Here is a 144179-nt window from a genome sequence, read left to right as displayed (position 1 = left end):
AGCCAGAAACATTTACACCATGTATGAGGATAATGCCATTGGTCAAAGCACGGTAATAAAATAATTTTCTCGTTTTAAGGAGAATCGTTTTGACACCAGTTACTCTCCACTTTCAGGAAGACCTTTGGGGTTTAATGAAGATCGTCTAAACACGTTAATCCACAGTGATTCATGTCACTGTACTGCAGAAATGGCAAATGTCATGAACTGCAGTCATTCCAAAATAGTGCAACATTCGCGTGCAACGAGGAAGGCTGAAAAATCAGGTGTATAGTTACTGGATGTTTTAACAAGGAGAGGTCTCCAGTGGTGAGATCGACTATTTGAAACCGTCTATATGGTTATGTAGGTTAAAATCCCAGGTATTACACGTTCACCGTGGTGGGCCTTCATTTGTGAGTAATTGACAAAGAAAATTCGGAATTTTGCGTGACGCTTAATGCAGTTAAAAAAGTTGTATTACATCGACTGGTTGCGTGGGGTAATGGATATAGTGAGGGCTTCACATGTGCGTTCGAATCTGTCACTTGCATTAATTCTTTTTCATTTTTAAATCTTTAACAAACTGACTTTGACCATCCTTTTTATTTAGTTAATTGATTTAAATGTAATTTTGTATTTCTATTCTTTTGCCACATCATTTTAATCATAATATCATTTTTCTTCCTATCATTCTTTTCCCACTTGATTTCTTTGTTCATGTGGTTGTAATTAATTTTATGTATTAATTTCGATATTATTTCTTTTCTTTTTATCACTCTCTTTTTTTTCCCTGGTTATTGCGTTCATTATATCTATTCCTCATTTTGCTTGACTTTCCTTTTACTTACAAACCTTTCTTTCATTTATATCTTCATCTGCGTTATTTTGTCCATAGTGCAACAAGAGTACAGGCTATGTTTGAAACTTTTCTATAGCGATTACCAAGCAAAAAACATTGCACCTATTGTAACGAAAAATAGATTTTTCACGCCATTGCACAGTCGGTATAAATAGCTTATTTCGTCTTTTGTTTTTTAACAGATAGATCAGAACTTTCAAATAATTGAATATTACGATAGTGACAGAAAATGCCATATATGCTTTCACCAGTCAAATTTTGAATGATCTGAATAACCGAACACCACCCATTGGGATTTTTTGTGATCTCTCAATGGCTTTTGATTGTGTAAATCATGAAATTCTGCTAGACAAGCTCAAGTATTGTGGCATGAGTGGGACAGTGCACAAATGGTTTAATTCGTACCTAACTGGAAGAGTGCAGAAAGTTGAAATAAGTAGTTCATGTAACATGCAAAGATCAGCACATTCCTCGAACTGGGGAACTATCAAGAATGGGGTTCCACAAGGGTCAGTCTTCGGTCCTTTGTTGTTCTTATTATATATTAATGACTTGCCATTCAATATTCATGAAGAGGCAAAGTTAGTTCTCTTTGCTGATGATACAAGTATAGTAATCACACCTGACAAACAAGAATTAACTGATGAAATTGTCAATACTGTATTTCGAAAAATTACTGAGTGGTTCCTTGTAAACGGACTCTCACTGAATTTTGATAAGACACAGTACATACAGTTCCGTACAGGGAATGGTATGACACATTTAATAAATATAGACCTTAATCAGAAGCATATAGCTAAGGTAGAATATTCCAAATTTTTAGGTGTGTCCATTGATGAGAGATTAAATTGGAAGAAACACATTGATGATCTGCTGAAACGTTTGAGTTCAGCTACTTATGCAATAAGGGTCATTGCAAATTTTGGTGATAAACATCTTAGTAAATTAGCTTACTACCCCTATTTTCACTCATTGCTCTCATATGGCATCATATTTTGGGGGAATTCATCACTGAGGAATAAAGTATTTATTGCACAAAAGCGTGTAATCAGAATAATAGCTGGAGTCCACCCAAGATAATCCTGCAGACATTTATTTAAGGATCTAGGGATATTCACAGTAGCTTCTCAGTATATATACTCTCTTATGAAATTTGTTATTAACAACCAAACCCAATTCAAAAGTAATAGCAGTGTGCATAACTACAATACTAGGAGAAAGGATGATCTTCACTATTCAAGATTAAATCTAACTTTGGCATAGAAAGGGGTGAATTATACTGGCACTAAAGTCTTTGGTCACTTACCAAATAGTATCAAAAGTCTGACAGATAACCAACAAGTATTTAAGAAGAAATTAAAAGAATTTCTGAATGACAACTCCTTCTTCTCCATAGAGGAATTTTTAGATATAAATTAAGAAAAAAAATATTTAAAAAATAAAAAAATAAAAATAAAAAATTAAGAAAAACAAAAAACACAAAAAATAAAGTTGTTATATTAACTTAAGTATGTTGTTAAATTAACCTAATTATGTCATGTATTAGAAAATTCGACTCGTTCCACATCATTACGAAATATCGTATTCATGATCCATGGAACTAGTATTAATCTAATCTAATCTAATAGATAAATATAATCAGATTCACACTCACAAAAATCCCGAGTAGAAAAGGAATCATATTATCATTAACAGGACTCAACTAAAGAATTATCTCGGAGGCAAGGTACTATATCATTACATTCTTTGGTTTGTTTTATTGGTTTGCGTTCTGCGAGACAAATTAAGTTCAAAATGTACGTTTATGACGAACCACAGAACTCTGTGCACTGGAAGAGATTTAAGTAACTCAAAAACAGTTTAAAATTTATACCTTAGTGCCATATTACGCTAATAAGAGCCTTTTATACGTTTTTGTAGCCACAACAAAATGCTGGCTGCATCTAGCTAGCAAAACTGTAGCGTAATATCACTATTCCACCTAAATATGAGATTGTAAACTCTAAAAATGCGTTGTGGCGTGAAATAATAAGAGTGATGGACACAGAGAATGGTTTGATTGAACTTTTATTGGATATGGCTTACCTAAAGAAACTTGTGGACTCTCTCCATCACCGGATTGAGTCTGTTACTAATGCTAGTGGTGGTGTTAGATAGGAACGGTGGTAACCCATTTTTCGTTTGGTGTCCTCAGGACTTTGCAACATTTCAGATTGTGAGGTTAACTCAGCGTCTTCTTATTAAAGCGAGCAAAAAGAGATTGTGGCAGCAGTTTCTGAAATCTGCCAGTCATACCGCTAAACCAACAAGCAGTTTGGATGCCACGGGGAGAATTTCAGGGAAGGGCAAAAGGTTCTCTGTTAACATATGGCGACGACTGCTGTTATCTAGACCGACAAAAGGCACATTTCACAGACTATGGTGGGGCACTCTACTCCACTCACTGCTGCCATCATACATGAATGAGTCTTCCGCTACTGGTGATTGATAACTACGATGAGCATTTGGGATGTCCAATTCTGCAAATAATGAAGTCTATATCCATAGTTATTCATTGTGGAAACCTTAGTTGCTATTGTATATAGCATGCAACACGTCACCAGCTTAAACAAATTCCACTTCAGCAGGTTATGTCACCTCACTGCAAAATCTAAAGAAATCTTCATGGATCACTCAAACTTCATGTACTCTTAGGAGGCAAGACAAGGTCTCGTCTCATAAAGGAAATCGATTTGTTCCTCCTTATAGTTTGGGAGGACCACATATGTCGACAAGTTATCAAATAGTTGCAGTTCTTACTCGTTTTCCATATAGATTCTCGAACAATCATTTCACTGCTGATAATACTAATCAACATTTTAAAAAATCAGGTACAGAGATAAAACATGAGGGACTAACTAAATTGGACCTGCTGATTCTGAAAATGTACTTAGTTTTTCGCCACCAGCCACCTATTTCTAGTTATGGAGGTTTTCAAATAGCCATGCCTAAAAGGGGACGCTACAGTGATATACAAAATTCTGTACAATTATAACGTACTTACCGTCATAAAACTGTGTTACTGTGTCGATTTTTAACATCAAACAGCAGCATTCATTTGCTGGTTGATGACATTGTAGGTGGATAGTTGAGTCCTGTTGATGACAATTCTCTTCTCCATGGCCTAGATGCTTCACACAGCCGGCCGGCCGGGGTGGCCGAGCGGTTCTAGGCGCTACAGTCTGGAACCGCGCGACCGCTACGGTCGCAGGTTCGAATCCTGCCTCGGGCATGGATGTGTGTAATGTCCTTAGGTTAGTTAGGTTTAAGTAGCTCTAAGTTCTAGGGGACTGATGACCTCAGAAATTAAGTCCCATAGTGCTCGGAGCCATTTGAACCATTTGCTTCACACTTCAAAAGCCAATAGGAGTCGCTTAACACTGGAGGGTTCGACATACCTGTAAAGCAGCTTTCCAACTGCAATATGTCTGTACTCGTCACTAACGGGTCCCTGATTGGCATGGAAGATATCTAAGTAAGAACGAAGAAAGTGCATTTTTAGCGACGTTCTGCAGCTTAAGATTTATAGTTCTCTATAAGCTTTCTCTAGAGTAGTAAAGGAGATATTGCCAGACCATGGTCTCTTTGTTTCCTGCTCTCGTATTCTGTAGCAATCTTTCAACAATCTACTTAAAAGAACACCAGGCTGCAAGCTGACTTAATTTTTCTTCAAAATTGTCATGGCGCGTTAACTTCCTAATCTGTGGTACTATAAAAATAGCGTCTTTAGTTTTGCACCTCTTAATTCAGGTAATACTTGATTTAGATGCATGAAACCGTTACTACTTTAGTCCATCCCCTTTACAATATTCTTGATAAGTCTGGTGGAAGTAAGACATTTTGAGTGTCCAACAAAGCACATATTTCGTATTTTCTTTCCCAGGGCCAATTCTTCTCATGGTGGCCTCTGTTTATTAGTACAATATTTGTCTGATCCACAGTTGTCCCAGAGACAAAGGAAATCCAACAATGCACTCATATTTACATCTACATCTACCTCTTTACTTTGCAGACGACTATGGAAAGGCGAAGGGCACATCTGATAGAACTATTTATTACGCCTTTTTCCTGTCCCATTCACGTATGGTGAATGGGTAGAACTATTGCTTTAACACCTCTGCGCGCACTACAATAAGTCTAATCTTTGAGATCCCTGTGAGCGCGATATACAGGGCGCTGTGGTATATTCCTAGGGTCACCATTTAACGTTTGCTCTAGAAATTTTCTAAGCAGGTTTCCACAGGATAGTTTGCATCTATCTTCAAGTGTCTGCCAGTTGCTGCTCTTCCATGCGTCACACAAACCTGAGGCCATTCGTGTAGCCCTTCTTTGTATCCTTTCAGTATCGCCTATTAGTGCTATCTAGTGTACGTCTCACACATTCGGGCAGTATTCTTGGAAGGGTCGCGAGAGTGTTTTGTATGCAATATCCTTTGTAGACTGATTTCAACTACTTAGTTTGCCACCTGTCTTGTCTATGGCTGAGAGTATGTGATCATTCCATTTAATATCTATATATAATGTATTTGTCTTAGTTGACAGAGTCTGTAGTCGTAGGATGTCATGGTTTTTCGATTTGTGAAGTGCACTGTTTCACACTTCTGAAGCCTTCAAGTGATTTGTAATCACTGCACCAATTTGAAATACAATCAAGATCTGATTGAATATCTGTGCAGCTTTTCTCAGAAAATACTTAACTGTAGATAACTGCATCATCTGCAAAAAGTCAGATATGACTATTAACATAGTGTGTGAGGTCATTCATGCACAACATCAACAACAATAGTCTCAACACACTTCCCTGGAGCACACCTGTGGCCGAGTGGTCAAGTGCACTGAATGACAGTTCGTGAGCAAGGGTTTGATTCCTGCTGCCTTCATCATTTTTTTTTTATTTTGTTTATTCATCACAAAATTTTAAGATATTTCAACAGTTTAATTTACAAATGTAAAATTAATGTATTCAGTTTAGTTATGACTACTATCCTTGTTAAGTCAAAAGGCTATGGATGACCTTAAAAAATATGAGTATATGAGTAAATTTAGTACGAACGTGTTTTCTATGGACAATATGTTAAAGTGACCCTTCTCCAGGAGATCTTTGGACGATAAAGTAAGATTTAAAGATTTAGATGTATCTTCTCCATATGGTAAGAATAAAAGCAGGAGGGTGTGAGCTGAGGCTCATCAAATTCGTGAGCTTCATCCCACACCCTCCTGATGGATCATACTATGTGAGTAGAAGCAGGTAGATGCCCATTTCAAGTTCTGCTCTCTAATGATTTATGCATAGAGTATGAAGAATTTTTATCAGCGTTTCACGTATTCGCTAGTTGTCCACTGATCAAATCCACTGATTGGCAGTTCGTTGGTTCAGGTTCGCTTACTGCTGCTACTATATTTTTTTGCATTTCATTTTATTCTTTGCAGTGTTAACGATAAATTACAAAAAATATATATTTAAACAGTTAATTGATATACCTGACATAATATATTTAATTTAGTTATGATTACTACCCTTGCAAGTCAAAAGGCTATAGACCACCACACTACAGCACACTGGTATAGCTTTGCTCAAGCCGCCACTCTAATAGCACAGACATCAGACTTGTCTTGGAATGTCTGTACACAAATGCCAACCTGTAGCATGATGTGATGTGTATCCATAAAACCATTACAACGCTATGAGCACAAAACTTGCCCACCATATAGAAGTAAAGCACCAGATTCTTGTTACATTGTATGAAGTGAGTAATTTTTAATATGTTCCGCTCCTTAAGATGTGAAGATAAAAAATTTGTGTATACTCCTTGGATAAGTATAAATCATGAACTAAATCATTCACACCTACCTGTGTTATTAAATGTGATCATTTGGAAAGTGTCCACTTAACTGACTGGATTTCCTCTGTGTCTGTTGAATCAGGAACTTCTCCCCATATGGGTGGAGGGGCTGGCACTGGTGGGCCTTCACCATGGATGACAGATCTAATCGCTGAGGATAGGCCAGCGTACTCAGTATTCTTTTTATTCTTTGGTAAAAAGACGTTCGTATTGGTCAAATAGAAGTATCTATCATCAACATGGTTTAGAGGCACTAGAAAGGTCATTGGTATGTCGCATGGCAAGTGCTCCTTACTGCCTCTCAGCAAGTGTATTAGTTTAAACTTAGACCTAGTGCACATTAGGTGAGGTATCCAATCTTTATATCGATCTCGCAGTTGGCGTTTGAAGTATGAAAGTTATGACGACTTGAATAGATTAGAAATTGGATGTCTTTGTTTCCTTCTCGTGAATTCACAGCGTATGTAAGAAAATGTATGTGGATGGTTTTTACCTGCATGTCTTCATTTCTTTGTGGTTTATATTCTATGCACGCAAAACACTGTCAAGCAAATGCAAGTTACCAAATCGATTCCTGAAATATAAAACAAAAGTGCATTTGACCTTACGTAATATGTAAGTATGAAAGGTGTCTGCTTTAATGAGCCATTTACACGTGGATTACTGGCATGCACCTTTGCTTTTGTATCAGTAACTAACTGATCGATTTCCGCACTTTCTCTGCTACATCGATACATTTAGGTATTTGCCTGTGGTCTTTCTAACGAATTTGTCTCAGCCAATGAATAGTGAGGTTGTGGTCACCTGATTTGGGCAGGGTAGTTTTCGAAGCGAGAAAGTGGCAGTTGGAATGTGGCACTCCGTCGGTATGTGTTTGTCGCTGTCGTGGCGAGGAGACAGATAGCACGGACCAGGATATATTCGCTAGAAATTGTATGTGATGGCCAGACAGTTGTCTGATGTTTTCTGCTTTGGTATTGCTGTCGGTAGAGGGAGTGACATTGGTATGAAATGGTAATCAGTATCGCTATAATAAGATGCACCGAAAGGGACAGAGAGAGCTATGCGTGAGTGCAGTAAAGAGTTCTTATTGAGAACGTGAGAACAACAAACATATACTGCCCCTCTCTATTTGTTTTCTAAACAAAATAAGAATATTTATACTTTTTCTTAATGGCTTGGCGTGTCGCATTCGAGCAGCTTGCTTACTTAGTTCTTCACGTTGAATGTGGTAGCAGATTGGTAGCAATGGCTACAATCAGTGTGCGGCAGATGTTGTGTTTCTGAACTGAATGTAACTCTCGATTAGATGTAATAAGTTGGTGCTTCATGCACCAAGTAGATCTTGCACTTTTCATGGTATTTTCAAAGGTGTATTAAGGAACCGATCTTTGTATGACTATGCGGAGCGCAGCTGATGATTGTACCTTAATCAGTTTAATTGTACAACGCTTCTGTAAATTATGAGGTCAATAATAATTAAGTTAGCGCAAATCTCATATCTTTGTTTCGTTTTAGCTCCTTTTGTAAACTTAATCAAGTGGAACAACAGATTTATCAGGGAATATAAGAAAGAAAGCTTTAGGGTTAGCCCGATGCCTACGTGGAAGTACTTAAATACATATTCTCATACCTAATCCAAGTCGTTTTCTTTTAATCAAAACAGCCAGTTCGCTCGTAGTAGTTGCTCACAAAGAACATCTTTTTGGATTAGCAAATTATTTTCAGGTCATATAAAGTAAGTCACTTCGAGAGCTTAGTGACAGCGGCTACTTGACATTTTATTCATTTTTTTGTAATGTTGTGACGTTGTGAGGTGATTTAGATGGAACGTAACAAATTATACATGAAAGCATAAATTTCAATATCTTTCCTGCTAACCTATAATGTACTAAATGAAACAAAACGTTCAATTGCGCTATACAGGTATGAATGTCTGTACAGCTAAGTGTGAGAAAAGTCATATTAATTTCGGCCTTATTGATAGAATAGAAGTCGTATATACAATTTAATAGACGCCCTACAAGAATAGGTTAAGAAAAAGTATGGTGCTAATTGGATGAGGCACATAAATACACAACGTGTGCCATATTTACTTCTTGTTAGTGTGGTCTTCAGTCTAAAGACTGATTTGTTACAGTTCTCCTCGGTACTCTATCCTGTATGAAACTCTTTATCTCTGTATAACTGCTGCAACCTATATACTTCTGTATTTACTTACTGTATTCATCTCTTGGTCTCTGTCTACGAGTTTTATCCCACACGCTGCCCTACACTAAATTTATGAGCCCTTGATGTCGAATGTGCCCTGTCAACCTCTCTCTTCATTTGGTCAAGTAATGCTACAAATTTCTTACCTTCCCAGTTCTATTCAGAACCTTATGCGACGTGTCCATCTAGTCTTCAACATTCTTCTGTAGCATCACATTTCGAAAGCTTCTATTCCCTTTTTGTCTAAACTGCTTGTCGTCCATGTTTCCCTTCTGTACACAGCTACACTCTAGACAAACCTCCTGGAAAGACTTCATAACACTTAAATCTATAAGTACATTCTATGTTAAAAAATTTTTATCCTTCAGAAATGCTTTTCTTGCCATTGCTAATCTACATTGTATATTCTCTCAACTTCAGAGATCATCAGTTACTTTGCCGCCCAAATAGCAAAACTCAGCTATTAAGTATCTCCTATCATAATCTGATTCCCTTAGCATCACCTGATTTAATTCGACGACAATCAATTATCCTTGTCTTGCTTTTGTTGATGTTCATCTTATATCCTTCTTTCATGACACTGTCTATTCCGCCCAATTGCTCTTGAAAGCCCTATGCTGTCTCTTACAGAATTATAATGTCACCGACAAAGCTCAAAGTTTTTCTTTCTTTCCCTGAATTTTAATAACTACTCTGTGTTTTTCTTTGGTTTTCTTTACTGCTCATTCAGCATATGGATTGACTAACGCCGGAGATAAGCTACAACTCCGCTCACTCCCTTCTCAACCACTGCTTCCCTTTCATGTCCCTCAGCTCTTATAACTGCTGTCTGGTTTCTGTACAAGTCGTAAATTGCCTTTCGCTGCCTGTATTTTACACCTGCTGTTTCAGAATTTCAAAGAGAGTATTGCAGTCAAAATTTTCAAAAGGTTGCTCTAAGTCTACAAATGCTATAAACGTAGGTTTGCCTTTCCTTGACCTGTGCTCTAAGGTAAGTCATAAGGTCAGTATTACCTCGCACATTTTCCTATATTTCTCCAGAAGCCAAACTCATGTTCCTTGAGTTCGTCTTCTACCAGGTTTTCCGTTCTTCTGTACAGAATTCGTGTTAGTATTTTGCAGCTATGGCTTATTAAACTGGTACTTCCGTAATTTTCACATATGCCAGCAATTGCTCTCTTTGGAATTGGAATTATTACATTCTTCTTCCAGTCTGAGGGTATTTCGATTGTCTCATACATCTTGCACAATGGATAGAAGAGTTCAGTCATAGCTAGTTCTCCAAAGGCTATTAGTGATTCTGACGAAATATCATCTACTCTCCTGAACAGGAAAGGAAAATAGTGTTGAGCTTCTTGCACATAATATGCTGGAGTCACCATCAAACATAGCAATATCCCTGTGGTAATTGTGTCAGAGAGGCACGTTAGTTAGGCTGGAATCAGGATTCAGGCACCCTCTTTTGAAATAAGAGGAAATAACAGAAGAGCCCTAAAAATGCCTTATAATGCACAGAAAATTAAGGGTAGCTTATTTCATCAAAATATTATTGGATTGAGTAGTAAGTAGAAGAGCTTCTTGTCTGTTTGGAAAATGCTCTGAAAAGACAGACATCCAGTGCCTGTCTGAGTGCCACGTAACTAGAAGGTTAGATAAGTTACATATGAAAGATTACACTACTGCAGCTTACTGATGCAGAACTAACGCAGGTAAAGGAGGAGTTGTTACATACTTTAAGACAGAGCACAAGTTCAAAGACATAGGGTCAAATAGATTTTTTAGTGATCATAGTGATCAACACATAGAAGTGTGTGCTAGCAAATTAATTCTGAAAAATAGTTCACTTTTAATTGTAGCTGTATATGCATCCCCACTGGGATGTGGATTCCTTACACTGCTATGTGTCAGACAGCAGCAAGCAGTCAATAGTCCGTGGTGACTTCAATATAGATTTTCTACAGAATTCCGATGGGAAAAATGATATATAAACCTTCTTTGTGTCCTACAATTTAGTCTCAGTGATGCAACACAGGTGGATAAAGATGGTGTTTTCTTTGATGAAACTCTAAGTAAGAAAATATCTGTTTACCCAGTAACAAATGGTCATGATGCACAGTTAGCACCTTACAGTATGGATACTCCTGACTGGAAATCAGAACAATTAATGACCCTAGGAGAAAGAATAGTTTACAGGAGATGACATGGTATGTATTTTATAATGAACCAAATGCTAACATAAAATTTAATCTGTTCTTCCATGGTAAATTCATATCATTATTCGAAAATAGCTTTCTGCATAAGCTAGTGAGAAAGGACACTTAACAGCCAGTTAAAAAACCATGGGCCTCTAGAGGGATTAAGGCATCTTGTGAAAGGAAAAGAGAAATGTATCTTTTGGCAAGAGTGAGGAGGGATCCTGCAGTAGTTGCACACTACAAAAAATACTCAAAATTACTTAGAAAGGTTATTAAAAATCAAAGAACATGCACATAATGTCAGAAATCAGTACTTCTGTCAAAAGACTTAAGGCAATATGGAATGTAGTGAAGTGAGAGACTGTACAGGCAGCCACAAAACAACACAAAAGCACTACAGAACAGAATGTAAGAGCTATAAATGATGAGTCACAGGTAGCAAATGCATTTAATAATCATTTCTTTAATGTAGCAGAAAGCTTAGGGACAAACAGTTCAAGAACAAAATCATAGAGTATGTTGAAAATTTAACTTTCATTAAGTTCAGTCACATGAATGTATCACCAACTTCTCCTTCTGAAAATGAGGCACTTATACATTCTCTCAAAAATAAAAGCTCATCTGGTTTTGATTGTGTTTCCAATAGAGTACTAAAAATTTGTTTGCATGTAATAAGTCCAGTACTATCTGAAGTATATAATGCATCACTGACTCAAGGCATTTTTCTGGAGAAACTGAAATATGCCGTTATTAAACCCACCTTTAAGAAAGGTGGTAAGAAAAGTTGTCAATAATTATTGACCTGTTTCACTGCTGACATCATTCTCCAAAATTTTTGAGAAGGTGATGTTTTATAGAATAGCATCTCAGCTTAGCAACAATAGTATCCTTAGCACACCACAGTTTAGGTTTCAGAAGGATTGCTCTACTGAGAATGCCATTTACATGTTCACTAACCAGATTTTACAATCATTAAATAATAAAATACCACTAGTTGGTATTTTCTGTTACTTCTCTAAGGTATTTGACTGTGTGAATCACAGTTTCTACTAAATAAATTTACATTTTATGGGATTGATGGTATAGTCAACCAATGGATAATATCTTATTTAACCAAAATAATGCACAAAATTGTACTTGGTAATTCAAGCAATATAGTTCAGAGACATAATTCTGATTGGGGAGAAATCATGTATGGGATTACCCAAAGTTCAACAGGTCTACTGGTGTTCCTCATATATGTAAACGATTTTTCATCTAGTGTACAAAAAGCAGAATTAGTTCTTTTTGCAGATGACATTAGTATTGTAATCAATTCAAGCATACATACAGAAATAGAGGAAATGATAGATAATGTTCTTAAAAGTATCATTGACTGATTTTCTGTGAATGGTCTCAATTTTAAAAAGACACACATCTAGAGGTACTACATCAATGATGAGTGTAACACATGGTGAGGGAATAATAAAGAAGGTGGAAATTTCAAAATTCTTAGGGGTCCATATTGATGAGAATTTAAATTGGAAAAAAATACATTATGGTACTCCTAAAACAACTTATTTCACCCACATTTGCACTTACAAGGAAACCTCCCCAACGCACCCTCCCCAGATTTAGTTATAAGTTGGCACAGTGGATAGGCCTTGAAAAACTGAACACACATCAATCGAGAAAACAGGAAGAAGTTGTGTGGAACTATGAGAAAATGAGCAAAATATATAAACTGAGTAGTCTATGTGCAAGATAGGCAACATTAAGGTTAATACAACCTCTGGAGCGTCGTGGTCCCGTGGTTAGTGTGAACAGCTGTGGAACGAGAGGTCCTTGGTTCAAGTCTTCCCCCCAAAAAAAAATTTAATTTTTTATTTTCAGTTTATGTGACAAACTATTATGTTTTCATCAGTTTTTTGGGAGTGATTATCACATCCACAAGAAAACCTAAATTGGGCAAGGTAGAACAATCTTTTTACCCATTCGCCAAGAGTACAAGTTAGGTGCGTCGACAACAAATTCCTGTCATGTGACGCACATGCCGTCACCAGTGTCGTATAGAATATATCAGACGTGTTTTTCTGAGGAGGAATCGGTTGACCTATGACCTTGCGATCAAATGTTTTCGGTTCCCATTGGAGAGGCACGTGCTTTCGTCTACTAATCGCACGGTTTTGCGGTGCAGTCGTAAAACACAGACACTAAACTTATTACAGTGAACAGTGACGTCAATGAACGAACGGGAAGATCATAACTTCGCGAAAATAAAGAAAGTAAAATTTTCACTCGAGGGAAGACTTGAACCAAGGACCTCTTGCTCCGTAGCTGCTCACGCTAACCACGGGACCACGGCGATAATGCACATATAATGTCCTTGATGTTGCACATCAAGTACTCAGTTTGTATATTTTGCTTATTTTTTCATAGTTCCACATAACTTCTTCCTGTTTTCTCGATTGATCTGTGTTCAGTTTTTCAAGGCCTATCCACTGTGCCAACTTATAACTAAATCTGTGGGGGATGCGATGGGGAGGTTCCCTTGTTAGAATCATTGCAAATCTTAGGAGAGACAAATCAGTAAGTTGAGATATTTTGCATATTTTCATCCAATAATGTGATAGTGAATTATGTTCTGGGATAACTCACCTTCAAGGAAAAAAGTCTTCATTGTGTAACAATGTGCTGTGAGAATAATATGTGGTGCTCACCCACAATCATCTTGTAATCATCTGTTTAAAGAGATGGGCATTTCGAGTTCTGCTTCACAATATATTAATTCCCTCATGGATTTTGTTGTAAATAAAGCACTACAGTTCAAGAGGAGCAATGAGACACATAATTAAAATACCAGAAGGAAAAATGACATTCATTACTACACATTAGGTTCTTCTTTAGCACAAAAACTGGTGCACAATGCTGCAACAAATCTTTTGACCATTTACCCATTGATATAAATTATCTGACAGACAGCAAAGTAAAATTTGACTACAAACTGAGAAAGTTTCTCCTTCATATTCCACAGAAGAATTTTTATTACTGTAATGTTTAAAGAGTGGAGGGTAGGAATTGCTAACTCACTTCTGTATAGCTTTAAGTTTTTGTAAAAGAAATAGAAATGTTCAGAATGTAACCACAAGTACAAATTAATTCGTGATGTGAATGTATTATGGCTCGTTCCACATCATTATGGTCTAGAGTGCAAAATGACCGATGGAACTAACTAGCTAACTGAAAGGTGAAAGGGGTATGTAGGGGGTCTATACAAGGGAGATGAACTTGAAGGCGATACTATACAAAGGGAAGTGGGAGTAGATGAAGATGAGATGGGAGATATGATACTGCGAGAAGAATCTGACAGAGCTTTTAGAGACCTTCCCTTCTTTGCTTAGGACTGATTTTCTATCTGAGCTCTTGATATTCATACAGCTGCTTCTGTTTTCCCCCAAAAGCCTCTTTAAGTTTCCTGAAGGTGGTATCCATCTTTCCACTAGTGAACTATACTTCTAAATCCTTACATTTGTCCTCTAGTCATTCCTGCCGAGCCATTTTGAGCGTCTATGAATGTGATTTTTAGACGTTCATATTCCATTTCACCTGCTTCATTTCCTGCATTTCTATATTTTCCTTTTTCATAAATTAAATTCAGTATCTCTTGTATTATTCACAGATTACTACTAGGTGTTGTCTTTTTACCTATATGATAGTCTGTTGTCTTCACTATTTCATCTCTTAAAGTTACTCATTCATCTTCTACTGTTTTCTTTTTTTCTGCTCTAATCAACTGTTACCTAATGCTCCCTCTGAAACTCTCAGCAGCTTCCGGTTCTCTCAACTTATCCATTTCCCATCTCCTTAATTTCCTTCCTTTTTTCCAATTTCTTCACTTTTAACCTATAGTTTACACCCAATAAATTGTGGTCTGAGTCCACACCCGCCCCTGGAAAATCTTGTAATTTAAAACCTGGTTCCTAAATCGCTATCTAACTATCATATAATTAATCTGAGAGCTCCAGTGTCTTCAGGTGTCTTCAACATACACAACCTTCTTTTATGATTCTTAAACCAAGTGTTAGTGATGATTAAATTATGCTCTGTGGAAAATGTGTCAGGTGGCTTCCTCTTTCATTTCTTTCCCTGAGACCATATTCACCTATTATTTTTCCTTCTCTTCCTTTTCCTATTCTCGAATTCCAGTCCTCCCTCACAAATAAATTTTAGTATCCTTTAACTATCTGAATTATCCTTTTTACCTCATCATACATTTCTTCAATCTCTTCCTCATCTATGAATCTAGTTGGCATATAACTTGTATGCAGTTGTAGCCATGGTTTTGTATCTATCTTGGCTATGTTTTAATGCATTCACTATGCTGTTCACAGTAGCTTACCCCCTCTCCTCTTTTCTTACTCATTTTTGACCCCTCTCCTGCATTATCCCTATATGATTCTATATTTATAATTCTGCATTCATCTAACCAAAAGTCCAGTTCTTCCTGCCATCGAACTTCACCAATTCCCACTATATCTAACTTCAACCTATCCACTATCCTTTTTCAATTTTCTAACCTACCTCCCCAATTGAGGGATCTAACATTTCACAATCTGACCTGTAGAACATCAGTTTTGTTTCTCCTGATGAAGACATCCTCCTGAATAGTCCCCACCTTGAGATCCAAATGAGGGACTACTTTACCTCCAGAATATTGTACCCAAGAGGATGCCATCATTTACTATACAGTAGAGCTGGATGTCCTCGGGAAAAAGCACAGCTGCAGTTTCCTCTTGATTTCAGCCGTCCACAGTACCAGCACAGAAAGCATCTTGTGGTTGATGTTACAAGGACAGATCAGTCAATCGTCCAGACTGTTGCCCCTCCAGTTACTGGAAAGGCTGCTGCCACTCTTCAGGAGCCACCCATTTCTCTGGTCTCTCGATGGATACTCCTCCATTGTGGTTGCATCTACAGTATGTTTATATGTATCACTGAGGCACACAAGCCACTCCAACAATGGCAAGGTCCATGGTTCATCGACGGGCGTGGGGAGGGGTGAGGGCAACACGGTAGCTCTTATTAAAGTATGTTAAGAGCCAAAAGGTCACTTATTTTTTACAGACTGCTTTTGAACGTAAATCACAACTGTACAGTGAATCTCACAACTGTTGCATAACTTGCGTCTCACGACTTTTAAACTTGACTTGATGGGCACACAGATTTTTGCAACCTTCTGCTGCGATGTAGGCGGGAGTCAGACAGACTTATGGCTGAACCCTTGAATGGTGTTAGATTAGATTAGATTAGATTAGATTAATACTAGTTCCGTGGATCATGAATACGATATTTCGTAATGATGTGGAACGAGTCGAATTTTCTGATACATGACATAATTAGGTTAATTTAACAACATACTTAAGTTAATATAACAACTTTATTTTTTTGTGTTTTTTGTTTTTCTTTATTTTTTATTTTAATTTTTTTATTTTTTAAATATTTTTTTCTTTTTTTTCGTAATTTATATCTAAAAATTCCTCTGTGGTGGAGAAGGACTTGTCATTCAGAAATTCTTTTAATTTCTTCTTAAATACTTGTTGGTTATCTGTCAGACTTTTGATACTATTTGGTAAGTGACCAAAGACTTTAGTGCCAGTATAATTCACCCCTTTCTGAGCCAAAGTTAGATTTAATCTTGAATAGTGAAGATCATCCTTTCTCCTAGTATTGTAGTTATGCACACTGCTATTACTTTTGAATTGGGTTTGGTTGTTAATAACAAATTTCATAAGAGAGTATATATACTGAGAAGCTACTGTGAATATCCCTAGATCCTTAAATAAATGTCTGCAGGATTATCTTGGATGGACTCCAGCTATTATTCTGATTACACGCTTTTGTGCAATAAATACTTTATTCCTCAGTGATGAATTCCCCCAAAATATGATGCCATATGAGAGCAATGAGTGAAAATAGGGGTAGTAAGCTAATTTACTAAGATGTTTATCACCAAAATTTGCAATGACCCTTATTGCATAAGTAGCTGAACTCAAACGTTTCAGCAGATCATCAATGTGTTTCTTCCAATTTAATCTCTCATCAATGGACACACCTAAAAATTTGGAATATTCTACCTTAGCTATATGCTTCTGATTAAGGTCTATATTTATTAAATGTGTCATACCATTCCCTGTACGGAACTGTATGTACTGTGTCTTATCAAAATTCAGTGAGAGTCCGTTTACAAGGAACCACTTAGTAATTTTTCGAAATACAGTATTGACAATTTCATCAGTTAATTCTTGTTTGTCAGGTGTGATTACTATACTTGTATCATCAGCAAAGAGAACTAACTTTGCCTCTTCATGAATATTGAATGGCAAGTCATTAATATATAATAAGAACAACAAAGGACCGAAGACTGACCCTTGTGGAACCCCATTCTTGATAGTTCCCCAGTTCGAGGAATGTGCTGATCTTTGCATGTTACATGAACTACTTATTTCAACTTTCTGCACTCTTCCAGTTAGGTACGAATTAAACCATTTGTGCACTGTCCCACTCATGCCACAATACTTGAGCTTGTCTAGCAGAATTTCATGATTTACACAATCAAAAGCCATTGAGAGATCAAATGTTATTACGACATAGAATCTACTTTAATATTTACTTTGTCTGTACCAATACCATTGTAGACTTATGTGCTGTTACTCTGTATAGGCTTAACATCGTAGGAGCTTTCTTGTGATCGGTATGGTTGATGCATGGTGCTCTTTGCGAGGGAGACAGCTGCTGTGCGGTAAACAAGAGGACAAGAAATTGTTACTTTAATTTGTACCTTCTTCCAGAAAGCGAAGAAAGACGTTATATGATTTTAATCATGAACTAGAGAACTGTGATGAATTTCAACGACTTTGTATGAGACTATGGTTTTCCGAACTTTGTTTCTTCAATAAATTTTGTATGCCTGGTCGACAGTTCTAAACGTTATATAATGTAAGAAAACCTTGGCTAAGTGCAGTTATGCACTGTTACGCTTCTATTTAAAAGACAGAAATGGAAAACATATAGACATCTAAGAATTTTATTAAATGATTATCCAGAATGATGTGTTATTACTTTGTGGGGATAAGCATGATATGTAATTGTTAATTGTTGGTTCTAAGTTCATGCAATCATAATATTATATGAACTGAGGTATATTTTACACAACAAAATTTATAGAATATCAATATATATCATATAGGTGTGCATTTACGAGTGTTACTTGAAAATTTCTCTGAATCACCGCCAGGTGTTAGTGTCAATGCAGTTCCTTTGTAATAATAGGTCATCCTTTGTAAGTAAACACGTGACACATCAGTGCTCTGGATAAATCTGTAACACGGAGGTCACTTTGTTGTTGTTCACATGTAAAGATGATGCACCCAGTGGATGTGTCACTACACTAGAAATTATTCCCCAAGTGCATGAAATGATCATAGAGAATCACTGTCTGAAAGTGCATACTGAAGCTGTAGGGATGTCATCTGAAAGAGAATATAATTTTTGTATACTTGGAAGAAGAGACAGCATTGGTCGTATATTTTTGTTTATTATCGCAAAATCAATTTTCGGTCACTTAGTGACCATCTTCAGTGCTGTAATACATAACTTAAATTAGTAAGCACTGGTGTCAATAAGTTTACGGCGATCACATAGACTTTTGATCAGTGGAATTGTGCATGAGACAATTATCTGGTAAATGGGTGCCACAACTCTTAACACAGGATTGGAAACGCATCAGAATGGAAATGTCTGAACAATATTTCACACGTTTTCAAAGCAACCAACAAGATTTGTGACCAGAGATGAAAGTTAGGTCGACTACTATGCACCAGAGACAAAACAACAGATAAGCAGTGGAAACGTGTTGATTCACTACCACGAAAGAAAGCAAAGGCAATACAGTCGGCTGGAAAGGTCATTATGTCAGTTTTCTGGGATGGAAAAGGGATTCTGATGATAAATTATCTTCTCACTGGTCAAGCAATTAAGGTACACCACTACTCTAACCTTCTGGACAAACTACAGCCAAAAAAGGCCAAGTTGAAGGACGAAAGTCACCTTTCATCAAGTCAGTGCTCGCGCACACCGAAGTGTCGTTACCGCAGCAAAAAGACATGAAATAAGAGAGGAATTTTAGTCAGACCCGACTTATTAGCCTGAGTTGACTCCATCAAAGTTCTGTATCTTCTCCAAGTTCAAAATTTTCTCAGTAGACAGAGAGTCTCTTCAAACAAAGCACTGACAGCCAAAGTTGGTGTGTATTTTGCAGGCCTGGAGGAATCCAGCTTCAGAGATGGGATCAAGCCATTAGATTATCGCTGGACCAAGTGGTTGAGAGTATGGGAAGACTACATCAAAACCCAGAAAAAGTTTCACTGGGATAAATCTTTTCTTTATGCCACATTCAAAGAAATTCTCAAACTATCCTCACATTTATAAATACATGGAAGCAGTACAGCATCCCACTTCGTTTACATTTGTGATGTCATGTGAGCAGGTCAGTGCCCTAGCCATGATGTCACAAGCCCATCCACCTTATCAATGAAATTATTACCCTGATCGATAATGTCATCACCTTTATCAATGATATCATCAACATGGGACAAGATATATTCTCCCCCACCGCTCCTCTCTCCATCCAACAACAGCATAATATTTTTTTACAACTGTCAATCACAGCATAGTATTTTTGTGGACATTAAAACGAAACAGCCAGTCACAATGTAGTCCCAGAGAAGTCATCTTAGCTGTGCTCAAAAGTATCCAAACAACCTGAATTTCGTGCATCATATTCGAAAGTATTTATCCAAAAAATTACATAATTGCTGTAATTTGTAGTATTTCCACACCTAAATATGTCAGCAAAACACACACACACACACACACACACAAACACGTATTTTGCACCATGTTCAAAAGTACTCAAACTACTTATATTTTGCGTCATATTAAAGAATGTGCAGTATTCACAGTACAATAGTCCGCTCCACGAACGATTGTTGGCGATTCCAAGCCACAGTTGCGATACGCACATGCGCGTGCTTCCCTCTCGAAGAAAGCATATATTCTGCAAATTATGTGTCTTGATTCCTTATGCAGAATTTATCACTTACCACACAATCAACAATGACAACACACAACAAATAAAATAGAAATTACTAAACAGTCTGCTACGATAGAGTTTAATGCTCGCATTCGCTAGGGTATTCACAGTACAGTGCTCAGAACACTGATGTGTAAAACAAGCCAAAACTCGGCCGCCATCGTTCATGAATACAGCTATAGTGTAGCAGTATTTACAATGCACTAAATATATAGGTGCACACGCACACACGTTTCATGTCTCTCTCTCTCTCTCTGTCTTTCTGTTTTTATATTCCGCCCAAAGAAATTATTTGTGTCAACTAGTGCACTGCCTCGTTAGTAAATTTCTTTTCGTGTCTGTGGCTTTAATTGGAAACCACATGATATTTTCTGACTGTGGGAATGAATATAAAATATACTGACCTTAAATGGTTGAAAACCAAAATTTACTCATCCAGTGTAACTCACAAATCAGAATTATATAGTTGTCAAACATGAATCTTAGTTCAAGTGCAAAACCTTAAACATGAAATAAAATCAACTGCTGCATTATGTTCCTATTGCTTGTCATTTACAAGAGAAAACAGCACTTGTGAACCTACATAGATCAATCTTTCTACCACATTTCTTGAATGACACAATGAACTCTCAATTTGAATGTTTACACACCTAATACGCTTGTTAAGTGTTACAATAGTATCCCCACTTCTAAAATACATAAAGAGTCTTCGAATTTCAATATGAGGCTGTGTTACAGATGGTTCATAGAACAAAGTATCGTCCGGTGATATTTTTACAAGTTTTTCAGTAAGGGGGTTTTGAATACAGAACCATTGTGTACAATGCTGTATAACATGTTTCCCCTTAGCAAGCACGGTTTTAGGATGGAATAAGATAATGCATGATGTTGTACACAGCAAAATATAACTGATGACATTGGTTGGCCATTATTACCTTTTTTTTGCAAACGATGTGGCCTACTCGAGGTTACGTACGAAAACTACTTCTGACAAAGACTGCAATATTTATCAGTCAGAACTATAGTGCCAAAGATCTCTAAACGTTTACAGACTCATTTCCCATTATAAAAAAAACACAATATAGTCAAAAGACAAACAAACTAAGCAAGCACCAGTATGAGATGGGAAAAGATGTTTTGATGAGATTTTTATAGTGATATTTCAATAAACTGCCTTTCTCATGACACACAGGGAGAACTTCATAACATGAAATGTTTACATACTACTCAACATGACCAAAGATAGTGGTGAAACAAGGCAAAGATGAAACAAGGCCAAAGATAATGGTAGAATAACACAGAAAGGTTGATATCTCGAAAATACACTCTTTCCCAAAGAAAAAAAATTACCAAAATAGGTAACGATTCCAATTACACACACACAAACAAATACCAGTCGTTATTGTAACATACAATTATAATCACAGATCTGTGTGAACTTTACACAAAAATAAAATAGTCTTACTTTTCAAAACACTTGTGGTTTTGAGTACAAGACCCATGTTATATCTTAACTGTCTAATAATTTTAAAAATAGATGTGGCTTTCATATTGGCATAACTGATAAAACTTATACAGGGTGACTTCTTCCACTGTGTACAAACTCTGGGGATTAATCAATCAGAGGATATGGAACAAAGAAGATCTAATGAACTTATGTCCGTAAATGCGTGGTTCCTATGCTAGAGACCATTTATTCAGTCATGCATTCTTACAGAGACTGTGGTCTAATACGTGCTGTACCGTGGAACCACAGATACAGTATGTATCGCAAATGCTTTCCATGTGCCTCAACACATCTGTTTATGAGCAGTGGAGTGTTCTGTCTCACACATTCACATCAGCCAGGATGCATCGAATAGCGTCAAAGGCAGCATAGATATACTGCTCCAGTGTCTCCATGTCTGGAATGGGCTCTGCATACACAGTACTTTTGTGATGGCCCCATAACCAGAAATCGCACAGGCTGAGGTCTTGTTAATGAGCAGTCCATGCAATTGGACCCCCTTGTTCAATCTATCAACCAAGGAAGACATGACTGAGATGTGTCTGGACGTTAACGGCAAAGTGGGCTGGAGCACCGGGTGATAGCAGCCACAAAACCCTTCAAATCATCAGTGGCACACCATCCACCAGTGCAGAAAAAGCTATCTGCAGAAAAAGCCAATAGTTCCAGCCTGTTAGGCGATGGGGAAGGAAGTCTGGGCACAAAATGCAGTCGCCAGTTACCCTAGCCCATAAATTCCTGCTGCACCAATGTTGATGATTTGCTGTCATCATACCATATGCATATTATCCCACAGATAACTGTTATGAAATCTGAAGATACCACTTCACACAAAGGTGGCCTCATCTGTTAATAGTGTGGATGACACAAATCCCGGAATCGTGGTTGCCTGATGAAGAAACTAGTGACAAAACTGCTTCCAATGTGTCGCTAGTAAGCCCTGCACACGCTGTAAGTGATAAAGGTAGTAACAATTGTCATGGAGAATGATTCACAAGGTCACCTGGTTTACCCTGTACTGGTGGGCCAACTGCCTGGTACAGTTGCAGCAATCGCCTTCCACAGTATTAACCACATTTTTCTCCAATCTTGGTGTCTGAACATTTTGGGAATGTCCTTCATGATTTCCTGCTTCCTTAACCGCCCCTGTCTCAGACAAACGACGAAAACCTGTTGCAAACAGTGAATGCTGTGGTGGTTGTTGGCAGGCACAGGCCCTGTGATAGAACCTTGCTGCCTACTTCCCATTGACATTTGCCTTTATGTACATAAACACAAAGTTGGCAAGCTCTCGATCTGAATACGGATCCATTGTGTAGAAAGGTGTATCGCATCCACTACAAGATGAGTCAGCAAGAGAGTGAATTGGACACAATATTACCAAATACCACAGCAAGAGAGGGCGCTAGGGTATGGTGTATGAGGATCGGTACCACCCTCTAGTTGGAAACCATGCATATAGTAACTGTCGCTGCATGGTGCATCCTGTATTAGACTGCAGTCTCTGTAACAATGCATGGTTGAATAAATGGTCTCTGGCTTGGAAACCATGCATTTAGGGATAAGTTCATTAGACCTTTCTCATTCCATATCCTCTGATCGATCAATTCCTAGAGTTTGTACACAGTGAAAAAAACCACCCTTTATGTTAAAGCAAACTTTACAGGTACAATGAATCCTCAGCTAAAACATGCTCTAAGTTTAAACTGTCTGTAGTACTTACTAAAATACATGCAGCTTGCTCATTCACACTGGTGAGATAAACTATATGTCAGTCAATGACAATAGTTTGATCTTTGTACCACACATTAAATTCCTCAAAATGCATAGAAATTGTCCTATAGCATTGAATAACACATATGGGCACCGCTTTCGACCTTACTTACAGCTTAAAGAGTGCTTGTCGATGAGTATTACCAAAGTAAACAACTTCATTGACACTGACAACATCTTATGCTTGCAAACAGCAGTGTCAGTTAGTTCACCAGTCATCTGTACATTTTGCTGTGTTTGAGATACATTTAGCACTATAATATGATCCGATTGCCTGCCATCAGCTTAATGAAATGTATTTCGATTTCAATAGGACTATGCCTGAAGCCTTCAAATACTACTGTCACAGAATATTTCCAGTAGATTACTCCCAAAACCTAAACATATTTTGGTCAATGTCAAAGCTGTTAGTGGCACCAAAAAGATACTATCCAGACAATCAAGAACGAGACAGGAACTGCGCAGAACTTCCTCATTCCTTACCTTATCACTCCACCTAATTTTCAACATTCGTCTGTTACACCACATCTCAAATTCTTCGATTATCTTCTGTTCTGGTTTCCCCACAGTCCACGTTTCACTACCATACAGCTCTGTCTCCAAACATACATTCTCAGAAATTTCTTCCTCAAACCAAAAGGCCTATGTTTCATGCTATTGGACTTCTCTAGGCCAGGAATACCCTTTTTGCTAGTGGTAGTCTGCTTTTGTTGTCTTTCTTTATCCATCTGTCATTGGTTATTTTGCTGCCTAGGTAGCAGAATTCCTTATCTTCATCTACTTCATGACCATCAATCCTAATGTTAAGTTTCTTGCTCTTCTCATTCCTGCTACTTCTCATTACTCTCAATGCTCTTCGATTTACTCTTAATCCATATTTTGTACCCATTAGACTGCTCATTCCATTCAGCAGATCATGTAATTTTTCTTCACTTTCACTCAGGATTGCAATGTTATCATAGAATCGTATCCTTTCACCTTGAATTTTAATTCCACTCCTGAATCTTTCTTTTATTTCCATCATTGTTTCTTCGATGTACAGATTGAACAGTAGGGGCGAAAGACTGCAACCTTATGTTACACCCTTTTCAATCCATTCCTTGTCATTGACTCTTATTAATCTCTTTTGGCTTTTGTACATACTATATATTACCCATCTCTCCATATAGCTTACCCCATTTTTCTCAGGAATCCGAACATCTTGCACCATTTTACATTGTTGAACTCTTTTCCCAGGTCGACAAATCCTATCAACGTGTCTTTATTTTTTTTTAGTCTTGTTTCCACAATCAACCGCAATGTCAGAATTGCCTCTCTCGTCCCTTTACGTTTCATAAAGTCAAAATGATCGCCATTTACCACACCCTCAATTTTCTTTTCTGTTCTTCTGTACATTATTTTTGTCAGCAACTTGAATGCATGAGCTTTTAAGCTGATTGAGCGATAATTTTCGCACTTGTCAGCTCTTTCAGTCTTCGGAATTGTGTGGATGATATTTCTTCGAAAGTCAAATGGTATGTCGTCAGACTCACACATTCTACACACAAACATGAATAGTCATTTTGTCGCCACTTCCCCCAATGATATTAGAAAATCTGATGAATTGTTATCCATCCCTTCTGCCTTATTTGATCTTAAGTCCTCCAAAGCTCTCTTAAATTCTGATTCTATTACTGGATCCCCTATCTCTTCTAAATCAACTCCTACATCTTCTTCTATCACATCAGACAAATCATCCTCCTCACAGAGCCCTTCAATACACTCTTTCCACCTATCCGCTCTCTCATCTGCATTTAACAGTGGGATTCCCACTGCACTCTTTATGTTATCATCCGACAATCATTTCTTTTTGGATTTCATCACATTTTTCATACAGCCATTTCGTCTTGGCTTCCCTGCACTTCCTATTTATTTCGTTCCTCAGCGACTTGTATTTCTGTAGTCCTGAATTTCGCTTAACATTTTTGCACTTCCTTCTTTCATCGATCAACTGAAGTATTTCTTGTGTAATCCATGGTTTCTTCGCAGTTACCTTCTTTCTACGTATACTTCTCTTTCGAACTTCTGTGATGGCCCTTTTTAGAGATATCCACTCCTCGTCAATTGTACCCCCTACTGAGCTATTCCTTACTGCTGTATCTATAGCCTTAGAGAATGTATCTCCTCATTCTTTAGTACTTCCGTATCCCACTTCTTTGTGTATTGATTCTTCCTGACTAATCCCCTTAACTTCAGCTCTCTCTTGATCGCTACTTCATTGTGATGTGGGTCTATATCTGCTCCTGGGTACACCTTACAATCCAGTACCCTATTCCGGAATCTCTGCCTCACCATGATATAATCTAACTGAGATCTTCCAATATCATGTAGCCTTTTCGAAGTGTGCCTACTCCTTTTGTGATTCTTGAACAGAGTATTTGCTATTACTAGCTGAAATTTATTACAGAACCTAAACAGTCTTTCTCCTCTCTCATTCCTTGTTCAAAGTCCATATTTTCCTGTAACCTATTCTTTTACTCCTTCCCCTAGAACTGCATTCCAGTCCCCCATGACTATCAGACTTTCATCTCCCTTTATGTACTGTGTTACTCTTTCAATATCCTCATAATCTTTTTCTATATCCTCATGTTCAGCTTGCGACATCAGCACGTATACTTGAACTATCATTGTCGGTGTTTGTTTGCTGTCAATTCTGATAAGAACAACCCTATCACTGAAGTGTTCACAGTAACACTCTCCCTCCTATACCATCCTATCCATAAAAAATTGTACTCCAGTTATAACATTTTCTGCTGCTGTTGATATTACCCTATACTCATCTGACCAGAAATCTTTGTCTTCTTTCTATTTCACTTCACTGACCCCCACTATATCTTGATTGAACCTTTTCATTTCCCTTTTCAGATTTTCTAGCTTCCCTACAATGTTCAAAGTTGTGACATTCCATGCCCCGACGTATAGAACGTTATTCTTTCGTTGGTTATTCAATCTTTTTCTCATGGTCACCTCCCCCTTCCCTGTCCCCTCACACAGATCCGAATGGGGGACTATTCCGGAATCTTTTGCCAATGGAGAGATCATCATGACACTTTTTCGATTGCGGACCAAATGTCCTGTGGATACACGTTATGTGTCTTTAATGCAACAGTTTCCATTGCCTTCTTCATCCTCCTGCTGTCGATCATTGGTGGTTCTTCCACCTTTAGGAGCAGTTTCCCAACCAAAGGACAAAAAAATCTCCTGAACATTTGTATACTCTTCCACCCTGTTTGCCAAGGCCGTTGGCAGAATGAGCGAGACTTCTTATGCCACAAGCCTTCAACTGCCAATGCTGATTTTTATTCAAATTTTAAGCTCTGGTGCAGTTCGAACCCAGTATGTTTTGATTACTAATCAAAGAAGATACCCCTAGACCACAGGCAGGTGATCAAAAGAAATTTGTGACTGGACTAGAATTCATTGGTAGGTAGAACTGAGAATGGTATCTTCAGTGTAGACTCATAGACAGATGTGGAAGAAATGTCAGGTGTGCTGCATGAGAGTATATTAGTCCTCTTGTTGATCATGCTGTGTATTAATGATCTTCCACACAATATGTATACTAGTTTCACATTTTTTGCAAATCATTTGGTTGTCTATAATGAAGTACTGTCTGAAAAAATTGCACAAATTCTCAGACAGATTTTTATAAGACTTCAAAGTCTCACAGAGATATTGATACCTTACTTTAAATGTTCGAAAAATGTACAATTTTGCATTTTACGAAACGAATAGACCTAGTGTCTTACAATGAAAATATCAGTTATTCACAAACCGAGTTGATCAAGTCACACAAATACCTGTGTGTAACAGTAGCGAGTAGTTTGCAATGGAACAATGTCATAAGCTCACTCACATGTAGAGCAGATGGGAGACTTTGATTCATTGACTAAACAGTGGAGAAATGCAGTCTACAAAGGAGACTGACTGAAAAACACTTGTGTGGCCCTTCCCAGAATATTGCTCTATTCTGTAACTCACCTACTGGTTGGACTAACAGATGAAACGTGATTGTATGTAGCCATGTTAATAGACCACCTGGAGTCGCTATGAGGTGAACTGAATTTGCTTGTACAGCTAAACGCTAGCTTGAGGCCATATGGCAGAGGGTGTGATGCAGATAGTCCAGCTAAGCAACCAGTATGGGCCAACCAGGTATGAAGATAAGCAGCATGGCCAGAAATGGGGAAAATCTGAGAAGAGCAGAGCTGGACAGTGGTTGCATGCTTCGCACAATGCAAAATGCATCAGAAATGGCAGACTTTGAGGCACTCTGAATGACGGCTAAGTTGTAATGCTTAGGAAATCTGTAATAATTCTTGGTCAAATATCAGAGTGAATCTGAACACATCTGCGATCTCAGAGAATGTGAGATGCATCCAGTGACACAAAAATATTTTCAATATCTTTAAAAGTATACAAGTAATATTTTCCAGTAACAAAACATTTTTGCAATGAACCTCTGAGTTAGAAAGTTTTAAAGATTTCATCTGATCTCAACAAACAATATCTCAGATAATAGCATTGTACTGTAGCTATCATCTCTGAAAGTTCAGTATCTGTATCTATTCCATTTCCTGATTTGTTACGTTTTTATAGATTTTCATTATGCAAATGTCTGTTTATATTTTAACCAGATATTTCTTAAATCATTGATTAAAATTGCTAATACAAAATCATGGTAATTTAAGAAGTGGTCAGTCGCCAGTGTTAGCTGACACCAGTATCGGAAAGAGTGACAGAAGATGTAAATAATTGTTCAACCAAAATTTAATGGGAATAAGCAATGTGTCGTTTCTGAAGAAGAAAAATTTGTTAACACCGAGTATAGATTTAAATGTCAGGAAGTCGTTTCTGAAAGTATTTGTATGGAGTGTAGCCATGTATGGAAGTGAAACGTGGACAATAAATAGCTTAGACAAGAAGAGAATAGAAGCTTTCGAAATGTGGTGCTACAGAAGAATGATGAAGATTAGGTGGGTTGATCACATAACTAATGAGGAGGTATTGAACAGAATTGGGGAGAAGAGGAGCTTGTGGCACAACTTGACTAGAGGAAGGGATCAGTTGGAAGGACATGTTCTGAGACATCGAGGGATCACCAATTTAGTATTGGAGGGCAGCGTGGAGGGTAAAAATCATAGAGGGAGACCAAGAGATAAATACACTAAGCAGATTCAGAAGGATGTAGGCTGCAGTAGGTACTGGGAGATGAAGAAGCTTGCACAGGATAGAGTAGCATGGAGAGCTGCATCAAACCAGTCTCAGGACTGAAGACCACAACAACAACAACAAGCAATGTGTTGTCATTTAACATGAGCACATTTCTTTAGCTAAATATTGTTGTAATGTGTCAGCTCCGTCTGGGAAGTGGTCAAGTTGAGTCAGATCATTTCTATAGAACTACAGAACAATAGAGATGGCCTTAAGCCAATGAAGAAGCAAAAGGTGGCGGAACGCTGCTGAAGTGAAGTGGAAACAGACACTATTAGAGTTGTGCATTCAAGGGAGCGATCCTAGGCAGATTTTGGTTTGATCTTGAAGAAAACACTCTCATTTTTGTTCTGGAAGGTGGCAGAGCTTCCTGTGATATCGTGCATTATTTGGTCATTTGGGTGATTGATCCTAGATGATGAATGGGCATTGCCATACTCCAAATTTTTCCTGTTGCATTACAGAATTGATTATAGACAGAGTATGAGTTTCTAATCGTTATCTCATATGTTTCAATTTGTAAATCATTGTGTTTAATATTTCATGTCTTATGCACTGGATATAGTTAATTGCAATTATTGCATACACAAAATCTGGTACATAGAGTTCATCAGACCTCATCAAAACTTTAATTGCTTTTAGAGTATATAAAAGAATGCTTGACTGATTTACTTCAAATTTTTACATAATACTTTAATATATGGTCAGATAAATTTAAATTAATGTGGTGGTATATATATATATATAATGTACACTCCTGGAAATGGAAAAAAGAACACATTGACACCGGTGTGTCAGACCCACCATACTTGCTCCGAACACTGCGAGAGGGCTGTACAAGCAATGATCACACGCACGGCACAGCGGACACACCAGGAACCGCGGTGTTGGCCGTCGAATGGCGCTAGCTGCGCAGCATTTGTGCACCGCCGCCGTCAGTGTCAGCCAGTTTGCCGTGGCATACGGAGCTCCATCGCAGTCTTTAACACTGGTAGCATGCCGCGACAGCGTGGACGTGAACCGTATGTGCAGTTGACGGACTTTGAGCGAGGGCTTATAGTGGGCATGCGGGAGGCCGGGTGGACGTACCGCCGAATTGCTCAACCCGTGGGGCGTGAGGTCTCCACAGTACATCGATGTTGTCGCCAGTGGTCGGCGGAAGGTGCACGTGCCCGTCGACCTGGGACAGGACCGCAGCGATGCACGGATGCACGCCAAGACCGTAGGATCCTACGCAGTGCCGTAGGGGACCGCACCGCCACTTCCCAACAAATTAGGGACACTGTTGCTCCTGGGGTATCGGCGAGGACCATTCGCAACCGTCTCCATGGAGCCAGGCTACGGTCCCGCACACCATTAGGCCGTCTTCCGCTCACGCCCCAACATCGTGCAGCCCGCCTCCAGTGGTGTCGCGACAGGCGTGAATGGAGGGACGAATGGAGGCGTGTCGTTTTCAGCGATGAGAGTCGCTTCTGCCTTGGTGCCAATGATGGTCGTATGCGTGTTTGGCGCCGTGCAGGTGAGCGCCACAATCAGGACTGCATTCGACCGAGGCACACAGGGCCAACACCCGGCATCATGGTGTGGGGATCGATCTCCTACACTGGCCGTACACCACAGGTGATCGTCGAGGGGACACTGAATAGTGCACGGTACATCCAAACCGTCATCGAACCCATCGTTCTACCATTCCTAGACCGGCAAGGGAACTTGCTGTTCCAACAGGACAATGCACGTCCGCATGTATCGCGTGCCACCCAACGTGCTCTAGAAGGTGTAAGTCAACTACCCTGGCCAGCAAGATACCCGGATCTGTTCCCCATTGAGCATGTTTGGGACTGGATGAAGCGTCGTCTCACGCGGTCTGCACGTCCAGCACGAACGCTGGTCCAGCTGAGGCGCCAGGTGGAAATGGCATGGCAAGCCGTTCCACAGGACTACATCCAGCATCTCTACGATCGTCTCCATGGGAGAATAGCAGCCTGCATTGCTGCGAAAGGTGGATATACACTGTACTAGTGCCGACATTGTGCATGCTCTGTTGCCTGTGTCTATGTGCCTGTGGTTCTGTCAGTGTGATCATGTGATGTATCTGACCCCAGGAATGTGTCAATAAAGTTTCCCCTTCCTGGGACAATGAATTCACGGTGTTCTTATTTCAATTTCCAGGAGTGTATGAAGGAAAGTTTAGTAGAAGACTTCGAAAGTTCTTAATTCAGATTCTTACATGATACTCTAATAAAAAGGCATGACACAGGATATATACATACATACACACACACACACACACACACACATATATATATATATATATATATATATATATATATATATATATATATATATAGGATAAGGTGGGGTAAGTCTGACCTCATAATTTCTTGTGGCTATAAAACGCTTATCCAAGGTCGGATCTTAACGTCATATACATTAAATTATAGGTATTATACAGGAGTAACTTTTTGCAAAATATTTTTGTTGTACCATCAATAGTTTTTGAGATATCAGTATTTTAAGAAACGTCCATTCTTGCCAATTGCAAAAATGGTGGGGTGAATCTGACCCCCTATTTGTTTGGCTGATTTTGCACAGAAATAGTTCTCAATGAACGGTTTTTTGGGAAATAATTATAAGCAATTATGTTTTTTACATAAATGAACAAAGTTTATTCAAAAATAACAATGTTTAGAGTACTAAAGGTACTGAAAGTTAAATGAATGTAAATTTTAATTGGGAAAAGAAGATTTCATTGAAAGAGAAGAATTAATGAATCCGAATCTGATTGGCTATCGAAACAGCTTATTTGCAAACATTTGGTTCGATTTGAACATCTGGTTGGCTGCGACATTGATGGTTGTTTGTCATTTGTTCAGTTATTGGACTTTTTTTTGGTAACCTTTTTCCCTTCTTGGCTTTATTGTTGGCTTTCTTTGTTTGCTTCGCTAACCGGTTTCGCTCAGCTTCTGCCACTTCAGAAATGGTTTCGTCTAAGGTAAGGATGGTCAGGTTTATGGCCACGTTTTGTTCCTTGGCGAGGCGGCGCGCGCAGGAGCAGACGAATCGATTGCAACGTCTCGTTCAAACTGGATGTCGATGTCGGTGTTGAAGTGGCGAGTGGTGTATTCAATGGAATGTCATCCTCTTATTCATTACCATCGCCATCATCGACATCCATAGCGACTTTTTCCAGCAGCAGATCGGTTGTTTCACTCAGCATAGTATTGATGTGCTGGAAAATTTGTGGGTCGACCGACCAAATGCCACTTGCACGAAATCCAGCTTTAATGTTGGTTTCCGTGGCACCGATTTCCAGCACTCGGTTCACCACTGCGGGTAAATCGAAAATTTGGATCGTCCGCCCGGGATGCATCTGTAGAAAGTTGAGGCACTGCTGGCTCATAGCTGTTTTGAATGGACCAAATACTACAACATCGAGCGGTTGCAATCGATGAGAGCAATGGGCGGAAACGACACCGCATGAATCCCATTTGTTCGGCAGTATTGGAACGCTGCTAATGACTGGTGGCTTTCATGGTTATCCGTGAATAGCAATACCGGCTGGTCTGGCGAGCAACGCGTGAAGGCAAGGCGTGGAAATGCCTTAAAAACTCCAGAAATAGTTTGTTCGTGATCCATCCTGATGGATGTACCCCACCAACGCAACCTGTTGGGCCGCCATTCAAAAACGTGGCTGGAAACGGGCTCGGGGAAACACGAAATACGGTGGCATCCGCATTCCGATGGCTGAGAGAGGCGAAAGTACTGTCACCAGTTTCCGCTTCTCGGCTGAAGTGATTTGTCCAACATGTCGGTTGCCACGACGAGCAATCACTCAAACAAACTGATGCACCGTTGTGACGCCCGTTTCATCGACATTTCGAGTATTGTGTCGACCAAATGAATGTGTGTTCATCACACGTCTATAGTTTTCAATCAATTTGGCCACATTATGTCGGTTGAACGCACTTGCTCTTGCCAAATTGGTTGCTCCTGGCTTTCGCAGCGAAAGTGTCGGATGACATTGCATAAATCCGCGGAACCAATCTTGTCTTGCTTTCGATTCCCTTTTTCATGACTCGCAGACATTGGCTTTTACTTGTGTGGCGAATTCGAATGCTAATTATCTTGACTGGTTGCTCGTCAAACCAAGGAAAACATCAGAAGTATACCTCAAATATTCTTATAAAGCATTTTCTCGTTCTGCGGTGAGCACCTATGAAAAAAGAAGTCGAAAAAGTAAAGAAAAATGCAATAATAATGGTACAAAATTTGCTTCGTATAATAAAACCAATAAGATGAAAGTCAAAAACGTTTGCAATCTTACTGTGCTATGGCCTGCAGAACCAACAACAATATCATTCAAATTGACTTTAGTATGTTACGTATTCACTTCATTAGCATGGCGGTGCAACAGCAATGTCGATCTCTGAATGTTAAAATCACGAACGACAGCTCGTAAAGACATTCCCATTTGCATTGCAGCAATTGCACGGCGAATATCGTTTTGATTGCTTTTGTCGTTTTTCCTTTGTAATTTCGCACCATTTTCCTAAAAATAAACAAAAATTCACTTTGTTTGCATAAATAAATAATTCCATACACATAAACGATGAAAAATATGAGGTCGGATTTACCCCACCATTTAGCAGTCGATTTACCCCACATGCCATTTTTCATTTAACACACATAGAAACAATTTACACGAAATTTCCAACAAAAATGATACATACACTGAATAGGTCACTAAATGCACTGCATAAATCATTTATCGTTCGTTTTGCGATCGTTTTATTTAATAAGGTAAATCTAGTGATGCAATATGCACAGAAATTAAATTGAAACAATTGAAAACACACTTGTTTTTGAGTGTCTAAATGTCAAATGCGGCAAAGCTGTGCTATTTCAAATGCTCTATATCGTAAGACTAATGCGAAATCGCTCCACTATGTCGTTTCTGACAAATAGGGGGCGGCCGGATTTACCCACCTGGTTGGATGAAGACAAATTATACGAGTAGCTTTAAGTTGTCACCAAGTTCTTCGACGATTTATTTCAAATTTTTACATGATACTGTGATAAACTTCTAGACAGCTTTATGTTACATATTTTTAAATATAAATGATATATAAATATATATACAGGGTGTCCCAGCTATCTTGTCCACCCAAAATATCTCTGGAACAATAACAGCTATTGGAAAACGACTGTCACCGGTATCAATGTAGGGCTGGGGCCCATGAATGTACATATTTGGAAACATTCTAAGACGAAAGCATATGTGTTTTTTAACACCCCCCATGAACCATGGACCTTGCCATTGGTGGGGAGGCTTGTGTGCCTCAGCGATACAGATAGCCGTACCGTAGGTGCAACCACAACGGAGGGGTGTCTGTTGAGAGGCCAGACAAATGTGTGGTTCCTGAAGAGGGGCAGCAGCCTTTTCAGTAGTTGCAAGGGCAATAGTCTGGATGATTGACTGATCTGGCCTTGTAACAATAACCAAAACGGCCTTGCTGTGCTGGTACTGCGAACGGCTGAAAGCAAGGGGAAACTACAGCCGTAATTTTTCCCGAGGGCATGCAGCTTTACTGTATGATTAAATGATGATGGCGTCCTCTTGGGTAAAATATTCCGGAGGTAAAATAGTCCCCCATTCGGATCTCCGGGCGGGGACTACTCAAGAGGATGTCGTTATCAGGAGAAAGAAAACTGGCGTTCTACGGATCGGGCAGGTAGGTTAGAAAATTTAAAAAGGGAAATGGATAGGTTGAAGTTAGATATAGTGGGAATTAGTGAAGTTCGGTGGCAGGAGGAACAAGACTTCTGGTCAGGTGACTACAGGGTTATAAACACAAAGTCAAATAGGGGTAATGCAGTAGTAGGTTTAATAATGAATAGGAAAATAGGAATGTGGGTAAGCTACTACAAACAGCATAGTGAACGCATTATTGTGGCCAAGATAGATACGAAGCCCACACCTACTACAGTAGTACAAGTTTATATGCCAACTAGCTCTGCAGATGACGAAGAAATTGAAGAAATGTATGATGAAATAAAAGAAATTATTCAGATTGTGAAGGGAGACGAAAATTTAATAGTCATGGGTGACTGGAATTCGAGTGTAGGAAAAGGGAGGGAAGGAAATATAGTAGGTGAATATGGATTGGGGGACAGAAATGAAAGAGGAAGCCGCCTGGTAGAATTTTGCACAGAGCACAACATAATCATAACTAACACTTGGTTTAAGAATCATGAAAGAAGGTTGTATACATGGAAGAACCCTGGAGATACTAAAAGGTATCAGATAGATTATATAATGGTAAGACAGAGATTTAGGAACCAGGTTTTAAATTGTAAGACATTTCCAGGGCCAGATGTGGACTCTGACCACAATCTATTAGTTATGACCTGTAGATTAAAACTGAAGAAACTGCAAAAAGGTGGGAATTTAAGGAGATGGGACCTGGATAAACTAAAAGAACCAGAGGCTGTACAGAGATTCAGGGAGAGCATAAGGGAGCAATTGACAGCAATGGGAGAAATAAATACAGTAGAAGAAGAATGGGTAGCTTTGAGGGATGAAGTAGTGAAAGCAGCAGAGGATCAAGTAGGTAAAAAGACGAGGGCTAGTAGAAATCCTTGGGTAACAGAAGAAATATTGAATTTAATTGATGAAAGGAGAAAATATAAAAATGCAGTAAGTGAAACAGGCAAAAAGGAATACAAACGTCTCAAAAATGAGATCGACAGGAAGTGCAAAATGGCTAAGCAGGGATGGCTAGAGGCCAAATGTAAGGATGTAGAGGCCTATCTCACTAGGGGTAAGATAGATACCGCCTACAGGAAAATTAAAGAGACGTTTGGAGAGAAGAGAACCACTTGCACGAATATCAAGAGCTCAGATGGAAACCCAGTTCTAAGCAAAGAAGGGAAAGCAGAAAGGTGGAAGGAGTATGTATAGGGTCTATACAAGGGCGATGTACTTGAGGACAATATTATGGAAATGGAAGAGGATGTAGATGAAGATGAAATGGGAGATACGATACTGCGTGAAGAGTTTGACAGAGCACTGAAAGACCTGAGTCGAAACAAGACCCCCGGAGTAGACAATATTCCATTGGAACTACTGACGGCCGTGGGAGAGCCAGTCCTGACAAAACTCTACCATCTGGTGAGCAAGATGTATGAAACAGGCGAAATACCCTCAGCCTTCAAGAAGAATATAATAATTCCAATCCCAAAGAAAGCAGGTGTTGACAGATGTGAAAATTACCGAACTATCAGCTTAATAAGTCACAGCTGCAAAATACTAACACGAATTCTTTACAGACGAATGGAAAAACTAGTAGAAGCCAACCTCGGGGAAGATCAGTTTGGATTCCGTAGAAACACTGGAACACGTGAGGCAATACTGACCTTACGACTTATCTTAGAAGAAAGATTAAGGAAAGGCAAACCTACGTTTCTAGCATTTGTAGACTTAGAGAAAGCTTTTGACAATGTTGACTGGAATACTCTCTTTCAAATTCTAAAGGTGGCAGGGGTAAAATACAGGGAGCGAAAGGCTATTTACAATTTGTACAGAAACCAGATGGCAGTTATAAGAGTCGAGGGACATGAAAGGGAAGCAGTGGTTGGGAAGGGAGTAAGACAGGGTTGTAGCCTCTCCCCGATGTTGTTCAATCTGTATATTGAGCAAGCAGTAAAGGAAACAAAAGAAAAATTCGGAGTAGGTGTTAAAATTCATGGAGAAGAAATAAAAACTTTGAGGTCCGCCGATGACATTATAATTCTGTCAGAGACAGCAAAGGACTTGGAAGAGCAGTTGAATGGAATGGACAGTGTCTTGAAAGGAGGATATAAGATGAACATCAACAAAAGCAAATAAGGATAATGGAATGTAGTCTAATTAAGTCGGGTGATGCTGAGGGAATTAGATTAGGAAATCAGGCACTTAAAGTAGTAAAGGAGTTTTGCTATTTGGGAAGCAAAATAACTGATGATGGTCGAAGTAGAGAGGATATAAAATGTAGGCTGGCAATGGCAAGGAAAGCGTTTCTGAAGAAGAGAAATTTGTTAACATCCAGTATTGATTTAAGTATCAGGAAGTCATTTCTGAAAGTATTCGTATGGAGTGTAGCCATGTATGGAAGTGAAACATGGACGATAAATAGTTTGGACAAGAAGAGGATAGAAGCTTTCGAAATGTGGTGCTACAGAAGAATGCTGAAGATTAGATGGGTAGATCACATAACTAATGAGGAAGTATTGAATAGGATTGGGGAGAAGAGAAGTTTGTGGCACAACTTGACCAGAAGAAGGGATCGGTTGGTAGGACATGTTCTGAGGCATCAAGGGATCACCAATTTAGTATTGGAGGGCAGCGTGGAGGGTAAAAATCGTAGAGGGAGACCAAGAGACGAATACACTAAGCAGATTCAGAAGGATGTAGGTTGCAGTAGGTACTGGGAGATGAAGGTGCTTGCACTGGATAGAGTAGCATGGAGAGCTGCATCAAACCAGTCTCAGGACTGAAGACCACAACAACAACAACCACACAAACTTATGTTTTTTTTAATGGACCTCCGATATTTTTTCTTCAGCAATCCATAGCATGACAAAGCACATACACAATGGCGTTGATTGCATCACAATATTCCCATTACATCCCGAGATATTGAGACGCGAAGTTGACGCTTGAAACACACGACATGCGCTGCTAGCGCACGTCCTGAGGCTCAGGCGTGAACCCCATGCTGCCCGTAATCGCGATGTGATTGACATGCGTAATCACACTTCCATACTTATCAAGAGGTCCGAAACGAATAAATAATACGGTCTGCTGCCATCCTGCATTAACGTCGTACATTCCAGCAGGTATTTATCCCATAGGCTAGGGGTGATGCGGTTCTGTAACATATCTGTGTACCGCAACGTTAGTCACAAAGTTAACTTCGCTTATCGTTAATCCGTTACTAAAAAGGTAAGTCCGTTCAACGTTAAAACTTTACTTTACTGTAGATCTAGCGCAAGTGACAGTTAATCATTCACTCGTAATAGTAAAATTCATGTTGATGGTTTTAGTGAAATGAGCAACTGGACTAAAAGTTTTACCGTTGTTTAGGTAAAAATGTTTTTATTTGGGAAGTTCAGGTAGGACATAGAGGATGAATGTAAACATGTTTAACCAATTAGTTTTATTATCACATAATTATCAATGTTATGTTTATCTCATGCGTTAAATGACAAATTGTTGCAAACAAATATTTCTTAACATCACTGGGTAAAATGGCCCTTTGTAGAAACTTTCACTGTGATACCAGCACTACATACTAAACATAGCGTTCACATCTCATGTTCAAAGTGATGCCCATTGGCTTGCATACATAGGGTCACTCTGCGGATGAAGGATGCCCTACTTCGTGCTACTGTTTCCTCTTTGATGGCTGTACAAGCATCAATAATGCTTTGCTTCATGTCCTCTGGTGTTGTTGGTTCATGTTGGTAAACAGCATCCTTCACTGCTCCCCAAAGAAAATAATCCAGCGGTGGAAGGTCCGGAGATCGGGCAGGCCACCTAACTGGGCCACCTCGTCCAATCCACCTACCAGGGAACTTACGGTTCAGGAGTCGTCGTGCCCGTAAGGCGTTATGTGCAGGGCATTCGTCATGCTGATACCACACGACCATTCTCCGGTTCAGAGGTACGGTGTCCAAGAGAACAGGAAGATTGTGTCGTATAAATCTGGAGTATTGTCTGCCATTTTGGATGCCATTTATAAAGAAAAGTTCGATAATGGTATCTCCAATAATCCCACACCAAACATTAACTTTCCACGGACGTTGGTGCTCTACCTGACGGAGCCATTTTGGATTGTCTGCGGACCAATAATGCATATTCCTCATATTGACAATTCCTTTGTTGGGGAATGATGCCTCGTCGGTAAAGAGAATATCTGCAAAAAAATTTGGATTAGTCGGAGGTTTTTGCTGAGCCCACCGACAAAATGTTACCCTATTGCGGAAGTCATTTCCATGAAGATCCTGGTGTAAATGAACATGGTAAGGATGAAATTTATGACGTGTAAGAATACACTGTGCACTTGATTTCGACACACCAACTTCACGTTCAATTTGACGTGTGCTGATTTGAGGATTCACAGCTATGGTAGCGAGCACAGCAACTTGAGCACGTTCATCTGTGCGTGTTCTAGGACGATGTCGAGGTCTTGGATTTAAGCTTCCCGTTTCACGTAGACGAGATGTGAGGCGACCAAACATCCGGCGCGAAGGCGATGGCTTGTCAGGGAATCGTATTCTGTACAGTCGTTCTGCCTGAACAGCATTTCGTCCACCTACAACAGGGCACAGTACAGGTATGTAGAGTAGGGTAGAAAACAGGCATATTAACTTAATAATCATAATGTTCGCTAACAGTACTATCAACAAACAAGCAATCTCATAACGTATTTCCCGTCAACGTACATTCTCCGTAGATCAGCAGCATTTCTACCATATCTTCATGTGTGTGCATTATACTGTACAGTATAAGCTCCACAACACAACGTTTATTCACAATGTGTACTACCTCCGTGCCGTCACTAGATTACTCTGATGCACCACTATACTGGCAAGCGGTGTACTGCACGCCAAAGCAACGACAAATGGGATGCTCGCAGAGTGGTGGAGTACAGGAGTTTGCATGGGTCGCAAATCATAAACAAAGCGAAGTGGTAACTGTGGCAGTAGTGGGAACTACGTTGGACACTTGACTAGGTAGAGCCAGGCCCTGCGCGACAGGCACAATGGGTCATATAACGCATTAGATAAACCTTATTTTGGGTGTACAGGATAAATAAGACAACCTGACGGGTGTACACCGATCGGTACTGCTTCATATTGTGTACGTAGATACGTAAAACGTGTAAGAGGGAAACCATTATGTGCTTATGAGAGTTGATGGCAGCAGACCGTATTATTCGTTTCGGACCTCTTGATAGGTATGGAAGTGTGATTACGTATGTCAATCACATCGCGATTACGGGCAGCATGGGGTTCACGCCTGAGCCTGAGGACGTGCGCTAGCAGCGCATGTCGGGTGTTTCAAGCGTCAACTTCGCGTCTCAATACCTCGGGATGTAATGGGAATATTGTGATGCAATCAACGCCATTGTGTGTGTGCTTTGTCATGCTATGGATTGCTGAAGAAAAATATAGGAGGACCATTTAAAAACATAAGTTTGTGTTAAAAAATACATATGTTTTCGTTTTAGAATGTTTCAAAATATGTACATTCATGGGCCCCAGCCCTACATTGATACCGGTGAAAGTCGTTTTCCAATAGCTGTTACTGTTCCAGAGATATTTTGGGTGGACAAGATAGCTGGGACACCCTGTATACTGTATAAATGGAGAAGGTTGTCAAAAACATCTCGAAAAATCCTCGAAGAAATTACTGAGTATTTTTACATGATACTCTAATAAACATGCACATGTACATATTAGGTGGCATGAACGTCCATTTACAGAAGGTGTTCGAAGTGATGACCATTGGTGTATCACTGCAGTGCTGCAATTTTCTTATCATGGATTGAGTGGTATTCCTTATCACATCGGCACTTATCGAAGCACATGCTCTGACAATTCTCTCTCACATATCTCCAGGTGTAGTTGGAACGTCTTTATAAACAATGTTTTTTACGAATCCCCACAAGAAAATTTCCAGAGGCATCAAGGCTGGCAAACGAGCCCCGCACGACACATCTCCTCTGCGTCCAATGTAGTTGGAACGTCTTTATAAACAATGACTTTTACAAATATCCAACAAGAAAAAATCCAGAGGCATCAAGTCTGGCGAACGACCCAGCCACAACACATCTCCTCCACGTCCAATCAATCACTTCTAGCCATCAGCGAAAAATGTGCTGGACAACCATCGTGTTGATACCACATTCTGTTCCTTGTCCGTGAAGGAATTTCTTCCAATAACAGACCTAATGTTTCTTGCAGGAATGTGTTGTAGTTTCTACCATTAATATTTCCTTCGATGAAATAGGGGCCTATAATTCTGTCCTCCAGAATCCCACGCCATACATTCACTGACTTCAGTTTTTGGTGCGCAATTTGCCACAGCCAACATGAATTTTCAATCGCCTAATAATGCATGTTATTCAAATTAACATTTCCATGGTTCGTGAATGTAGCCTTGTCAGTAAATAAAATCAAATTAATAAATCTGTCATCCCTCAGAATCTGAAGTTGAGCCCATCGGCAAAATTCAATGTGACGTATACAATATGTACCAGTTAATTCTTGGTGGAGACTGATATGGTAAGGATCATATTTATGGCGATGGAGAACACGAACAACACTACTCTGGCTCATGCCAGATTCCCTTGCGATTTGACATGAACTAACACAAGGATCTCGAACCACAGTGGCAAGAGTAACAATTTCCATTTCCTCGTTAGTAACTTTCCTTTGCCGGATATGTTTCTGATGCGTTAAAGATCCAGTTGTTCTCAGTTTATCATTCTCATATTTAAACGTACGACGTGTAGGGTGAGTACATTGAGGACTAAGTCTCTAGCTCTCACTGTTTTTTTTTCGCATTCTCTGTAAACGAGAAGCATATCGACTTGTTCTTTGCTGGAATACATCATTCACATTCGCTTTATTCAACTAGTCTTACCGTTCCTATTAGTATTGTACTGCGAAGCCATCGAATGGTGTTTACATATCAATGGCACCTTAGATGGATACGCCGTATTCGGCGAATGTTTACTATTTGCACGATATACGAGAGAGAATTGTCAGAGCATGTGCTTCGAAAAGTGCCAAAGTGATAAGGAATACCACTCAATCCATGATAAGAATATTGCAGCACTGCCTTGATACCAATGCTCATCATTTCGAACACCTTCTGTAAATGGACGTTCATGCTACCTTTTTGACCTTTGTGGACCTTCAAAGACCTTACTGTTACACATCATTGGAGTCGTCTCGGTAGCCGCTATCAGAAAATTAGTACCAATCTACAGCATTTCATTTAAGAAAACAAAGTTGCCCTTCATATCTCTGATGCGACCCCATCAAGCAACAAAAAACCAACGTCATATCAGGGTCCTGTTGTCCAATACAACATTTGTCCCACGTATTCTAGGTGACAGATAGATAATGAGAGGGGAAGTGGAGATGGACAGGGAGAGGAAGGAGAAAGAGATCAGGACATATATTGAATTTCCATACATATTAAGCAATGCCAAAGTATAGCCATTAAATATGGTTTTGGGTGGGTTTTGAGTACATTTGCGTAAGTAAATGTCATAATAAGTTTGTGAGAGTAAAATTCTACGGAAAATGTTATCTTAGTGCAAATATGCGTGAACATTTGCTGAATTTATGATCCAGCTATTCACTGGCGTAAAATGAACGTTAATTGAGAGAATTCTGCCCAGAGAAGTTTCAGTTTCCTTTAGAGAATCTGAGTAGTATGGTATCAAAAGAATGATAAAACTTTAGCTGGATTACGGTGTTGAAAGAATCTGCTAGCACAAAAGACATGTTTACTAGTGAGAACATGGACAGAATGTTTGAAGAATCAGCTGAGTGCTATGTATTTTGCCAGTGCTATAAATCACTTTTTTTTTACTTTGCTATCCTGTTTGTGAACATATCAATTACGCTGGGGAGGACGTTCAGTGCCCGATCTGTGGGAATTTGGGAAGTCATGTGATTATTGGTAACTACACCACAGTCGCATTTCGACAGTTACCATTCTCCTACACTGATGGTGGCTGTAGATTGACACATGTTTTGGCGTGATTCATGACCTAGGGAGTCATGGATTTCTGCAGAGGTGACTGGACAGTGAACGATCTAAACTTAAACGATCCTGTGCTATTTTTGTGATAGTGAAGTGCTTTGATGTGGTCAAGGCATGAAGTGCTATTAGAAGAGCGCAACACCGCAAAATTTTTTATAAAAACCGAGTTGACTCTTAAGTTTCTTTAAATTTATATATTTATTTGGACGTTAAATTAATGTGCCATAAATTTTATAATTTGTGTCAGATTAAGAAAATTTATTCTGATAATAGATGTTACGGCACATCCTACAAGGTACATGCTGTTTCATATACAACCAGAAAGATCATTACACTATTGTTCTCAAATGCAAGTAGGGTACTCTTTTTACCACTTGAGTATGTCAGATTTGGTGTGAATTAATGCCCCAAGTTAGTGGGCTAATGTACTCCATTAAGTGGAGCTGTTTGGCCACCTAGAGTTCATAAGAAGTGAGTGAAATTTGCTTGTACAGCTAAGCGCTAGCTGGAGGCCCCAGGGCCGAGTGTGCGCTCTGACTGATCCAGCTAAGCAACTGATATTGGCCAGCCTGGTATGAATATAAGCAGAGTGTCCAAAAACGGGGAAAATCGTGGAAGAGGGGAGCTGGACAGTGGCCACTTGCTTGGCAGAATGTGGGGTGCATCAGCAAAGGCAAACAATGAAACAGTCTGAAAGATCGCTAGGTTACAATCCTTAGAAAATCTGTAATCATTCAGAGTCAAATATTAGAGCAAATCTGAATACATCTACGACCTCAGAAAACTGAGGTGCACCCAATGACACACTATTATTTTCAATATCTTTAAAACTATTTAAGTAATATTTTACAGTGATTAAACAGTTTCAAAATGAACCTCTGAATTAACAATTTTTAATTGCTTCGTGTAATTTCAAGAAACATTATCTCAAATGATAATGTTGCACTACAGCTGTCATTCTTGAAAGCTATACAGGGTGAGTCACCTAACATTACTGCTGGATATATTTCGTAAACCACTTCAAATACTGAGGAATCGATTCCACAGACCGAACGTGAGGAGAGGGGCTAGTGTAATTGGTTAATACAAACCATAAAAAAATGCACGGGAGTATGTTTTTTAACAAAAACCTAGGTTTTTTTAAATGGAACCCCGTTAGTTTTGTTAGCACATCTGAACATATAAACAAATACGTAATCATTGCCGTTTGTTGCATTGTAAAATGTTAGTTACATCCAGAGATATTGTAACCTAAAGTTGACGCTAGAGTACCACTCCTCCGCTGTTCGATGGTGTGTATCGGAGAGCACCGAATTACGTAGGGATCCAAAGGGAACGGTGATGGACCTTAGGTACGGAAGAGACTGTAACAGCACATTACGTCCACATGCTAACACCTTTTTATTGGTCTTTTTCACTGACGCACATGTACATTACCATGAGGGGTGAGGTACACGTACACACGTGGTTTCCGTTTTCAATTACGGAGTGGCATAGAGTGCGTCCCAATATGTCAGGCCAATAGATGTTCAATGTGGTGGCCATCATTTGCTGCACACAATTGCAATCTCTGGCGTAATGAATGTCGTACACGCCGCAGTACATCTGGTGTAATGTCGCCGCAGGCTGCCACAATACGTTGTTTCATATCCTCTGGGGTTGTAGGCACATCACGGTTCACATTCTCCTTTAACGTACCCCACAGAAAGAAGTTAAGAGGTGTAAGATCAGGAGAACGGGCTGGCCAATTTATGCGTCCACCACGTCCTATGAAACGCCCGTGGAACATCCTGTCAAGGGTCAGCCTAGTGTTAATTGCGGAATGTGCAGGTGCACCATCATGCTGATACCACATACGTCGACGCGTTTCCAGTGGGACATTTTCGAGCAACGTTGGCAGATCATTCTGTAGAAACGCGATGTATGTTGCAGCTGTTTGGGCCCCTGCAATGAAGTGAGGACCAATGAGGTGGTCGGCAATGATTCCGCACCATACATTTACAGTCCACGGTCGCTGTCGCTCTACCTGTCTGAGTCAGCGAGGATTGTCCACGGACCAGTAATGCATGTTCCGTAGATTCACTGCCCCATGGTTTGTGAAACCGGTAAACAGGTAGAACTGCAACGCATACTCTGTTAATGTCCATTGACAGAATTGCACTCGATTATTAAAGTCATCACCATGTAATTGCTGATGTAGCGACACATGAAACGGGTGAAAGCGGTGACGATGCGGTATGCGCATGACACTACTTTGACTCAGTCCACCGGCTCTCGCAATGTCCCGTGTACTCATGTGTGGGTTCATGGCAACAGCAGCTAACACACCAACTGCACCCGCTTCTCCTGTGACGGGCCTGTTACGGACCCGTTTGCGTGCTACGACCATACCTGTTGCATACAGTTGGCGGTAGATGTTTTGCAGTGTGCAGCACGTTGGATGCTCTCTGTCCGGGTACCGTTCTCCATGCATCCTGCAGGCTTCAGCTACATTTCGTCGACACTCGCCATAGATGAGTATCATCTCCGCCTTTTCAGAGTTCCAATACACCATGGTCACAGTTCCTACAACACTACACTATCACAGACGTCTGGTAACACGGTGTACTACAGTTGGTCTGCGTGCGGAGACGAATGTAGAATAACAATAGCAGCAAGCGCTACATGCGGACACTGCGACAGCTAGAACAAACCACAACAGTGTACTACAGCCACACTCGTAAACACGGTCGTCATCGTAAACATGTCCCTGCAGATGCTGCTCGCCGACCGTGGCCCGTGTTTGTTACAACACGCAACTGAACGTCGGAGGTTTCAATCGTCAACTTTAGGTTACAATATCTCCGGATGTAATTAACATTTTAATATGCAACAAACGGCACTGATTACGTATTTCTTTATATGTTCTGATGTGCTAACAAAACTAACGTGGTTCCATTTAAAAAAACGTAGGTTTGTGTTAAAAAACATACTTCCGTGCATTTTTGTATGGTTTGTATTAAACAATTACACTAGCCCCTCTCCTCACGTTCGGTCTGTGGAATCGATTCGTCAGTATTTGATGTGGTTTACGAAATATACCCAGCGGTAACGTTAGGTGACTCACCCTGTGTATCTCTGTCTAATTTAATTATTGATTTATTATGTCTTTATAGCTTTTCATTATGCAAATATCTGTCAGAATGTGGAAGTAGGCTGTTTAGGTTTTTATATTGGTAACGCCATGTAGCGCTCTGTATGAAAATCACTGGCTGTGCTGTGTGCAGTCTGTGGCTGGTTGGCATTGTTCTTGGAATATTCGCCATTGTAGTGTTGGGCAGTTGGCTGTTAACAGCGCATAGCGTTGCGCAGTTGGAGGTGAGCCGCCAGCAGTGGTGGATGTGGGAAGAGAAATGGCGGGGTTTTGAGTGCGGATGATCTGGATGTGTGTCCTTCAGAGACAGTAAATTTGTAAGACTGGATGTCATGAACTGCTATATATTATGGCTTTTGAACACTGTTAAGGTAAATACATTGTTTGTTCTCTATCAGTAGTTAGTGCCTTCAGTAGTTTGAATCTTTTATTTTGCTGGCAGTAGTGGCGCTCGCTGTATTGCAGTAGTTCGGGTAACGAAGATTTTTGTGAGGTAAGTGATTTGTGAAAGGTATAGTTTAATGTTAGTCAGGGCCATTCTTTTGTAGGGATTATTGAAAGTCAGATTGTGTTGCGCTAAAAAATATTGTGTGTCAGCTTAAGCACAGTCATTTATAATTTTTCTAAGGGGACGTTTCAAATGTCATACTCTCCACAATTACACAGCAACTGAATGTGGCATGAATACCTCATATATTGTCATACTTGCATGTTTCCTTAAAGAGTATGATACGAATTTAGTCTGATATTTAATTAATGATCCAATAAAATCATGATGATGTGTCAGCTACTGTGAAAGTCAACACCAATGCATCCAAGGAAGGAGGGAAGTTGCATGGTCCAGTGGACGAAATTCAAAATGATCTGTACATGTCACATGCTGATCAATATAACAATTTACTTCTAAAATAAATATAAATATAATTTTACATGGTTCCTATGCTTCCTGTGCCTTCTACATAAAAGTAGTTTTTCTCTATTAATACTGGCAGAATGCAGTCTAAGTATTGTCTTCCTATTACTCAGTCCTGATGCTCTCAAAGTGAGACTGAAGTGGGACCAACCAGCGATGGGTTGGTGGTTAAATCAGCACTAACAGGGGCGCTGAACTCTGTCTTGCTGGAGGTGTGGCGCTGCCCATTCTTTCCATTGATGCAGGGGTCAGCGCCCATTTGATGGCATTTCGCAGCACTGCGCTGGCCGGTGTGCAGTTGATGCTATAGAGGTGCACACAGGGAATTTAAGAAGTAGTCATTTGCATGTGTTAGCTGACACCACTAGTGTAAAGAGAGACAAAAGATATAAATATTTCTTCAAACAAAATTTAATGTCAATAAGCAATCTGTTGTCATTTAACATGAGCACACTTGTGCAAGAATGCTGGCTTATTAATTTATGAACTAACCTTTATCACATTTCTTGTGCATGGTCCAAGTGTGACAATGTTTACATTTCTTTATTTATACAGTGTTTAATGTATTAGCTTTGTCTGGTAACTGGTCAAGTTGAGTCAAATCATTTATGTAGAACTTCAGGACGATGGGGACTGCCATCAGCCAATGGAGAAGCAGAGAGCGGTAGAACACTGCTCAAGTCAAGTGGAAACAGACGTTTCTCGAATGGTGCACTCAAGGGAGTGAATCTGGGCACAGTTCATTTTCATCTTGAAGACGACACTTCTGGAAGAGGGCAGACCTACCTGCGATACAGTGCTTTTAATTTATTATATATGGTGGTCCATTGATAGTGACTGGGCCAAATATCTCACGAAATAAGCATCAACCTAAAAAGCTACAAAGAACGAAACTCGTCTAGCTTGAAGGGGGAAACCAGACGGTGCTATGGTTGGCCCACTAGATGACGCTGCCATAAGTCAAACGGATATCAACTGCGTTTTTTTTTAAATATTAACCCCCATTTTTATTATATATTCGTGTACTACGTACAAAAATATGAATGTATTAGTTGGACCACTTTTTTCGCTTTGTGATAGATGGCGCTTTAATAGTCACAAACGTATAAGTACATGGTATCACGTAACATTCCGCCAGTGCGGACGGTATTTGCTTCGTGATACATTACCTGTGTTAAAATGGACCGTTTACCAATTGCGGAAAAGCTCAATATCGTGTTGATGTGTGGCTATTGTGATCAAAATGCCCAACGGGCGTGTGCTATGTATGCTGCTCGGTATCCTGGACGACCGTCCGCCGGATAGTTACGTTATTTAAGGAAACAGGAAGTGCTCAGCCACATGTGAAACGTCAACCACAACCTACAACAAATGATGATAGCCAAGTAGGTGTTTTAGTTGCTGTCGCCGCTAATCCGCACATCAGTAGCAGACAAATTGCGCGAGAATCGGGATTCTCAAAAACATCGATTGCACCTGTACCATATCTATGCAGCAGAAATTGCACGGCGACGACTTTGACTTGCGTACAGTTCTGCCACTGGGCACAAGAGAAATTATGGGACGATGACAAATCTTTTTGCGCGCGTTCTATTTAGCGACGAAGTGTCATTACCAACAGTGGTAACGTAAACCGGCATAATATGCACTATTGGACAACGGAAAATCCACGATGGCTGCGACAAGTGGAACGTCAGCGACCTTGGCGGGTTAATGTATGGTGCGGCATTATGGGAGAAAGGATACTTGGCTCCTATTTTATCGATGGCAATCTAAATGGTGCAGTGTATGCTGATTTTCTACATAATGTTCCACCGATGTTACTACAAGATGTTTCACGGCATGACAGAATGGCGATGTACTTCCAACATGGTGGATGTCCAGCACACAGCTCGTGTGCAGTTGAAGCGGTACTGAATAGCATATTTCATGACAGGTGGATTGGTTGTCGAAGCACTGTACCATGGCCCGCACGTTCACCTGATATGGCGTCCCCAGATTTCTTTATGTTGGGAAAGTTGAAGGATATTTGCTACCGTGATCCACCGACAACGCCTGACAACATGCGTCAGCATATTGTCAATGCATGTGCAAACATTACGGAAGGCGAACTACTCGCTGTTGAGAGGAATGTCTTTACATGTATTGCCAAATGCATTGAGGTTGACGGACATCATTTTGAACATTTATTGCAATAATGTGGTATTTACAGGTAATCACGGTGAAACAGCATGCATTCTCAGAAATGATGAGTTCACAAAGGTACATGTATCACATTGGAACAACCGAAATAAAATGTTCAAATGTACCTGTGTTCTGTATTTTAATTTAAAAAAAACCTACCTGTTACCAAATGCTAGTCTAAAATTGTGAGCCATAAGTTTGTGACTATTACAGCGCCATCTATCACAAAGCAAAAAAAGTGGTCCAACTAAAAAATTCATATTTCTTTACGTACTACACGAATATGTAATAAAAAATAGCTTTTCCTATTTAAAAAAACGCAATTGAAACCGTTTGACCTATGACAGCGGCATCTAGCGGGTCAACCATAGCGCCATCTGGTTCCCCCCTTCAAGCTAGACAAGTTTCATTCATTGTAGTTTTCTCATTTGACTCTTATTTCGTGAGATATTTGACCCAGTAACAATCAATGGCCCACCCAGTGTATATATATATATATATATATATATATATATATATATATATATATATAGACATTTTAATTTAACATTGTTACCAAAAATCGTAAAATCCTTGCTTGTTTACTTCAGATTTTTACACAATACTCTAATAAATGTTCAGACACACATAAGCTGCACATTTTTTAAATTTATATGGTATATATATATATATATATATATATATATATATATATATATATATATATATATATATATATATATATACTATGTAAAAAGGAAAGATTAGTAGAAATCTCAAGGTTAAAGTTTTACTTAAAATTTTTATAAAATACTGTTATAAACGTTCAGACCAAAAACTTCGAAAAATTCTGAAGAAATTACTTAGAATTTTACATGATACTCTAATAAACATACAGATGGAGATTTGCTACTGATATATGTAAGAGAGAAACATTATTAGCAAAATGGCATATTTACTTCAAATTTTTATGGAATACTCTAACACACTTTCAATCAGACACAAGGTACATATCTTTAATATATACTGTATACAAAATATACTACATAAAGAAGAAACTAGTTAGGTAAAACTCGATATGTTTCTTGTCTATTCACATCGAATTTTAGGTGATACTCTAATAAATCCTCTCATGCTAATAGCCTACATTTTCAATATATATTTCCTATCAATAAATATATAATACTTGAAGAGGATACAGTGTTAGCAAAATTATCGAAAATTTTTTTCCTGTTTAGTTCAGATTTTTACATTACACTCGAATATACTTTTGGATGAACAAAGACTACATATTTCTTGAATATGTGCATTGATGTATATAATACATAAAGTGGAAAAATTGTTATCAAAAATCTTAAAAAGTTCTTGACCAATTTACTTCAAAATTTCAGTTGGTACTTTAATAAACATGTAGACAGACATAGGCTACATATATTACCATATATGGTACATATATATGTTTGTAATACATAAATAAGAACAATTATTAGTAAAAATCTCGAAAAGTTTTTGACCATTTTTTCCTATATTTGCATGATACTCTAGTAAACATTTGGACTGACATAGGCTACATATGTTTTAAATAGATACGTAAATAAATATGTATATAATACATAAAGGTTCAATGTTTTTAACAAAAATCTCAAGAATCTCTTGACTTTTTTACTTCAAATTGTTCCACAATAGTCTGCTAACATTGAGACAGACGTATACTTTTTTGAACATCAATGTACAAAGTTTTTGTCAAAACCAACTGTGAGGAAAAAATGCTGTGTTGTGGAAATGTGCAGTTCCGTTTTCTTTCTCACACTTAACCATATCTTACATATCAGGGCATTTAAACCATTAGATAACTGGTTTCCACTGCATATTTGCCTTCTCCTTAAGTGAAATTTTAAACTGGCCGTAATATAGTGTGTTATTCAGTCATGTGGATGATTAATCATGGGCAATGAATGGTCTTTTCCATGCTGTAACTTTTTCCTATTGCATTACGAAATTGAGAATAGATAGAGAATGTGTTTCTGCTCATTGTCTCACATGTGTTCATTTGTAAATCATCATGTTGAATATCTGATGTACTGTAATCATGAAATGAACTTAGTTTTCACATGTCATGGATAATTATTTAGCTTGAGGATTCTGTGAGCATTCTCATAACATGCTCAGCGCAACTTCAATGCATTTGATAATGTTATTTTCGGTCTGTGTTTTAACTGGGTATCATAGAACCACTTCCCCTTCAGTTGAGAAATACTTCCATGAACAAACATTATTGAACATAATTCTCTGTGGTCTATATGCATTACAAAGTTTGGAATAAAACAGTTTTCAATAAAATATTCATTTTTCTTTCATTTAATATTCCTTTGTGTTTTATTAATTCAAATTTCTAGTCAATTCATACACTGTTTGGCTGCAGGATCACAGCTACAGATTATTATATGCAACGAGTTAGCTGTTGGGCATTAATGCAGATGTGCATAGCTTAACCATATTTCTGCATCAAGCTATTCCTCTTAAAAGAGCCAATCATAGGCCAATTAGCTAAGGTGTGAGCAACTGGTTTTGTTCTGTGGGATGCTGTTCAGAGACCAACTACTCAGCAGAAAACCAATAGGTATTGTCACACAGAGGATATTAAATCTAAGTAAAGTAGTGTGGCACAAACAGTCATGGGTTTTACGGTATATTGATAATTTTTACTTATGGACCGTCTTACAGCAACTGAATAAAACACAGTTTTAGTCCCATACATGTATCGCCTTTATTTTCTGCAAGGCATCATCAGTGGCAGATTGCATGGACAATTTCTCACATATTACACTCCTGTTGCATTTTTGGTCTTGTTTTTCTTCTTATGAATGCCAATTTGCGTTTTTTCCCCCATTTTCTGCAGCACTATGAATTGAATGCTTGTTTCAATGCCAGGTTGAAGAAGTCACGGGTTTGTTTGACCAATGTGAAAACATGTCAGAGATGTCGAATAATACTAAACTGGCAGGTGCGTTAAGGTGGACACAAACTACAGTGGTGCATAAAACTTAAGGACTAAAGTAGCTTTCGCAAAATATGTCACTGTCAATTAACATAGCTCGATGAAACTTGGCCACACATAGAAAGAAATGCTACATTATAGCTCAGAACAGAACTGAAAAAAATACCAAATGAGATGAACAAAAATCATACTTTTATACAAAGACAATAATTACACTGAAGTCGCCATGACTCATGGTGGTCCTCTGGACGTTGCAAAAGGCGGAACATCATTCTTAATAGATTGTGTGTTCACCACAGATGGCAGTCCATGCTCTAAAACATGTGCCCATGTGCCTATGCTGGCCACATGGCTGGTAAAGAGTTATTGTTGTAGGACATTCCATTCCTCCACCAGTGCGGTTGATGATTGCTATATGGTTGTTCACGCATGTGGACGTCTGCAGTACGTCTCCCCAACCTGCTCGATGGGATTTGGCCCCTGGGAAGGGGCAGGCCAGGACATTAGCCGAATATCCTTTTGTTCCAAGAGACAGAACGTTGCATGGCTCTACTGACCTCCAAATCTTTCAGCAGGGTAAACTCACCAATCAAGGTTATGTGACAGTCAACTCCTTCCCGCAAGTGTGTCTTTTAGAGGTACTTTCGACCCTAAATTCATTTTTATGGACGACACAGCATGACATCATCAAATAGCACAGGTGGAGGAGCTCTTGGTATGAGAGGATTTCCAGCAAATGCTTTGGCCTGCCCATTCCCTCGACTTAAATCCCACTGAGCTTGTTTGAGATGCATTGTGGAAGCATATTGCAGCATATCCATATGCGCCAACGTCCATCCAGCAGTTGCCAAGCACACTGATGGAAAAATGGAACTTCCTACCACAATAACTCCTCACCAACCTTGTGACCAGCGTGGGAGCATATCGCAGAGCACGCATTGCCATCCATGGTGATCATACACCCTGTTATGTACCAGTCCCATCGTTTGTAATGTCCAGAAGACCATAATGAATTGCGGTGATTTCAGTGTCATTATTGCCTTTGAATAAAAGTGTTACTCCTGTTAGTCTTATTGCATATTTATTTCAGTTATCTTCTATGCTATATTGCAGCAGTTCTTTTTTATGTGTGGTCCCAGTTTCATCGAATTATGTTACTTGGCAGTGACACAGCAAGCAAATGCTACTCTCATCCTAGACTTTTGTACACCAGTATATATAGTCTCCCACTTGGGGAAGCACGAATCGGTACCTGGAATGTCAGAACACTGCTACAAACAAGAAAACTAAAAAACCTCAAAAGTTATACGAAAAAGAATAACATAAAGCTGGTAGGAGTCGCTGAGGTAAGATGGGATGTATGTAAAGGAATACAGTAGATGAATACATAATGTGCTATTCAGGAATGATAAATAAAAAATGGCTAAGCATGTGGAAAATGTAGACTACACAAGTGACGAGGCATAAAGCTGAAAGGAGTACAAAAAGATGTATTGATTATCCACGTCCATAAACCACCTTCAGAAACTGATGACTAGTTCGTAAAGGAAAATAACAAAGGATAACCAAGGCTGCTGCAAAATAGTAATAGGCGATTGGAATGCCAGTGTGAAAGAATGGAAGAAGTGAACCCCAGTAGGCAACCATGTTCTTGGAAGGCGGAGTGACAGAGAGGAATGGCTTATTGATTTCTGCTGAGAAAGACAGCTATTGTCCAATTAAAATTACTTGATTGATAATGTCTATCACTTGCTGCTACAGTGTTGCCACATTGGCTGCTGGCTTCAATCCAGTTGTAGGTAACTCATAAACAAAGTTGGTCACTTCACAGATGCTGTTAATATGTAATGCGGAGCAATATGGGATGTGGCCACTGTGAAGCATGTCAGAAATGTGAGATTCTCTGCCAATAGCTGATTTTTAAGTGACCAATGACGGAACTGTGGTAGACAATACATTTTGTAGACCTGAATTTAAACTCACGCCTTAAGATAACCACAAACCCATGATGTGGAATGTATCTGAACAGTCTGTGGCAGATCTAAAATCACGATCGCTTTTGATTGAAGCTAACCTCTATAACCAAACTCAATCAGAAAAAATTCAGTTTCCATACTAAAATCAAACTGTAATTCCTCACTATCATTGGTTACCTGAAGTTACCCTCACGCTGGCTACACAAGCTGCCGTGTTACCAACCAATGAGCAATCCTTGTTGGCTCCTCATTGCAGATTATAGGCAATGCAGGCACATTCCAGCCAAAAAAAGAATTACAGGAGGAAAAATAAGGGCAAATAAAAAGTCAATATAATGATGAAAAATGTTGTGGCAAAGAATTTGAAATAAAAAATTACATTTAAACCAAATAATTGAATAGAAATAATAATCAAACTCTTTTGAATAGATCAATAAATTAAAAATTAGCTACATTTGAACGTACAACTTTGTGCACATCATGTTTATATACTAACCACCATGCTGGCCCACATCACTGACTTAAATAGGTATATTTATGACAGTGATCACCCAGTCGCAATGATGAATTGCAGCCTTAAAAAATTCAGCTTCAAACAATGTTGTGCAAAGCTTATATAGTGAAAGCCAACCTCTATGATTGTGATAACTAAATGTGACGCCGAATCGCTTCTTGTGCATAAGTATCCGGTAGTGTTTGGTTAGTGCTGTGTGTGAAACGTGTGTATTTTATTAGCATCGTTTTTTGTGTTTTTTTGTTTTTGTGTGGTTATCATTTATGGTAAAATCAGAAATAAAAGTACCAGACCTATTATCCAGAGTCCAAACATGTCAAGAAAGAATGATGGGTAAGGAACTGAAAGTGAAGTGACAGGTTATTGTGGCAGTTTGGCAATGGCGAACGGTTTGGCATGATGTTGAGCGGTCTGATTGGAAGAAAACAGCTCCAATGCGTAAAGTGCAAGAAAAATGTACCAGAGGTCGAATAACAAGCTGCATAGAGAAAAAGGGCAATCTAGGAAAAGCTGACTAAAAGAGGACTGCAGTGCAAATGAAGAAGTAGATAGAAAGGGAACATATGATCTATTGTGCAACAGAGTAAAGAATGCAATATGACATAAAAACAGACCCAGAAATGCTGCTGTCGAAATCCTTGATAAAGACAAAATTTTAGTGCACATAGATGGAGAGGATGTCCTCCAGAGAGGAGGAAATTACTGAAAAGAGCTATATGACACAGATCACAAAATGCAACACTGGTACTTGAATCAATGAACAGTGTGCATTATGATGAGAGAGGACCACCAATTAGAATGGAACAAGTAAAGAGCACAATAGCTCAATGAAAAACGTGATAGCAGAAGTTATAAATATGATAACAGGAGAAATATTGAAATGCTTGAACTAAGAAGAAGTAGGAGAAATATTGAGGTCACATAGCAACATATATCACAGTGTTGACTTCTGACAACAGTAATGATTTCAGTACCAAAGAAATAGGGAACCAAGAAATAAGTCAGCAGCGAACAGTTAGCCTCATTGTACATACAGCCAAAGTTATGTTAATAACCGTTAATAAAAGACTAGGAAAGATAATGGAGGAGAATTTGAATTAGGATAATTTGGTTTTAGGCAGAATTCAAGCACAAGAGGTACAAGAGACCTAGATATGTGTTTTATAGAGCCAGAAAAGGCATTTGATAATTTGGCTTGGGGTAAGCTTGCAACTAGAACGAAGGAAAGAGAGTGGACTGGAAAACTAGACAACTTATTGAGTCATTACACTTTTAAAAAAAGTGTCGGTGAAAGTGAGAGGAGGAAGTACTAACTGGAAACAACCAGGAAAAGGAACAACAAAAGTCTGCTGTGTCTCCAACCCTCTTCAATTTATATTTGGAAAATGTGACTGACCACTCTCCACAAGACGACAAGGAGGCAAAAATTGGAGGAAGAAGATTGTTGTGTTCAAGATTTAGAGATGACCTGTTTCTTGCAGCAACAGATGAAAAAAAATTACAGGATGTGGTGGACACCACTGAAGCTAAAAGAAAGATTTGTGGGTTAAAAATCAATACAAAGAAAAGAAATGTAAAGAAATTCTGAGGAAATAAAAGTGTGAAGAGAATGCTGAACAGAGAAGTATTAGGACAAGTGCAAAGCTTTAAATGCCTAGGAAGCAGGGTAGAAAACCAGTGGAAGATCAGTGCAGACATTAAAACCACGATATCAATGGCTAAAGAGGCGTTTTGTAAGAGAAGGGGAGTTTTCTGTAGCAAGATGGACACAGATTTGAGAAAAAGACTAATAAAATGTCTCGTATGCAACGTTCTTCTGTATTGTGTTGAAAGATGGATAATTATTAAGAAAAACAGAACGAGGCTGGTGGCTTTCGAGATGCAGACAGGGCCAGTTTAGAACCAAGTGACACAACCCGCCACTTGGAAAGCAAAGCTGAGAGGGGAGCCAGACAAGTCGCAAGGGTTAAGTTTTCTATAGAGGACATAAAACACAGCTGGTAGCGGCCACTTGGGACGACAGGCCCAGAGGGCTCCAGAGCGCCCATATACGAGGTTTGTGTACAAGATAAATTGTAATTAGTGGCGGAAATATGGGGGAAAATGTACAACGGAAAATGGGGCAGGGGTTGCCAAATTATAAGTAGCTTGTGTGGAAACATGTTCTTGAACTGGCCCTGCAAAGCTAATTACAGAATACAATAAAAAGAAGGAAAACAAACTGGACTGGACATACAGGCTGCTTACAAGTTGTGTCACATATCTCTATAGAAGAGAGTATTGATCAAAGCCAGAAGAATAGTCCGCATACTTGTGTGTCCCAAAACCAATATTTGTTGACATATGACGCATTTTACTTGTGACTAGTAATTTATAGAATTCAGTGGTGTAGGCAGGATTCATAAGAGATACAAATGCAAATCTTCGAGCAGTCAAGGAGGACAAGCATCAGGTTCGCTTCAGTATCGACATATGGACAAGAATTGTCGACGGCAGACTCACAGGTCCACATGCTTTATCAAACAGATTAACAGGTGTTGTGTATCATCGATGAATTACCAGCGCAATTGGAGAACGTTATCCTTGCGCAAAGATGATGACTGCAGCTTATGCACTACGGGGTATTATTTCATTTCTCACGAATCATGCAACAGTACCTCACTGCAACGTTTTGTGGGTGATGGATTCGTCAGAGAGGTCCAGTAGCACAGCCTCCCCATTAATCTGACCTTGATCCGTTGGATTTGTAGCTATCTGGACATTTAAAGGCACTGGTGTATGCTCAATCCAACGACAAAACTACAGACACTACAGGAGCATGTGACCAAAAAGTATGACGCAGCTTGAATGGAGCCAAGTGTATTTGAGAGAGTGCGTGATTCCAGTAGAGAAGGACTGACAGATGCATCGGTTTGTGTGGTAATCACATTCAGCATTCTGTATAACAGACAAAGGGCAGATGGGAATGACAAGACAGATTGCTCCATATCTCGACAGGTGTTGGTCTCTGGACATATTCCTCCTACAGGGATATGTGGCACTTTCATTAACCATCGTTGTACTGATAAAGAAGGAGTGGCTTGTAAAAAAAATCTTAGAAGGTTATGTGTAAGGGAAGAGAATGCAAGGAAAGAAGAGATTACAGATCCTGGGTGATGTGCTGGACAGTTGCACATCCAGCAACATTAAAGAGGACGCAATGGCTAGCAGGAAATGGAGATGCAAAGGAACTTCTAACGTAGCAGAAAACTGATGATGATAATGTTATATCATTTTATTGGTTGCGGTGTTTTATATTGTTTTACGTCGTGTTGGCATACTGATCTTGGTTTGTACTCTTGGCTTTCAAGTGATGTACTGTTAACTAAACTCGTCGTTTGCGTAATATGTTGGGTGATGAAATCTCGGTAAAGCGCTGTTGACGCACTTAATTGCGAGTTCTTGAGTCTGTAAAGAATCGCTGTGTGATTGCAGGTTCGCTTGCCAAGTCTCTAGCGTCTCTCCAATTGCACGTCAACGTGGATATCTGGAACTCTCTAGATATTTATGAGAATATGATTATAGAAGAATAATTAATTTCGTGTCTCAACTATTAATCAGTTAAGATGAACTCTTTTATTTCTTCTGGTGCAATATAATGTGTCTATACAGCTGTAGTAGTTTCATCATAATCATAACGAGTACAATAGTCCGAATAACAATAGTCGGAAGAATTACTATTCCAAATAACAACCAAAACCATATATAAATCAGAGACTATGGCATTGTTCACATCTCTCTTCGAGACCACAGCGTCTTTGACACGCTTACACATCGCACAGTGTCAAATAGTCACTTCACCAATAAAACTTCATAGTAAATTGTGACACTAAAGTGATCGTCATCATGAGTTGTATCAATAATAAGGTAGAAAAAATTACATTAAAGAAGCAGTCCGCCTCACTTTCAGCAACAGGTTCGTCGCTGGACACATAAGCAAATTACTTCTTCATTCTCCTGAGACGAGTTTTCTTTTCTCTTTCAAAGTCTTAATAAGATCCCAAATTTTCAGTAAGAATTTGTGCATCTTTTATCACATTACTAAAGCTCTCTTCTGATCTCATTCCTAAGTAAGCTGCTAACACTACCAGTTAGATCCACAGAACTCTGTGGATTTATAGTAACTCTTTTGAGAATGTCAGGAAGAGGAGTCACAACAGCTATTGCTCTGGTGAAGGGCGCTTTCTTCTCATCAGTCCACCATGTGCGGATCCAATGGGGTTAGGCTGTCATCAAGGTCACTTTACTATGAGTTCCACATTTATCACCCACCTTTCTGAGAATAAAATAGCATGAAACTAAGAGTCTTAGAATGGTAATGATTCTAGAAAATTACTAGCTACTTTCCAGTTGCTTTCCTGTGGGCCCTCTCATGTGGATGGGCTTGCAGCCTGACTGCCTGCAGAGAACAGCCAGGTAAAGATACACATTACAGGCTGATAAGAAACCCAACATGCTTCTGGAGTCCACAAGCTGATCTAACAAACCACAGGGAGCCGAATTAGGCAAGACAGAAAGGAAAATAACTTCCAACAGAAAAAAATGCAAGAACTGACTTTCGCAAATATTGGCAGAAACGACTCAAAGAAACACCATTTCCGTCATTTGTGTCCTGTAAAGGTGAGGGTATACGTCGATTTTAGATTCTGTAAATTATGATGACTTGAAAGTTGTGAGACATTGTTGTCAATGTAATTCTTAAATCAGTTGTTTGACACACACAAATTCTACATCTACAATCCGCAAACCACTGTGAAGTAGATGACAGAAAGTACATCTTACTGTAACAGTTACTAGGGATTCTCCCTGTTCCATTCATGTATGGAGCGCAAGAAAAGTGATCGTTTGAATATCTCTGTGTGTGCTGTAATTATTCTAATCTTATTCTCACAATCTCTAGGTGAGCGATTCGTAGGCAATTATAGTATATTCCTACAGTCATCATTAACAGCCAGCTCTTGAAAATATGTTATTTTTCTCAGGATAGCTTACATCTATCTTCAGGAGTCTGCCAGTTCAATTTCTTCAGTCTCTGCATGACACTCTCCCATGGATCGAACAAACCAGTGACCATTTGTGCTGTCCTTCTCCATGCATGTTCAACATCCCCTGTTAGTCTCTGAGCCAGATTCCAGAGGAAGCTTCTCGGCCCGCAAGGTCTGGACATTCACAAAGGGCGGTTTTGCTGGTAGTTGGGAGCTCCAACGTTAGGCGCGTAATGGAGCCCTTAGGAACATGGCTGCCAAGGAGGGGAAGGAAACCAGTGTGCACTCCATGTGCATTCCGGGGGGAAGTCATTCTGGATGTGGAAAGGGTTCTTCCGGATGCCATGAAGAGCACAGGGTGCAGCCAACTGCAGGTGGTGGCTCATGTCGGTTCCAATGACGTGTGTTGCATTGGATCGGAGCAGATTCTGTCTGGTTTCGGGAAGCTTGCGGAAATGGTAAGGACTGCCAGTCTTGCTTCCGTGATTAAGGTGGAGCTCACCACCTGCAGCATCGTCGACAGAACCGACTGTGGTCCTTTGGTGCAGAGCCGAGTGAAGGGTCTGAATCAGAGGCTCAGGCGGTTCTGTGACCGTGTAGGCTGCAGATTCCTTGACTTGCGTCATCGGGTGGTGGGTTTCCGTGTTCCACTTAATAAGTCAGGAATCCACTACTCACAGGAGGCGGTTACACGGGTAGTGGGGGCTATGTGGAAGGGAATGGGCGGTTTTTTAGGTTAGAGGGTCTCAGGGAACCAAAGAAGGGGCGTCCGTCTAAAAGTGGGTAGGTAAAACACAGTAAAGTAGTTGTAGAAACGATTGGTATTGTAGTTGTAAATTGTCATAGCTGTGTTGGGAAAGAACCAGAGCTCCAAGTCCTAATAGAAAGCACTGAAGCTTAAATAGTTGTAGGTGCAGAGAGCTGGCTAAAGCCGAAAATAAGTTCAGCCGAAATTTTTTCAAACGATCTAACAGTGTTCAGAAAGGATAGATTAAATACAGTTGGTGATGGAGTTTTTATTGCTGTCAGAGGTAGTTTGCCTTGTAGCGAAATTGAAGTAGATAGTTCAAGTGAAATAGTATGGGTAGAGGTTATACCTGAATACCTGAAAATCGGACTAAACTATTAATTGGATCGTTTTACCGACCCCCCCCCCTCCCCCTGACTCAGAAGACATAGTTGCTGAACAGTTCAAAGAAAATTTGAGTCACATTTCAAATAAGTACCCCGCTCATACAACTATAGTCGTTGGTGACTTCAATCTACCCTCGATATGCTGGAATAATTATACGTTTAAAGCCGGCGGCAGGCATAAAACATCATCCAAAATTGTACTGAATGCTTTCTCAGAAAATTATTTTGAATAATTAGTTCATGAGTCCACTCGAAGCATACATGGTTGCGAAAGCATACTTGACATTTTAGCAACAAATAATCCTGGACAAATAGTGAGTGTTGCTATGAATACAGGGATTAGCGACCACAAGGCAGTTGCTGCAAGGTAGTAACACTACAACCATCAAAAAGAAACGCAAAGTACATCTATTTAAAAAAAGCTGATAAAAATGCTCTTCACGCCTTTTTAAGAGACAGTCTTCACTCCTTCCGATCTGATCACGTAATGGTGGTTCATTGAACCCTCTGCCAGGCACTTTATTATGAATAGCAGAGTAATCACATAGACGTAGATGTAGATGTAGTCCTATCTGATATGGGTCCCACTTACTACAACAATATTCTGGAACTGGTTGCATGAGTGATTTGTAGGTGATCTCCTTTGTAGATTGATTGCACTTCCCCAGTATTCTACCAATAAATCAAAGTCTGTCACTTGCTTTACCCAGGGCTGAGTGTAAGTCATCATTACATTCATATCCCTACAGAGTTTTACTCCCAGGTATTCGTATGAGTTGGCCGATTCCAGCAGTGACTCACTGATATTCTAGCCAGAGGATACTACTTTTTTCGTTTTGTGAAGTGCACAATTTTAGGTTTTCGAAAATTTCAAGCAAATTACCAGTCTTTGCACCGCTTCAAAACCTTATCAAGATCTGATGGAATATTTATGCAGCTTCTTTCAGAAGATAAATACATCATCAGCAAAAATCTGAGCTTACTATTAATGTTGTCTGCAGGTCATTACTAGACAACACAAACAGCAAGGGTCCCAACACACATCCCTGCAGCACTCCCAAAGATACTTCTACATCTGACAATGACTCGCCATCCAAGATAACGTGCTATGTCCTGCCTACCAAAAAATCCTCAATCCAGACAGAAATTCCACCCTGAGTTCACATGTCATGGTTCTTTCGACAATAGGTGCAGATGTGGTACTGAGCCAAACGTTTGTTGGGTGTCACATGATCGATGTTTTCGGAATCCTTACTGGTTAGCATGGAGGTCATTCTGTTTGGGATACTACATTTTATTTGAGTACAGAATATGTTCTAAGCTCCTACAACGAATCGATGTCAAGGATATTGGACAGTAGTTTTGTGGATCACTTCCACTATCCTTCTTGTGGACAAGTGTGACGTACGCTTTTTACCAAGAATTGGACATGGTTTTTTTGTTTGAGGGATCTAACACATATCATAAGTAGAAGAGAGGCTAAATCGGCCGCAAATTCGTTGTAGAATGTGACAGGAATTCAATAAGGCCCCAGAACTCTGTTCAGTTTTAATTATTTCAGCTGTTTCGCAACACCACTGACACTGATACTGATTTCACTCATCTTTTCAGAGGCAGGAGGATTAAATTGGGGCAGTTTCCCTGGGTTTTCCGTTGTAAAGGAACATTGGAAAGTGGAATTAAGCATGTCAGCTTTTGCTTTGCTACCCTCAATGTCGGTTCCTGTCTCATTCACTAGGGATAGGACACTAACTTTGGTGCCACTAACAGCCTTTACATATGACCAGAATTTCTTTGTGTTTTGTGAAAGATCATTTGACAGTATTCTTCTACAGTAGTCATTGATGGCTTCACGCATTGCTCTGTTGACAGCCAAATGCGTTTCATTCAGCATCTCTCTATCTATAGCCCTACGCTTTGTTTTACCCCTTCCAGATGTTCAGGTGAATTTTTTTCAAACTATACACTTTTCTGAACTGCAATTTTTTGGGAATTATGTTAAAGCAACGTACTAAGTACTGATTTTAAAAAATGTTATCATTGTTTATCTATTCAACTGTTATTATTATTATTAAAATTATCATTATTAAAATCGGAGGCACCTGTGAGTGTGACAGCAAGGTATGAGTGGGGAGGGGGGGGGGGGGGGGGACGGAAGCCAGCAGTAACAACCTATGACCCCCCTCCTACCAGAACAGGATCCTTGATCCACACCTTAAGTTCACTGCAATACTTCTCATGATTTGGCCAATACTTTTTTAGAATTAGTTAAGAGGAGCTGCCAACAATGAATGGTTGTGCGCAAAATGTTGATAAAAATTAGTCAGCCCTAACAAACGGCGTAATTCATTTGTTGTTGTGCAGTGTGGATACTGAGAAACAGCTTTCACTTTAACTTAAGTTGATAGAATTCTCTTTAACTAACGAATTTTATTTCTGCGACCCCAAAAGCACGTTCTGACTGTTTAACCACTAACTTACTTTCTCACAGTCTAGTGAATAGCTGCTGTAGGTAGGTTAGAAGCTGTGCCTCTGTGAACGATCTACAAATAGGTCATCGACATAGATACAGCAGAAGAGTAACATTCCAGTTATATCACACATGAAGTGACGAGAAGTCCAGGCACCATTTCGCTGTCTAAATGGCACCTGAAGAAATTTATAGTGTCTGAATGGAGGGTAAACAACTTTTTAGAGTATCTCTTCTGATTCAATGGGTAGGCAGTAAAATTCACAGACCAGTCTTATCAAGGAGAAAAGAGTCTTCTCGTAAATGTGCATATCAACAAGGCCTCGATATGTGGAACAAGGTAACAATCAGGTATAGTTCTGGCATTAAGATGATGATAAGCACCACAGTGGCTCACCTGTTCCTATTTTTAGGGACAATAAGGAGAGGTGAGGCCCAACTACTATCTAAAGGGTGATAGATCACTTCTGCTAGCATGAAAGAGGTGCAACGACTGCTGGTTTCAATGTGATGACAATATGATCCACTATTCAGTTTTATATCACTGCAGATGAGAGAAATTCAGGGAACTTATGAACAAGATTGTCATATGGTGACTCACCAGTAATTACTTTGATGCCAACATGGTCTAGTTGTTGTGATTAGACAACTGCATTTCAGATCAAGCAGTCATTGATGGCAAAAATCTTTAAGGTATACTGTAACAATCAGGTATAGCAAGTAAGTGATAGTGAGTAGGAGATTTGTGTTTAATGTCTCGTCGACAATGAGGTCGTTAGAGATGGAGACAAGCTCAAATTAGGGAAAGGAGGGGAAGGAAATCGGCTGTGCCTTTTCAAAAAAACCATCCTGACATTTACCTGAAGCGATTTAGGGAAATCATGGAAAATAGTCTCAGTCGTGGGCAGGCGATTGTTTCCAATGTAATACCATTTACATTGCGAAACACTAGTGGAGTACCATATTTGAAGCGCTGCACCTTGCTTAGATGTTTACTAGATTTTGCAGCACTTCCAGAGAATTCTCTGTCCAAGGGTAGATTGTTGTGACACCCATGAATGGATCAACTTCTCTGTCAGCCGTTTGAGTGATGAAGTTGAGGTCACAAGCACAAACTGTTACTATCTTCTAAGCACCTGCAAGCAAGCGTGACTGTTATGTGTCTTGCAGGTAGTCGTCATCAACTGTGTTGCTTGCCATTCTGTGAAGGTGGAGAACTACAGAGGGCATGCCACAAGATGTCTCCTGTCATAGCAGTGAGAGGAGCAGCATAAGAGGAAAGTGCCCTGTATGCATGCACAAAACAAGTGGAGAATTCCTATTGGCAAAGAAATGCCGTCTCATCATTGGAGTGGTAAGTGGGACGATGTGGTTAGCTTCAGCTGCACCGCTGGGGTCACCTGACATACCTACAAGCTACTGTGACTTCTCCTGAGGTAGTAATCGTTGCTGTAGCCAGTTGTCAAGTTCTTCGGTGCTGAGCAGTGTTATGAGTGGCTTAGCATCTAACTGTAGAAGTAAGTTATAAGCATGTGAATGTTATTTGGTGGCACAGAAAGGATGTCTTACACTTTTGTTGCCATTTTGTTTAGAGAGTAGCCACCACCTACCAGTATTTCTGACGAGATGAAGTAGGATAAGACAAATTGGCTTTCAAGTTATGCAAAACACAATTGTCAGGAGGACAAAGATTTCACTTCAATCGGAGGATCACATCTGTTATTGGTAAGTCAGGGCATGCAGAATTTGGTATATCTGTCTTGGGAGATGTAGATTATGTGACACAGTTTCAGAGTAGTTCTGCTTCCTGTAGTTGATACTAAACCTTATGTATGGAGGATTTTATCATTCTATCCTGTAACTCAAATGTTCTGATATACAGTGCCACCAACCCAGTGAATAATTCAGCAGCTCAGGATCACCAAATGTCATATGAAAATAGTATTTATTCAACACAACATACAATGGATAATTACTTCATGTAAGAGTAACCTGCAAAGAACATCTATATATCATTCATTTATTTGAAGTTCAAAGACAACATGTATAATCAAAGAATCTATGAAGTACACAGACTATAACAGACACTTTACTGTTGAAAGATGTAAGATCAAATTCATGCATTAGTGTTTCTCGGATTTCTCCATTAATTCACCTAGATGCCTTCCTGAAACCTATAAATGTTACTGCTATGTTTATGAATTCAGTTGTCTGTGACATTCTGTAGATTTCATATTAAATATCTGCTCTCAGCAGTCTCTTCCTTTTTTAAATCCACCTTGATATTCATTTAGTTGTCTAATTAGATCTGTTTTGATAAATTTGAATAAATTTTTAAAAATATTTTATAAGCAATGGCGGTTCATGGAGTTTTTGTAGGGGGCTCACTAGAAGATGATCTACAAAATTTCATATAACTAACATAAAAGGGCTAATAGTAAATATAAAAATAATTGCTGTATGGAAATACACTTATCTTCTGATGAATGTTTGCACAGAAAACCCACTCATTAAAAGCAGAAATTATGTCAATGAAGCATTCATTGAAGTGTACAATGCTGCTATGAAGTCCTTCTCGATTAAGAGCGCTGCTACTGCTACTAGCCTCTCATAGCACTTCGCAGGAAAGCTTTCTTCAGGGTAGAAAGAGATCACTCTGTCTCATACGACGTCACTGGTATAGTAGCCATCACCTTCGGGAGTTCCACTGTTTTTCTAAAAGGCTTCTGCAACTTATTTTCGAATGGGAATTGCAGAAGTGTAACAGCATCTGGGAGAGTTTTAAACTTACTCGTCGCTGTAGTATTTAAGGTTCTGTTCGCAGCTTATTGCGTTAAGGATGGAATGTATTTTGCAAGACCTCTGCAGTAACATTTGCAGAAACTGACTTGCATACAAAGCAAATTTTTCGTAATTAAATAAATTTGCAGTGACGACATACCCTGGAACGACAAAACATTCCGCAAACTAAGCGATAATTTTATCTCACTCTTCTTTTGCAACAACCGTTTTTGGAATTCATTTCCTTGTCTCTATCTCTTCGCATGATGCAGCAGGTCCCTGCATGTGGAAATCATGTCAGTGATGATATCTGTGTTATATTTTTGGAATTTTCTATCTCTTGTTGCTCAGTCAGTTGATCCACTACTCATTTTTGTAATTGACTATACAATATTCCAACGATCAGCACAGTATCATGAAATACAGAGAACCAAAGCTGAAATGCTGGGTGCCTTAATTTCAGATGTAGCCCTGTTGCTTGAGTAACTGGAGTGTTTTGTCAAGACAAAGCTATGTTTGCCCCATGCGTTCTGCAAGTGATACTCTGTTTTCGTACACAACTTGCTCGGTTCTTGGTTTACGATTCCACCTCATGTTGGAAGCATGAAAAACTTTCCTGTTCACTATGTCAATATTAGCACTACTATTCGCTGTGGAGAACAATGGTAGGCACTAATAATCTCACTAATGTCAGCTAAAAACATTCTAACATCTGTATTTTGAATCGTTGCTTAGGTTAAAATCAGACACAACTTGTGGGCATAACAATGAACAAAATAGACATCTTTAAAATGTTCATTCAGAAGAGTCTGTACTCCTGCACAAAGAAAAATCAAACAGATGGACCCTCAGACTTTGAAAACTATCTTTATTTGGATTACGCACAATATCTAGTAGAGTTTATTTGAGCGTTCTGCTAACGTTTGTGGACTGTGTTCAAGAGGAATGACGAAAGTATAAAACCTTTTTACAGATTTACCCTCAGAGAAAACGTATATGATTACTATGACAATCTGTGAAATTGTTGAAATGTCATTGTCCGATCTGCAAAAACTGATAACAATATGAGTGGCGTTGTCCGATCTGCGAAAACTGATAACAATATGAGTGGCAGAAATTTCTTTCTTACCCTTTCAAGTTTTACCTCCAGTGTGCAGGAAAGCAAATGATTTTCAGTATCTTTACACGTGCCTTTGGAAACAAAGTACAGCATCAAGCCCAACAGTGAAATCTACAACACTAGAAAATTCCCAGATTTTATGAGTCACTGCGTCTATAACAGCCATCAAGTGTGAGCTCAGAAATACCACAAACTTTAATTCAACACACAGTTTTAGAGAGTAGTAACGATATTTGCGAGTGTGATCATTGTTTTTCAACTGACTGCCTATAAGTACCGTCTGACTGTTGTCTAATACCCTGTTTCCCTATTATATTGAGCCCTGGCCCTGGCCCTGTGCTTACATATGATCTGGACCACTCATGCTCTTTTATCTCCTGTGGAAAATGTCCGAGATCGTCAACTCATCTTGGCATCAAAGTCGCTTCGTGCCCATAATTTTCTTTTGCAAACAACAAACATGGAAAACAGTACACTTTGTTTGTGGTATCACAACCACATATCAAATCTGCTTTCTTGTAAATGTCTGGTCTGAAAATTCTTACAATTTCTTTACTTTTATTTTTAGTTTTCTTGGCTAACTTGTTTTGTGCTGTCAATCTACGTAACTCCTTGATGTGGAGCTTATCTTCAAGTGACAGGAAAAACAAATCTGTTTCCCCAAACTTCTGCACTGAAGTATCACACATATGGACTGGTTATTGTAGACACTGCACATCTGAGAAATCAAATCTTCAAACTCACAACTCTCTATCGAATCTTCTGACTTGAGAAATGATAAAAGCTTGTCATATTTTTGGTAACTTAACTACGACAAATGACGCAATGGATATCATCAGTTACAGAATAGTGTAGATACGAATTAGATTCAAAATCTGTTATTTATGAGACACATTGGCCTCCTCGTGAATACATAATAGAGTGTTGTTCCTAAGTATAAGTAAGAGACACTTGCTGCCCTGGCTCCCTCTCCACACCTCGCTGTCGCTGAAATGTGGTCTTCAGGGGTGCAGAACATGATTTTGCGCACATGTCGAGGTGAGTGTGTGAGACCTGACCGCCAGTTTCAAACATGACTATAGATATTGGTGGAGAGTTCCATATATATTACTAAACAATCATTTCTCACAGAGGCAGGAGACTGGATGATTTTAAATTTAAAATCTTTATGCACTCTAAAAGTATCTCAGATGCGAATATTTCTACGGGGGTTCACTGCTCTGTTGCGCCACAGGATGAACCACAACTGTTTATAGGAGGCCAGCAGAAGGGCTTCAGTAGGATAACAAGTTAAAAGCAATCAACACATAATGGAACTAATCAGAAAGCTCATTTTCCCGTGTTTTGCTCTTAAAAGATATTGTCTTGAGCTAAAGACAAATGTTTTACCTCATGTGGTATATTTTCACTCCCTGTGGTCTTACATAATTAGTGAAGGAGTTTTGTATGTATCACAAATAGAGAATGTTCAGCAAAACAGATTACTCTGGAAATTTTATAAAATACGTAACTGCACATCTTGCAAATATCTCATTAAGAATATTGCTGTAAACCTACTCCCTAATGTTTTTGTTGCTAACAATAAAATTAGTTTTCACTGAACTGTAGTTTGTATAATCACAAGACCAGCTGAACTGTTATTTCTATATTAAAATGTAAGAAAGAAAATTAATTTTCATGTACACATCGCCTCTTTGCCTACAGTTCAGAGCGAAGTTTTGTTCTTTCGTATCTAACACCAAAATTCCCAGCCAACTGAAAGAAAATACCTCTGCAGCCACTCCTTCTACAGATTATCTGATTAACTAGATTTAAGAATAGGAAAATCCTATCAGGTACATGGCAAATAACTCTGTTCACTGTAAAGCTAAATGACAAGTAGTAGTGTATCATAAACTATCGTCTAGGTGACTGTCTTATTTGAACAATACAGATGTAGTTCGACCAAGTATGCTACTAACAGAGGATAAAAGACCGTTATTTGTTCTGAGAGAGCAGTAGCTGTCTTCAGATTAGTGACTTTGCTTGTAATTATTATGACCACATTTAGCTGGCTTTAATGAAGGGTGCAACAAATAGGGTATAGATAAACTTTCAGCAAATACTTCTCACACATGAAGGAAGATAATATGTTATAGGGACATGGATCCAGAAACGTTTTATTTCCATGTTACAGCTCAGTTTCTATAATTCTTCAACACATTAATCAATGGAAACACACAGGAAAAGAACGTATCAGTACAGTGTGAAACACTTTCCTAAATGAAATATTCAAAATACCTACCATTCGCAAGGATACATGCATCAACCTGCCATCATGTGAATCCCTGGTGTGCTGACATCTTTGGAGAACTACATGTTGATTCACAGCCTTTCACAAAAAAGGCATGAAGACTCTGCACATCTTGTACTGGGGTTCCACTTAGAGTAGGTTCCAGATGCCCCTACAAATAAAAGTCTAATGGTTTAGGTCTGGAGAGAGTGAAGGCAAAGCAATCAGTCCTCCTATGCCTATTCGTCTGCCACAAAACCTGTTATTCAGAAGCCTATGAACATCAACACTGAAATGAGGGGGAGATCCATTATCCATTAAGTATAAATTTTTTGAAGAGACAAGTTCCAGAACGTAAAGTATGGTAAGTTTCTCCATTGCACCTGGGTGGAGGAATATGAGGTCCTAACAAAGAGGCACCTACTATACCAACTGGGACTTTGGTAGAAGATCTTTGTTGATAATGTGATTGCAAAATTTTATGAGGATTCTCGACATTCCCTAATACGGAATAGGAGTGGGCCCAAAACTGAACGTTCTGGAACCCACTTCGTGATTTCTCCCTTGTCACTAAGATTTTTTCTCCTTCCAAAATTGTTTGAAATATGCATTTGCATTCTGTTTGTTAAAAATGATTCATACCGATTGTGTTTTCCATTATTAATTTGTTCGTAAAGAGAAGTAGAAAATGAGCTCTAACTTGAAAATAAAGCGTTTCTGCTTCCATGTCCACACAACACATTTTATACCTTTATGTGTGAGGAAAGCTTTCTGGAAGTTTCTCCATACCTTTTCATTAGACCCTCTTTTATTATGCAGTATACTGATAGTTTTCATGCTATGTTTTGTACTTCGCCACTTACTTCTTTGGATTACATAATGTGACACAGTAAGTTGGAAATTAATATTTATTGATTATATGGGGAGCCTGTCTGAGACTCACAAATATGTCCAAAACTTTGTGGTTCTGTCATAATGAGTTACTCTGCATTATGCAACTGGTATATCTGAGAATGTTACCAGACATAGATGTGAGGTACTTTTACATCAGTACAGAGCAAACACCTTTGCAAAACCTGTTGTAACCTCCCCACAAAATTCTTTCACATCTAGTGTAACCTCCCAACAGAAAATATTAACATTAATAATATTCACGTTTAGTGTAACCTCAAAACAGAAAAATTCCTAAACTTCTCAACAGTAAAAATTATAATTATGTTGTTCACATTCAGTGTAACGTCCCAACAAAATAATTTCCGTAACCTGGTAATAATACAGTGTAACTAACCTCTCAATTAAACTGTCGCTCACTTATAACTTTTCAATAATTGACTGTGAATTTAACCTGGTAAATTCAGGACATCAGCAGTGCTGCGTCATGGCCCTGAAAGATCATTCTGAATAAAAAAGAGAAAAATTCTTACCTCAATGAAGTCGCCGGATAACGCATATATATCTGCTCTTACAATAAATTTTTCTGGCACAGCCCTGTGCAATGCTGGCCGATAGATTTGTCATTTATGAAAGGGAAACAACTGATTTTTCTTTTGCAATAATCGGGATAATCATGGATTGGAGAAATTAGTAAATTCTTTAAATTGAAATGAATGGTTGTTAAAAATTACTTTATATGAGAAAGATTATTATTACCAGATTTTTAAAACATTTACATGGGAGTTGAGATAACACTACTACATATGCGGGAGGCTGCTTTTTACCTTATACAATAATACTCAGGGTCCGGCATCGCTGCACTGCGACCGGCCCAGCCAACACGATACACCAGACCAGACCAGAGCGCACTGCAGACTAGCAACAACTTACTGCTACAGCTACACAATTCCTACTGCAGTCAACACTGCTCTCTGGTCAGAGATTCTCTTATACCTTGCATATCGCAGGCTGCGCATGAGCAATGCATCGAATTTACATCTGCTCGGACCTCTTACATAACCCTCCACTGGGGGGGCAAAAATTTGGCAGCGATGGTGAGTCAATTAGACTTGCCATGAGCAACAATTTTTTCTATAATCTATTTAATTAACTAAGTCTACAGTCACAGAGTATATACATATATATAAGTGCAGAACATGAAATAAAATAGAGTGCACATGCACTGAGTACCAAACTTATCGAGAAATGACAAAATGTATACGCAATGAGTACAAAACATATTAACAAATGACATAAAGTGCACATGCACTGTATATATTTTTTACCATTTTACAAGAACTAGGAAAGGAAAGGGAAGGATTGCATCATGGTTGTAGCACAGTATGTTGCACGTAGCTGTGCTGAAAGTCCATATCTTTCTACAGAAGCACAACACCAAGTGAGACAATCTGAAGTTCTCTTCCCTGAAGTATTGATCAGTGTAGCCAAGACACTGAAATCTCGTATTAATATTCAATGTTATCATTTTGGTAGTACATTAGGTACACCAAACAGAAGGACCATAATAACATCTCCATCGTTCAAGGTGGTGGACAGCATGATGTGTCAACACCACATTCTTGTAGAATCCACACTCTTTCAGCAATGTAGAATTAGTGCAAAATCCAAATATAGTGCTCCATGATTATGAGGATGGACAGGACAAACGGATATTGCAGTAATTTCTGGTAATTAGGTCAGAAGGTGATGGACATTACGTATTATGCTAGTCATTATTGAGAATTACACTAGTCTATCAACCAATTTGAGTAATTGTTGGCACTCATTGCCTAGTTACTAAACATTTCTGTACTATGTATGGAGTATTACAGAACATTATTCATAAGTCATCTGATTACAATAAATATTGGCACTCATTGGCCAGTTACAATCCATTTTTATGCATTATTCAGAAGTGATCATTCAAAGCAAGAGTTAATTAATGGCATAGCATTTACATAATTCATCTAATTATAGTAATCATTGGCACTTATTGGCCAGTTACAAACCATTTTTATGCATTGTTCAGAAGTCATCATTCAAAATGAGAGTTAATGAGTGTAGCATTAAGCTACTGGTATTCATATATGATATCGTGTAAGTGACATAAGACAAATTTAAAATGTAAGAAACAGTGGCATTCATTGGCCAGTTACTAAACATATAGCAAGTACTGAATATTACAAAAGACTTTTCATAACTCATCTGATTGCGATAATTATTGGCACTCATTGGCCAGTTACAAAGTATTCATATCGTTTTATAAAACATTATTCAGTATCATTCAGAAGTCATCATTCAAAATTAGAGTTAATTATTGGCATAGCATTTATAGAGTATTACAAGAATATTATTTACAGAAATTATTGGCATAGCATTTATGCATTATTACAAAACATCATTCAGTATTACTCAGAAGTCATCATTCAAGTGACATAGGACATATTTAAAATGTAACCCACTGGAGCTATTACTCAAGGTCTGTGGCCCAATAATACATAGATATAATGGATTCAATACATCTGAGAAATTTGAATTATTTTTTTAGAACTAGAAATACATCTTAAACTAGTAGCATTATTTGGTTGTATACTGGTAATAGCTGGGACTGGTAAAAAAAATTTTTTTGTGCTAGCAATGCATTGCGTTGAGATCGATAATTAATTGCTAGGGCAAGAAAATATTTGCTTTCGACTTATTGCCGGAAATAAGGATTAATAACGTCATTCATCAGGAGTCAGCTGTAGCAAGGTTATGAAACAAGTAGAGTATATGTGATCATATTCCTGAATGACAACACAAATGGGTAAAAAAAATGCAAGTACTAGAACAGGTTTAATGACTAACTGCTTATAGCACATTAATTTCATGAATAGCTTCTCCTCGAAAAAATACAAAATGGATTATTGAGCTGAAAGAAGAAATGCATATTATGCTGAAAAGTAGTGAACTTCGAATTAACAGGTAATGAAACGTGTACTCAATATGTCCTTTCCAAAACATTCAGTCATTATACCATGCAACATAAGACATACTGTCAAAACGAACTGCAACAAATACTTAAGTAACTACATAGCATCTCTTAACTAATAGTAAATATATAAACTTCATCATTATTCTCATCTACAAAGAAAAACTTCATTATACATATTACCATAACTTCATTACTATCATCACCTGCAATGAAAAACTTCATTATTCATATTAGCATATTCTTCATACAATTATTCATCATCATTCACTATAATCTGCAAAAAAGACACTTCATTATTCATTATTCATATTACCATTTACTTCATACAACTATTCATAGTATAGAGTTTCTTATTTCTAGCACATTTCATCACTAAAACTAAGATGTGTAGTTCTATCTGACAGCTTGCATCAATCACCTCGTATTCCGAAAGAAAAATAATTAGTTAAGACTGCTATCATACGATGTGTATAGTATATTCTTGTTAATGCTTGTTAATTCTGATCCATTTACTCTTCATTACAAGGTATTCCATTTTCTTTCGTTCATTCCGAAGGTCAAATTCCCATTTCATAGTAATCCACTGTGGTTTGTTTAAGTTATTTCTTTTACACGTTATTGCTTTCTGAAAATGATGAATAAGGATTAATATCTTGCATTTAAATCATACACTCATTAAATAAAAACTTGTTTCTAGAGATACAATTAAGCATACAGCATAGCATGACAGAAAACGTATTATGTCAAAAACAAACAGTTTTCAAGTGCAAAAAATGTACACAGAGTATCATAATGTAGTAGCACAAAAAAAATAAATGTAAAATAGTCAAGATATTGAGATATCATAAGGAAAAATGTCAAAGTCAACTGGTGTTTCTTATATCTTAAAGATTTCGTAGTGCATACAAACAAAACAGGAAAACAATCATACATACACGAAAAATGGAAAATGTACACGGTCCGATATATAACGACAAGAAAAGCGACCTGCTAACCTAACCTTGCCGGTCACTTGCCAAGAAAAAATATGATAATCATCAGTAAGTGTTCATATAAATATAATTGCATAAGCGGTCATATAAAAATCAGGAAATGGCATTACAGTGTGATGAATCATAAAGTATGTTCATTCAATAAAGGGTTTAATATTGGAGACATGGTGATTGCCCTTGCTTTTTCTGGTTCTCAGAGTTTTGACGCGTACTACATTGGGGTGAGGAACGCTGCGAATTCGATATGGACCTGCGTATAGAAGCTCAAATTTACTGCATCTACTCTTTCCTCTGTTGGATAAATAGTGTGTACGTACTAATATCTTCTGTCCAATGTGAAAGTCACGGCGTGTACAAACCTGTTTTTGCTGTCTCCTCCGGCGCTCTGCGGCACGTTTGATGTTGTTGAGTGCAATGTCAATTATTTCATGGTGGTGTAGTTGATGCGATGTAGGAAAGGATACTAATTCTTTAATTTTGTTAGGTGGTTCAACATTTTTCAATATAACAGTCGGAGATAGCATAGTAGAGTCATTTGGTATCGAGTTAATTACATCCTGGAATGAGAGTATGTGTGTGTCCCAATCAATATGTCTTTTATGGCAGTATATTCTACACAATTTACCAATTTCTTTCATTAGACGTTCACGAGGGTTCGAAGAAGCGTGATACCTAGATATATAGATCGGAGAAATGTTTCTATCTCGTAACATACGTGTCCATATCGCAGATCGAAACTGTGGTCCATTGTCGTAAATTACTTTCAATACATGCCCTACATGAAATAGAAAATGTTTTACAAATGCATTCGAAACAGATTTAGCAGTAGCTTTGCGTAACGGAGTGAAGGTAACAAATTTCGAAGTGAGTTCAACAGTGACAAAGATGTAGCAAAAACCTCTATTAGTTCTGGGAATCGGAACAAAAATGTCTACAGCGGCCATGTGTCTCAATTTAACAGGTACAATGGGATGTAATGGAGGAATATGTGAAGTCGTGTCTGACTTAGCTTTCTGGCAGATTTTGCATGACGCTAAAACTCGTCGAATACGTTTCTCCATGTTGGCAAAATAACAGTTCTGTCTCAGTATAAGAAAACATTTTCTGGCTCCGTAATGTGCGTAACTTAAATGAGTACACCAAATTAATTTGTTAACAAGTTCGTCAGGAATGCATAGCAATCAGTTGTTGCTGTCAGGGTGAGAGCGGCGAAACAGAATGCTATTGCGTACAGTGTAATGGTTTCTGATAGTAACATTATTCCTATCTTGCCAAAGGTGTTTAATTACTTTCCATACGTTGTCTTTGCTCTGCTCTTGTGCTATGTCTCGTAATGGTGCCGAAATAAAATTTTCGAATGCAACTTGTTGAATATACATGACGCTAAAACTTGCTTCGCAGAAGTTGGTTGCGATGTCTTGGTGATTGTTGCTGAGAGAACGGGATAGTGCGTCTGCTACAACATTTTGTGTACCGGGAATGTGAACAATTGTAAAATTAAATTCCTGTAAATAAAATTTCCATCTGCTTAATCTGTAGTGTGTAAATTTTGCTGAAAGTAAAAACTGGGTAGCTCTATGATCTGTGTAAACGGTCGTATGTCTTCCATAAAGAAAATGCCGAAATCTCGTAAATGTCCATACAACACATAATGTTTCAAGTTCTGCAACAGAATAATTGCGTTCAGCAGGTGACAGAATGCGACTCGCAAAGGCTATGTTTTTAATTACTGTAGAACCATCTTCTTCAATTTCCTGAAAAATGTGTACACCTAAAGCGGTGTTACAACTGCCGGTGGCAATGGAAAAATTTCTAGTAAGATCTGGATGTGATAAAAGTGGTGCATTCAACAAAGCTTGTTTCAGATTGACAAATTCAGACTGCGCTTGGCTATCCCAGGACAAAATAGTGTTTTTACCTGTCAATTGACATAATCTAGGGGTGTCTAAAGCAGTGTAATGAATAAATTTACGGAAAAAGTAAATTAAACCCAAAAAGTTGCGTGGTTGTTTCTTTGTCGTAGGAACAGTAATGTCACGTAAAGCTTGAAGTTTTTCCGGGTCAGGCGCAATGCCTTCTGCTGAAATTACATGTCCAAGAAATTTTATGGAAGTTTTGCCAAAGTGCGATTTGCTAAGATTAACTGTGAGTCCTTGTGCACGAAAAGTTTGCAACAGTTGTTCAATAATCAGATTGTGTTCAGACCAGTTAGCTTCTGCGATAAGAATGTCGTTTACATACGTTGTGATTCTGTCTTTTAGTTCTGTCGGAAGTATAGTATTCAAACCGCGAATAAATGCTGCTGAAGAAATAGTTAAACCGAACGGTAATTTACAAAATTGATAAAAGTCACCAAAACACAGAAAAGCTGTGTACTTTCTGCAGTTCGGATGGAGCTGAATTTGCCAAAATCCCGATTTCAAATCTAACGTGGAATACATGGCAGTACCATGAAATTTCTGTAGAAGTTCTTCTAGTGTCTGTGGGCGATCTGTTTCATTAATAATAATGTCACTGATGTGACGCGAATCAAGTACGAGGCGAAGTGAACCATCCTTTTTCTTAACAATATGGAGCGGGTTTATGTACGGACTAACTGCCGGTTCAATAATTCCTCGGTCAAGCATAGCTTGCAATTCTTTCTTAACTTGTTCTCTGTGAATATACGGAATGGGATAATGTTTGGCTTTAAACGTGTCGTGCTGTTTAACTTGAAATTCATACATAAATCCGGACATAGTACCAGGGATGTTGTCAAAAACTGGAGCTTGCTGTAAAAGAATTTTGCGTAGTTGCGTGCGTTCGTCGTCTGTATTTGCACTGCTCTGTTTAACTTTATCAGAAATCATTTGCATAACGTCATAGTCGGCTTCGTCTGGTGTATAATAGTTGTGTACGTATGTATCTGTGAACAATGTGGAATGACAGTCTATGTTACGTGATGCAGAAATGACCTCTGTCCGATTAATTGTTTGTTCTTCTGCAGATAAAGAGTGCTGAAATTCTAATGCCAGTTGTACATTTTCATCCTTTAACATTACATAGGAATTTTGAAAGTCAATAACTGCGTCATGTTGTACCAAAAAACTCGTACCTAAAATAACGTCTGTTGTCAATTAGGGAACAATCCAAAAATTTGAGTGGAACGTATGACCTGCAATACAAAATGATAAGTGTGTTTGTAACTTTACATCTACTCCTTTACCAGATACTGCTCCTTTTACTCTAGTTTTGCCTAATGGTAACGTAGGATAGGCATTCTCTTTGTTACATTCGTTGAAAGTTTCCTCATTTATAACTGACACAGGCGATCCAGAATCAATTACTCCTGAAAATTTGGATGATCCAATCTTTATTTCAATGACAGGGTGGGAACTGGTTTTTTGAATAACTGGTTTTTCCTGCAAAAGAGTGTCTCGGATGTCGTCAAAAGTAATAACATTTTCGTGAACAAGATTCTCTGTGTCAAAAGTATTGCTTGCGTTGCTGGAAAATGCAACCTGTACTGTAACTAGTCAAATTCTTTCTGATGTGCTGTTATTCGCGGGAGGATGCTGTGGCATTTCAACTATTTGTACTGTTCTGTTATTTCTTCCTGACGTATTACGTTCGGGATGATACCGACTGTCTGGTTCATTCATGACAATCTGTTGTTGCGGATGATTCTGTTGCTGGTAAGACCGACTGTTACATTGAAAATTGTGCTCATTACTTTTACGTCTGTCATAATAATCATTGCTATACGGCGCATTGCGATAGGAGTTGAAATGATGTGTTTTCTGTACGTACTGATTTCCTTGTTGCTGTGTGTTACTATGTGGCGGAGCCGACGCTATACGTGTAGGCGGCGAAACATTAAAGCTTGGTTACCTTGCAGACTACATTGTTGGTTAGGTATGCTAACCGGCTGGTTTTGTTGATGTTGTGGGGAAAAGCCTCTATTGTTACAAAAATGTGTTTCCTGTTGCTGATAATTTTGACGATACTGATGATTAAAATTTTGTCTGATATTAAAATTATGCTGTTATTTCTTTCCATTCCGGGAGTGTCTAATGAAAACTGTCACTTTCGGTAAAACTTGTCGTATCAGGTTTTCTTTACTCATTTCTAATCCTAGATAGATCGATAGTTGAAGATCTGTTTTGATAGATATAAAAGATAGTAAAAGAGAAGGCAGCAGTGCAGAAAACTAAAGATGAAATAGCACTACTACGGCTCGGGGCCCTGTGCACATATTCATCGAAGTGTAATGAGTCCCCTGAGGTCACTTACGCGCTGCTAATAAATTTTAGTTTCTGCGTTACAGGCAATGGCGGTGAAAAATCGAAAGTAAATTGTTGTATCCAATCCAATTCTAGTTTCTGCATTACAGGCCAAGCTGGTGAAAATACGAAAGCAAATTGTATCCAGTCCAAAGGGTGAATCGGTGTTCTGTCATTTTTAAATACCTTAAATTTTCTAACGGATAGAAAGTGCTTGTAATCAAAATTATCGTCTCTGTATGTATGAACAGGTTCAGGATTGCATGAGACTATTTGTCTGTGTCTGTTTGGAATCTTCTAAGTCATGTACTCTCTCTAAATTACATAAGTTACACTAGCTGTGTGAGTGTGAGAAATGTTCAGAATTTGACGTATGCTGTGATATGTTAGAGAGTGAAACATTTTTCATCTCTGTCACTTTAAAACGTTCGTCAATTTGGCTGATCTGTTGTTCAAATTTCGTATCTACTTCCGTATCCAGAGTGCGTGAAACTTCTGCTGACATTAATTTAAACTCGTCGCGTATCTGTGTTGCGTTTTCTGAACATTGTTCAGTGACTTCTCTAATTTCATCTCTAAGTAATTTCGTTGTGGCTACACGTGTACTACTTAATTCTTGTGCAACAGATCTGATTTCTTCACTACTGTTCCTAGCACAAGTCTTAGTATCCTCACGAAATTGTTCTTTAGTATCATGACGTTGCACGGTAACGACTGTAATCTGTTCACTAAGTTGTTTGTTCTGTTCGTTAAGGTTGTCGTGTTTTTCATTTGACTGTTTGAAACTCCCATTAAGTTGTTTGAAATGGTTATCTAGTATTTCATTCCGCTGTTTGAAACTTTCATTAAGTTGTTTGAAATGGTTGTCTAGTTTTTCATTGAGTTGAAGTAATAATGCCATAACTTGATCCCAGCCAAAATTAGCGACTCTATTTTCTGTGCTGTGTGATGGTGTATCTGCATTTGCCACGTTTTGTGTAACCATTTGGTCATTCTCTGATTCTTGAAAAGGTTTGCCAGTTGGATGTACACTATTGGTCACTAAATCGGAATCAAATAAACTTGACGTGTTTTGTGTATATTGTTCTTCTTCGTTAGAAACATTTATCTGCTCACTGCGTAAATTTTGCAAGTCAGGTGTGTCAAACTGGGCAGCATTCATTGTAACGGAACGTGCCGCATCATCAATTGTTACATTTACTGTGGACATAATTAAATTTGTTTGCCCATCATTAGGATTTAACTCAATAGTAGTGATCGGCAGGCACTGATTACCTGTAATTACACGATTATCACTATTGCACTGAGCGTCGCAAGTATTATCGGTCAAATTATTCGAGTCGGCTATTTCACTCATTGCACATCGCGATGTACTGTTAACAGTTTTTCACGGCATTTTTCACAAATCAAAATTAAGCACAAAATGAAACAAAGATGAAGCAAAAAAATGGAACAAACACAATTACAACAAAGAGCAACAAATTGCCAATGATCTGTGAAAGAAAGAGTGACAAATTAGTAAATGCGTTGTGCCAGATGCAAACTACATTTAAGTAAATAAGAGCAGATATATGACTACTTCTCAGAAATTCACAAAGAAAATACGATCCTGGCCGGTTGTCGCCAAGTGTAACCTCCCCACAAAATTCTTTCACATTTAGTGTAACCTCCCAACAGAAAATATTAACATTAATAATATTCACGTTTAGTGTATCCTCAAAACAGAAAAATTCCTAAACTTCTCAACAGTAAAAAATTATAATTATGTCGTTCACATTCAGTGTAGCGTCCCAACAAAATAATTTCTGTAACCTGGTAATAATACAATGTAACTAACCTCTCAATTAAATTGTCGCTCACTTAAAACTTTTCAATAATTGACTGTGAATTTAACCTGGTAAATTTTGGACGTCAGCAGTGCTGCGTCATGGCCCTGAAAGATCATTCTGAATAAAAAAGAGAAAAATTCTTACCTCAATGAAGTCACCGGATAACGCATATATATCTGCTCTTACAATAAATTTTTCTGGCACAGCCCTGTGCAATGCTGGCCGATAATTTGTCATTTATGAAAGGGAAACAACTGATTTTTCTTTTGCAATAATCGGGATAATCATGGATTGGAGAAATTAGTAAATTCTTTAAATTGAAATGAATGGTTGTTAAAAATTACTTTATATGAGAAAGATTATTAGTACCAGATTTTTAAAACATTTACATGGGAGTTGAGATAACATTACTACATATGCGCAGGGCTGCTTTTTACCTTATACAATAATACTCAGGGCCCGGCATCGCTGCACTGGGACTGGCCCAGCCAACACGATACACCAGACCAGACCAGAGCACACTGCAGACTAGCAACAACTTACTGCTACAGCTACACAATTCCTACTGCAGTCAACACTGCTCTCTGGTCAGAGATTCTCTTATACCTTGCATATCGCAGGCAGCGCATGAACAATACATCGAAGTTATATCTGCTCGGACCTCTTACACTGTGGCTTACAAAATATTTCAAAGTTTTCTTCTAGTATTAAGTGTTTTATTAACAACAAATTATAATTCGAGTTTGGAACGGTTTCTGTAATTAGTTCTTCAACATTAAGTGTACCATCACTAAGTGACTGATAGCAAGCAAAGTGTTACATATTAGAATGTATTAAGAACCTTTGTCCATCTTTCTTTTTTATTAAATGTAGGCTATATTTTATTTTACTGCACTGCAAACAAAAATTTTAGTAAACTCTCATATTTGCAAGATATGTTAGATTAAACCTTCACTCACAAGGTGTGGTCTCTCAGACTGTATGAATTTTCGACATCATTTTCCAAGGTCAGACCTATTGGAATGCTTATACATTTTGATTTTTTCCACCAGAGGATATGGAGGAAAAAAGGTCTAATTAACTTATGTCCAGAAATGTATAGTTTCCGGGCTAGAGACAATTTATTCAGTCATACAGTGTTACAGAGACTACAGTATTATAAGCACTGTACCATGCAGCCACAGTTAGAGTATGTGTTCAAAATGGTTCCCATGTGCCTCAACACATGTGTATACATGCCATAGCATGTTCTGTCCCTCATTTTCACATCGGCCAGGCTGCATCTGAACAGTGACACAGGCAGCATTAATACACTGCTCCAGTGTCCCCACATCTGGAATGGGCTCTACATACACGATACTTTTGAGATGACCCCATAACCAGAAATTGTATGGAGCAAGATCTGTTGAACGAGCAGGCCATGCAACTCGACTCTCTCATATGATCCACTGACCAGGGAAAACACAACTGAGATGCAGCGGATGTTAATGGCAAAGTGGGCTGGAGCACCATCATGCAGCAGCCACATAACCCTCCGTGTCACCAATGGCACTTCTTCCAGCAGGGGAGGCAAAGTCACTCACAAGAAACGACAGTTTCCAGTCTGCTAGGCGACGTGGAAGGAAGACTGGTGCCAAAACACAGTCGCCATTTATCCCAGCCCACACATTCCGGCTGCACCGATGCTGATGATTCACTGTAACCATATCATGGTGGTTCTGCATACTATCCTATAGATGACTGTTATGAACGTTGAAGATTTCATTCTGCATAAAGGTGGCTCCGTCTGTGAGTAGGATGGATGGCAAAAATCACGAAATTGTGGTTGCCTGGTGAAGAAACCAGTGACAAAATTGCTCTGTATGCAGAAAGTCTGTCACTAGTAAGCCCTGGACTTGGTGTAAGTGATAAGGGTAGTAACAACAGTCATAGAGAATGTTCCACATGGCCATCTGGATTACCCTGCGCTGGCGGCTCCACTGCTTGGTACTGACACGGCAGTTGCCTTCCAAGTCTGGTTTCCGAACATCTTGCATACATCCTTCATGATTTCGTCCTTCCTGAAACGACTCTGTCTCAGACAAATGGCGAATCACTGTTGCGAACATTGAATGCTGTGGTTGTTGATGGCAGGGATAGGTCTCCTGGTATACCTTGCTGCCCGCTGTCTGTTGCCTTTCGCCTTTCCATAACTAACATGAAGTCAGCAAGCTCTCAGTTCTAATATGGAACCATTGTGTACAATGCTGCATCCCATCCAGCAAGAGAAGTGAATTGGACACAACATTACCAGTTACTACAGCAGGAGAGGGTGCCAGGACATGATGTATGAGGAACAATACCACCTTCTAGGAGGAAACAATGCATACTGTAACTGTGGCTACATGCAGCAGTGCATACAAGACTGCAATCTCTGTAACAATGTATGACTGAATAAATGATTTAGCATGGAAACCATGTATTTTCGGCCATACGTTCATTAGACCATTTTTGTTACATATATTCTCATCGATCAATAACTAGAGTTTGTACATGGTGGAAAAAATCACACTGTATATGCCCCTAGCTTCCTAAAATCGCCAAACCAATAAAATTTTATTGTTGATTGTATCATCACCTTCTTGTTGATGCACTTCCTTAACATGTACTGTGGTTTCCTAGACCATGCCATGTGAACTAGGTACCAGTTTTCTTCAGTATAGAACAAAATAGGTTCGCAGGAATGTGTCGATTTTAAGGATCCTAAGCTTGATAAAATTGGTGGTTGTTGGATGGAGGAAGATGCCAATGATACAGATGAAGAAGAAGACGAAAAAGGCGACGATTTACAATAGCCAATGACAAGAGTTTTGCTTTCAAACAAGAGGATCATTCAGAGGAAGATTCCAGAACAATGGTGACTGGCATTTTCCTGTTTCTGCAATAAAACACCTAGAGTGTTACTTAAAATCACATGTGTTCAGACTTTTGGTAAAGAGAAATGTAGATCCAAGCAATGACAGACTTTCTCCTTGCACCTATAAAGTGCAATTTTTATGTGCAAGTTAATCACTGGAATTTAGATTTGTGTGAACATCAGTTTGCTACAAAGATGTTATACTTTTTCAGAATGTAAAATATCGTTTTTTTCTAACAATACTATTTAAATAATTGCACAAAAGTATGTGATTTTATAAAACAAAAAAATAAAATACTGCAGGCTTTATTTAGTGCAGTAAAATCAACAAGGGGAATTTAAACAGCACTTAAATAATTATCAAAATTTGTCACACAACTAAAATTAAAATTTTCGAATGATTTTGTGGGGTCCCTGAGACTCCATCTCGTAGCATATGTTAACAGAAAGTCACATCAAGAGGTACGAGATAAGAGCGCACCATCTCACTTAATGCAGCAAAAATTGTGATGTATTATATTGCAAAGACGAGAGATTGGAATATTACACCCAAAAGGAAACCAGACACACAGAAACGTCAATTGTAGTCTTACATTCATGGTAAAACATTTACCCATTTAAGGAGACTTGTGACTAATTAACCATAACGTATTGCACATAATATGTGATGTAAGCATAAGCTTCCATGGCCATTCTCACTGCCCATAAAATTCTTCTGGGCTGTTAACTGCACTGTCCATCTATAAAATTGTTCAACATGTCAGCCACTCTTGCAAGTGGCTGAAACGTTGGAAAATTTTATACACTGGCAATATGATCAACAGGCCAGAAGAATTTTATTGACAACAATATCTGATGTTCTGAATCATACACAAAATGTGGAAGTACTGTCCACATAGATTTTTGATCCATGTCTAGAGTCCAGAGTAGAGTTCGGTATTCTACAGTTGTCCACATACATTTGGTAGAGGTTAGGAATCCCTAAAGTTCAATAATAAAAGTGCAATTTCTCAGTAGTACTTTCTAGTAATTATCTTAATGTGTGGACTGTAAAATCCTGCTCCCCCCATGAACCACAGACCTCGCCACTGGTGGGAAGGCTTGTGTGCCTCAGTGATATGTATAGCCATACCATAGGTGCAACCATGATGTGGGGGTGTCTGCTGAGAGGCCACTCAAACATGTGGTTCCTGAAGAGGGGCAGCAGCCTTTTCAGTAGTTGCAGTGGCAACAGTTTGGGTGATTGACTGATCTGGCCATCTAACATCAACCAAAATGGCGTTGCTGTACTGGTAAATGGCGTTGCTGTACTGGTACTGAAAATGGCTGAAAGCAGGGGAAACTACAGCTATAATTTACTCTGAAAGCATGCAGCTCTAGTATATGGTTAAATGATGATGGCATCCTCTTGGGTAAAATATTATGGAGATAAAATAGTCCCCCATTTGGATCTTGGGGCTAGGACAACTCAGGAGGATGTCATTATCAGGAGAAACAGAACTGGCATTTGGCGCATTGGAGTGTGGAATGTCAGCTCTGTTAATCAGGCATGTTGTTAGAAAATTTAAAAAGGGAAATGGATAAGTTAAAATTTGGTATAGTGGGAGTTACTGAAGTTTGGTGGCCGGAAGAACAGGACTTCTAGTCAGGTGAATACAGAGTTATAAATACAAAATCAAATAGGGGAATGGAGGAGTAAGTTCAATAAAGAATTTAAAAAATAGGAACACAGATCAGGTACTACAAACAGCATAGTGAATGCTTTATTGTAGCCAACAGAGACATCAATCACATATCCACAAGTTTATATGCCAGCTAACTCTGCAGATGATAAACTGATTGATGAAATGTATGATGCGATAAAACAAATTATTCAGATAGTTAAGGGAGACAAAAATTTAATAGTCGATAAGGCACTGGAATGCGACAGTAGGAAAAGGAAGAGAAGGAAAAGTAGTAGATGAGTATGGACTGGGGATAAGGAATGAAAGAGGAAGCTGCCTGACAGAATTTTGTACAGAGTATAACTTTATCGTAGGTAACACTTGGTTTAAGAATCATGGAAGAAGGTTGTACACATGGAAGTTGCCTGGAGACACTGGAAGGTTTCAGATAGATATTGTTTTAAATTGTAAGACATTTCCAGGGGCAGATGTGGACTCTGACCCCAATTTATTGGTTCAAAATGGTTCAAATGGCTCTGAGCACTATGCGACTTAAGTTCTGAGGTCATCAGTCGCCTAGAACTTAGAACTAATTAAACCTAACTAACCTAAGGACATCACACACATCCATGCCCAAGGCAGGATTCGAACCTGTGTCCGTAGCGGTCGCTCGGTTCCAGACTGTAGCGCCCAGAACCACATGGCCACTCCGGCCGGCCCAATTGATTGGTTATGAACTGTAGATTAAAACTGAAGAAACTGCAAAAAAATAGAAATTTAAGGAGATGGGTCCTGGATAAACTGAAGGAACCAAAGGTTGTATAGAGCTTCAGAAGTAGCATTAGGGAACAACTGACAAGAGCAGGGGAAGGGAATACAGTAGACGAAGAATGAATAGCTTTTAGAGATGAAATAGTGAAGGCAGCAGAGGATCACATTGGTAAAAAGACGAGGGCTGTTATAAATACCTGGGTAACACAAGAAATATTGAATTTAATTGATGAAAAGAGAAAATATAAAACTACAGCAAATGAAGCAGGCAAAAGGAAACACAAATGTCAAAAAACTGAGACTGGCTTGAAGTGCAAAATGGCTAAGTGAGAATGATTAGAGGACAAAAATGTAAAGCTTTTGAAGTTTGTATCACCAGTGGAAAGATAGATACTGCCTACAGGAAAAATAAAGAGACTTTTGAAGGAAAGAGAACCACCTGTATGAATATCAAGAACCCAGATGAAAAACCAGTCCTAAGCAAAGAAGGGAAAGCGGAAAGGTAGAAGGAGTATATAGAGGCTCTATACACTGATGGCAGTATTATGGAGATGGAAGACGACATAGATGAAGATGAGATAGGAGATATGATATTGTATGAAGAATCTGACAGAGCACTGAAAGACAAGACAAGGCCTCAGGAGTAGAAACATTCAGTTAAAACTACTAATGGTCTTGGAAGAGCCAGCCATGACAAAACCCTGCCATCTGGTGAGCTAGATGTATGAAAGAGTTGAAATACCCTCAGACATCAAGACAAATATCTATAATAGTTAAAATTCCTAAGAAAGCATGAGCTGACAGATTTGAAAATTAGCAGTTTAATAAGTCACAGTTGTAAAATACTAACATGAATTCTTCAGAGCAAAATGGAAAAACTGGTAGAAGCCGACCTCAGGGAAGATCAGTTCGGATTCCAAAGAAATGTAGTAACACACAAGGCAATACTAACCCTACAACTTCTTATAACAGATAGGTTAAGGCAAGGTAACCCGACATTTGTAGCATTTGTAGGCTTAGAGTAAGCTTTTGAGAATGTTGACTGCACTACTTTCATTCAAATTCTAAGGGTGACAGAGGTAAAATAAAGGGAGTGAAAGGCTGTTTAGAATTTGTGCAGATACCAGATGACAGTTATAAGGCAAGGGGCATGAACGGAAAGCGGTGGTTGAGAAGGGAGTGAGACAGGGCTGTAGCCCATCTCTCAATCTGTAGACTGAGCAATCAGTAAAAGAAACAAAAAATTTGGAGTGGGAATTAAAGTTCATGGAGAAGAAATAAAAACTTTGATGTTTGCTGATGACACTGGTATTCTGTCAGACACCGTAAAGAACTTAGAAGAGCAATTGAACAGAATGGACAGTGTCTTGAAAGGAGGATATAAATGAACATCAACAAAAGTAAAATGAGGGGAATGGAATGCAGTCGAATTAAATCAGTTGATGCTGAGGGAATTAGATTAGGAAATGAGACACTTAAAGCAGTAGACGAGTTTTGCTATTTGAGCAGCAAAATAACTGATGATGGTCGAAGTAGAGAGGATATGAAATGTAGACTGGCAATGGCAAGAAAAGTATTTCTGAAGAAGAAAAATTTGCTAACGTCGGAGCGCTTTGAAGTGTCAGGAGGTCTTTTCTGAAAGTTGTATTTGTCTACAAGTGAAACATGGATGATCAACAGTTTAGACAAGAAGAGAATAGAAGCTTGAAATGTGGTGCTACAGAAAAATGCTGAAGAGAAGATGGGTAGATCACATAACTAATGAGGAGGTACTGAACAAAATTGGGGCGAATAGAAAATTGTGGCACAACATGACTAGAAGAAGGGATCCGTTGGTAAGACACATTCTGAGACATCAAGAGATCACTAATTTCATACTGGAGGGAAGCTTAGACGGTAAAAATCGTCGAGAGAGACCAAGAGATGAACACAGTAAGCAGATTCATAAGGATGTGGTTTGTAGTAGTTTCTCATAGATGAAGAGGCTTGTGCAGAATGGAGTGGCATGGCCAGCTGCAACAAACCAGTCTTTGAACTGAAGACCACAACAACAACAACAACAACAACAAAATCTTGTTAACCTTTAGCTTACCGAATCATTTTTTTGTGACACTCTGTTCCAGGTGTGGTCTGATAGACCAGTGTATTTGACTACCCACAAAAATTTAATTCGCAATTTCAATGAAACAGTTTGGTTTTTATGCGAAAGGTTACATTATTAGCACAGAAAAAATATATTCAAAAACGTTTTTAAGTTTATTTTTAGGAAAAACCGTATTTAAACAGAAAACTACACAAAATTAATATAATACTACTAGATAATGTTAACGCTATAAGCTCTCACATATCCTGTATTCTAAATTTAACATCTGCTATATTTTTATTGTTATTATAGATGTAATAATAAAAACACGAAAAACTTCCATAAAACATTCGAAAACGATAACGACACTAGAACTTTTTAGGTTTTTAGTTTCGTTCTTAGAGGTTTTCTTTCCACTAGTTACAACTTTTTGTACAGAATTCAAGTTAGATTGGCTTCTTGTAGGAATGGGAAATATAAGGCGTCTACCTCTCCTTTTCTGGGTCATTGGTCAATCATGTTTAGCGTTTGTCCAATCGTGTGTACCGTTTCATCATGTCATCCAGTATCTGGAATCTCTTCCTTCTTCGCTTCCTTTTCCCTTCTAAATAACCTTTTAAAACTGTTTTATATCAGTCCGCCATTCTTTCTTAATATATGCCCAGTGCAATTTCTTTTTCTTCTCTTTATTACATCTAGTAACCGTCTACAACGACTTCAACTCACGGTTCTGCTACACCCAAAACACTGTGAATGGATGCACAAAGCTCACGAATTACGTGATAGTTGTTTATTCACTTTCAGTCTCGGGTGCCACCAACGAGTTGTAAGCTGCTTCAGAAAATTGAGGAGATTTATCTGTGTACTGTCTTTGCAGGAATTGTGAAGCACAAACGAATTCACCCCACTTATGCCCAACATGTTGAGAAACAATGTGAGTACCCATTGTTGGAAGAGGCTTCGACGAACAGCGATATTTGTTTCGACCAGATCTATTTCAGGCAGATCCTTTAACTAAAGATTCGATCTCTACAACTCTTTCTTCATCACTTTGATCATTTGTTTCGTTCTACGAATTTACAGATGGTAAAACAAATTCGTCTTCACCTTTACACTGTTCCTATTCTGAATTATGTTCACCTTCAATTTCGTTGCCTTTATCTGATCCAACATCACTTCAACTGTCCTCAAATCATGTTAAAACAGTATACTCAAAGTCAGGATCTGTAACATGATCCGCATACGAAGACCTCGTTGCTGAATCTATAATGCAAAGTCCTATGTGCGGTCTCAGAGCCCACTAGCTCGAAAGACGCAGTAATAGTTTAAGTCCACGTCACGTTCAAGTGGCTGCTGACGAAGGAAACCACGATGGCTTCGGGAAAGAACAACTAGATACCCTACCCTTAAGCATTAGCAACAGAGTAACAATAAGCGCTAGGGAGCTGAGAGATCGCACCCGGAACTTTAAGGGTTAAAACTGAACCAATTGAATATCCATATAAATGCAAAAACATAAAGGGCGAAGTCGCAGGTTATCAGCGGCTCAATAGTTTAAAACTGAAAAACAGAGATTTTTGAAGTTTTATTGTGTAGAGAGTACAGATAGCACTTTGTTGGCATAAGATTTTACGTACAAATAGTATACAGTAAATGATTTTGATTGATAGCTCATGATTAGACCACTATAAAATAACAACTGTTACTACTACTCATCTTCACAATTATACAATAAGCAACTTAGGTTTAATGTTATAATTAATCCAATCGTAACGTAATCGCAGATGCTAGTATTGAGCTGTGAGTAAAGAATTCCCAAAAGAGGCATAGACTTTCTAGAAATATTGCTGTTGCGACAGTAAAGGAAATTAATACATTTCCTTCCCTTAAAATAACTTACCCCAATCAGTTTCATCTTGTTTTGCGAACGCATCTAAATCAAGGTTATTCCGGTGTTATTCCAACACTCTTTGGTTAACATTTCCAGGCGTCATTGACACAAGAGTTGAGGAAAACAATATTTTCTCCACGATTTCAGTATGAAAGTGCCTATAATTTAATTTAAAAAACTGAGAATTGAAGGAATTTTAAAAATGATCTCAAAGTTTTGAGAAAGCTCATCATTGATATCCTTTTGGGTCGAGTGTTTCTAATACTGTCCGCTAGATGTGTGCAAGCACGTTCGTTGCTGGCAGAAGCTGCTTTAGCGGTTGAATAAGGGAATGAGATATGTTTACTAGTGTATTGGTGTTGAATGAGAGAAGATTGGGAAGTGTAACGTGTGTTGAGCCCTACGTGTTAAGGTAATAAGCTACAACATAATTTGGATAATTTGCAACTGAGTAGACCTAAGTTTGACGTAGAGGCCATCTTTTACGTCCCATATTTTCGTTTAAATTTGTGAGTGTGTCTGTCACAATGGTAGTAGATCTTTCACAGTGTTTTAATCACTACATTAAATAAAAGTGTAACGTGGTTACACAAAGCGGGCAAGTATGTGTTAGAATTCTTCAGTTTGTTTCACTCGGGGGGCGTTATTCTGGACAGAGAATATGCCCGCAGTGTGATTGCTAAGAGTGTTACGTACAGTAACTTATAAGGAATGTGAAAATAACTTTTTTTTTCGTATTGGTAGTTAAGTAGGTCTGTCAGATTAGTTTTCAGGTCGGTGTAGTAACGTTGAAAGTTGTAATGTTTTGTGCAAAAATAACCCAGAAAACGCCACGACACGTACCATTTCAATAAAGTAGTGCAACTTCATTATAACACTGAAACCCACTTTGTGAATATTGTACCTGAATACCATATGTAATTTAATTTATTAATTCTCGATGACGTGTATACTCACGTTTTGTTGCAGAATAGGATCAGCGTTTTAGATCGTTGACAACACGACCAAAGGATCCGTATTCCATAGAGGCTTTAAATACACGTTGAGGCCACAAGAAGTCATCATGATGACAGAAACGCATGTGAATTCCAATCATGTCTCGCTGTTACCACCGATAAACAGCATAAATAATCAAAAAATGTAAGTATGTGTTTAGTCTTAAATGCCTACTGCTACTGGTAGTCACTATTTTCGTTTCATATAACACCACCCAAGCTTCGGAAATTTATTGGATTCCTTCATAATCTTTTACAAGCTATTGGAGCTGATTACCTACTTCGGAACATAATTGTTCATAGTAGGTATATAGCAATTTCGGTGTTACTTTGATGTACAGTTACGCTTAGATAGGTAGTCCACACCTATTACACGAAATATTGCAACAAATTGAAACAGCTGAAAGCATGTGTTTCACTTGTGTTCCAATGACAAAGAAATTTAAGCATTTCACAATTTAAACTATTTGTGATGACTGAAATTAACAATTGTTACAGGGACATGGATGTGACAGATGATAAAGGATGGAAGTCAAAGCTTAAAATTCCACCCAAGGACAGGCGGATTCAGACAAGTGTAAGAATTAATGATTTAAAAAGAGTTGCAGCTTTTTTTATGTGAAAATGTAATGAATTTTTTTTCTGTAGGATGTTACAGACACGAGAGGGAATGAATTTGAAGAATTCTGTCTTAAACGAGAATTGCTGATGGGAATATTTGAGAAAGGGTGGGAAAAGCCCTCTCCAATACAAGAAGCCAGTATTCCTATTGCACTGTCTGGTAAAGATGTTTTGGCACGTGCCAAAAATGGAACAGGAAAAACTGGTGCATATTCAATACCTGTTCTTGAGCAAGTTGATCCCAAGAAAGATTGCATTCAAGGTGAGTAGTGTGTGTTCACAAATGGCATAATAGCCAAATCAGAAGCTTTGCTGAAACCTGAGGTACTTTCAGGGAACTAAAATTACCATTATTTTTGTGGGAGCAAGAACTGTGTTTTTCCTCAACTTCGTATTGGCGATGCTGTGACTGTACTGAGAGACTGAGTCTTGGAACAATATTTTTGTTTCCACAAGAGACTATTGGCCACTTACAAGCAATTCATTTTTCGTTATTCATCCTATAACTACTAATTGTAGGTCCCCCAGGTCATATTCAGAATTAATGTGGAACATTCACAAAACTCTTACTATGGTTACATGTTGATTATGTTTACTGAATTCACTTTTGCATTTTCGTTAACTAAAAAGTGATAGTGGAAGGATATTAATGACTGATTTGTTTTTTCTTGTGATTGAAAGATTGCCGTGAATTTGCATTCCTGTTATTTCACAGATTTCTCAAGACTGTGGCCATTTGTGGATACAATTTAGGAAGAGCAAATGTGCAGAGTGTACACCTATTCACTTGAATAGTAGTCTGTAGGGATTCATGCCATATACATTCCCTGGCCATATTGAGTTTTTAACAAATTAATTTAGGAGATACAAAAAGCTGCTAAGATTATTTTAATCAGTCTAAATGAAGTGATTTAATTTCGTAAACATTACGGATTAACATTCACCAAACTTGACAGTTTTAATTGTGGTTTTTTAAAAGTCCAATAAGTGGAACAAAGCCTGTTTTCACACCACTTTTAGCGGCTATTAATGCTACAGTTCACCTGCATGTACTATTAATACGGGCTTGTACAGTGTCCTGCATTGTTGGGTGGTACCAGCCTCGTATAATGTTTCCAACGAGACAATTTTGTGGTGATTGTTTCCTTTGCTTCTCTTTCCACCAGCTTCCAAACTATATCAGTTAGGTTCATTATGGGTGAATTTCCTGGCCAGAGCAACAAAGGGAAATTTTCTTCCTGCAAAAAGGTTTTACTGAGTGTGCTATGGGGCATGGAACTCCGGCCTGCACAAATGGTTCTCTTTTAGGAAGCCATTCTTTTGAGGTAGTAACCTTCTCCTTAACTGCTCCTTGTACCGATCTTCCTGCCCTCAAGAGTACACATTTCCAGTGCCTATGGCACCGATGACTATATCATGACTTAGGTGAGACGTTTGTATGTAGACCTTAACTTTGACATACAGTTAGGCATGGGTAGGTAGACCACACCTATTGCACAAAATAGTGCAGCAAATTGAAATCAATGAAATAGTGAGGATGGTACTTCTCACCAGTGCATCTTTGTACAAACAGAAATGTATTTACAAAAATTTCAATGTTGACTTGTCGTTATAGCAAGCCAGAAACTAAATGAAAAAGCCATGGAGATTTGCTCTAGGATTAGCCCTGAACTCATAAAATTCGTCGCTACTGTACTAAGGCAAATACTATCTAATGAAGCTAACAGAATTCTGGAAGTCCAAATCTTGATGCTTGTGTCCTTTCCTCATGCAGGACATTTTATCACAGTAAGTTATTTTGGCTTTCAGCTGAGGTGTACAAGCTTTGAAGTTCATTTGTGAAAGCTTGTCTTAGTTCTTTCAGATGCAGTGATGCCACTGTGTTGCAGTTTCATTTTAATTTCTTTTGTAAAAGCAGAATTAGTTCTCATGGTATATCTTTTCCAAGGAGTGCTCTGACGTGCCACACCTGTTCTTCTTCTGAGGAACTAATTCCTCACCAAAAAAAGCTTCCTTCTTTATAGCCTGACAGATGATTGATACACCCAATCTTCGAGAAATTTCACGATATGAATACATATATGTGCCAGTCAGTACTTTTACGTCCATGATCGTGTTATCAAATGTTTAGCTTTATCCATTATTTTTATATCTTATTGCATCTAAAATCTTGGTAATCAGCAAATTTCCATTAGAGACAACAAGCTGTAAATATACAAGGAAACCAACGGTGGTGGTGGTGGTGGTGGTGGTGGTGGTGGTGGTGGTGGTGGTGGTGGTTAAGACAACACAACTCCGTCATCTCAAGGCAGGGAAAAAATCCCTGACCCCACCAGGAGCCAAACCTGGGACCCCATGTGTGGGAAGCGAGAACACTACCGCAAGACCATGAGCTGTGGACAAATCAACAGTACTATATGTTAATAACACACTCGCGCTTCAAATATCAGCAGTTGCTATTCTCAGAATGAATTGACAAATGTTAATAAGTGATCAGCTCCCACAGCAATGATGCAGGACAAAAGTTCATTTCACTCACTAATAGCCTTTTAATAATATTCAGTCTATTAAACAATGGTAGGTGAGTTGGTTTGCAAAATAAAACCTCAGAAAGAAATGAATTGTTAAAAATCAGGTGTTTCAGGTAATAGGGACTATAGTCTTTTGTAGCCTGACATTTGTTTTCATGTTAATAATACTCCATGTAACAGTAGGTAATGAAAGTGATTTAACTTTTTTACTTGGAAAATAAACTACACAGGAAAAGTAGTGGACTTTTAGCATTTAAGATGGTGAGTGGTTTCTAATGTTAGGGAATTTTGTCACCTATGGTGCATGGTTATGAGAAGTGGAAATCTGTTTGCATATAAATGGGTGTCTTCTGAATTGTGGGTCCAGTATTGTGAATAAATAAAGAGTAACAGTTTAATCAATAAGATGAAAAGTCAATTAAAAGGACAAAATTTTAAGGCAAAAAGTAACCCTGGCAGGTAGGGAGTGGTTGAAATAAGCAAAACTTGTTTTGGGAATGTTAGACTAACTCTTTAAATATTAAATTAAAATTAAAAGCTATTAGGGAAATAATTTGAAGGTGATAGATTAGCCAGCCACGTAGAACTCCCTTCAGTAACTCAGTACTATTTTTCGTCTGTCTTATTTTGGGCATTTGAAAGCACATTGTTACATTTTAGTGCTGCTCGGTTTACATGATACTGAGATTACCAGTTGCATACCATGTCTGGTAATGAAAAATTGCATGTAAAATTAGGAACTGCAGCAAAAACATGCCATAGCTTCTTCACTATTTGTACATTTATCAGATTGTAGAAGGTTTCATTCAAAGTTGCTGTGTCAATTTCTCTGATCAGAAAGGCTGCTATTGGCTCCAACATTAGTGTCCAGCACCTAGCAAAAGCTGAAATGGGTAACTCATGATTTCAAATGTTCATAAAGGAAACCTCAGGATAACTGCCGCAATTCAATCCTTAAAACACTGAAAAGATCAATGCAATAAGTATTAGCGTCAGTGGTGTTTAGAAACAGCGGAAATCGTTAAAATTGAACAAAGCTCCAGGTCCCAATGAAATCTTAGATTGTGTACTGAATTTACAGCTGTGTTAGCCCCCTCTTATGACTCTTATAATCTATTGTAGATCCCTCAAACAAAAAACTGCATCCAGTTCTTGGAAAAGGCATAGGTCACACGGAGCTATAAGAAGGGTAGAAGAAGTGGTCCACAAAACTTAACATCCTTGACATAGATTTATTATAGAATCTTAGAACACATTTTGAGCTCAGTGAGCAACCAGCAGGGGACTGATGACCTCAGATGTTAAGTCCCATGGTGTTTAGAGCCATTTTTTTAGCCAACCAGCACGGGTTTACATCGATCATGTGAAACCAACTCTCACTTCTCACCTAACATACTGAAAGCTTTGGATCAAGGCAGCCAGGTAGATACAGTATTTCTTTATTTCAGAAAAGCGTTTGACTCAGTACCACACCTACATTTATTGTCAAAAGTATGATCATATGGATTATCAAGTGGAATTTGTGACTGGATTGAGGACTTGGTGATAGGAAGGACACAGCATGTTAATGTGGATGGAGAGTAGTCAGATTTAGAAGTAACTTCGGGTGTGCCCCAAGGAAGTATGATGGGACCCTTGCTGTTCATATTTTATATTAATGTCCCCACAGGCAATATTAATATTAAAATCACTTTTCCAAATTCAGTTGTCTATAATGTACAGTCTGAAAGACGCATAAATATTGTCAGATCTTGAAAAGATTTCAAAGTTGTGCGAAGAGTGGCAACTTCTTTAAATGTTCAGAAATGTAAAATTGTGCATTTCACAAAACGGAAAAATGTTATATTGTATAATCAGTCAATATCAATGAGTCACTTATGGAATCAGCCAGCTAGACTCCGGTTTATTGGTAATATACTGTGGAAGTGCAATCAGTCTACAAAGGAGATCACTTACAAAAAACACGTAAACCATCCTCGAATATTGCGACCCATACCAAACGGGACTAATGGCAATATTGAAAGTATACAGAGCAGGGCAGCATGGATTGTCCAAGGTTTAATTTGTGGGAGAATGTCAGATATTGAAGGAACTAAACTGGAAGACTCTAGAAGATAGGGCATAAACTATTCTGAGAAAGTCTATTAACGAAGTTTCAATACCTGCTTTAAATGATGACACTAGGAGTATACTACAACCCCTTACGTATTGCTCACATATGGATAGTGAGGATAAGATTAGAATAATCACTGCATGCACAGAGGCATTCAGTCAGTCATTCTTCCTGCACTCAGTACATGAACGTAACAGGAGGAAACCCTAATAACTGGTACAACAGTACGTACCCTCTGCCATGCACGCACCTCATGGTTGTTTGGTATTTTTCAGAGTACAGTTGCAGATGTAGACAGAACATAGACTACCTAAATCAGAGTCTTTCCACTATGTCAAAGAACAATTTCCAGTTCTTCCAGAAAGTAATTTCACCATTGCAATCTTTTTGAATTTGTATTAAAAACTGTTATACTGACATTCTTTGGTCGTAAAATTTTGTTTACTCTAAATTTTGAGTCCTATAATTTTTCTAGTTACCAATTAGTTCTGCTGGACTACCATGGTCTGTTGTTTCCATTTCTTATTCTCTGTAATTCACAAGCTTTTCGTAATATTGAATTAAATCCAATGATGAATTGATACATATTGCCATGAGTGCATGTAGAATACACTAATCAGCCAGTGCATGTAGAATACACTAATCAGCCAGAAGAAAAGACCTATTTGTTTCACAAATATTAATTTCATTTAAATAATTCTATACCTTCTTATATTATTGATTGATGATGGTGAAGTAAATGCATGAAAATTCATAGAAATATACAAAATAAAAAATAGTAACCAGCAAACCAACTGCTATCTAGTTACTGTTTCTAAGTTGTAATCATTAAAAATTTCCTAGAACTAGTCCGTTTAACAATATGGGTCATATGTAGTTATCTGTATATATATCTAATTCTTAATTTGTCACCTGGGCTCCTTGTTAAGAGGGATGTGAAGCAATAATTATCACAATGAACTAACTGAAAACCTGTTTGCAAGAAGTTAGTTTGCACCACAAATTGAAGACTTGAAATACAAAAACCTCTTAAGTGCGAAAATCATGAATTAGAGGAAAATGAGTTTAAGTATACAAGGTAATTAATGTTCAGAATTGCAGTGTTCATATGTTCTATTTAAAAGCTAAGCGTAGTATGGATTTAGTTTCCAAAAGAAGTTAGTTCGAAAAACTTCCTGGAAGTGCAAATGCAATGAAAAGTTCTAAGTGCTGTAGTTCAGTACTCAGCAGAAAGATGGTAAAAGTTCATTCTGATTTTGTAAGAGTGTATGCTGTCATATTTGTCAGGTACTGTGCCATTTCAATCAAATATTTCTTTTCTTCAAGGATGTGGCTCCTAACATCCAGGGTAGGATGTTACATTTTTTGACATCCTGAACTTGTACCCATTTTCTCAGAATGGGGATACCTTCCCAGGTGTCAGTTTCATCTGAGCTTCTATTGGTCTTTGCTACTTCAGGCTAAAGTTTGTGCAACCATAGCCACTGTACTTTGGATTTGTTTAGATGTGCTATGTTTGTATTACGATCTGCTGCTTTCATGAAATCTAAGAGGTGAGATGCATTCATGTGACTGACAGTAAATGGCTCTTTTCATCTAGATTGTTGCACCATGTCCTTTCCATTTTCTGGAACAATTCATTTTGTAACTCAAGTATAAACACTATGCCCATTTATGGTGTATGTTAGGGATCAATAGTAAGACTTAAATCCTGTTCTGGACGAGTTTTTGCAGGAATACATTTATTGCATGAACATAAGTATTCGTTCATTCCATTTTCAGGTTTTTCCTCATTGCTGCCTCAGTACCTTCTCCTTTACTCATTTCCTTCCACTCTAAACTGTTACAAAAATCTGCTGCCTCTGCCATTTTATCTAACACTGAGGAGTAACCGTGCAGAAAATAGAGCCCTTCCTACGTTAACAGCTGTGTCTGTTAAATCACGTACTATATTTTGATACCTTTTGGCACTACATTTTTGGGCAGTTAAAGCCTTTTATGTTATTGGGTTTGGCATGTAGCTCCAATTTCACACGCAACCATAAAATTCCTTACTATGGCACTTACAGCCTTTATTTAAAGTCTTAAATTACTCAGTTTATGCTTTTGGGCTGGGGAAGTGAGTGGAGATTTTGGGTTGAATATTTACTCCCAAAGTGACACATTTTGTAATTATGTAAAGGTAGGCAAGACACACCTGCTTTTTATGTTTGTCAATTGTCTGACATTCATTGTATGCAGGACAAGGAATTTAGGGAATTAAGAATTCTGCATATCTTAGGTTGGGGCAAGGTGCAAGGATAATCATATTATGTTGTTCGGAGAAGACTTCACATACTGTCAAGTGAAGGAACTCAAGTCACCTGCATTAGTGAAATGTCTGTTAATACAGTGTCACACTTTCATGTTGATAAATTTAGTGACATACGAATTCTGCACACAGCACTAAAACTATAGTCTGAAGGTGTTCTGTATTGGGATAAAATCAGTTTTTCAGTATAAAGAAAATGTGTAACAAGATGTCTGTATACTTTTAACAATTATTATTAAAATCAAAATTTTTGAAAATAATGCTTTCATCTTCAGTTGAAAGATTTTAGTAATTTGATGTTTCACTGCACGAATTTCATGTGACATCCATTCTTTCTTTATTCACAGCACTTATAATTGTGCCAACCCGAGAGTTGGCCCTTCAAACTAGTCAAATATGCATAGAACTTGCAAAACACATGAAAGTTAAAATTATGGTAACTACTGGTGGTACAAATCTGAGAGATGATATCATGAGGATTTACCAGACAGGTAATAAGTTACAAATCTTAATTCTGAAATAAGGCTTATATATGTTATCTGGATGTAGCGTAAATAACATCAACCTGTAAAATTTCCAGTGCACGTTGTAATTGCGACGCCTGGTCGAATATTGGACCTAATGGATAAACACGTCGCCAACATGGAACACTGCCGTATGCTCGTATTGGATGAGGTCAGTGTATTATCTGATGTTTATACTTACCAACACGTAAGAACTTCATTTATTCAGAATCAACTGTAATCCGGATTAAGAAAACCCCTGATAACATGGAAATATTGCAAAGAATATATACTACAGCGTACAAACCTTCCATTTTGGTACTAAAAAGAAACACGTTTTTGGCACATAAACTCTTAAGTTACTGTAGTGAATTCATATTTATTTACTGAAAGTGTGTGTAACACCCTTTTATGATACTTGTGTGGCATGGTGAACAGCACAGTCAATTAGACTTTTCACTAAAGTGTTCAGTTGAAGTTGTTTTCAGGTGACATTCTAAGTAAAACATAACTTTTTCCATCTGTATTGTGGCCTCCACATGAGGCATTATTTCTTCCCTTGAAGTGCTACTTCCATTGCCCACTTCACCATCACTGCCATTCTCTGCAGTACATGTTGCAGTAAAGAATTCATCATCCTACCATAAGGTAGAATCACTGTCAGTCTGCAACTAGGCACCGTCAGCACTATCATCTATATCTGAACAACCAGGAATATTTTCTAACATTTCTAAGAATTGAGGTGTTGAATACTTTAGTGATGGAATTGCAAATGGTGGGCCATACTGTTTTCCACAACTTCAGAATCAGTAGTTCTGTTACTTAATCCCAAATGAGGTTTTAGCATATTGCTCCCTTTGATTAGAAAGTATAATCTAAAAGCATTATGCAGATCACTTCAACAATTTTATCCATCTCAAAGCATGGGAAGATTTAGAAGTTTTGGGTACATTTGAATACATCAGTTTTTAATGTAAATACAGATAACATGTTTTTCATTACCCCGTCCTGCTCCCAGAAAAGAGGCTATTGTAAAGTTTCTGAAACATTTTGTCGTGAACTAAGGTTTAGTTAGTTAATATTTCCCTTTATTGTACAACTTTGTTGTTTGTATTCCTTGACAAACCCAGCTATAGTCCAGGAAATTCCAGGGAAAAAGTTCAACTATATGATTAGATAGTATTGTTGAAATGTAGGGTGACACATTATTTTGTAGAATAAATACAAAAACCAATATGATTTGGTGGATAAGTGTCATTACTTACTGCTAATTATGTTCAGTTACCTGTTAACCAAAGTAGGAATGCAGAGTGCTGAAATGGAAGATTAGTGTACATTTCCTCTGTGGGTAGCTGTCTAAAGTATACTGTAAAACACTAACTTCCCAAAATTTGGCAGCTTTTCTGATACAGACCGACCTCGCTTAACAGAAAGTTGTCACAACAAATTAGTAGATACAGGTGATTACACAACCTAACTGAAAGACTGACATTTTTCATGGTGTTGTATCACTAAAATATCTGTAGGTTCATTTAAGTAAGACACTACACACAATATCAGTGGTGGCAGTCAGTGTATAATGTTGAGGCATATCAATTTGTACCTTCCTGTGCATCCCCTGAAACACTCTTCTAAAATTGAAAAGATCATAGATTTTGAATTAGACACATACTTTCTGTGGTATAGTAATGATCAATAGTTCTTTCTTGATGCTATGTGAAAAGTTGTGAAAGATATATTGAACTGCACAAGAATTCATGGTAATTTGATTTAGGGTTGTGCTATAAATTAGAAATTTTCCTTATAAAAGCAGATAAGGAAATACCGAGAAACAGTATACTTAATTTCCCAGCCATTTTGTCTCCTGAACATATTGTTTCTACATTCATACAATGTATAGTCGTCATACTCCGGGCTTTGTGTTAACCCAAGTGTTAATCGCAGTCTGCCAGTTAGTCTCTTTCCAGTTTTCTTCTGCAGAACAATATGTAATCCTCTGGCTAACGCAGACTACAGTATTTTGAACCATATACTGTTGTTAAGCCTGTGTAAAAATTGAAGACCATCTCTCACTCCCTTGCCTCCCACAGTCAATTTCCATTCCCAAATTGTTGATTCTTTGATCCCTTAGGATTTGCCCTGTGAACCAGTGACTTTTCAGTTATGTTGTGCTTTCCCAGTTTCTCAGAAATCAAAGGGGTTGGTATGATTGTTAGCTTGAAATTTTGGCACTATGTAGCAAAAGTAGAGCGATTTGACGACAGTTTGATGAAAGTGGTCTTAGCTAAAGACGAGAGGAACATCCAGAGATTTGTGTGTTATTCTCTGCAAACAGGCTGCACACACAAGACAAAAGATGACTGTTGGATGTTGCTTGATAAGATCTTAGAAGTGCCACCTGAAGATACTGTCATATGTGGTGATCTCAATGGTCATGTTGGTTCAGATGCAGATGGATACAGATGCCTTGGTAGTAATGGGGCTGGACATAGAAATGTAGATGGGGAGAGAATATTGAACTTTGCAGAAACACACAAATTAGTCATCACAAACACCTTCAAGAAGAGATGTCCCACCTTTGTACTTATTACAGTGGTAACATGTGCCAGATTTCATTCTTGTACAGCGACATGACCTAAACTGTTTTGGATGCAAAATCTATTCCGTATGAAACAGTTGCTATACAACACTGCCTGCTATTTTCAAATTGTGCATCAAATCTCCAAATCAAAGGAAGAGAGAATGCAATGGCCCAGCACGTACTAAATGATGGCGACTCAAAGAAGCAGAGAGAGACATTATTTCATCCATCGCCCTTCCCCCTTTTACTGACATAGGAACAACATGGGATGCCCTTAAAGACAGACGTAAAATCGTTAGCCAAACATGGCTCTGGACTGAGGTGGTGAAGAAGGCTGTGCACTTTAAAAAGCAGCTATACCAAAGGTTCCTCCCCTCTGAGAGATGAAAACTGGAAGGATTACCATGAAGCTATAAATGCAGCAAAGAAGGCAGTTGCAGCAGCCAAATCAGCCCACTTCAGCTAAGTCTGCAATAAACTAGAAAAACCTAATGAAGAACAAAAACTTCGACTGGCGAAGCAGTACCATAAACAAACTGCAGACATTGAAAGATTCTGGGGAATCAATGATGAAGGCAAACTTGCCACCATCAGAAAGAAAGTAGCAGAGCAATGGAGGGAATACTTTGAGGAAGTTTGCAATGACTAGTTTCCACATGCTCCAATTCTAGTGTCAACTCCATTAGAGGGACCCATTACATCAGTCACAAAGGATGAGGTTGTCAAAGCATTACAGAAAATGAAAAATGGAAATGCAACGGGGCCATATCATATTCCGCAGACTTGTGGAAATCGAAACACTGGGATTCAGCTGAATTTGTTGAGTACAGATCATTGAGGAGGTTAGGATTCCAGATGACTGGACATGTAGCACAACAGTTCCAATTTGGAAGCAGAAGGGAAGTCCAGCTGAATGTAACTACTACCACCCAATAAACCTTCTTTCACACACCATGAAAGTATTTGAGCACATCATTGATAAAAGGATCTGAGAAATTGTCTCTCCAGCAATCAGTGTGGATTCATGAAGGGTTGTGGGACGACAGATGTTATCCATGCAGCTCACCTGCTTATCGAAAAGCCCTGTGAAAAGTCAAAACGGCTACACTTTGCCTTTCTTGACCTCAAAAAGGCCTTTGACAGAGTGCCACACAAGTTAATTTGGCTTGCCCTGTGATAACATGGAGTACCTGAAGAGCTCATTAGGTGGGTCAGGCTGCTCTACCAGAACCCGAAAAGCCGGATACAGTCAGCTGCCGGACTATGACAACTTCCATATTTCCGTGGGAGTTCATCAGGGATTTGCTCTCTCACTGCTCCTGTTTATCACTATCGTGGGTACCATCACAAGAAACCTGCAGAAAACCTCACCCTTAATGTTACTTACTGTATGTTGATGACGTGCTACTGGCCAGTGAAGATAAGAATGATCTAAAACTTAGTCCAAGCCTGGAATGACTGGCTTTCAGATGTAGGACTACGGCTCAGTGTGTTGAAAACATATTACCTTTCCACAGATTTAAATGACTCTGTAACTATCAGAATCAATGGTGTTGACCTCCCAACAGCAAGGACTTTAAAGTAACTGGGTCCGACAATCGCTGCCGATGGAAATCTCACTGCAGAAATCTCCATCCGCCACCTTAGCAGTGCATGGCTCAAATGATGTTCAGCTAGTGGAGTATTATGCGACAAGAAAATTCCAAACAGGCTCAAATCAAAAGCATACCGATTGGTAATCTGTCCAGTTGTGCTGTATGGGGTTGAATGCTGGCCTTCAACAAAGGAAGTAGGACAAAGACTTGCTGTTATGGAGACAAAAAATGCTTAGGTGGACATGGGATTAACATTGCATGACCATGTCACAAATAATGCTCACAGGCTCTACGGCATTGCACCAGTAGTAGACAAAATGAGAGAAAGCCGCCTACGTTGGTATGAACATGTCCTTAGAGCAGACGAGACAACAGTGGCAAAGACTAGTTTCAACCTAAATGGAAATGGGAAAAATGGCCAGCAGGATAACAAAGGCAGTGATGGCTTGACATGGGATTTGTGGATGTACTGTGTAAGGTGAGCAGTTTAATTCAAATATTGCTGCAATTTAGCAATTCCAGTAAGAGTTTCAGAAATACCAGGTGGTTATAATTAAACTTTCTCCATTTACCACAGAAACTAAGTACTGAATTAGAACCACACTTGATAGCATTAATGTCAAGGACATGAGGAAGAGAAATAATGCAGAATCAATTCAATTGAAACACTTTTAATGTGCTGCGATGGTACAGCATACCATTACACACTAGTACTGTTACTGCTACAAAAGGGGTGCAGTATAGTGCTCTTCAGTTTCCAGAAGAGTCTGAAAGTGCAACATTGCAGTTTGCACAGAACAACGAAGCAAATCTGTAGGTATGCTGGCTACCTCTCTTGATATGCTGCACTTCATATCAGCACATGTGTGAATGTTCCCCTCGTAAACCCTGTCTTACAGGTAGTCCCACAACCAGATCACAAGGTGCGAGATTAGGTGATTGTGCCAGCCAAGCATTTGGAAATAATCGGCTGATAATTTGACCATTCCCAAATGTGTTTTGGAGAAGCGGTAAAGTTCATCATGACTGATGTAGAATGGGGCCCCTTTAATGTCTGCTGTAGGGTGGGTATGACATGCTGGCAAAGCATATTGCAGTAACACAGGCCTGTCTCACTGCATGTCTTTCGTCCTTGAGTGCCAACCTATTCATCAAAGAATGGACCAAAGATGAATGTATCTGGAAAGCCATAACATATTGTGACATGTTCAGCATACAGAGGAACTTCATCCATAGTGACTAGAGGTGAAAATCCCCACACTCAGCAGTTGTTTTCACCTCACCTGTCAGAGAGAAATGAGCTTCACCTGTCCAGAGGATGATCCAGGGCCAGCCCTAATCAACTTCAGTCCTTGCGAGAAAGTGGAGGGTGAAGTCAAGTCATTGTGTGTCCTGTGGTGCAGGCTGCTCTAAGATATGGATCTTGCGCAGGTACCATTTGAGAATGGGTCGAAGACTTTCTGTACAGTGGACCACAGGGTGTTACTGTCATGACACAGCATGTACACTGCCTGACAATCAGGAATTGGGTACAGCATTGTCTGCCATAGCAACAGCGATTTCATCAACCACCTGTAGTGCAACATGTCGATGGCCTCTTCTTGGAGCGACACCCAGTTCTCCAGTTGATTCGAACTTCTTCATGCTCCATACAGCAGATGGAGAGAGGAGCCTTCCATAATCCTTTCAGCCGGTGATATTCTCGAAGTGCAGCTACAGCATTCTTGTTGTTTTGATAATAGAGCTTTACCAGTAATGCCTTGCATATTTTGTCAAAGTTCGTGTTGACACGTAAACAAGTGCACTGTAACTGGTCAGATTTGAGACTATGAACCATGATGACTGAGCACAGTACCGTGTGGCCATGGTTGGAACTGAATGATGGCATTAAGATGCATAGAAATCGTGCACCCCCATCGTCTGGACGTTAATGCTACAAAGTTTGGTACTTGTATGGTAGTTTGTTTCCATGCTATAATGTGTTAAATAGGGAAACTTTCATTATAAGCACCCGGTATATGGAAGAACAGAATTTCACACCAGACCAAATTTATAGTGTAGATGAAAGTGGTCTGTATCGGAAATGCATACCAAATAGAACCCTTGATTTTAAGAGCAAAGTTCATGCTCCTGGCTACTGCCCAAGTCATCAAAAGAATGCATCACAATTTTGTGCACCACTAATGCTTCTGAAACTACTGGTGGAGAAATACAACATGAGCATTCAAGGAGATTGCAGCTAAGGATCTTCCTGTGTATCATTACAACCAAAAAGGAGCATGGGTGGATAGTGAAATTTTCAAAAACGGTTTCACACTTTTGTCCAAGGTGTTCGGCATTTCTAGAAGAGGAAAGGATTGCCACATAAGGCTGTTTCATAGCTTGATAATGCCCCTTCACATCCTGATGAAAGGATTCTTGTATCTGATGGTCTCATTGTAACTTTCACCTCATAATGTGACTGCCATTATACACCAATGGACCAAGGAGTAATTGCATAGGTAAAATGTTTTTACTGGTCTGGTCTACTGAGAATGCTAGTTGAGGAGGATGACTTGTTCTGGTGACAGTACATTCTAGAGGCCATACATGGGATTTCTGAAGTGTCTAAAACCAGGATCAGGTAAGATCCAACATAACAGCCATTATGAAGAAGAATACATAAATTTTGGATGTGTGTAAACAGTTGAGTGGGATAAGCTTAGACCAAAACATTAGGTGTGGAGTGCAGCATTAACAAATGAGTCTGTGGTACGTAACAGGCTGAAAAATTATTTGGAGCTAAACTACTGCAGCTTCTCTCAAAAAAAAAAATTTCAGTGTTTGTATACTTTCATTCAGGCCCTTCTCTCATAATGAAAAAGCAAATGAAGCTCTGATAAAGCAATTTTATCATTCAGAATTGCTGCAATGATTTCCAAGAAACCGAAGCCCTGCCCATGGACAAAGAGCCAATTTGGCCAGCACATAAATGGTTGCTACTTAAGATACCTCTGTCAAATGATAGTTTGACGCATTATGATATCCAAAGTAATTTATCAAAACTAAACAATTCAGCAATTTAATCTACAGTTGGATGAAAGCACCGACATTTCCAGAAAAGCTGTTTTGTTTAGAACTGGAAATGGCAAGCACTGCAGTCAGTGTATTTACTGCTCTTGAGTTTCTTTAAAGATATTAGACTAAAGTGGATTGGTAGCATTGTTGTATATACTGTTGGTGCTTCTGCAATGATGGGAAATATAAAGGGGTTTCTGACTTTTGTGTGGAACAAAAACCCTTGAGTAATGATTACATTGCTTTTTACATAGATGCTTTAATGATAAAGATTACACATGGAAATTATTTGGTTGTTCCAGTGTTCAACTGTGTAAAAACTTACGTAAAATTGCTCTTGTTTAAGAAACTCTGTAAAGAAATGTGTAGATCATAAGGAAAAATACTTACCAGAGCTATAAAACTTAAACTACTTGCATTTCTGAAACTAATAAGTTTGAATTACTGTGAATGTCCTCAAAAAAACCCGGTTCCAAGTGGTGAGCTGGCTTACTTTTCAGAAACTTTCAACAAACTTAATGCTTTGAATTCAAGTATATAGGAGTGGCTTGAAACAATCATATAATAAAGTTATAAAATAAACACAGTATCAAAAAACTTGATCTTTGGATCTATGCAACAAGAGAGAATGATCTACTTTACCAGCTGTGGCCATCACGTCAAGTAATCGAATACAGAAAAAAATTAGATGAAGGAACACAAAAAAAGTGCATCTATCAGAGCTACAAGAAGGAATATCCAAATGGGTTCCCTTGATCTTTACTACTGGCCATGAGTGATTGATTGCACCTGATGAGGATAAGCTGTCCAGAGAGGAGTTAAACAGCTCTGAAAAAATAGCAAGTTAGAGAAATACCATCAAATACAGTCCCAAGACTGAAATTTAAAGAAAATGCTGTGCTGATTTTTTTTGGATCTCAAAGTTGAATACCCAGATAACACAAATAAAGCAAATCTTTTACTACAATTTTCCACATGCTACTGACACAAGTCTGGATTTCTACATTGAAGAATATAACATGACTGCAGGTTTCGCCTCCTAGTTGTGGACGGTGAGAAGAGTGTCTGTCAAGAGTTCGTTCACACACAGATCTGAATTGCAAAAATTGCTGGACAAGTGACACTAGTTTTAAATCTCATGTCTCTGTTTCTGGGATCTTTTTTTAGGTCTTACGTTCATATGTTTCTATCAAACAGTTGTACATAATAAATTTGTGAAATTTGTACTTGTAATTCCATAATAAAAATCTATGTACTTTCATGTCTGCTTTTGTGCATCTAGGGAAATATATGTAGGGGTGTCACAGTGTGCCCCCAGGGAAGAAAGGTTCAGAAATGTGGCTTATGCTGATGATTTTCATTTTTACACTTAGTCTCAATTTTGACATGTTGCGTCTTTGTTGATGCCTATTTCTGTATATCCTTATTTAGTCAGTGAAATGAAATATCTCCTGTTATCCAGTGATTTCTACTGGGCCTAGGCTTTGTCTTTTTGATCCTCTGCTGCTTCACTGTTTAATCTCTCAAAAATATGTTAGTCTTAGATTGTATTTCTTTTGTTTCCACCAATTGCTGCCTAATGCTCCCTCTGACATACTAAACAACCTGTTTCTTTAGATTCCTAAGTTTCTTAATTTTTTGCAGTTTCTTCAGTTTTTATAATCAGTAAATTAGTAAGCAGCTGCCACCAAAAATTTTGTCATTTAAAACCTGGTTTCAAAATGTCATACTGTGATAAGATTCTAAAACCCTCTGGTGTCTCTGGGTTATTCCACATATTTGGCCCTCTCTCATGATTGTTAATTTAAATATTAGTAAAAAACATGCGCTATGTGTAATATTCTACCAGGAGGCTTCCCCATTAATTCCTTTCCTAATGTCAGTGTTCTCCTGCTGTTCATTCTCTTCCTTTTCATACTGTTCAATTCCTGTACTGTTAAATTTTCATTTCCATTAACCATTGGTATAATTTCTATCATACATCCTTTTTTTCATTTGCAGAGCTAGTAGCTAAATTAATAGAGTATTGGCTTTGTATCTATCTTGGCTGTAATAAAGCCATCATTATGTTGGCTAGAATATCTTAATGACATATTTTTGTGGCACAATGTCTGTTCGTTAAATTTAAGAGTGCAGCTACAAATATTCCACTTAATCTATATTTCAGCCTTGTACCATTTGGCCATATTCAGAGTGAGCTTGAAGACTGAATTAATATGAAGATAGCCAAAACTGATGTATTAGAAATGTAGTTTATTCAGCTTCAAGCTTGGAATTTAATGGAGCACTTTCCTTAATGTTCATTATTGGTTCTCATTGTATTTGTGTGGATAAACTTCTATTCACCTAATGGGGAGTGTTGGTCTTCCTGCCCCCATATATCTCTAATTCCCACTACAACTAGGACCTATAAATTTTTTTTTAAATTATCTAACCTATAAAGGAAGCTAACATTCTATGTTGCAAAATGTAGAATCCCAGTTTCGTTTTTGCTGATAACTTCCTTATTTTGAGATTCAAATAGTGTCCCGCCCCTATTTTGCTAAGGATTGTTTCTGTTTTACCTCAAGATTGATTCAAATAAGAGGATGCCGTAACTGAGCTGTACAGTAGATCTGAATGCACCCTGAAAAATAATGGCTGTAATTTCCTCTTGCTTTCATCCATACATAGTAGGAAGATAGCAAGGCCATATTGGCCAGTGTTACAAAGCTAGATCAGTCAGTTGTCCAGTTAATTGCTCCTGCAACCACTGGCAAGAATGCTGCACTTTCTCAGTAACATTGTTTATCTTGCCTCTTCAGATATCCTTCCAGCATGGTTGTGTGTGTGGTATGGATTCTCTCTTTTTGAGGCATACACCCACCTAACTGTTGTTGGTGCATGGTTTGTGGAATTTCTCATATTCAAGCAGGACAACCATTTTTGCACAACCTGTATGACCCTCCTGTAACTATACGGAATGTATGAGTGGTTCTGGAACTTTCCACATTGAATAGACTGAGTTTCTCTATTAATTCAGTAAATATTGGGGGCAAAGAATTTATGCAGCACAGGCTGTAACAACCATGGATTGAAGTGCGAAGTAAGTTCAAAAAATTCCAGAAATTACCGTATTTACTCGAATCTAAGACGGACCTGAAAAATGACTCGAAATCAACGAAAAAAATTTTCCCGAACCTAAGCCGCACCTGAAGTTTGAGACTCGAAATTCAAGCGGAGGGAAAAGTTTTAGGCCACACTTCCAAATCGAAACACAGTTGGTTTATTGTAATATGAGAGACAATTTAGGTCGAATAAATGACGATACAGCTGCAGTAGTTTGGTTGGAGTCGCAAGCTTAGCAGTTAAGCTTTACCAGGTAGCCATTGAAATGCGTCAGGCGCTCCGTCCGTATTTATTCGGGTACCCTTCCTTTTTCACGTGCTTCGACTGGTTCGAATTGATTGCTTATTTTTCTTTGATCTGATAAGTGCCGTTCTCTTTGTTATAGGTGTTTACGTCACTCTAGGCTGAAAATGCATTACTGTACTGTGTCGTGCATTGTTTGTCGCATTCTGATAATGAGTGTTTACGGCCTGCCACCGCTCGCAGCATGACTTGCTTTTGTGCTGCGGGCTACCGCTGCTTACAATTTAAAAGAGAGAGAGAGAGAGAGAGGAATCGTCTCATTATCGAAACAATGGCAAGCGACTGCTATTTGTTGTTACTTACACTACTGCTTTCTTTGATAATGATCAACAAGAACCAAATAATAGGCTGCGTATGGTAGATGATGTTCTGAATGAGAGTTTAACGAAAATTTTTCTCCGTTTGAAAATCTTTGCAGACGCCTCTTTAGTACATTATATTCTGCACAGAAATTAGTCATCTTAGATTTAAAAATCTAGTCAATTGCCGTGCTTCAATTCCGACTCACTATTAGGCATAAGAATAATACGAATATAAACATGACATGGTACGTATATTCTTCCGCATTTGCTGTTGTCTCACTCTAGTGTCGTAGTTTATTAGGCAGACAGGATTTAAATGAGATAGCAGCAAACACGAAAGAATTCATGGCAAAATGTTTATATTCGTATTATTCTTATGGTGAAGATAATAATGTGCGTGATTCACAATTCATAAAAGTTCCTATTAGCAACCATCTTTTCTCACAGGTAGGAAAAAATTCAGAACGTAGAGTTGGCCATATTGACAAACATCCCAAACAATCTCGCCAGTCCGATTTTCGTAGTACATTGAAATGCTGCTATATTCGAAGATGAACAATACGGAATTTGTATTTACTTCGTTGGATAATGTATGAAAATGAAGTGGTCGAAATTCGGGGCGGAGAAAAAAGCTAGTCTTCCACCTTTTTAAATTTTTTTTACTGACGCAGAGGTTTTGGTGCCAGTATTTATCTTTGTGCCTGCAAAGCATGCCTGTGTAGCGCTACATATATTCGACCGCAGAAGTTAGGTGTGGCGGCACCTACCAACATTTCCACTGACTTTGCACTCGATTCTAAGCCGCAAGCGGTTTTTTGGATTACAAAAACCGGAAAAAAGTGCGGCTTAGATTCGAGTAAATACGGTAGGCCACAATTTTTCTTTGTATACCTCTTATGTATTGTGCATGGTCTACTTCGAAATACTCTCCTACACTATTGATACGCCGCTCCCAATCCCTGCTGGATCGTGCGAAGCACTGTCTGTGAATTTTCTTTTATCTCGTCTATCGTTGCAAATCTTCAGCCTTTGTAAATAAGCCCACTGCAGTGAGCTCTGGAGAGAACTGTGGGAGGCAGCACAGTGATTTAGTTTTTTGTGCAATAGTCACACAGTAACGGGAATGATTTGTGGGGGCATTATGATGCAAGAGCCTTGAATTGCCTCCTCATTTTTCAGGCTGCTTTTCTCACAGTTTCTCGCAGGTGTCACAATGCACCCCGTTAATACCATTAAGTTTGTCCCTGTGGCACAAAATCATGATGAATTAATCCTTCAAAGACAAAGGAAACTATCAGCATGGCTTCGACATTTGACGTGATGAGCTTTTTTTTAGTCTGACCCATTGTGAAGATTGAATCTTGTTCTCAATATCATAATCACAGAGCCACATCTCATTGCCAGTTATGGTTCTCTTAAGGAACATCTAGTTGTTGTTTGTGTGATCTGGAAGCTCTTCTGATTGTGAAGCAAAGGTCTTTCTGGTATTAACTCGTGAGCTGTGGGACGACATGGGCGGCAACACGATGCATTCCAAGATGCTGTGTCAGGATTTTATGCCACGAACCGAATGAAATGTTCCATTCTTCTGTATATTTCAGTCAGTCAGTCTTAGATTGGCGTGCCTAATTTTGATGATGATCCAGACATTAGTATCATCAGTAGACATCGAAGTACATGCTGACAGAGCATCATCTTCCATTGTCTGGCCATTTTTAAACCATGTGAACAAATTATAACACCAAGTACAAATTAAGCACTCATCACTATAAGCTTCAAGCATCATGTAGTGTGTATCTGTAATGGTATTCTTGAGTTTCACATAGAATTTAATGCAGACACACTGCTCCTCTAATGCTGGCATCTCGAAATTTGTGAACTGTGTGACACAACTTTCCACTCAATGCGGCCTTGAACAATAACCCACAGATGTAAAACACATTAAACACAGGCATGTGCAGGGATGCCAACACCATCACACCATTGGCACAAAATTACGAATGCTCTGAAATTTTTGAGCAAACCTAGTATATCATTTACTTATTCTGTTGTCCTGAGATATAATGTGATCTCTTATGGTGGCAACACACGTAACTGCATGTTTACAAGAGCCATGGGCAAGCATGCTTGCGCAATCACACACCAGTTCTGCACATCTCCACATGATTCAAGGATGCTTATACAAGCATCAGTTTATCAGAAAAGGTTTAGCCCAGGTGATAATGCACTGGCTTTGAAAACCTTTTTGCCATTACAGAAAAAAAGTGAGACTGGGAATAGAGTGGTTAAAGAAACGAAAATATTATTCCCAGATTAACTAATCATGGGAGTTACGCTATGGAAACATTCACAGTATTGCCCTTTTTCTTGTCTTTTTCTCCATATAATATTGTATTCTTTGACTTAGCCTACATTACAATAAAACTTCTGTACAACATATAATTTAACAGGACCAAATTAAAAATGGAAATCAAATCAAATTACTGGTGAAGGCTGCCACTAGCCTCCCCATTCTTCATACACACACAAGCATGCATATGCTTGAATATTTGCACAAGCATGCATAATCGGAATTGTCAAGAATCGGGCTGCTTGTACAATCGCGACACTCGCGTGAAATTATCCTCACGTGCTTGAGCATGCTTACCGAAGCACACTTGTGCAAGTGTGCAGTTACGTGTAGTCACCTATAAAATTATCCAAAGTGAGTATAACAACTTTATTGATTTTAGTAAGCATTATATTCTGTGAAGGGTGGTTTAAATCTTTTTGCCACATTTACATTTGACATTACATTACTCGAAATCTCCTCACAAATAGAAAATCTTACATTCTTTTAAAATTTTGCAGGGCTTTCCAAATTATAATTTAAATTAGAAATATTATTTTGTGTGTGTGTGTGTGTGCGTGTGTGTGTGTGTGTGTGTAACAGTAGTAGCAATTATTAATTTTTTTTGCTTTGATTTTTAGGCTGACAAACTACTTTCACAAGACTTCAAAGGCATGCTGGATCATGTCATTGCACAGTTACCATCAGAAAGGCAGATACTGCTGTACTCCGCTACTTTCCCCCTCTCAGTGAAGCAGTTCATGGTAAGACCGTAAGCACCTAATCCAGTTAATTGGTAACTGAATTTAAAATCTGCTTATTTCAAACAGAAGTGCTTATTTTAAATAATGTCACATGTTAATGGTCTTAGGTTTGCTGTATTAATGCCTTCATTGCAATTGACATTTTGTATAAATGGGCACTTATTTTTCCAGTGATTATATTACTGCCACATGAGTAGGTTTTGGGATTTAAAGACTAGTATTACTGATGGGGGTAGAATATTTTTCTTAAATCTTGTTGGGGTGAACACTTCAGTATCCAGTGCTGTGTTAGTTTCCTGTGTTCCATGGACTGCGACTGTAAGATAGAAGAAAAGCAGCCATCATGAATGAGGCAGAGAAGGGATGGGAGAGGGGAGAAAGATTGCAGAGTATTAAGTGACAGGACAAGCTTGCCAGGTAGTGTCGAAGCTGTAGGGACAGGAAATGGGGACATGAGATAGCAGAGAGGAGAAAACATTGGTGGGCATGTTGGCAGAGAGTGATGCACACATTGTTAGATAATATGAATTGGGAGGCTGTGATAGGTCAAAGGGGCAGAAACTGTTCGGAAGGTGTGTAGAGCACAGTAGTTTATACCTACTGTCCCCACACCATCTGCCAAATAGTTTCTGCTCTGATTTATCATATGCGCCCCCCCCCCCCCCCCCCCAATTCACATTCACATCCATTCACACGTATTGTCATTCTCTGACAACACACTCACCAGCACCTTCTCTCTGCTCACCTCCGTTTCCATTCCTGCACCCCCCTCCTCCCGTAACCCACCTTCCTTTCCCCTCCCCCACAGCTTCTAGGTGCTGTGCCTGGCAGGCCAGTCCTACTGCCTTCTAGTCTTTGCACGATCAGCCACAGAGTGCTCTTTTAACACGTTAACTAAGAATGAGATGAAACTTCCTGGCAGATCAAAACTGTGTGCCCGACCGAGACTCGAACTCGGGACCTTTGCCATTCGCGGGAAAGTGCTCTACCAACTGAGCTACCCAAGCACGACTCACGCCCTGTCCTCACAGCTTTACTTTTGCCAGTACCTCGCCTCCTACCTTCCAAACTTTACAGAAGCTATCCTGCGAACCTTGCATAACTAGCACTCCTGAAAGAAAGGATATTGCGGAGACATGGCTTAGCCACAGCCTGGAGGCTGTTTCCAAAATGAGATTTTCACTCCACAGCGGAGTGTGCGCTGGTATGAAACTTCCTGGCAGATTAAATCTGTGTCCCGGACCGAGACTCGAACTCGGAAAGGCAAAGGTCCCGAGTTTGAGTCTTGGTCTGGCACAGTTTTAATCTGCCAGGAAGTTTCACGTTATCTCATTTGTAAAGTAACCAGACGTTTGAAGCTATTTTATACACGTGGGAATTTAATTCTTTACAAAGAATTAGTTGAGGATTTACTGGTGTGCTTCTTGTATGCAGTGAAATGTTTCCATTGTGGCCAATTGTAAATTTCATGCCACCCGTGATATTCCTTTGCTTAGTGGTGTGGTGTCACGTGTGTGGTAAATTAACTGCAGCTTCTGTGCCAGCTGCCAGTGTGTGCTATGTTCTCAACAAGTTCTTGCATGTCTGTGTATTGTTTATTCCTTGCAGTGAATTTTTGTGTGATATATGATTCATATTCCATTCCTGATTCTGTCACTCTGTGTTAGAGTAGTAATTGTTTAGACTTCCACTAGACTATTTGTACATTCAAGAATGATTTACCTCAGAGTTAGTTTCAGTCAGTACTTGACGGACAATGAGTGCTGTGATCTCTGTTCACCATGTTTGTTAAATAGAGTTGCTGCAGTCATGGATTGTGTTCCAGTTAACATCCAGCCTGTGTGTTAAGTTTGCAAACGTTGTGCAGCCCAAATAGAGCTGTCGTAGACAAGTGGTGGCCCTGAAGCGATCTGAGCTTATGGAGGTTGAAAAGCACAACTGGATTTGTTATGCAAGATGATCAATAATAGACAGGGATTACGCCCAACTTGATGAAATTCATCCTCATAGTGAGTCAACTTGACTGGCACAATGCTGTGGGAGTAAGAGATGTAATTACTCTGCTGCCTGAAGAGAATTCACATGGAAGACATAAATCAGAATTAATCCAGAAAGTTGCAGTGTTTGGCAAGGAGCAAATCTGGCAAGTGTTGACACAAGACAAAACAGGCAATTGTAAGCTGTTGGAATATCTGCATAATTTGTGGAGCAAGGTGGATGCAGTTACTGTTCCTAATGATACACTAAGCACACTCCAGAGGAGCAGATTACTGCCGCAGGTCAGTGATTGTGGCATCGTTAATGGAAATGTTGGACATAGTAAAAGAGCTCGCCAATCAGATTAGAGGAAATCAGCAAAAGTGGAGAAATTATGCATGCAGATTAGTGCCACCTCTGGAGATCCAGAAGCCAATCATCAACCAATGGTGTGTCATTGAGTGAGAAACAACCTATGTGCTGGTGCCACCATAAGTTCAGAGAAGTGCGAAAATGTACAGCAACATGACAGCGAACTGCCAGTGGTAGGTGCAACTGCCCCAGTTGCAGTGCCTGTTCATTTTCAGTAAAAAGGGTTGGGCACAACTATTTGATAGGCACTGGCTCAGATTTAAGCATCCTACAAAGAACTTCACTGCCCAGCTGTAAACTGCTGAGGGCATTCCATTTATCCACTGCTAGTAACTCATTTCCATCTCTACATATGGAACACAGTGGATAGTTGAATTTGGGATTGTGCCATCCGTGCACTTTTGAGTTCATAGTCACAGATGTTGGGGAGCCGGTTATAGGAACCAACCAACCTCTTGGCACATTAGTCTCTTATTGGACGTAGTAAATGCTTGGCTGGTAAACAGCGTTGTCAGACATGGCAGCGGGCTTTCACCATGATAAATCGGTGGGCAGTGCTTTGATGATACAGGTGACAAGGAGTATGCCTCTGTGACAATTTCTGACTTTGAGCAGACCTCTGACTGCACATGTGTGTACGACACAAAATATGGTGCATTATATTAAAACTGCAGATGGTCCTCTGGTATCTTATAGACCCAGGCATTTGGACTGGTCATTTGGCCATCACTAAAGCAGAATTTGACATGATGCTTCAAGAAATAATCCAGCCATCATGTAGCCCATAGTCCATCTGCACTGCACCTCACCCCGAAGAGAGCCTGGTGCTGTGCGGTGATCATCGTGCCCTCAATGCCAGAGCTGTACCTGATGGTGATCCTGCACCTTTGTTGCCTTACTAAAATTATGCACTGCATGACTGAACAGTATTCAGTGGTTTGGACTGTGCCAATGCGTACACACACTCCACTTTTGAGGCCGCAAGACAGTTTAGCAAATGGAGCACTACTCGTGCACCCTAAGTTTGACACGTCACTACAACAATGGTTAAATGATGTTTGGCAACCAGTTGCATATTTCATGTGCAAATTGTTGCTGTTGCTATGGAAGTGGAGCTCATATGGCCATGAGCTCCTGGCAGTATTTGATAGTTAAATAACTCCAGCCACACATTGAAAGGAAATTCACTATCTAAACGGCTCACAAGCCATTCAAGTGGAATATCATCAGCTGCACTCCCCGCTAGTACAGAAGGGGATTTATAAGCCAGTTTGACGTGGACATAATGCACATTTCCAGCATTGACAGGGTGGTGGTTGACACCTTTGACACATCAGCAGTGTGTTACAACCAATAGACTACAGTACTGGCTAAGGCACACCAGAAAGGTGGAGTTACAGACTTTGATCGACAATATCATTTTGGCATTCAAGCTGCACTTGGTCAACATTCCTGGAAAAGAGGCTGAATTGTATTGACTTTCCACAGGTCAGGCCATGACCGCCCCTGCTGACTTCATGTCAGCACTAAGTCTTTGGCAGTTTTCAGTCTTGTCACAGTTTCGTCTGGCCACAGGTGGAAAGGTTGCCAAGAGTGGACACACATGCCTCCAGGATGTCAGTGGTGTAAAGTGTCCTGTCATGTATGTGCACACGCTAGTATGTTTTTCTAGATGCAATATCTTGTTTCGCCAATGTGCACCGAAACATTACAGGAGCATTTCGTCTATTGAACAGCCAGTGACATCTGATCCCAATGATATTGTTTTATGTACTGGGTGGAGGCAACACAAGTGGAGAATATCACCACAGAAACAGAAATTTGTTGAGGTCAGCTGCTTGCAAAGCAAGTTCAACCGGAATTCCTTTGGCAATTAAGGGACCATGTCACTAGAATGACCTTCCACAACCTCAAGACACAGTACGCCAATCACTTATATGCCCTGTGACTTAAAACTACTCGCACATGATGCTCCGAATGGGCACTGTTAAGTCACCACTGAAATTGCTGTAGTCTGGCCCATAGCATGACTCTATGAAGAATCACACAGACAATGGATGTCGTGGTAACAGAAAGCCCACAACTATTGCCACCAACTGTCAAGGCTGCATACACTTTCCAGGAAGAACTAGCATCCACTGCACCAAGACATCCACATCCTCTAGTACCAGCACCACAATCTTGACCACTGGGTCAACAATTGGCCAATGCCGACATTAAAGTGTGCACAACCCAGCCTAGCCTCCAAATTCATTTCCTGCCCAATTCTGTGACAGAGCTAAAATTCCATTGTAGGGGCTGATGTAGTGTTTGCTATGCAGTTGTGTGCCATTGTTGTTGTCAACTGTTGACGCCAACCAGTAAGGCTCATGTGTCAAGTTGGGGAGTGTAGTGTTCACGGTAAGAAGTGAATTGCAGCTGTCAAGCAGCTTCTTTGCCAGCTGCCAGGGGCACTGCTTTCCAATGTGTCTGAATTTTAAAAGTTCTGTGTTACATGTTCTGCTCTTGATTCTGTCACTCTGTTTTATAGTAGTAATTGCATACTGACTTCCTCTAAAGTATTTGTACATTCAAGTACAGTTCACTTCAGGGTGAAAGTTCTGATCAATACTTGAGACAGTAATAACTGTGCTCCTTGTTAACACAGTTCATTACATACAGCTGCAGTAATTGCTCGAAAATTCCTGGCAGATTAAAACTGTGCCAGACCAAGTAAACCTCCAGTCTGTGACTTCATCTTTTTTCAAGGATCAGGCAGCCCATATTGAGCTATAATTGACACTGGCAATATAAGAAATAACAGGTCATTAATTATGGAGTATGTTTGAGAAGTTTGTCTTGATATATTTTTTTCAGAAGAAAACATTCTCAAGTAACTAAATGAAACCAAAAATGAAGTTGACTATACTTTACCAAATAGTTATCAACCATTTCAAAATTTCAGCTGACCATATACTTCTAAGGTGCAGATTACAAATAAGAATATTTATGCTAGATAAAACTAACCAAAAACTTAGGTATCTTAGAAAATGATGGCATAGAGACTGAGGACAACTCTGCAACAAAGGTGTTGCTGGTGTGAAGAAAATAAGTAAAATTAAGGAATTGGATTAGGAAATGACACTTAAAGTAGTAAAGGAGTTTTGCTACTTGGGGAGCAAAATAACTGATGATTGTCGAAGTAGAAAGGATATAAAATGTAGACTGGCAATGGCAAGGAAAGCGTTTCTGAAGAAGAGAAATTTAACATGGAGTATTGATTTAAGTGTCAGGAAGTTGGTTCTGAAAGTATTTGTATGGAGTGTAGCCATGTATGGAAGTGAAACATGGACAATAAATAGTTCAGACAAGAAGAGAATAGAAGCTTTCGAAATGTGGTACTACAGAAAAATGCTGAAGATTAGATGGGTAGATCACATAACTAATGAGGAGGTATTGAATAGAATTGGGGAGAAGAGAAATTCGTGGCATAACTTGACTAGAAGAAGGGATCGGTTGGTAGGACATATTCTTGAGACATCAAGGGATCACTAATTTAGTATTTGAGGGCAGCGTGGAGGGTAAAATTGGAGGAGGAGATCAAGAGATGAATACACTAAACAGATTCAGAAGGATGTAGGTTGTCGTAAGTACTGGAAGATGAAGCAGCTTGCACAGGATAGGGTAGCATGGAGAGCTGCATCAAACAAGTCTCAGGACTGAAGACAACAACAGCAACAACGAAAAGCTCAACTGAAAAAGATGTTAAGAAGAATGCACACGATGATGGAAATGTGCTTACTATATGCTTAACTAAATGAAACTATTTGTAAATGCTTTAGAGAAGATATGAGAAAATTAAACGAAAATTTGTTGAAAGAATGAGTGGTGGAGAGATCCAATTCTGATTGGAACACTGCTGTAATTACACTACTTAACAGGAAAGTAAATAATATGGGCAAGAAAAAAGAACGTTTAGACACGCATGCCTCCTCTCCATGATGAACATGACGAAATTCACTGTGTAGAAAAGCCTCTGGATTTTAATAAAACAGAAAACATGCATTTTATAGTTGTAGTGTAATTGGCAAATTGCACACAATGTTTCTGTAAGAGCATTCAAAAATTATTCAGAGCAGAGGATGATTCACTTAACAGTTTCAGGTAGGGAACCTGGGTTCGGAAAAGGCAGCTTAAGGGGAACATGAATAAAAACACGTGACTGTGTACTTTTTATTAACATTTGTTACAGTTAATTGCAAATGCCATCGTTGACACAACGAACGTACCATTTGTACTGTATCTTACAAAATGTGGTGAAACTGTTGGCTAGCAACCTCAGTGTAAGCATGGCCTCAGCGGACAAGATTCTGATGTGCCCTGTCAAATATCCTTAGTGTGTGTGTGTAGATTCACACCACAAGCAGCTACAATTTGGCAATTAATTCCATCTCCATATGCACTGAGGTGTCATACACAAGTGACTTTAGATATCTCCATAAGAAATAATCAAGGGATTCACGTTAGGTGACCTCACAGGCCATGGAATAGGACCTCCGTTTCCAAGCCAGCGATCATGAAATACCAAATTGAGGTAGTTTGCGGACATACATGTAAATTCACAGCACATATAAACATGCATGTATGTTAGTTGTAAATAAGCTGGAAAACAGTAATGCAAGCAAAGTGGTAGAAAAGTTTATTCCCATATCTCCTTAAGCTGACTTCCCTGACCCCGGGTTCCATACCTCAAATTGTTCAGTGGAGCATTCCCTACTTCATGTTACATTTTTGCACGCTATTAAGGAAACACCCAATAGAATGGATCAAGGATTTTGGATTACCACTTTGTCAGGTAGTTACTGCACAAGAAATTCTAGATACGTATGAGCTAAGAAAGAGATCACTTTGGCAATCCATGAAATGTAATGTGGTGCCCTGCTAACATAAAGTGGTTTCACTTAATACCAGAGTTGCTTGTATCAGTATCACCTTTGTTTGTGCAGCAGTGACACATTGGTATTTAAGAGTCTTCAATTATAAATACATTTTAAATGCAGAATTTAAAATATTCTGCTTGCTTTTGTCTTCTGTTTAAACACTTACCCATGAGAGAATGGAAGGTTTGGACATTTGCATTGATTTTACATGTGATCACAATGTCCTAAGATTTTCTCATAGAACACTAGGATCTAACAGAATATTCTTATAGGCTTCTTTTATAGCCCTTTTTGTGGAGGCACACATTAATATGTATTAAGTTTTTGCAATCAATTTCGCTGTAGTCCAGTTCATAGCAAGACTGTAGTAACTGATTATTGCAACATTTTCTAAATTGTAGCATAAAACCAGGGTGGCATTATGTCTTTTAACATTGTAATTATCTAGACTCCAAATTTACCAGATCAGAGATAAAGCGAGTAATGCGTTGGAAGGAGAGTAAACAGTGTTAGAAAACTGACTGAAATAGCATGGATGTGTAAAGTTGAAGTATGTGTATTCATGGATATTGAATAAGTGTGTTGGAAAAACAATTAAGTCCTTAGATTTAAATCAGCATTTTTTATAATCTATAAATAAGTAGGTAGTAGATCTTTATATACCCATACGCTAATAATGTGTGTGTAGCTCACAGCATTCCATATCAAATGGATGTGTGAAAATTCCTCAGTATATATTAAAGTGCGCGTCATTTATGTTGGCGGCCGAGTTTAGGTTCGTTCTGCGCATCTGACGTCACAAAACACAGTCAGCCAATGAACAGAGAACGACGTTGCCACATCTCGACTGCAGTGCAGAGCATGGACGAGTGTCTTCAGTTTTAGAAACGTTCAGTCATAAATAAAGTAATAGAACAAAAGCAATGTCTTGATAGCAGACATTCTTTTATAGAAAGTTTGGAAAAAGCATTCTTATTACCAATTGATTCATATTCTATTAATTAATTAAACCAAACAAGCAATAAGACTCCTAATTCGGGCGACAGCAAGGAAAGGTGTTTGTATCACTCTCACGAACCGCTTTTTCGCAATAAAGAACAGCGGTAATTGTTTGTTTCATATTGTACTTCGACGAAGCGTGAGTAATTCATAGTCATACAGTGTTTGTCAGTATTTTACGTGACGTATTATAGTCCTCATGGCAATATATAGTCAGATAAGGTGCGTTAGCGTAACGGTTAAGGTGTTGGGCTGCTGCGCTAAAGGTTATGTGTTCAAACCTTGTGTGGTGCTTAATATTTTCATTATTTAAAAACAATATCGAAGTGCCTTACTTCACGAATTATATTCGTTTGAATGCAATTTTTTGAAATTTCTAGTGCTTTGTCTCTTCATTAACCCTTTCGCTGCTGCAGACACGTGCTCCCCGCATTCCGCGCTGTGCGCGATTTTGTCATCACTGCACTGCTCGCCTGTGCAGACACATGGTGTTCCCACTGCTTTGACACACTTATCATTCGATTTCACAAAAACTATTTGGCCCAAAAATTTGATTTTTACACGTCTTCTTGACTGATACCTTCCCCCCATAAATGGCTTAATTTTGTTTCGATGTTCAATGCAGTTATTATGCAGCATTAAATGTAGTAAACCATTGCATGAAATTTTGAAGAGTTTGCAGAGGTAGAAGTCCATAGCGTATACTTTCCGTATGGTCGATTTTAGTTGCCACAATGTTGAGAATGAAATGTGGACAAGATACCTAAATTTCATATAAAATTTACTGTATAACAATATCTCATTTAATTTAAGTACGACATAGGTGTTGAACGTAATATTGAGAAATATTCAGTCTTTCGCGACTGTAATAAAAGTATTATTTACACCGGACGCGTTTGGCTTTATTTCAAAGCACTTCAATCAAGGAAAGGTATGGCACATACACAATGGTACTCATGTTCTCTTTCTTGTTTTTGTTCCACATCGCAGTTTTACCAATGGTACTGAAATATATTCCTCTTCTGCAACTGTAATAAGGGACTTATTTAGACCAGACGCGTTTCTCTCTTTTGAAGCATCTTCAGTGGACAGTATTTTGTCTCCTCCATTGCCAAGTCACTTTCCGTAGTTTTGTGCTGCGGTAACACAATATTCAACGTTTGTGTTGGCAGATCAGTGTTTTAGCAAATAAATGATGTTTGTGTGTGCCACACACAAAAATTGTATTTGACATAGCTCAGAGCACTTAACTGATAGACGGTATATTCAAGTCCTAATGTTTTTGTAAGTCCACAGTTTTATGTAATGTATTTTGTCTACTTCCTTTTGATTGATTGAAGTGCTTTAAAATAAAGCCAAACGTGCTCAGTGTAAATAAAACTTTTGTTACAGTCGCGAAAGACTGAATATTTCTCAATATTACGTTCAACACCTATGTCGTACTTAAATTAAATGAGATATTGTTATACAGTAAATTTTATATGAAATTTAGGTATCTCGTCCACATTTCATTCTCAACATCGTGGCAACTAAAATCGACCATACGGAAAGTATACTCTATGGACTTTTACCTCTGCAAGCTCTTCAAAATTTCGTGCAATGGTTAACTATATTTAATGCTGCATAATAACTGCGTTGAACATCGAAAGAAAATTAAGTCATTTATGGGGGGAAGGTATCAGTCAAGAAGATGTGTAAAAATCTAATTTTTGGGCCAAATAGTTTTTGTGGAATCGATTGATAAGTGTCAAAGCAGTCGGAACACGATGTGTCTGCACAGGCGAGCAGTGCAGAGACAAAATCGCGCACAGCGCGGAATGCAGGAAGCACGTCTTTGTAGCAGCGAAAGGGTTAATGTGGCCGTGGTGGCTTTACTTCATGAACTGCTCGCTCTCCCCTACACGTAAGCTAGCGAACTATGCTATACTATGGCGCTGCTTCTATTGGCGCGTGTGTCGTGTGCAACTGGCAACGCAGCAATCTCCTGCGTCTAGGCGGGCACGCGCGAGCCGCCAAGATAAAAGAATTGAACTATATAAGTGTACAATGTGTGTCACTAAAACTTGGAAAAGTCCCGATATGATATGGGGAGTTAAATGATGTGGTAGCCCTCCACATACTCCCCCCCCCACCCACCCCTCCCCCTCCCCCCTTCCATGCAGGGTCCCATTTTTACCTGAAGGGTGTGCTTTTGAAGGTAAAAGGCCTGTGAAGTTTCTCCACCCCTACTGAACTGCCATTACAATCGAAAAGACTATGATTTCCAATCAAATTAGCCTACAGTTCTACAGTTAACAAGGCACAATGACACACTTCAAAATATTTTATCAACATCAGACTCCTACCTCACTGTCAGCTATACATAGCTCTAGAGTAGGAGATTCTAAAATTTGTTCATATGTAGCCCAGATAACAAAATGAAAACTGTTGTTTATAAACAAGCATTGTAAATAGCTGGAACATTTTCAATAAAAAAATTAACCTGTTACACTGTAAAGTTTACCCTTTTATTCAAACTGCCACACAATCTCACATAAACTCCATGAGTGAAGCCAGATGCTCCAGCTAGTTAATTATATAACATTTACAAAGTCTTCAGGTAAAACATCTGTAAAGCCAAAGATAGTCATCACTATGGAATTCTTCTTTGAAGATTCCTGCTGTCAGTAGTCTTGTCAGTCTGTTGACTCCACATCATCCCGATACCCAACTTGCTTCCTGGCCCTCAGGCGGCTCATTTCTTTCATGGGGCCCCGAGCTATTGTAGCCCATTCCTCGTTCACCCTGCCCCTCCCTCTCTAGCCTCACTCCTTTCCCTCGGTGTTTCGATTTATATTGACCTGGCTACTTCCTTGGTTCCTTGTATTGCTTTTAATTTTGTTCCTTCTGCCTGTTCTTTAATTCTTTTCAGCATTTAGGTCCCTGCTTGAGGTGTGACCTCCACTTCTAAATCTTCTGTTTCTAGTGTGAGCCATTTGGGGAAGAACTCCTTCCTTAGCATCAATTGTGTGGATTCCTCTCCCCTCTCCCCTCTTCCTTCCCTGCTGCAGCCCCCCTTAACCCTGCTAGGTCACCAGCATGTGTAGCCAGTATGTGTGGTGGGGCTGTTATGTACCCATCAGGCTTAGCCCCCTGACAACACAGGGATTACACTACTGATACCTGAACTATTCCTCCCCAAGTATTCCAAGGTGTGGTTACTTGTCTTCCTCAAGCATCTGAACTTCCCAGCAATGGCCACCATGTCAGGCAGCCTTTGCTGTGGCTACCCCATATTTGCCACGTAAAGACTACACGTATACAGAAGCTTAATGCTATCTGCCTCCTGACCAATACATCTTGGGGTGCAGACCATGCTGCTACTCTCAATCTTTACCATGTTCTGGTCTTTTCCAGACTAGATTATGGTTGTAGGGTTTATGACTCAGCAGCTCTTTCCACTATGCGAATACTTGACCCTTCTACCATTGTGGGATGTCTGGCTATTGATGCCTTTCCTGCTAGTCCTGTTAAGTCTCCTCACAGAAGTGGGGATTTGCCCTCTACAAATATGACAGAGCCAACTCGTGGTTTCCCACGCAATCGCGATTTACCAGTTGCCTGGCCATCCCATGTACCCTGTCCTCTTTGCAGAGGAGGGATGTCTCCCTCCTGATAACCACCCACGGGTGGGATTGCCAGTTGGAATGTCTCACTTCCCCCCTCAGGATCTCTCTCCACTCACTGAAATGTCTCCTGTGTATTTCTCCCACATTCCCCCTTGGATGGTGCCTAGACCACAGATTAGGACCAACCTTTTTCAGGGTCCTAAGGTCTCTGTTGCACTTAAAGCTTTCTGGTGTCTTGTACATGCCATTCTCGTAGAGTTGTAGGGTGCCACTGTCTTCTGCATAAATAGTAGATAAGGTGGATAAGGTTTCAGGTCTCCTACTGGCTTAGAACACCATTTATTGCCAGAATCATGTAGTCTTCACAGAATGGCTTCTAGCCATTCAAAGCTCACCATTTTGTGTGTCAGGCCTCCCTCCAGTGTTCTAATTTGTATTGATTCAGTGAGCAGCCTGCAGGCTGTCGACCAATGCTGCTCTCATTGCGCTTTGGTCTCTGCTATCCATGGCCTCTCTACACTAGGCTGTGTTGCATGCTCAGTTGTCTTTCTCTGGGTCTCAAGTCTTGGGGCCATCCCAAGGAATGAACTGGCTGACTATTTGGCTAGAGAAACAGATACATACCTCCATTCACTTCCATGATTCCAACTGCAGAGATGCAACCCACACCACAATCTTCATATAGATACTTTATTCCATACTGTATTAACTCTATGTAGCAATGAGGTGACATGCTGAGGGTAGAAAGTTTAAAATAGAAAACCTGTGTAAAAAGTTATTCCATTGCAATATTTGTAGATATTTAATTACTAGTGTCGGAACCATTAAGATTTTCAAGTGGTAGCTTGTGTTAAAATAGATAAGAATATTGACGTGGTATCAACAGCCATTTGACAATCGTTGTTAGATGAAAGCCACTTGCATAATTGACAATAGATTGCAGGTATCAGTTGTAAGTATCCATGTTCCTCATGCATGATTCCTGCCAACCTTTCTTTAAATGATAGTTATTATCTTTACTTTTCTTGAAATCCAGCATCGAATGTCTTTTGTTCGTGTTATTCATTCAGTCATCCATCGTAAGTACATGTTCCATGTGTTGTCCTGTGTGTTTTAATTTTGTTGTGCTGGAGTGAACAGAGTATCTTACACTCAAGCTTGTTTCGTGATCAGTTATCTGCCTTGGTGATTACAGATCTGCATCTCCCCATTGCTCACTGAACAAACATAAAGGGTGTTAATGAATTTAGCATTAAAAGTTCTGGTCTCACTGCCATAAAGGGAGGACAACTGTTCAAACCTGTGTTTGGCCATCCTTATTTCCCTGAATTGCTTCAGGCAAATGCTAGGTTGGTTCCTTTGAAAGGGCACAGCCGACTTCCTTCCCTAATCCAACGGCACAAATGATGTCGCTGTTTGGTCACTAACCCCCAAACCAACTAATCACTGCTATAAAGTTAAAATATGTTGATTATAAACTTAACAAATAACACTTTGTCTATTTCACAAGTGTAATCTTTCAGAAACGGAACTGTTCTGAAGCCAGTAATGAAACTGAATATAATTTAGCTTTGGACCCAAAACCATGAAGTGTCAACCTTTGTTAAAGTAACTGTACATTCAGTTAGCAATGCAATGTAAGTTTTCTATGTAATCAGCAATTGTGATGCTCATTTGAACATGCTGGAAAAGCCACAACAGCTCATCTGCTGTCATTCTTTCTGGGGAAAGTGATATTCTTACTTAATGTAACAATTGTATCAGTCTTTTGCCTGCCTGTTCCTTGATGTGTGTGTCTAAGTAATGAAATTTTGTCTGTCGGTGCTTGTAATAGTTGTATGTTTATGCTTGTAATACTTCCATGTTTAGATAAATTACTTATAAAGATATGACTAGAAGAAAACTACAGGTCCATAGTATGTTTCCAAAAATATCTCAACAGGGCAAGAGTAATGTCAGGAACTTGTGATTGAGTACAAACTACTAAACCATGGACTGCATATCATGTACTGAATTCTAGACAAGCTGAGTAAAATGAATCAGCACCATTCCTTACTCACTCACTTTCTCTCTTATATTTTTACTTTCTTTTCCAGGAAAAACACTTACGGAAACCATATGAGATTAACTTAATGGAAGAACTTACCTTAAAGGGTGTCACACAGTACTATGCCTTCGTACAAGAGAGACAGAAGGTTCATTGCCTCAACACATTGTTTTCCAAGGTAATTTGGTCACACTACCATAGACTACGTTAAGGATAAGTGTAATAGTTCTTAATAAGAAAGTGTTCGGACAGTGCTAGAAATTAATGCTTTAACCTTGAAGTTAATTGTGATAGCTGGCCAGGGTGGCTGAGCAGTTCTAGGTGCTACAGTCTGGAACCGAGCGACCGCTACGGTCGCAGGTATGGATGTGTGTGATGTCCTTAGGTTAGTTAGGTTGAAGTAGTTCTAAGTTCTAGGGGACTGATGACCTCAGCAGTTAAGTCCCATAGTGCTCGGAGCCATTTGAACCATTTTACTCGTGATAGATTTTTGAAGAATAAGTTTTATGAAATAGCTATAACCAGTACACAGCATCGAAAACTCATACTGTCGTAGAGGGATTGGTAGCCTAGTGTGTTCTCCATCCTGCATGAAATAACAAATTTCATTAGTTATAGTGCAGTGAAAAAATTGCTGTGTAATGTTCATACCTGTCAGTGGAAAAAGTCTGAATATTCATGTTGTGCTAATGTCATACCACAATGCTATTTTTCCATTGTGTAGACGGTTCCAAAAGTTCATGTACCCTGAAAAATGTACCCATGTTCCATCAGAAAGCCTCCCAGCATCACCCACTCAACCTTATAAACAGTTAGAGCCAGTTGAAATACTGGTACCAGGCAGTGGGCTCTGAATGGGTCTGTACTATTATTGCTTTGTAAGGCTTGTTTGTGCTCATTTCTGCAAACTGATGTTACGCAAATAAGTGCTAATGATGCAACACTTCTCAGACTTATTGCAAGGCTGCCTCTAACTGGTCTAATTCAACTGGTGTGCCACCCACCAGTATGTTGGAGTAACACTCTGGATGGGGCAGTGACTGGAGCAGGCCTACAAGAGTATGGCCTCCAGAAAATACCAGAGACAGCATTTCTTGTACATGAAATACTTGCATCTTAGGTCTCATAATTAGTCATTTGTGGCTGATCTGCAGCCTTGTATAAGGTTTTGCTGCAAGTCTTTCAAGTTCAATAGAAGTAAATTTTGAAAAGTTCTTAATTATAAACTATCCTTAAAAAGTGGTTATTACTTTGCCAGGACATGCCCACATTGCAGCTTAAATTTCAGTAACTACCATAGTTTAAAGGAGAGGTAACCAACTTGTCACTTGAAGCTAGTAGGTTAGCAGATTATTCCTATTCCATTATTGGTCTACTGTGAGTAGTTGCAGCAACAGCATGCACACACATTTTCACCCAAATGTTCATTTTCTTTCAACCCCAGTGTTCATTGTGGATATCAGATCTGTTCAGTTACGAGCTTTGTAACCTTAACTGTCCAATATGTTCACCTGATAGTTAAACATTCTGTGAAATTTGTTAACCATCCGTCCAGCTGACTCCATTACAAGTAAAGAGCACTTCATGGCACTCTTGCTTAAGACAATTAATTCATAAACTTATCACCAACATGTACCCATAATCTAGGGGTAGCGTCTTAGATTCATAATGAAAAAATGTCTTTGGTCCCGGGTTCGATCCCTGCCACTGCCTAAATTTTGATAAATAATAAGCATTGGCGGCCGAAGACTTCCGGCATAAGAAGTTAGCCTCATTCTGCCAACGGCCTTCTCAAGGAGGGCGGAGGAGCGGATAGAGGTTCGGGGCACTCTCTTGTCCTAGGGGTGGGAAATTTCCCCTAAAGGCGGAAGAATCAGCAATGATCAACGACATGAGGATGCAGAAGGCGATGGAAACCACTGCATTAAAGACACGTAACGTGTATTCACAGGACATGTGGCCTGTAATTGAAGAGTCATGATGGTCTCTCCATTGGCGAAAGATTCCCGAATAGTTCCCCATTCGGATCTCCGGGAGGGGACTGCCAAGGGGGAGGTTACCATGAGAAAAAGATTGAATAAGCAACGAAAGGATAACGTTCTACGAGTCGGGGCGTGGAATGTCAGAAGCTTGAACGTGGTAGGGAAACTAGAAAATCTGGAAAGGGAAATGCAAAGGCTCAATCTAGATATAATAGGGGTCAGTGAAGTGAAGTGGAAGGAAGACAAGGATTTCTGGTCAGATGCGTATCGGGTAATATCAACAGCAGCAGAAAATGGTATAACAGGTGTAGGATTCGTAATAAATAGGAAGGTAGGGCAGAGGGTGTGTTACTGTGAACAGTTCAGTGACCGGGTTGTTCTAATCAGAATCGACAGCAGACCAACACCGACAACGATAGTTCAGGTATACATGCCGACGTCGCAAGCTGAAGATGAACAGATAGTGTATGAGGATATTGAAAGGGTAATGCAGTATGTAAAGGGGACAAAAATCTAATGGTCATGGGCGACTGGAATGCAGTTGTAGGGGAAGGAGTAGAAGAAAAGGTTACAGAAGAATATGGGCTTGGGACAAGGAATAAGAGGAGAAGGACAGAGTACTGTAACAAGTTTCAGCTAGTAATAGCGAATACGCTGTTCAAGAATCACAAGAGGAGGAGGTATACTTGGAAAACGCCGGGAGATACGGGAAGATTTCAATTAGATTACATCATGGTCAGACAGATTCCGAAATCAGATACTGGATTGTAAGGCCTGCCCAGGAGCAGATATAGACTGAGATCACAATATAGTAGTGATGAAGAGTAGGCTGAAGTTCCTGACATTAGTCAGGAAGAATCAATACGCAAAGAAGTGGGATACGGAAGTACTAAGGAATGACGAGATACGTTTGAAGTTCTCTAACGCTATAGATACAGCAATAAGGAATAGTGCAGTAGGCAGTACAGTTAAAGAGGAATGAACATCTCTAAAAAGGGCCATCACAGAAGTTGGGAAGGAAAACATAGGTACAAAGAAGGTAGCTGCGAAGAAACCATGGGTAACCGAAGAAATACTTCACTTGATTGGTGAAAGGAGGAAGTACAAACATGTTCCGGGAAAATCAGGAATACAGAAATAAAAGTCGCTGAGGAATGAAATAAATAGGAAGTGCTGGGAAGCTAAGACGAAATGGCTGCAGGAAAAATGTGAAGACATCGAAAAAGATATGATTGTCGGAAGGGCAGACTCAGCATACAGGAAAGTCAAAACAACCTTTGGTGACATTAAAAGCAACGGTGGTAACATTAAGAATGCAACGGGAATTCCACTGTTAAATGCAGAGGAGAGAGCAGATAGGTGGAAAGAATACATTGAAAGCCTCTATGAGGGTGAAGATTTGTCTGATGTGATAGAAGAAGAAACAGGAGTCGATTTAGAAGAGATAGGGGATCCAGTATTAGAATCGGAATTTAAAAGAGCTTCGGAGAACTTACGGTCAAATAAGGCAGAAGGGATAGATAACATTCCATCAGAATTTCTAAAATCATTGTGGGAAGTGGCAACAAAACGACTATTCACGTTGGTGTGTACAAAATGAGTCTGGCGATATACCATCTGACTTTTGGAAAAGCATCATCCACACAATTCCGAAGACGGCAAGAGCTGACAAGTGTGGAGAATTATCGCACAATCAGCTTAACAGCTCATGCATCGAAGCTGCTTACAAGAATAATATACAGAAGAATGGAAAAGAAAATTGAGAATGCGCTAGGTGACAATCAGTTTGGCTTTAGGAAAAGTAAAGGGACGAGAGAGGCAATTCTGACGTTACGGCTAATAATGGAAGCAAGGCTAAAGAAAAATCAAGACACTTTCATAGAATTTGTCAGCCTGGAAAAAGCATTCGACAATATAAAATGGTGCAAGCTGTTCGAGATTCTGAAAAAAGTAGGTGTAAGTTATAGGGAGAGACGGGTCATATAAAATATGAACAACAACCAAGAGGGAATAGTAAGAGTGGACGATCAAGAACGAAGTGCTCGTATTAAGAAGGGTGTGAGACAAGGCTGCAGCCTTTCGCCCCTACTCTTCAATCTGTACATCGAGGAAGCAATGATGGAAATAAAAGAAAGGTTCAGGAGTGGAATTAAAATACAAGGTGAAAGGATATCAGTGATACGATTCGCTGATGACATTGCTATCCTGAGTGAAAGTGAAGAAGAATTAAATGATCTGCTCAACGGAATGAACAGTCTAATGAGTACACAGTATGGTTTGAGAGTAAATCCGAGAAAGACGAAGGTAATGAGAAGTAGTAGAAATGAGAACAGCGAGAAACTTAACATCAGGATTGATGGTCACGAAGTCAATGAAGTTAAGGAATTCTGCTACCTAGGCAGTGAAATAACCAATGACGGACGAAGCAAGGAGGACATCAAAAGCAGACTCGCTATGGCAAAAAAGGCATTTCTGGCCAAGAGAAGTCTACTAATATCAAATACCGGCCTTAATTTGAGGAAGAAATTTCTGAGGATATACGTCTGGAGTACAGCATTGTATGGTAGTGAAACATGGACTGTGGGAAAACTGGAACAGAAGAGAATCGAAGCTTTTGGGATTTGGTGCTATAGACGAATGTTGAAAATTAGATGGACTGATGAGGTAAAGAATGAGGAGGTTCTACACAGAATAGGAGAGGAAAGGAATATGTGGAACACACTGATAAGGAGAAGGGACAGGATGATAGGACATCTCCTAAGACATGATGGAATGACTTCCATGGTACTAGAGGGAGCTGTAGGGGCAAAAACTGCAAGTGCTACTCTGAGATGAAGAGGTTAGCACAGGAAAGGAATTTGTGGTGGGCCGCATCAAACCAGTCAGTAGACTGACGACAAAAAAGAGTACATCAAAACAGTAAGTGTGAATATGTGAAGAAAGTTTGCTCCTCATTGTTGTTTATAATTTTGCATCACTGCTTTTATCCTCATGGTGAACTGAAATGTTACAGTTCGGCTTCAGACGACGACTTAGGGAGGTATCACATAATTTAGTATGCAAACAATAGAATTTGAAAATGGCCTGAGGACAAAATCAGTTCTTCAAAATATTGTGCAATGGGACTAAGTGGATATCCTATTTTATAAAAAAGATAATATATATATATATATATATATATATATATATATATATATATATATATATATATATATATATATATATATATAAAACTACCTATTTGGCTCCCTTCACTTGGTCCTCCTTTCCTGTCTTTTTAAAAGATCTGTAATAATTTTACCAAGTCAGTAATCCTGCTTTTCTAACATTCAGAATTCATTTTACCAGGTTTCAAAATAAAAATTGGAAACATATGCCACATAAACCATCAGAAGAAGATTGTTTAGCAGATCTAAAACGAAACGAGTAATACTGATTTTGTTAAAGGTCAACTACATACAATCTTGAATGCATCTGAACAATTGGATAGCCCTGCAGTCAAAAATTGCCCAAAAACAAAAAGTGCAAAAAGGTCACAATCCATTTCCAGTTAAGTTTGATATTGTGTCCTAGCCATATCACCTTCAAATTGTTGTCATGACTGATTCATAGCTACTGCTTGTTTCTATGTGACTAAAATGGGCATTAAAGAGCCTTTTATCCACTGATTGAAAATGCTTTTATTCACTTCTTCATTGAAGTTTTATAGATGTTCATACAGATGTGGCATTATTTTCATAAAGTTTCCCATGAAATAAAAAGGCAGCATATTGCAGAGTTGTTAATCTGGCAACCAGTTAACTGATGGTAAAAGTTCCATTTACTGATGGACTGATACTTGGTAATTAAGATATTGTTTTAGAAGTTAATTACTTCAGAATCTATAAATGGTAGTGTTACTGAGAAAAGTGGTAGTTCCAAATTTCTAGTAACAGTTTAATTTTGGAACTTCCAGTAACTCTAAATTTCATTTATTCATTATTTCTTTTGCATAAATTCATAATTCTGATACCAGCTTTTCAGATTTTTATAGAAAGTTCTACTTGACAAAAATTAGACTTAAAACTTGTGTGAAAGAGGTCTTTTCAGAATTTAGAGATTTTTTGCTTTTGAACTTCTTGTTGATACATAATTTTTTGTTGTATTTAGTTGCAGATAAACCAGAGCATAATTTTCTGCAATTCAACACAACGTGTAGAGTTGCTTGCCAAGAAAATAACTGAATTGGGCTATTGTTGTTATTACATTCATGCTAAAATGGCGCAAGCACATCGCAATCGTGTTTTCCACGATTTCAGAGCAGGCTTGTGCAGAAATCTTGTGTGTTCAGGTAATCATTCTATCAATTGACACTGACTTTGTCAGTGTTAGGTGTACGGAATAAACTAAGTATTTTCCACTTCCTTTTACAGATCTGTTCACAAGAGGTATAGATGTTCAGGCTGTGAATGTAGTAATAAACTTTGATTTCCCAAAGATGGCTGAAACTTACTTGCACCGAATCGGTAGGTCAGGAAGATTTGGCCATCTCGGTATAGCAATAAATCTTATTACTTACGAAGATAGATTTGCACTACATCGTATTGAACAGGAACTAGGTACAGAGATCAAACCTATACCCAAGGTGAGAAAACAGTGATCACAGCTTAGTGACAAGAGTACACTATTTTAAATAAATTTAGTCACACAGTGAGTATTCATCTAAAATATTTTTAAAAAACTTATTGTTGCAGGTGATTGATCCCTCGCTGTATGTTGCAACGAAAATTGAAGACACTCAGGGAATTGATGAGTCAAATGTGAGCAAATAGACTCAGTTTTGATTTCATTTTCAGTGCCAGTAATGTGGTAACAGTGCTGGACACTTAGATACAAAGTGAAGTTTTTGTTTCGTTTCGTCTTTTCCCATTGTACATACTACAGAATCATTACTTCCTCATAGTGCAGGCCGAAATGAACTTGCGTCCTGGTGGAGGAAACAGTTTCATTTGAATATTTTCCACTTTTTGTGGAATGTGAATAGACGGTGTGAATTTTTGTTTAGACTTTTTATACGATTTATATAGTGTATGACGCTATCTACACTCGTGGAGTGACCGAAGAAATTTCTAGATTGTTATTTGCTTTGTTCTCACAGTGGATCAGTTGTATTGCTGAACGTTCTAACGAATAATGAGTCATAATTTTTATTTTAACTAAATATATTCTGGAATTTCCAATTCGATCCACTGCCAGAACTACAAAGAGTGAATAGTTTTGTAAATTTATTTTTATATATACATTGTCGATTGGCTATGGAAAGTCTTTCAGGAGAATGAAGCACACCAGGTGACAGCTGCTTTTTGCTATGCATGTAACCTAACATCTTACCCCGATAACACCTTTTGGATCTCGATGCATAACATCTGTGCAGCAAAGTCATTCTGAATGAAAGCACACTTGAAGAATTTTCCATAGCCAGATATTGAGTGCAAATTTTGAAATGACTGGATAATCTGTCCGTTAAAAATCAGAACTCAAATCATAGTGCAAGCAATATTGTCTTTATTGTAGAACAAAGATCTTTCACTTTCTGAAGGTCTTTAATTTTGAAGGACTACTGTATTTTCTTGTTGTGAAACGTGTAGTGTGAGACATGTAAATAAGTAATAGTCTGAAATTACGGAGATGCAAATGTGTGTGAAAATGTCGCTGGAAGGAGTTTCTTTCATTTAGTTTATTATAAAGTGGTTAAGTTCTTCAGTGTCAGAAATGACAGATACTGCATTGTTTGGAATGTGTGATTGTGTTGTGAGTATTTGTGTATGTGAAGAAAAATGCTGTTCAAGAATTCAGGGAAACTTGGAGCCTCTAAGCAAATAGGAGGTTCTATACTGAAGCTTGAAGTGTGAGTAATGAGTACCTGTAGAGATCCAAAGCAAACAAGGCTTCAGTGCAGCAAGCCTTAGAAATCCAGTTACTGACCGGGGAGTGGATTTCTGTCAATAAGCTGCACACAAAAAATTGAAGATTAATACTTCAGACACTGTGTGTCAAATGCCTACATACCAAAATTACCTCTTCAGATTTTATCACCACAGCTTTCCTTTGCATGTCATTGGTTTGGTTTGTATGAAAAGAAAAAAATTACATAAAACTCCTCAGAAAAATCAGAAATCACTTTGCAGAGGTTACAGTATATGTGCATTACATTGCTTTCCTTCTTCAGTTCAATGGCCATTGGGTAAAAATGGGTTTCACAAATAAAGGGCATTTAAAAAATTAACAAAATTTACTATTTTGGCCAGGAATTTAAAATTTTACATTTTGGCACATTGGCATAAAGAAACTTTAAAATACATAAAATGTGAAGGTATTCAATTGGCTGCATTTTTAGTGGAAAGAAATCTGAAAAATTGTCATATTAAATAGCATCTTAATTAAAATTTTATTTATTCTGTTTATTACAAATGAAACTTTCTTTGTCGAATCTGATATTTCTCTCAAAATGTTTGTTTTATTTGTCAAATCATGAAAAATTTCAAAATCAGTTTTCTCAGAAGGTGAATTGAAATAAGAAAAACAAAAAATATATACATACCTTCACTAACCTGGCAGTTTTTATTATCTACCAACTCCCACCATTTGTATGAGTGTGCATTTCTTTGTAACTGATACGTGTGCATGTGTGTGTTTAAGTAGTAATTGCAACAATCCATCAGTAATGCAAAAACAGATAAATCCAATGTTCAGGCCTGGAAGATAACATTGAGATGGAAAATACTTGTTACTAAAAAAGGAAATCTTACTTTTGTCACATGAACAAAAATGATCTCTGTGGTGAGAGATTAGGAAAACTAAGAAGAAAAGGAAATTGGCCAATGATAGGTTTGGGGCTTACGATCAGGGAAAGGAACCAGAATAAATATTGACAGGTCAAATTTTGGGAGGATAAGTAAACAGAAAATCATAAATAGCATTCAGTGACCAAGAAAATTCATTTGATATGGTTAGTTATTATTTAAAGCAATGTGCAGAATAGGACCTGACTGGATGGATAGGCAGCTAATTTTCATTACGTATTGGATATTAATGGTAGCAAGGAACAAAAAACTAAGGGGCGCAATGGCTCCCATCCGTCACCTTACTTATTATTTTCAGATCTGCCAGTAATGAAAAACACTGGAATCAAAATTAATGTTCACATCAGATTTGCTGAGGACAATGGTAGGCCAGATGAAGAGAAAAATCGTGTAGAGGTAACTAAATACCAATATGACAGAAGTTGCAAAGTAGACAAATGAGGTGGAGGTAAGACTGACATTAAACAGGCAATGAGCAGCTCAAAGTAACTGTATTTCACTATCCAAGTAGCATATGGAGGAAAGCAATGGATATTTCAAGGAAATTAAGTGAACAGTAGCACTGGCAGTGTGTCACACAAAGTAAGAACATGTTGAACAAACCCATCAGCTTCCACAGGAAGAAAAGATTTTATAACTATGAGTAGTGTCCTGATACATGGATGTGACACTGACATCACCAAAGCAGGAGAAAGCTCACTTTGAAGCTGCAGAAATGTGGTTCTGTAATGTAACTGGACAGAAAAGAAATGTACTCACCAAGTAGGGGCAGAAGAATACATGCTAAGGTACTAAAGCTTGCAAGCTTTTGGAGTCAGTGGTTCCTTCTGGCAGGACTGAAGGCGAAGGAAAAGGACTGGAGAATTTCAGGAAATTGCCCAGGACCTCAGGGTCAGGGGAGACACTGCACATGACAGGAAGGAAAGACTTTAGGAGACTGCACTGGATGGATTGGAAAACATGAGGTTGAAGGCGGAAGATAGGCTTAATATGTGAGACACATTACTGCCAAATAATGCATGAGTAAATAGTATGTGAGACACATTACTGCCAAATAATGCATGAGTAAATAGGACTAAATACTAAGTGCATAGAATGTGATAGAGGTGGGAGGGTGGTAGCAAAAAATACAGATCAGAAAATGAAAAATGTAGAAAACTGAAAGGCAGGAATAGTTACTGTGAAGAAACGCAGAGACTAGAAAGTAATGTAAATTAAGGCCAGATGGGTGACGAGAGCCAAGGACACATTGTAGTGCCAGTTCCCACCAATGGAGTTCAGAGAAACAGGTGTCCTGGGGAGGGGGGGTGTATCCAGTTGGCAGGTGTGATGAAACAGGCATCAAGGTCAAGACTGTCATTTTGTAAAGAACGCTTTGACAGGATATTGTGCATTGCCAATTTACACCCTCTGCCTATGCACATTCATTGTAACTGATAGCTTTGTGGAGAAAAACTGACGTCCTACAGATCAGTGTGGAATGTCAGATCCCTTAATTAGGCAGGTAGGTAAGAAAATTTCAAAAGGGAAATGGATAGGTTAAAGTTAGATATAGTGGGAATTAGTGAAGTTCGGTGGCAGTAGGGAAAACTTCTGGTCAGGTGGATAAAGGGTTATAAATACAAAATCAGATGTAGGTAATGCAGGAGTAGGTTTAATAATGAATAAAAAACAGGAGTGCAGGTAAGCTACTACGAACAGCACAGTGAAAGCATTATTGTGACAAAGATTGATAAAAAGCCCACACCTTGCACAGTTGTAAAAGTTCATATGCCAACTAGCTCTGCCCATGATATTGATGAAATGTATGATGAGATAAAAGAAATTATTCAGATAGGGAAGGGAGACGAAAATTTAATAGTAATGGGTGACTGGAATTAGATTGTAGGAAAAGGAAGAGAAGAAAACAGGTGAATATGGAATAGGGGTAAGGAATCAGTGGAAGCTGCCTGATATAATTCTGCACAGAGCATAACTTAATCATAGCTAACACTTGGTTCAAGAATCATGAAATAAGGTTGTATACATGAGAACCCTGGAGATACTAGGTTTCAGATAGATTATGTAAGGGTAAGACAGAGGTTTAGGAACCGGGTTTTAAATTGTAAGTCATTTCCAGGGGCAGATGTGGACTCTGACAACAATCTATTGGTTATGAACTGTAGATTAAAATTGAAGTAACTGCAAAAAGGTGAGAATTTAAGGAGCTGGGACCCGGATAAACTGACAGACCCAGGGGTGATAGTTTCAGGGAGAGTATTAGGGAATGATTGACAGGAATGGGGGAAAGAAATAAAGTAGAAGAAGAATGGGTAGCTTTGAGTGATGAAATAGTGAAGGCAGCAGAGGGTCAAATAGGTAAAAAGACGAGGGCTAGTAGAAATCCTTGGTTAACAGAAGAGATATTGAATTTAATTGATGAAAGGAGAAAATAACAAAAATGAAGCAGGCAAAAAGGAATACAAACGTCTTAAAAATGAGATCAACAGGAAGTGCAAAATGGCTAAGCAATGATGGCTAGAGGACAAATGTAAGGATCTAGAGGCTTATCTCACTAGGGGTAAGATAGATACTGCCTACAGGAAAATTAGAGACCTCTGGAGAAAAGAGAACTACTTGTATGAATATCAAGAGCTCAGATGGGAACCCAGTTCCAAGCAAAGAAGGGAAAGCAGAAACGTGGAAGGAGTATAGAGGATCTATACAAGGGCGATGTACTTGTGGACAATATTATGGAAGTGGAAGAGGATGTAGATGAAGATTAATTGGGAGTTATGATACTGCGTGAAGAATTTGACAGAGCACTGAAAGGCCTAAGTCGAAACAAGGCCCCAGGAGTATACAACATTCCATTAGAACTACTGACGACCTTGGGAGACCCAGCCCTGAAAAAACTCAACCATATGGTGAGCAAGATGTACGAGACAGGCAAAATACCCTCAGACTTCAAGAAGACTATAGTAATTCCAATCCCAAAGAAAGCGGGTGTTGACAGATGTTAAAATTACCGAACTATCAGTTTAATAAGTCACTGGTGCAAAACTAACACGAATTGTATACGGATGAATGGAGAAACTGGTAGAAGCCGACCTCGGGGAAGATAAGTTTGGATTCCGCAGAAGTGTTGGAACACGTGAGGCAATACTGACCGTACGACTAAATAGATTAAGGAAAGGCAAACCTATATTTCTAGCATTTGTAGACTTAAAGCTTTTGACAATGTTGACGGGAAAACTCTTTCAAATTCTAAAGGTGGCAGGGGTACAATACAGGGAGCGAAAGGCTATTTACAATTTGTACAGAAACCAGATGGCAGTTATAAGAGTCGAAGGACATGAAAGGGAAGCAGTGGTTGGGAAGGGAGTGAGACAAGGTTGTAGCCTCTCCCCGACGTTATTCAATCTGTATATTGAGCAAGCAGTAAAGGAAACAATAGAAAAATTCGGAGTAGGAATTAAAATCCATGGAGAAGAAATAAAAACTTTGAGGTTCACTGATGACATTGTAATTCTGTCAGACACAGCAAAGGACTTGGAGGAGCAGTTGAATGTAATGGACAGTGTCTTGAGAGGGGGATATAAGATGAACATCAACAAGAGTAAAACGAGGATACTGGAATGTAGTCGAATTAAATCAAGTGATGCCAAGGGAATTAGATTAGGAAATGACACTTAAAGTAGTAGATGAGTTTGGCTATTCGGGGAGCAAAATAACATGATGGTCGAAGTAGATAGGATGTAAAATGTAGACTGGCAATGGTAAGGAAAGCGTTTCTGAAAAAGAGAAACTTGAAGCTTTCAAAATGCGGTGCTACAGAACAATGCTGAAGATTAGATGAGTAGATCACATAACTAATGAGGAGGTATTGAATATAATTGGGGAGAGGAGAAATTTGTGGCACAGCTTGACTAGAAGGGATCGGTTGGTAGGACATGTTCTGAGGCATCAAAGGATCACCAATTTAGTATTGGAGGGTAAAAATTGCAGAGAGAGACAAAGAGATGGATACACAAAGCAGATTCAGAAGGATGTAGATTGCAGTAGGTACTGGGAGATGAAGAAGCTTGCACAGGACAGAGTAGCATGGAGAGCTGCATCAAACCAGTCTCTGGACTGAAGATTACTACTACTACTACTACTACTACTACTACTTTGTGGTAGTCATGCCAACATAAAAGACTGAACAGTGTTTACATAACAGCTGGTACACGATGTGTCAATCCACAGGTAGCTTTCTGTTGGATAGTATGTGTGTTGTCAGTAACAGAAGTGTATACAGTGGTAGGAGGGTGCATAGGGCAAGTCTTACATTGGGAACAGTCAAAGGGGTAGGAGCCATAGTGTAGGAAGTTGGGTGCAGAAGTGGCATAGGAGCTGACGAGGAGTTGGCAGAGATTGCAAGGGCGATGAAATACTATTCTAGGTGCGGTGGGCAAAATGTTTGACAGAATGAACCTCATTTCTGGGCGTGATTTTAGGAAGTAGCATTCAAGACTAGTATAATACTGGGTAGCAAGTGGTGTACTCCTGATTTTATTTGGAATGATCAGCAGTACCAGGATTAGATGTGGTGGCCTGGGAAATCTGCTTTTGAACTAGGCTGGTGGTGTAATTATGTCCAGTGAAGGCTGAGGTGAGAATAGTGTTGAAATCCCTGGACTAGCAGGACAGAGCGAGTGAGGTTATATTTTTGGAAAGGGGCCAAAATAAATTGCTGTCAGTTATGCTCAATTTATAAATTTTATTAGTTAAAACACACAATACCATAAGCAAGAATTAAAATCTCTCAAGGTTTTAATGAAAGAGCTCCTTAGATTTGATTTAAATCTGCTGAAAGCCACATACGAAAATCCAAGGCCTAAACAAGGAACTGAGGTACAGGAGTTGCTCTGGAAGTTTCACTTCTTTCAAAAAACATTTTTTTACTGCAATAAAAATAGACTGAAGGCCACACATTAAGCAAGAACAGTGTTACGGCTTAAGGCCAAAACAAAGATTTTTAAACCAAACAATTTAACAGCTTAAAGCCTAGGAAGAAGGGCTTTCAATTTAACAGGCTGAGGGCCTTAGCTTAAAACATTTCATGCAAATTCAGCTGAAGGCCACATACTAAAGAATACCAATCTTATGACCTAAGGGCAAGACAAATATTTTAAATTTAATTTGAGAGAGATTAAAACTTGGCTGAAGGCCACACACCATGGAGAAAACAATTTCACAGGTTAAGGCCTAAAGAGGAAAGAAATTAACAATTTTAATAACCTAATACTCAGCCGAAGGCCACACAGAGTACTTAAGACTACAAGGAAATCACTATGTAAAACACAATGAGTGGCACTCAGAAGGTTCCAAGGGTCGGCCTGCGAAGTAACACTAATGCACATTTAGGTGAGACAGGCAGCCAGACCGACAACCTCTTAATCGGAAGGCAACCCAACCGAAGTCCAGTTGACAAACAGACCAATAAAATCAGTTCTGCTCCACCCAATGTGCAAAACGACAACAAGATGTCAATAGCGCAATGTTCTGGATACTGGTGCCCAATCCAGCCAAGTCAGAATAAATGCCCGAAACTAGTAGCTGTCGAACTACATGCCTTGCTGGACAGCAACAACACGGCGACGAAAACACACTGCCAAAAACTACGTCAAGACTCAGGGCAGGTAACCATAACATTAATGGCCACAAGGCAGAAGATACCACTGGTGCACTTCATTAATGAAGGAGTGACTTAAGTCAAACCTCATCCAAGAAAACGGCTGCATTATAACCGACTTCAATGCACACACATTGTTGCTTGCGGGAATCTTGCAGAAAGCAACAGCGAGGAGCAAATTAAGAGAAGTTATAGCAGTTGAGGCTTGATAGTAGATTAAGTTGTTACTCAACTTCAGAGTCCAAGATTGGTGTATGACAAACTTTGTAACCCTCGCAAGAAGTGCCTCACAACCCCACAATGTGCTCGGCGACAGTGACTCCTACCCGACTCTGCGCGACCGGGACCTCCTTGCTACTCTGCGCCAACCGACTGGTTGCCACACACCGCGCACCCAAAATACACTCCTGGAAATTGAAATAAGAACACCGTGAATTCATTGTCCCAGGAAGGGGAAACTTTATTGACACATTCCTGGGGTCAGATACATCACATGATCACACTGACAGAACCACAGGCACATAGACACAGGCAACAGAGCATGCACAATGTCGGCACTAGTACAGTGTATATCCACCTTTCGCAGCAATGCAGGCTGCTATTCTCCCATGGAGACGATCGTAGAGATGCTGGATGTAGTCCTGTGGAACGGCTTGCCATGCCATTTCCACCTGGCGCCTCAGTTGGACCAGCATTCGTGCTGGACGTGCAGACCGCGTGAGACGACGCTTCATCCAGTCCCAAACATGCTCAATGGGGGACAGATCCGGAGATCTTGCTGGCCAGGGTAGTTGACTTACACCTTCTAGAGCACGTTGGGTGGCACGGGATACATGCGGACGTGCATTGTCCTGTTGGAACAGCAAGTTCCCTTGCCGGTCTAGGAATGGTAGAACGATGGGCTCGATGACGGTTTGGATGTACCGTGCACTATTCAGTGTCCCCTCGACGATCACCTGTGGTGTACGGCCAGTGTAGGAGATCGCTCCCCACACCATGATGCCGGGTGTTGGCCCTGTGTGCCTCGGTTGTATGCAGTCCTGATTGTGGCGCTCACCTGCACGGCGCCAAACACGCATACGACCATCATTGGCACCAAGGCAGAAGCGACTCTCATCGCTGAAGACGATACGTCTCCCTTCGTCCCTCCATTCACGCCTGTCGCGACACCACTGGAGGCGGGCTGCATGATGTTGGGGCGTGAGCGGAAGACGGCCTAACGGTGTGCGGGACCGTAGCCCAGCTTCATGGAGACGGTTGCGAATGGTCCTCGCCGATACCCCAGGAGCAACAGTGTCCCTAATTTGCTGGGAAGTGGCGGTGCGGTCCCCTACGGCACTGCGTAGGATCCTACGGTCTTGGCGTGCATCCGTGCGTCGCTGCGGTCCGGTCCCAGGTCGACGGGCACGTGCACCTTCCGCCGACCACTGGCGACAACATCGATGTACTGTGGAGACCTCACGCCCCACGTGTTGAGCAATTCGGCGGTACGTCCACCCGGCCTCCCGCATGCCCACTATACGGCCTCGCTCAAAGTCCGTCAACTGCACATACGGTTCACGTCCACGCTGTCGCGGCATGCTACCAGTGTTAAAGACTGCGATGGAGCTCCGTACGCCACGGCAAACTGGCTGACACTGACGGCGGCGGTGCACAAATGCTGCGCAGCTAGCGCCATTCGACGGCCAACACCGCGGTTCCTGGTGTGTCCACTGTGCCGTGCGTGTGATCATTGCTTGTACAGCCCTCTCGCAGTGTCCGGAGCAAGTATGGTGGGTCTGACACACCGGTGTCAATGTGTTCTTTTTTCCATTTCCAGGAGTGTATATGTTCGCCACTTCAAAGATAATACAACAGTGGTAGTATTGATACACACTGCTGCTGCCACTCATGGAGAGAAGACAGAAAGGTTATGGTGGTAACCGAAGAAGAAATAAGATATGACAGGACTGCAACCAATGATAATTTAAAAAAAAAAAAAAGACATGACGCGAGCCAGCCACAGCTCAACCTCCCCCCCTCAAACACGATGCCAGGGAGGGGTAACTCAATCATCAGACCAACTGAATTTATCCTGGCTAAGGTGAACCCGGTACTGCTTAGCAGAGCTGGTTATCCTTAACCATCAGATTTACTGGGCCTAAAATTCGTACAATGGTGCATGGCTTGAGAAAACGAGGAGTAAATTTACTCAGATTTCTGACACACACCTGCCTACTGGGGAAATTATGGACATAGACCTGATCTCCTGGCCTTCCTGTTAAGGTTCATCGATTACGATTGTAACGCTTAGCTTGTTTATTATGAGCCAGGAGTATATTATGTCTGGCACGGTTCCAGTTTTCCTTGATGACTTGAAGAGTAATAACTACCGGAACTAAATCTTGAATCCCCCACAAGCTCGAAAAAAGGGAATTAACAGGATAGGAAAAGATCAAAGAGGCGGGAGTAGCTCTGAAGCCTTCATGATTGGCGGTATTAAAGGCAAAACCAAGCCAAGGAAGACTAGAGTCCCACTTACTAGGCATTTTCTGATGATAAACAATCAAAGCAGATTTAAGATTAGGTTAACCTTCTCGCAAAGGATCCCTGCAGATAATATGGCGTAGTTGTGATATGCTTGACACAGTTCTGAAAACAGAATGCCTTAAAGGGAGCCGAAAGAATGGCCGGTGCAATATCACTAACAACTTGCTTAGGTGGGAAAAACACCGAAAACATTAGTTGAATGAGAAATAGTGGTAGTAGCAGTGACGTTACGACTCAGGAGCCGAGTGAATCTGGAGAATGCATCAATACTAACATGTATTGGTGACCTTTCTTAATGCGAGGTAAGGGTCCTAGGTAATAGATATAGAGTTTGTGAATAGGACAGGACTCACACTCGGAGCTCAACAAACCCCGTTGAAGAGCATTCTTGGATTGAAACTTCCTGGCAGATTAAAACTGTGTGCTGGACCGGGACTTGAACTCGGGATGTAAGCCTTTTGTGGGCAAGTGCTCTACCAACTGAGCTACCCAAGCACTTGCCTGTGAAAGGCAAAGGTCCCGAGTTTGAGTCTCGGTCCAGCTCACAGTTTTATGCCAGGAAGTTTCATATCAGCGCACACTCTGCTGCAGAGTGAAAATCTCATTCTCGCGTTTGACTACATTACACAACCGACATTGGGCTACTATCTCTCTGACATCTCGGTTCATGGAGGACCAAGTCAAATGCTCCTTGATTTTTTGCAGAGTGTTATAAGTTCCTAAGA

At 39.1% G+C, this 144179-nt stretch overlaps 1 protein-coding gene across 2 annotated transcripts; it reads left to right on the top strand.

Moving 5' to 3' along the window:
* Window positions 1–89487: 89487 nt before the first annotated feature.
* On the top strand, window positions 89488–134372 carry LOC124802751 (ATP-dependent RNA helicase me31b). Of its 2 annotated transcripts, none has more exons than XM_047263737.1 (11): window positions 89488–89822; window positions 90385–90550; window positions 90904–90982; window positions 91054–91288; window positions 98329–98472; window positions 98562–98656; window positions 112401–112523; window positions 126495–126623; window positions 132577–132757; window positions 132840–133051; window positions 133161–134372. In XM_047263737.1, the coding sequence occupies exons 2-11, from the start codon at window positions 90474–90476 to the stop codon at window positions 133236–133238; spliced, it is 1353 nt and encodes a 450-aa protein (XP_047119693.1). In that variant the 5' UTR covers window positions 89488–89822; window positions 90385–90473; the 3' UTR covers window positions 133239–134372. The 2 variants fall into 2 exon arrangements, with proteins under 2 accessions (XP_047119693.1, XP_047119691.1); XM_047263735.1 differs by having other exon boundaries at window positions 90380–90550.
* The last annotated feature ends 9807 nt before the right edge of the window (window positions 134373–144179 follow it).

This window comes from Schistocerca piceifrons, chromosome 6, assembly GCF_021461385.2.
Source record: "Schistocerca piceifrons isolate TAMUIC-IGC-003096 chromosome 6, iqSchPice1.1, whole genome shotgun sequence".
Taxonomy (NCBI): domain Eukaryota; kingdom Metazoa; phylum Arthropoda; class Insecta; order Orthoptera; family Acrididae; genus Schistocerca; species Schistocerca piceifrons.
This window is presented reverse-complemented; position numbering and strand designations above follow the sequence as displayed.

Excerpts from the sequence above, each read along its gene's own strand:
- LOC124802751 (XM_047263737.1), top strand. The coding sequence starts at position 90,474 with ATGATGACAGAAACGCATGTGAATTCCAATCATGTCTCGCTGTTACCA. Across the intron at positions 126,624-132,576 it reads TCAACACATTGTTTTCCAAG|TTGCAGATAAACCAGAGCAT; the intron begins GTAATTTGGTCA and ends TGTTGTATTTAG. Across the intron at positions 132,758-132,839 it reads CAGAAATCTTGTGTGTTCAG|ATCTGTTCACAAGAGGTATA; the intron begins GTAATCATTCTA and ends TTCCTTTTACAG.